Source organism: Salmo salar, chromosome ssa04, assembly GCF_905237065.1.
Source record: "Salmo salar chromosome ssa04, Ssal_v3.1, whole genome shotgun sequence".
Taxonomy (NCBI): Eukaryota; Metazoa; Chordata; class Actinopteri; order Salmoniformes; family Salmonidae; genus Salmo; species Salmo salar.
The window spans coordinates 59,246,006-59,382,622 of NC_059445.1; the positions used below are offsets into that span (position 1 = coordinate 59,246,006).

The 136,617-nt window shown below is 42.4% G+C and overlaps 4 protein-coding genes across 8 annotated transcripts; 3 read left to right on the forward strand and 1 right to left on the reverse strand.

Moving 5' to 3' along the window:
- The first annotated feature begins 41,471 nt into the window (after positions 1-41,471).
- On the forward strand, positions 41,472-92,562 carry LOC106603477 (histone-lysine N-methyltransferase, H3 lysine-36 specific). Of its 4 annotated transcripts, none has more exons than XM_014197224.2 (23): positions 41,472-41,556; positions 45,574-46,403; positions 47,816-47,957; positions 48,192-48,364; positions 48,481-50,536; positions 50,767-50,879; positions 50,967-51,222; positions 51,409-51,497; positions 51,626-51,671; positions 51,896-52,083; positions 52,280-52,417; positions 52,579-52,702; positions 53,631-53,831; positions 54,140-54,319; positions 55,985-56,141; positions 56,470-56,675; positions 81,102-81,214; positions 81,341-81,610; positions 83,119-83,235; positions 87,509-87,650; positions 87,955-88,061; positions 88,329-88,530; positions 88,806-92,562. In XM_014197224.2, the coding sequence occupies exons 2-23, from the start codon at positions 45,591-45,593 to the stop codon at positions 89,444-89,446; spliced, it is 6,474 nt and encodes a 2,157-aa protein (XP_014052699.2). In that variant the 5' UTR covers positions 41,472-41,556; positions 45,574-45,590; the 3' UTR covers positions 89,447-92,562. The 4 variants fall into 4 exon arrangements, with proteins under 4 accessions (XP_014052699.2, XP_014052698.2, XP_014052700.2 ...); XM_014197223.2 differs by lacking the exon at positions 41,472-41,556 and adding an exon at positions 44,098-44,202; XM_014197225.2 differs by lacking the exon at positions 41,472-41,556 and adding an exon at positions 44,485-44,670.
- A 376-nt stretch (positions 92,563-92,938) lies between these two features.
- On the reverse strand, positions 92,939-101,195 carry LOC106603479 (ras-related protein Rab-24). Its single transcript, XM_014197229.2, has 9 exons — positions 100,819-101,195; positions 100,122-100,302; positions 99,934-100,002; positions 99,679-99,757; positions 98,260-98,327; positions 95,127-95,226; positions 94,938-94,988; positions 94,753-94,812; positions 92,939-94,599 (listed from the first exon to the last, which is right to left on the reverse strand). The coding sequence occupies exons 2-9, from the start codon at positions 100,233-100,235 to the stop codon at positions 94,535-94,537; spliced, it is 606 nt and encodes a 201-aa protein (XP_014052704.1). The 5' UTR covers positions 100,236-100,302; positions 100,819-101,195; the 3' UTR covers positions 92,939-94,534.
- A 16,030-nt stretch (positions 101,196-117,225) lies between these two features.
- On the forward strand, positions 117,226-120,344 carry LOC106603476 (membrane-associated progesterone receptor component 1). 2 transcript variants are annotated; one of them, XM_045717145.1, is made up of 3 exons: positions 117,226-117,562; positions 118,328-118,483; positions 118,567-120,344. In XM_045717145.1, the coding sequence occupies exons 1-3, from the start codon at positions 117,268-117,270 to the stop codon at positions 118,674-118,676; spliced, it is 561 nt and encodes a 186-aa protein (XP_045573101.1). In that variant the 5' UTR covers positions 117,226-117,267; the 3' UTR covers positions 118,677-120,344. The 2 variants fall into 2 exon arrangements, with proteins under 2 accessions (XP_045573101.1, XP_014052693.1); XM_014197218.2 differs by having other exon boundaries at positions 117,230-117,562; positions 118,957-120,344.
- Positions 120,345-130,035: 9,691 nt separating this feature from the next.
- On the forward strand, positions 130,036-131,697 carry LOC106603475 (cytochrome c oxidase subunit 7B2, mitochondrial). Its single transcript, XM_014197217.2, has 3 exons — positions 130,036-130,159; positions 131,167-131,282; positions 131,454-131,697. The coding sequence occupies exons 1-3, from the start codon at positions 130,123-130,125 to the stop codon at positions 131,535-131,537; spliced, it is 237 nt and encodes a 78-aa protein (XP_014052692.1). The 5' UTR covers positions 130,036-130,122; the 3' UTR covers positions 131,538-131,697.
- Positions 131,698-136,617: the final 4,920 nt, after the last annotated feature.

Here is a 136,617-nt window from a genome sequence, read left to right on the forward strand (position 1 = left end):
GCCCAGAGCCCTCATCCCCTCATCACCCCAGCCACCTCACTATACTCTCCCTTCTCCCTCTCTATCTTTACCCCTCTATGTCAATTTTTTTAACCTTTCTATCCCCCGTTCCTCTCATCTCTCTCTCTACCCACTCTCCCTCCGTCTACCTCTCTTTCCCGCTCTCTTCACAGCTTCCCCTCCCTCCCGCCCTCTCTCCCTGCCTCTCTCTCTAACTGTGAGCATTCTATTGACTTACTAAGAGCGCCTTTCACAGAGCTGCATGTCTGTGGGCCTTTTTAAGCACTCTGCGTCTCCAGTGAGGGGTCTTTAAGTATGTAGGGTTGGTGAAAGGCCTACTGAATCGTATAGCTGTTTGTATAAATGTGTCAGGCATGCCATCGGTGTTGACTGCTTCTGTGTGGGAGATCGGTCAGATACTGAAGTCACAGTGGGGGACAGAAAAGCAGAATATAAAGGTAACTACTGTAGCTATGATATTGAGATATTTGATGAGTATCGTTGAGAGCAGTATGTTTACTTATGTTCACTCATACTGTTGAGCACAGTCTTGCAGATCCCCTTAATTTGTTTTCAGAAACTGAAGGATGTTTATAAATAGAATAAAAAATACACAGTGAGTCAATCATGGACTCCAGAAAACTGCCATCTTGTGTGTAAAGACAGTGTTAATTTGGACATTTCTCTCTCTTGCTCTCGCTCTCTCTCTCTATCTCCCTCTATCTCTCTCTCTCTCACTCTCTCCAAGGTATTACCCCCTGCTGTGAGAAGAAGAGCCTGTTCACCTGAGCAGCTGCGACTGTTGACCTAAAGGTAATGTGTGATAGGGCATGTCGACCCACCTCTGGGCTGAGAAGGAGAGTGTGGCCTTTCTCTCCTCCCAGAGCGAACAGAGCATTGAGCCTGAACAGGTGTCCCCAGGCCCTCTGATTTACACATAACCTAAAACACAGAGCACAGGGAACTACAGTCCTCCTAACAGTCTTCTTGGTAAACTTGCTCTGACTTTATATTTAGTGATGCTATAACTACTGCATGTATTGGCATTACATAGGCAGGTATTCCTATTACAGTGTAGGTATAGTGATTACAATTGCGGTTGACAACACCTGGCGTCACCCTCTGTTTGGCTGATGCAGAGTTACAGCAGTACAACACAAAAACAACAACGTCACTCCTTGTTCCAATCCAAAGAGGACAAGTGTAACTTGTGATACAGTTCAGCAGAGCTCGTCACAGCCGGCTTATAGCAGCGCTCTGATAGGGTGATCCTCAGCAGCACTAACACAGGCCTTTATCAAAGAGGGCATGTGTTCCTGTGATGTGGCCCTCCTGTTGCTCCTGGCCCCCAGCCAGGTCCCCTTTTGGTGGGCAGACCTATTAGGGGCTGCTGAGGTGGGGTGGATGGTGGAGGAGGGTGGGAGGGGGAGTAGCAGAGATGGGGAGGAGAAGAAGGGGGAGGCAGCCTTGGGCTGTCTGTCTCCTGCTGGTCTACACTACAGGCTCCTGGGTGAAAAGGAGTCTGTCTATGTTCCGCCGCTGGTCCCCTATCTCCGCTGATAAACATTTCTGAGGACAGAGAATGGTTCGAGGGGAATGAGGTTGGATGGTGGACAGGGTGTGTGTTTGGGAATGGAGGAGGTTCCTTGGAGCTTTGTAATGGTTTACATTCCTTATCCCTATGACTGGTTACAAGACAGCTAGCCAGTCCAATGATATATGGGATACAGGATAAAATATTTGTAAAACGTAATAAGTCAGGAGAAGTGTTAAAACCTAATAAGTCAGGAAAAGTGTTAAAACCTAATAAGTCAGGAAAAGTGTTAATTTGACTTTCAATCAAAAGAGACTGAACAACCATTTAGAATAGTTCAGGATCATACCCCATGAATTAGAGCCCCATCCCATGAATTAGAGCCACAATGTGGACCAGTTAGAGTAGATAAGGAGGAGAAAGGCTGTTTATCGCTGAGACCAGCCCTGGCAGGAAGAGCTGAGGTATGTCCTCTTACCTTCCTCTCCAGGCCAGGGCCCCAGGGCAGAGCAGACTCTCCAGGCCTGATACACCAGCCCCTTTGATCCAGGCCTCGGGTGAAGCAGGACCTGAGAGGAGAGAGTGAGAAAGAGTGGGAAAAGAGTGATTGAGGGAGAGAGAGTGAAGGAGGGAAATAGACATCTTCCTGGATAAAACGTTCCACTGTAATAGCGAAGGTGTTAACTTGGCAGTAGAAAATCTTAACAGTATATTTGACCTCTCAGCTTCCCTATGAAATCAAAAAATCTCAAATAGAAAACCCAAAGAAAATGAATAACAATGACAAATGGTTTGATGAAGAATGCAAAAATCTAAGAAAGAAATTGAGAAACGTGACCAACCAAAAACATAGAGACCTGGAAAACCTGAGTCTACGCCTTCACTATGGTGAATCACTAAAACAATACAGAAATACACTACGGAAAAAGAAGGAACAGCATGTCAGAAATCAGCTCAGTGTAACTGTCACGGTTGTCGTAGGGTAGAGTGGACCAAAACGCAGCAGGAATATGTGCACTCATCTTCTTTTTATTAAGGACAAAGAAGGTAAACCAAAACAAACACGTACACAAAAAACACAACGACGAATAACAGGCCGGTAAGGCACAAAGCTATACACAGCACAATCTCCCACAAAATACTAAAACAAACACATACCTATTTATAGGACCCTCAATCAGAGGCAATGAGAAAACACCTGCCTCCAATTGAGAGTCCAACCCCCAATTAACTAAGCATAGAAATACAAAATACTAGACTAAACATAGAAATGCATAAACATAGAACAGTGCCCAAAACCTGGAATAATAAATCAAACACCCAACTACTCACACAACCAGCCCGAAACACATAAAACAAATACCCCCTGCCACGTCCTGACCAAACTACAATAACAAATAACCCCTTTACTGGTCAGGACGTGACAGTAACTAAAGAATCCATAGACTCTAACCACTTCTGGGAAAATTGGAAAACACTAAACAAACAACAACACAAATAATAATCTATCCAAAATGGAGATGTATAGGTAAACCACTTCTCCAATCTTTTTGGCTCTATAACAAAGAACAAAGAACAAACAGCAAAAACATATACATGATCAAATACAAATCTTAGAATCAACTATTAAAGACTACCAGAACCCACTGGATTCTCCAATTACCTTGAATGAGCTACAGGACAAAATAAAAAACCCTCCAACAAAAGAAAGGCATGTGGTGTTGATTGGAATCCTTAATAAAATGATCAAATATACAGACAACAAATTCCAATTGGTTATACTTAAACTCTTTAACATCATCGTTAGCTCTGGCATCTTCCCCAATATTTGGAACCAAGGACTTATCACCCCAATCCACAAAAGTGGAGACAAATTTGACCCCAATAACTACAGTGGGATATGCGTCAACAGCAACCTTGGGAAAATCCTCTGCATTATCATTAACAGCAGACTCATGCATGTCCTCAGTGAAAACAATGTAATGAGCAAATGTCAAATTGGCTTTTTACCAAATTATCGTACGGCCACGTATTCACCCTGCACACCCTAATTGACAAACAAACAAACCAAAACAAAGGCAAAGTCTTCTCATGCTTTGTTGATTTCAAAAAAGCCTTCTACTCAATTTGGCATGAGGGTCTGCTATCGAAATTGATGGAAAGTGGTGTTGGGGGAAAAACATACGACTTTATAAAATCCATGTACACAAACAACTAGTGTGCTTGTTAAAATAGGCAAAAAAACACACACATTTCTTCCCACAGGGCCGTGGGGTGAGACAAGGATGCAGCTTAAGCCTCACCCTCTTCAACATATATATCAACTAATTGGCGAGGGCACTAGAAAAGTCTGCAGCACCTGGCCTCACCCTACTAGAATCTGAAGTCAAATGTCTACTGTTTGCTGATGATCTGGTGCTTCTATCCCCAACCAAGGAGGGCCTACAGCAGCACCTAGATATTCTGTACAGATTCTGCCAAACCTGGGCTCTGACAGTAAATCTCAGTGAGACCAAAATAATGGTGTTCCAAAAAAGGTCCAGTCGCCAGGACCACAAATACAAATTCCATCTAGACACCGTTGCCCTAGAGCACACAAAAAAAACTACACATACCTTGGCCTAAAGATCAGCGCCACAGGTAACGTCCACAAAGCTGTGAATGATCTGAGAGACAAGGCAAGAAGGGCATTCTATGCCATCAAAAGGAACATAAAATTCGACATACCAATTAGGATCTGGCTAAAAATACTTGAATCAGTTATAGAACCCATTGCCCTTTATGGTTGTGAGATCTGGGGTCCGCTCACCAACAAAGATTTCACAATATGGGACAAAATACAAATTGAGACTCTGCATGCAGAATAAGCAAATATATCCTCTGTGTACAACGTAGAACACCAAATAATGCATGCAGAGCAGAATTAGGCCGATACACGCTAATTATCAAAATCCAGAAAAGAGCCGTTAAACTCTACAACCACCAAAAAGGAAGCGATTCCCAAACCTTCCATAACAAAGCCATCACCTACAGAGAGATGAACCTGGAGAAGAGTCCCCTAAGCAAGCTGGTCTTGGGGCTCTGTTCACAAACACAAACACACCCCACAGAGCCCCAGGACAGAAACACAATTAGACCCAACCAAATCATGAGAAAACAAAAATATAATTACTTGACACATTGGAAATAATTAACAAAAAAAACTGAGCAAACTAGAATGCTATTTGGCCCTCAACAGAGAGTGCACAGTGGCAGAATACGTGACCACTGTGACTGACCCAAAATTAAGTAAAGCGTTGACTATTTACAGACTCAGTGAGCACAGCCTTGCTATTGAGAAAGGCCGCTGTAGGCAGACCTGGCTCTCAAGAGAAGACAGGCCATGTGCACACTGCCCACAAAATCAGGTGGAAACTGAGCTGCACTTCCTAACTTCTTGCCAAATGTATGACCATATTAGAGACACATATTTTCCTCAGATTACACAGATCCACAAAGAATTTGAAAACAAACCCAATTTTGATAAACTCCCATATTTACTGGGTGAAATACCACAGTGTGCCATCACAGCAGCAAGATTTGTGACCTGTTGCCACAAGAAAAGGTCAACCAGTGAAGAACAAACACCATTGTAAATACGACCCATATTTATGCCTATTTATTTTCCCTTTAGTACTTTAACCATTTGTACATCGTTACAACACTGTATATATACATAATGTGACATTTGTAATGTCTTTATTCTTTTGGAACTTCTGTGAGTGTAATGTTTACTGTTCATTTTTATTGTTGATTTCACTTTTGTATATTATCTACCTCACTTGCTTTGGCAATGTTAACATATGTTTCCCATGCCAATAAAGCCCCTTGAATTGAATTTAATCTAAATAAGAGAGAGATTACAGGAACGGCTTGAGGCGTTGTGTGGTGGACCCCCAAAATGGAGGGAAGAGTGAGAAACACTCACAGGGAGACACACACAAAAAACATGCCACATGTCTCTGAATTCCTCCGTCATGCTCTCCTCTTTAGCATAGCGTTGTCCTGATGGTTTAGCTGCTCCTCAGCCACTCCAAAAACACTTTCCACATCCCAGGGGAAGGGAGGGATGTTGAATGGGGGGATGAAAGATTGTGGAGGGCGGGGAGCTAGGAGGAAAGGAAGAGAGGGAAAAGGGGAGGTTGGATTTTTGCAACACCGCCGCCCTAGAATGTTGTAACCAGCAGCCTGTCTGTCTCCATCTCTCCCCCGTCTTTAATTGGAAACACAACTGGAGTTTAGATACGACAGAACAAAGACAGACGGCGTCACAGCTGCCTGAGCAGCCAGAGCATGTGCACACACACACACAAACTGTATCTCAACCGTATCTCAACCAGGCTGCCGATTAGGAGGCCAGGACAACCTTCACAGTGACCTGAACAGGCTATCTGTGACCTGGCACCTCCGTGGCACCATGCTCCGATACCATTCACTGGTTTATCTGGCCAATGCCATTTCCATAGTGAGGAGGGCCAGCATCAAGGCTCCAGGATAGAAAGACAGTGTGTTCCTCAGCCAATGGATAGGATTGGAAGGGAGGAGGACAATGGTGGAGAGAAATAAATAATAAAGTTGTTTAGTTAGAGGTAAAGCAACAGGCTAGCTAGTGGGAATGGAGGTAATTATTTCATACAGTACAGAGTCATCTCCTTTTGTCAGGGTTTCAGGAAGTAAAGTACCATAACAATATTTTTTTATTTCAGCTTCAGGGAAACTATCACTAGCCGGCTCAACCCTGCACCTTAGAGTCTGCTGCCCTATGTACATAGACATTGAATCACTGGTCACTTTAATAATGGAACACTAGTCACTTTAATAAGGTTTACATACTGTTTTACTAATTCCATATGTACTGTATATACTGTATTCCACTGTATCCTAGTCAATACCACTCCGACATTGCGTGTCCTAATATTTATATATTTCTTAATTCCATTCTTTTACTTTTAGATTTGTTGTAATGTTGTGAATTGTTAGATATTACTTCACTGTTGGAGCTAGGAAGACAAGCATTTCGCTACACCCACAATAACATCTGCTAAATATGTGTATGCGACCAATAAAATGTGATTTGATTTGCTAAAGAAATTGAGTACAATCACTGAATTGAATAATATTTTTTATAAGCAACTAGGATATTTGGTATGATTAATAATCTGAGTATGTTGTGTTGTGTAATTGATGTGGAAATCAACTAGCAGTCATCAATGAGTCATCTAAGATTGAACCCCTATCTCCTCTTACAGTACGTGTCATCGATACCAAACCATGACATTCAGTTTGTTCTAGAGCAGGTATTACTGTGAACTTGTATCCATCTCACCATATTTTCTAATTGTTTCATATGACGTAAGACTTTGTTGTCTTTCACAGTGTACACACATTTCAATGTTCCCTCGATGTGAGGCTGAGTTATTGATTGCGGTTGTGTTGTTTTTTCACACCCTGGTGTAGCAGAAGGTTTTGTTTCCCACGCTGACATGCACCAGGGGCTATTGTTTCCTGTCTGTGGGATCATGGGAGATGGTCATGGGCCGGGTTATTGAATAACTAGGGCAGATCGACCTGCAACACCACCGTAATACTATATACCCTTACACCACCACAGGCCTTCTGCTTGAGGCTGACCCAAGGCCACATCTATCGGAACTGTAAGGTCAGTCCTGGTGTCCATATTAGAACAGCCTTGAACACAAAGGGTGGTTCATGTGAGTGAGCAATTGAGGTCTAATGGAATGAAATTGTAACTTTCATGCAGTGAAAGAAACAAAAAAATAGAATTTGTTAGAGCAGTTGAGTTGTGGCAGTTCAAACGGATAAAAAAACAATGTTATTCTCCAGTTTAGCCGATGTTGTTCAGTCACAGCTGAGGCTGTTTATTATAAGTGGATTCTTATTGCTGTTGGGTTATGTAATTGTTGTAAACAATTTATAATGTCAAGTGTGCACTGAAATGTAACTTTAACAGTGTATACGGTGCAGGCAGCTGTGCATGTTACTGCAGTTCAGGGATGTATGAATTCACATGCCTTATGATGCAGTCCTGGGTTAAGAACACTCCAGATAGATTCAAATCAACCTCCTTCTCCTCCTCCTCAAATGACTGTATCTTTCTCTTTTTCTTAAGTAAATGTTCTTGTCAAGGAGGGGAAAATCTCCTCTAATATTTGACATACAAATACTGAGCTTATGTGTGAGTAGGGCCAGATCAAGCATACATGAACTCTGTCTCCTTCAACCTGACCCCGCCTGCTTGCCATACCTCAGACCAGACTAGCCCAGCTGTGTCATTACTATTGAGCTCTCTCTCAGACTCAGACAGAGAACTCCGTCTCATTCTTCTCATATCATCATTGTCTGTGGTATGGGGTGTCTCCACCTCTACCACTACCATAGACATGTGATGCTGTCCTAATATGTACCCCGTAGCGGTGTCTCCACTTCACTTGCATATGTGATCAGAAACCATGGTTTCACAACTAGGGAATCAGCTCGCTTACATTTTTTCTCATATCAACATGCCGTCTCCCGTAAATAGCAAATAACATGCTCACTCCAAAATTCATCCTCTTATTCTTATGTGTACCGTGCTGAATCCCTGTTCATTTATGAGTAGGGCAGCACTCTCCAAAATGTAGAATACATTTATTTATCATTAACACACACAGACATGTTTCAGTGTCAAGCCTTCATCAGTTTCAACTGTGATGATAAACAATGGTGTCCTAACAACACAGGAGTGGACCACAGATGAAGAGGAGGAATGGAAGGAAGGAAGTGTCCAATAGGATCTTCCTACAGGAAGTTTGTGGTGAACTCTGAAGATGAACTTGTGGAGCGAGTCGGTTAGATAAGTTGGACTGGTCAGTGACTCAGCCAGACGTTGTGTTAGAAGTGTAAGAAGTGCACTCTAGCAGTACTGAAGAGTATTACTGAGGCGGAGTCTTTCCAGAGTGCTGCTTGACCACAGAGACAGTCTGTTAGTAACTCACCTAGGATAAGGCTCCCCTGTGAGGCTCCAAGATGGCACCACTTTGAGGATGGCCAGAGTGCATCTGTCCACCAGTCCTTATCCCCCCTTCCTTTCCAGAGCAAACACACACACACACACACACACACACACACACACACACACACACACACACACACACACACACACACACACACACACACACACACACACACACACACACATTCACACAAACATACGCACACACACACACTTCCCTCTCTCTCAGTGCCCCCTGACCGGAAAATAAACTTGACCCGCGTATCCTGGTGAGCTGTGACCCCCCATCAGCTCAGCAACCCCCATCGCTCCTTCTCTCCACCCCTCCATCCTTATCCTAACAGTGTCCACCAGTCCCCTGTGCCACATTCCACAACCCCCCCCCTAAACTGGGGGGAGCTTCGTGGGGAGCAAATCTCCAATTAAATTCCCAATACCTTCCCTTGTCTGGCCCACACTGGCAGCGGATTGGATGACACACATGCTGTAGTGGATGGGGGGCATTTTTTCACACTGTCGATAAGTTTGTTAAACAAAAATTTATGATAGATACTGTATGAGTGATACCTTTTATAAGGCTTATACTGGCACAGAGGATAAGATATACAGTACATTCGTAAAGTATTCAGACCCCTTCACTTTTTTCAAATTTTGTTACATTACAGCCTTATTCTAAAATTGATTAAATAGTTTAAAAAAGGTTTTTTAGAAATTTTTGCAAATGTATAAAAAGAAATTGGGGAAATATCACATTTACATAAGTATTCAGCTCCTTTATACTCAGTACTTTGTTGAAGCACCTTTGGCAGCAATTACAGCCTTGAGTCTTCTTGGGTATGACGCTACAAGCTTGGCACACCTCTATTTGGGGAGTTTCTTTTTCACATTAATTCTTCTCTGCAGATCCTCTCAAGCTCTGTCAGGTTGGATGGGGAGCGTTGCTACACAGCTATTTTCAGATCTTTCCAGAGATGTTTAAGAGGGTTCAAGTCTGGGCCACTCAAGGACATTCAGAGACTTATCCCGAAGCCACTCCTGCATTGTATTGGCTGTGTGCTTAGGGTCATTGTCCTGTTGGAGGTGAACCTTGGCCCCAGTCTGATGTCCTGAGCACTCTGGAGCAGGTTTTCATCAAGGATCTCTCTGTACTTTGCTCTGTTCATCTTTACCTTGATCCTGAAAAACAAACCCCACAGCATGATGCTGCCACCACTATGCTTCACCGTAGGGATGGTATTGGCCAGGTGATGAGCGGTGCCTGGTTTCCTCCACATGTGATACATTCAAGCCAAAGAGTTCAATCTTGGTTTCATCAGACCAGAGAATCTTGTTTCTCATGGTCTGAGAGTCTTTAGGTGCCTTTTGGCAAACTCCAAGCTGGCTGTCATCTGCCTTTTACTGAGGATTGGCTTCCATCTGGCCACTCTACCATAAAGGCCTGATTGGTGGAGTGCTGCAAAGATGGTTGTCCTTCTGGAAGGTTCTTTCATCTCCACAGAGGAACTCTGGAGCTCTGTCAGAGTGACCATCGGTGGTTGCCTTTCCAAATCATGTCAAATCAATTAAATTTACCACAGGTGGACTCCAATCCGAGCTCAATTTCGAGTCTCATAGCAAACTATCGGAATACTTATGTACATTTAATATTTTTAATACATTTGCAAAAATTAGCAAAAACCTGTTTTTGTTTTGTCATTATGGGGTATTGTGTATAGATAAAAAAAATATATATATGTAGTCAATTTTAGAATAAGGCTGTAATTTAACCAAATGTGGAAAAGTGAAGGCCTCTGAATACTTCCCGAATGCACTGCACCTTAGTAATCAAGTGATTTTTGTTGTTGTTGAATAATTGTATAAATAAATTAGCTTGTGGATATAGGTTATGAGAAGACAACGAGGCCCTTAGCAGTGGCTCTGATGTAAAAAACAGACATACATCTAAATCAATCCATTCATCGACAGGGCCAGGTCTGTCTGTGTGTTAGCGACTGTGGCTACTGCTAACCTAATAAACTCAGGGCTCTTTTCTCCCGGAACACTGTTCCTGTCTGGAGGCCTCTGTTGAATAATATCCAGTCCAATAACAGTAGCAGGCCTGAGGGGCTTTAACCAAACACGATAGCTTTTATAACTTTCCAAATCCATGTCTTACTGTGCAAGGTTTGTGCATGCAGGGGAGCCAGTTGTTTTAAACTTGAGACAGCTCCCCAATGTTATCATTACAGCAGGTTAGAGAAGAAGCCAAAGTTCACAGAAGAAGATGGAGAGAGGAGTGGGAAGGGGGGGGGGCTTAGAGTGAAAGGAGAGAGAGAGACGGAAATGGGAGGGAGGGTGAGTAGAATGAATGGGTGACCTTCCGAGGAGGGGTGAAATGTCCAAGGTGGTGGAGAACTTAGAGGATCCATCAATCCAAACTGTATCTGCTTCAGTGTGAGAGCCGGGAGGGAGAGCGGGGGAAGGAGGGGAGAGACAGGGGTGGGAGTCACCCAAGTTCCCACACTCCAGAGATGAGTCTGCCCCAGGTCCTCAGGGCAGGAGGGTGTCAATGGGACAGCCTGAGCCTGAGCCCATTCAGCTGTGCTATAAACACTTAATAGCTTATATGGTTAGTCATACCACTATAATGCCCTGTGACTGATTAACACTTGCCCAAAACAACACTGTAAGGGGTTGCCATGAATTTGGTGTGTATTTCTTGTCACAGTACACCTACTATAATCTATCAAAGTAAGTACTGTGTAATGACACACAGTACAATACCGTACAATTGACTGTATTGCACTTTAAAAAAAACAAGTGCTACCGTAATCGTAATGAATGAATGAAAACATTCATTCATTGGGGAGAGATTTCACAGTATTTTACTGTAATTACATGGGATTGGTGGAAGCAGGTTGGCTGCTCGGTAATGTGTTTACATATAACAACATATCAATTAATATTTGGTGTTTTAGATCACTTGCAGGCCTTAACTTTTAAAGGTTTAAGACTTGCTGCCATTCCAATCTGTCCACTATACATTTTAAATTGATGGGGCATTATAACCGCATATGAGTTAAACTGGTACAGCGCTCACACTAACAGGTGCAACAAATATAGCGTCTTACAGGACACGACTCAAAATATGTTAATAAGCCAGAAACAACATGCACCAACTAGTGGTCAATAGGTTATTGACACTCCAAAATTACGGTACGGTACTCTGTAGGGTGGAATTATAGTACCATTAGAAATACAGCAATTATTTCCCCACCGGCAAAATGTTCCCACAATGCACCGTAGTTTACAGTATGCTGCAGTATAATGCTTTCACAGTATTTTACTCTTGATAATATCCTAAATAAATAGCGTTTTTCAGATACAACCCAATTTGCTAATACCAACAACAAAACAGGCCAGGAAAGACTAATAGTGTTCTAATCAAGTAGCATACCATGAACAAATAGGCAAATGTCAAATATTTGGTATACATTAATATAACAAAAATTGTTCATGTTAGAATAATCCACAAACTCCGGAGTGTATCACAGTCACAGTATTATAGGCTATGTGATGTGATGACTGGTTGTAAGTAGGGCGTCACACAGGGAGTCAGTGGGGACAGTAGGAGATTGGCCTATCTCTGTCCCAGTCCTGGATTCCTTGAGAAACAAAAGAAAGTGGGCATGAGAGAGGAGGGAAGGAGGAATGAAGGAGGGAAAAGGGAAGGAGGGCTTGTAACGAGAAAAAGAGAGAGAGACTGAGTGAGGCACCAACACAATTTCATGGATGTGGACGGTGGAGTGTGGGCGGATGTAGGGGCAGGAAAAGCATGCAATCTGCAGACATGAATACTTCTGTAATAGTCACATAAGCTTCAGACCAGGAAACTGCTGCAATTTTTTTACTCTTCTCTCTCTCTCTCTCTCTCTCTCTCTCTCTCTCTATTAGAAGTATTTACGGTTTCAACAGACCCGAAATTCCGAGATCCAACCCGAGACCCGAGCGGGTCGGGTCAAATAAAATAAAATACAATTTTATTGGTCACATACACACGGTGAGCAGATGTTAATGCGAGTGTAGCAAAATGCTTGTGCTTCTAGTTCTGACACTGCAATAATATCTAACAAGTAATCTAACAATTTCCCAACAACTACCTAATACACACAAATCTAAAGGGGCGAATGAGAATACGTACATATAAATATATGGATGAGTGATGGCCGAGCGACATAGGCAAGGTGCAATTGATGGTATAAAATACAGTACATACATATGATATGTAAACATTATTAAAGTGGCATTATTTAAAGTGGCATTGTTTAAGTGACTAGTGATCCATTTATTAAAGTGGCCAGTGATTGGGTCTCAATGTAGGCAGCAGCCTCTCTGAGTTAGTGATTGCTGTTTAGCAGTCTGATGGCCTTGAGATAGAAGCTGTTCTTCAGTCTCTCGGTCCCAGCTTTGATAAACCTGTACTGACCTTGCCTTCTGGATGGTAGCGGTGTGAACAGGCAGTGGCTCAGGTGGACGTTGTCCTTGATGATCTTTTTGGCCTTCCTGTGACATCGGGTGGTGTAGGTGTCATGGAGGGCAGGTAGTTTGCCCCCGGTGATGTGCTGTGCAGACCGCACCACCCCCTGGAGAGCCTTGCGGTTGAGGGCGGTGCTGTACCAGGCTGTGATATAGCCCAACAGGATGCTCTCGATTTTGCATCTGTAAAGGTTTGTCAGGGTTTGGGTAACAAGCCAAATGTTTTCAGCCTCCTGAGGTTGAAGAGGCTCTGTTACGCCTTCTTCACCACACTGTCTGTGTGGGTGGACCATTTCAGTTTGTCTGTGATGTGTACGCAGAGGAACTTAAAACTTTCCACCTTCTGCCCCTTCGATGTGGATAGGGGGCTGCTCCCTCTGCTGTTTCCTGATGTCCACGATCATCTCCTTTCTTTTGTTGACGTTGAGTGAGAGGTTGTTTTCCTGACACCACACTCCGAGTGCCCTCACCTCCTCCCTGTAGGCTGTCTCATCATTGTTGGTAATCAAGTCCTCTACTGTAGTGTCGTCTGCAAACTTGATGATTGAGTTGGAGGCGTGCATGGCCACGCAGTCATGGGTGAACAGGGCGTAGTGGAGGGGGCTGAGCACGCACCGTTGTGGGGCCCCAGTATTGAGGGTAAGCGAAGTGGAGATGTTGTTTCCTACCTTCAGCAACTGGGGGCGGCCCGTCAGAAAGTCCAAGACCCAGTTGCACAGTGCAGGGTTGAGACCCAGGGCCTCCAGCTTGATAATGAGCTTGGAGGGTACTATGGTGTAGTCAATGAACAGCATTCTTACATAGGTATTCCTCTTGTCCAGTTGGGATAGGGCAGTGTGCAGTGTGATGGCGATTGCATCGTCTGTGGACCTATTGGGGCGGTATGCAAACTGAAGTGGGTCTAGGGTGGCTGGTAAGGTGGAGGTGATATGATCCTTGACTAGTCTCTCAAAGCACTTCATGATGACAGAAGTGAGTGCTACAGGGCAGTAGTCATTTAGTTCAGTTATCTTTGCCTTTATCTTTGCCTCTTTCTTGGGTACAGAAACAATGGTGGCCATCTTGAAGCATGTGGGGACAGCAGACTGGGATAGGGAGCGATTGAATATGTCCGTAAACACAACAGCCAGCTGGTCTGCGCATGCTCTGAGGACGTGGCTAGGGATGCTGTCTGGGCCAGCAACCTTGTGAGGGTTAACACATTTATATGTTTTACTTAAATTGTCCACGGAGAAGAAGAGGGGGGGGGTGCAGTCCTTGTTAGTGTGCCGCGACGGTGGCACTTTATTATCCTTAAAGCGGGCAAAGAAGGCGTTTAGTTTGTCTGGAAGTGCGACGTCGGTGTCCGTGACGCAACTGTTTTTCTTTTTGTAGTCCTTGATTTCCTGTAGACCCTGCCACACACGTCTCGTGTCTGAGCCGTTGATTGCGACTCCACTTTGTCCCTGTACCGGCATTTCGCTTGTTTGATTGCCTTGCGGAGGGAATAACTACACTTTTTATATTCAGCCACATTCCCAGACCTCTTTCCATGGTTAAATGCGATGGTTCGCGCTTTCAGTTTTGCGCGAATGGTGCCATCCATCCACGGTTTCTTGTTAGGGTAGGTTTTAATAGTCACAATGGGTAAAACATCTCAAATGCACTTCTTTATAAACTCACTCACCGAGTCAGTGTATACATCGATGTTGTTATCTGAGGCTGACCGGAACATATCCCAGTCCACGTGATCAAAACAATCTTGAAGCGTGGATTCCGATAGGTCAGACCAGCGTTGAATGGTTCTAGTCACTGGTACATCCTGTTTGAGGTTTTGCCTATAAGACGGTAGGAGCAAGATGGCGTCTTGGTCGGATTTGCCGTAGGGAGGGCAGGGGAGGGCTTTATATGCATTTCGTTAGAGTAGCAGTGATTGAGTGCATTACACCCGTGCATAGTTCAATCAATATGCTGATTGAATTTAGGTAGCCTTTATCTTAAATTTGCTTTGTTAAAATCCCCAGCTACAATAAATGCAACCTCAGGATGCACCTGAACTCAATTTCAAGTTTGAATATTTATGTAAATAAGGTTTTTCAGTTTGTTATTTTTAATATATTTGCAAAAATAGGATAAATAGTTTCCAGTTTACATAGAGTCCAGTGAAGTTCCTTGAGGGCCGTGTTGGTGTCTGCTTGAGGGGGAATGTACACAGCTGTGACGATAACTGACAAGAATTCTCTTGGGAGATAATATGGCCGGCATTTGATTGTAAGGAATTCTAGGTCGGGTTAGCAGAAGGACTTGAGTTCCTGTATGTTGTTATGATTACATCATGAGTCGTTAATCATGAAGCATAACCCCCCATCCTTCCTCTTCCCAGAGAGGAGTTTCTCTCTGTCGGCGCGATGCACGGAGAAGCTCGGTGGCCGAACCGATTCCGACAACATATCCCGAGAGAACCATGTATCCGTGAAACAGAGAATGTTACCATCTCTGATGTCTCTCTGGAAGGCAACCCTTGCTCGAATTTTGTCTACCTTGTTGTCAAGAAACTGGACATTGGCGAGTAGTCTACTCGGGAGCGGTGAGCGATGTGCACATCTACAGAGCCTGACCAGGAGGCCGCTCCATCTTTCCCTTCTGCGGCGCTGTTGTTTTGGGTCGGCTTCTGGGATTAGATCCATTGTCCTCGGTGGTTGTCCAAACAGAGGATCCGCTTCGGGAAAGCCATATTCCTGGTTGTAATGTTGGTAAGTTGAAGTTGCCCTTATATCCAATAGTTCTTTCCGGCTGTTTGTAATAAGACTTAAGATTTCCTGGGGTAACAATGTAAGAAATAATACATTAAAAAAAATACTGCATGGTTTCCTAAGGACTCGAAGCGAGGCGACCATCTCTGTCGGCGCCATCTTGCACCGACAATTGCCTGATATAATTGCCACGGGTCTTGGGTATGTGCAGTTAAATGTATTTACCGACTGGACCGATTGGACCTGTTCTCTATTAATTTAGGGATGGTGTTAGTGTGATGAGAACTGCCTGAGCTTGTTATCTGCCTCAGCGAATTGCGACTCAATAAAACATATAGCTTATATCCAGCTCAAGTGCACCTGCTGCTGAGGAGACAGAGAGAGGGAGAGTAAAATGAGCCTTGGTCTAGGCTATTGATGATTGCGAAAATGGGAGTCCTTTTTATTGAAGTAAAAGAAAGTTAGAGGAGAAAGAGTATAGTGAGAAGAAGCCAACAAGTGGAATGTTTTTGGAGACAAGTTTTAATATCGTTGTCACACCCTGACCTGAGAGAGAGGCTTTGTTTCTCTATGTGGTTAGGTCAGGGTGTGGGGTGGGCATTCTATGTTTTGTATTTATTTGTGTTGGGCCGAGTATGGTTCCTAACCAGAGGCAGCTGTCTATCGTTGCCTCTGATTAGGAACCATACTTAGGCAGCCTTTTTTCCACCTGTGTTTGTGGGATCTTATTTTTGGATTGCTTTGTGTGCCTACAGAACGTGACGGTCGTGTTTTCTTTGTTCATTACTTTTATCGTGTTCTGAGTAAATAAATCTCAAGATGAACATATTCCACGCTGCACCTTGGTCGACTCCTCTTTACGAACGTTACAATCGTAGTGTTGAAAGATGACAAGTATGTTGACAAGTCCAAATTGACTTTTTGCAACTTGCTATTCAGGTTTGATGCAATTTTCTACCTTTTGTTTATTTATTTTAATATTTATTATAAATTGTTTAGTCAATATTATTATTGTAAACCATTATTATTGTTTTTGTCAGCCTATTTAATAATCTAAACCAGTTCTTTAAATTACCTATGCAAAAAGTGTTTTGTTTCATTTTGTTGAGAAACTTTTGTTGGCTAAATTAAGTTCTAACTGTCTTTAATTTAGTTTCAGGTTAAAAGTAGCTTGTAGTCATTAGCCTATTGCTGTCATTTGTTGAGTAGGCCTATATGATAGGCAATCGCCTTTGTTGGTAATTAATAACAAAATCATAACCTGTTCGTATTTTCCCTATAAACAATGACTTGACTTACTTTTGATATTACCCAAATCAAGTTAGGCAACTTTTTTGAAGGTTTGGTGTGTTATGGCTATTATTAGGCTGAGCGACAGCAGGCACATGAAGGCAGTGCGCACTGGCACTCAAACAGACTCCGACCAGAGTTACTCCTATAATCTAACAATATAATGTTTATCTTATAAAATGTAAGTATTCAGACCCTTTGACTTTTTCCACATTGTGTTACGTTACAGCCTTATTCTAAAATGTATTAAATCAATTTTTCCCCTCATCAATCTACACACAAAACCCCATAAAGACAAAGCAAAAAAATTATTTTGCAAATGTGTAAAAAATTTAAATGAAAATATCACATTTACATAAGTATTCAGACCCTTTACGGAGTACTTTGGGGCACACACCTGTCTTCGACACAATCTTGTCTTCGACACAATCTTGTCTCGGAGCTCAACGGACAATTCCTTCGACCTCATGACTTGGTTTTTGCGCTGATATGCACGGTCAACTGTGGGACCTTATATAGACAGGTGTGTGCCTTTCCAAACCATGCCCAATCAATTGAATTTACCACAGGTGGACTCTAATCAAGTTGTAGAAACATCTTAAGGTTGATCAATGGAAACAGGATGCACCTGAACTCAATTTTGAGTTTGAATATTTATGTAAATAAGGTATTTAAGTTTGTTATTTTGAATATATTTGCAAAAATGTCTAAAAACCTGTTTTTGCTTTGTCATTATGTGGTATTGTGTGTAGATTGATGAGGAAAATTATTTATTTAATCAATTTTAGAATAAGGCTGTAACGTAACAAAATGTGGAAAAATTCAGTGTTTGAATACTTTCCGAATGCACTGTATATATCCCTCTCACTTTCTCTATCCCTAACTCTCCCTATCCCTCCCTCTCCCTCCCTCTCTCCCCCAGTCTGAGAGCCACCAGACCAGAGCAAAGGAAGCTGTAGTAATAGTAGTGGTAGTAGTAAAAAGTAAAGAACGTGGTAGCAGCAGTAGCAGCAGGGAAAACAGAGCAGAGCAGGCCACTGAGTGCCGTACTTCCTCTGCCTCCTGGCTGTGCTTCCTGCGGCCTTAATGTGTTCTGTTATAGTAAACCACCAAAGTCCACATGTTCTTCTTCTCTCCCTCTCATCCTTTCTCCTTTCTTTCCCCAGCTCCCGTTCTCCCCCGCTTCTTTCCCCTCCATTACCCTCAGTTCCCCACTCCTCCCCTTCTCTCCTCCGTTCACATGTGTCTGGCACATCAGATACGCTAGGAAACAGCCGGGCAGCTTCTCTTTTCCAGGGCACAGCGCCCCGGACACACAGGATTAAGAGCCTGCCTGACTGACTGACAGACTCACTGGAGAACTGACCGCGCCGGTTTAGGTTTAGGGGAATGACTAGGCCCCAGTGTTTTTCCTGGTCAGGTCACGTGTATGGTCATGCCAAACTCCTGTCCCTAGGAATGCCCACCACTATGGTGTGAGGGAACAGGAACAGCTAGTAATTAGGGCTTGGCAGGAATGTGAGAGTTTCAGACTAATTCAAGTGGCTGTGGTGCCGTGGTGAACTGGGTCCTGCCGGGTAGAGCTGCTTTAGAGCCGATCAGATATAAGGGTATTATAGTTCTTAAGGCACTGAGGCCACTGAGGCTGAGGGTTGAGGCTGAGGTTGGTCATGTAGGCCCCACAACTGCTGTGCCAACCATATGGGTGAACTAACTGACTGACTGACAGACTGGCTGGCTGACTGACTCACAGCTCCAAGCTAATGTTGTGTTTTGCACCCGATGTATACCCTGTGTATAATGCACATAACTCCCTCATTCCTTCAGTCTTCACAATGTCAATAAATGCACAGCTACTAATGCATCTATGCATCTAGCATCTAGCTGTCCACTGGCTTCCAGTCGAAGCTCGCATACACTACAACACCATAGTGCTTACCTACGGAACATTAAGAGGAACTGCCCCTACATACCTTCAGGCTATGCTCAAACCCTACAACCCAACCCGAGCACTCCGTTCTGCCACTTCTGGTCTCTTGGCCCTCTCTCCCCTACGGGAGGGCAGCTCCCGCTCAGCCCGGTCCAAGCTATTCTCTGTCCTGGCACCCCAATGCTTGAACCGACTTCCCCCTGAAGCCCTGAAGCACTATCTTTTCAAAGAATATCTTAAATAATCCTCCTCCTAACTTCAAAATAAAAATGTTGTAAACTTGACCCCCCCTTCTAGATCTGACTTTGCTTATAACTACTTTATTGAGGAAAAGTGTGCCTGTGATATTTACAGTTGAAGTCGGAAGTGTGCATACACCTTAGCCAAATACATTTAAACTCAGTTTTTCACAATTCCTGACATTTAATCCTTGTAAAAATTCTCTGTCTTAGGTCAGTTAGGATCACCACTTTATTTTAAGAATGTGAAATGTCAGAATAATAGTAGAGATAATGATTTATTTCAGCTTTTATTTCTTTCATCACATTCCCAGTGGGTCAGAAGTTTACGTACACTCAATTAGTATTTGGTAGCATTGCCTTTAAATTGTTTAACTTGGGTCAAACGCTTCGAGTAGCCTTCCACAAGCTTCCACAATAAGTTGGGTGAATTTTGTCCCATTCCTCGTGACAGAGCTGGTGTAACTGAGTCAGGTTTGTAGGCCTCCTTGCTCACACACACTTTTTCAGTTCTGCCCACAAATGTTCTATAGGATTGAGGTCAGGGCTTTGTGATGGCCTCTCCAATACCTTGACTTTGTTGTCCTTAAGCCATTTTGACACAACTTTGGAAGTAGTTGTGGAAGACCTATTTGGAAGACCCATTTGCGACCAAGCTTTAACTTCCTGACTGATGTCTTGAGATGTTGCTTCAATATATCCACATAATTGTCCTCCCTCATGATGCAATCTATTTTGTGAAGTGCACCAGTCCCTCCTGCAGCAAAGCACCCCCACAACATGATGCTGCCACCCCTGTGCTTCATGGTTGGGATGGTGATCTTCGGCTTGCAAGCCTCCCCCTTTTCCTCCAAACATAACGATGGTCATTATGGCCAAACAGTTCTATTTTTGTTTCATCAGATCAGAGGACATTTCTCCAAAAAGTACGATCTTTTTCCCCATGTGCAGTTGCAAACCGTAGACTTGCTTTTTTATGGAGGTTTTGGAGCAGTGGCTTCCTCCTTGCTGAGCGGGCTTTCAGGTTATGTTGATATAGGACTCGTTTGACTGTGGATATAAATACTTTGTACCTGTTTCCTCCAGCATCTTCACAAGGTCCTTTTCTGTTGTTCTGGGATTGATTTGCACTTTTCATACCAAAGTACGTTCATCTCTAGGAGACAGAACGCGTCTCCTTCCTGAGTGGTATGACGGCTGCATGGTCCCATGGTGTTTATACTTGCGTACTATTGTTTGTACAGATGAACGTTGTACCTTCAGGCGTTTGGAAGTTGCTCCCAAGGATGAACCAGACTTGTGGAGGTCTACAAATTTTTTTCTGAGGTCTTAGCTGATTTCTTTTGATTTTCCCATGATGTCAAGCAAAGAGGCACTGAGTTTGAAGGTAGGTCTTGAAATACATCCACAGGTACACCTCCAATTGACTAAAATGATGTCAATTAGCTTATCAGAAGCTTCTAAAGCCATGACATCGTTTTTTCCCCCAAGCTGTTTAAAGGCAGAGTCAACTTAGTGTATGTAAACTTCTGACCCACTGGAATTGTGATACAGTGAATTACAAGTGAAATAATCTGTCTGTAAACAATTGTTGGAAAAATTACTTGTGTCATGCACAAAGTAGATGTCCTAACCAACTTGTCAAAACTATAGTTTGTTAACAAGACATTTGTGGAGTGGTTGAAAAAACAGTGTATGTACACTTCTGACTTAAACTGTACATGTGTAAATGTACTTAAAAAAGGTTTTAATGAGTTGAGCTGGTTTGAATAAAACCATCAAGAATCTAGATTGTTACCTTTTTAAACCCCAAATACCACATAGGAGTGTAATATGATCCTCCCACTTCCTACAATCTGGATTGGGGGAGATAAATCCCAGGGGGTGTCTCCCCATCCATCTCGTGGGAACTCACACCAACACCATGGGGTCCAGGAGCGACCCTCCAGGGGACAGCCTAGCTCCAGGAGAGACTCAGGCCTCTGTGCCCCACCTGTCTGCCCCATCTGGCTTCACAGCCACTGGGCTGCAGGAATCGCAGAGATGGGCAGGAGCCAGCTTTCACATACAGAACCAGAGAGACACCCAGCAGGAGGGTAATTAAAACAAACTGGCAGATCTCTCACTGTCTCTCTGTCTCCCTGTCTCTCTCTCTCTCTCTCTCTCTCTCTCTCTCTCTCTCTCTCTCTCTCTCTCTCTCTCTCCCCCTGCAAGTTCCCGGACATTTCTGGGGGGAATGGCCCTAGCCCTCACCCTCCAATCCAACAGGTCCCAGACATGCTCAATGGGATTGAGATCCGGGCTCTTTGATAGGCCATGGCAGAACACTGACATTCCTGTCTTGCAGGAAATCATGCACAGAACGAGCAGTATGGCTGGTGGCATTGTCATGCTGGAGGGTCATGTCAGGATGAGCCTTCAGGAAGGGTACCACACGAGGGAGGAGGATGTCTTCCCTGTAACGCACAGCGTTGAGATCTCCTGCAATGACAACAAGCTCAGTCCGATGATGCTGTGACACACCTCCCCATACCATGTCGGACCCTCCACCTCCAAATCGATCCCGCTCCAGAGTACAGGCCTCGGTGTAATGCTCATTCCTTTGACGATAAACGCGAATCCGACCATCACCCCTGGTGAGACAAAACCGTGACTCATCAGTGAAGAGCACTTTTTGCTAGTCCTGTCTGGTCCAGCAACGGTGGGTTTGTGCCCATAGGCAACGTTGTTGCCGGTGATGTCTGGTGAGGACCTGCCTTACAACAGGCCTACAAGGCCTGCAATTTATTGTCCTGGCCACATCTGCAGTCCTCATGCCTCCTTGCAGCATGCCTAAGGCACGTTCACGCAGATGAGCAGGGACCCTGGCCATCTTTCTTTTGGTGTTTTTCAGAGTCAGTAGAAAGGCCTCTTTAGTGTCCTAAGTTTTCATAACTGTGACCTTAATTGCCTACCGTTCAACAGGTGCATGTTCATTAATTGTTTTTGGTTCATTGAACAAGAATGGGAAACAGTGTTTAAAGCCTTTACAATGAAGATCTGTGAAGTTATTTGGATTTTTATCTTTGAAAGTCAGGGTCCTGAAAAAGGGACGTTTCTTTTTTTGCTGAGTATATGTTTACATTGCCAAAGCAAGTGACTCTCTCACTCACTCAATCAATCACTACCACACACACAGATCTGGGCAAAAAAACAGCCCAATCTCCATCTCTCCAGAAGGCCCAGCTCATCCTCTGCACAGGGAGTGGCAGCCGAGGTGGGTGTTGAGTGGGGGTCCGGTGATGGTCTGTTGGTGGTGCAGTCAAGGACGAGAGGTGACAGTTGGGTCTCTCCTTCTGCCTGGATGGACAGACAAGGACAGGTAGGCTGTGCGTGTATGTGTACGTGACAGTGTGAGCATGTCTGTGTGATCAGGTTGTTTTCTTTGTTTGTTTGAGATCTCTGGGATAGAGAAAGCCCTGTCTGTTTCTCTCCTCTCAGGGAGAGATGTTTGTTCTACCTCATTGTTTTACTTTAATCTGCTGCTTCTGAAGACCCAGCTGTCGTGACAATCCAGGTCTCACACACACACTCACACACACACACACACACACACACACACACACACACACACACACACACACACACACACACACACACACACACACACACACACACACACACACACACACACACACACACACACACACACACACACACACACACACACACGGCTCACCCATCCACCTCCCCCAGCCTGTCTCCCAGAGTTGAGACTGGTGCTGTTGGGAGAGACAGGCTGGCGAGAGCCCTCGTGACCGGGGGAGTCAAGCTGTCAGGGACAAGCTGAGCTCAGCGACCTTACCACACAGCACCATGGGCCAACTCCACCAGAGAGGGGGGATGGGATAGTGGGGTGAGGGTGAGGGTGAGGGTTGGGAGAACATTAGATTGAAGGGGGGGAGGGAAAGACGGGGAGAGATGACAGATAGAAAGAGAGAGGTGAGAGAAAGGAGAGAGAGAGAGAGAGAGAGAAATGTTCAAGCATTTACAACAATACGCCTAATTCATATTTTTCCCCTTTAACATTTTTATATGAACCCATAACGCACAATAGCAATAATAACTAGCTATGCAGACAGACAGGTAAGTAACTAGCAAGGCTCCATCATGGAAAGCCCAGCACGCCCAGGACAGGAGCCCCTCTGTCTGGAGGTTCAGAGGCCCCAGCCTAGCACAACCAACGCCACTGGGTGGAAAACAGAGGCGTCACACAGCACCAGGCAGTGTGACCAATTAAAAGGTGAGAGGGGAGGAAGTCCAGGATGTTGGTAGCCAGAGGCGAGCTCCCTGCATTCATCCCACACTGTCCCTCATTGTTCTAGCTTGGGCTGGGGAGGAGGAAAAAGGGAGGAGAAGGCCTAGAAAAGTCCCCCTTTCTTGTCTGTGGGTGGAGGGATGGAGGGAGTGAGAAAGCGGAGAGAGGGGGATGAGGAGAGAGGAGTCGTGGGACCCTCCTGAGAAGGACGGTAGTGTCCTGGGCCGGGAGGGAGAGGTGCAGGAAGGCTTTGATGGGGCCTGAGGAGTGCTATGAGCCACATTCCAGGCTAGTCTCCTAGGTTGTTCTCCACCACATTACTACTGCCTCCAGTCTAAACAAACAAGCCAGTCCCAGAAGACTAGCCACCAACAGGACCCAAATATACATAGTCCATTTTTGAACACGGGATTCGGGGAACAGTTTTGCATTCTCTGTCACAGTCTCCGATACCAAAGTTGTTCCACATGTCATGCTACAAGCTTTTGTCGCTTTTTAGCTTTCATTACATTGCTTGGGGATGTTTCACAAGCTACACTCTTTCTTTTTTTCTTTCTCCCTCTCTCTCGGTGTGTGTGTGTGTACGTCCGTGTGTGCATGCGTTCGTGAGTGAGGGAGAGAGAGAGCCAGAGAGACGTGTGTCACAAAGGGGGCTCACAGAGGCAGTATGCCCGTAAAAACATGGGCCACAGAATTGTTATATACTATAAACTTTATGAGACATTTTTTTTTTCTCAAATGAGACATGTTGACATTTTCTCCCACAAATTTGATTGTGCCAAGATTCCAAAACCAGTGTGTCAAATTCTATGAAAAACACTTTCACCATTTAAAAACATTTTGTTCTCCCCCATCCACCATCTGGAAAAAAGGGCCTGGTTAACAACACTTAAGAGAGACTATCTTATACTCCTGACTCCTCCAATGTCACTGTCTGGTTAATTTATTCAACAAACAAAATCATGCCATCACTTGGTCGTCTTTGAAGGACTCTAGACTCTTTGTTTTCTCTGCAGCTCTCCCTCCAAAACCCTCCTTGTGTCTCCTTACAACAACAAACAGAGGAAGACAATTCCATCAGCTGCAGCAACCAGGTCCCCAGTCCGAGTTTCGTACCTCAGGGGATGTTCCAGTTCCTCAATGATCGTGAAATGAATGGTCGTGAAATGGTGTAGCGGCTCGGCACAAAGAGCCGACTGAGAGGGTAGTTTAAAGCCCAGTGACTGTAGTGACTGTCCCGCCAGAACCCCAAAACAGAGTTCAAAGGCGTGGGAGAGCTGGGGCTCAGTCAACCGTCCCTTGGTCACTGTTGTAGATATTGAGCCTTGCCTGAACACGTGAGCGACGTGGTGGGTTCTAATTAATGGTGTCATCATTCTTAGGAGGAGGGGGCCGGGATGTCAGAGGTGTAGAGGAGAAGAAGTGGGGAAGAGGAGTTAGGGGTTGATTGCTATGGGGAGCGGATGGGGGGGATTTCAGTAGGTGTGGATTGGAACAGAGGCTGGGGAGTAGTGGTTAATAAGGAGTGTGAGGGATGGGATAGGTTATTGATTCAATTATGAATAGAATTTGATTCATTGATTTATGGGTTATGACTGGAGGATGGGATGAGATGGACTAGTGTTTGTGTGCATGTGTTTGGAGGAGGTAATAGTGAGTCCGTAGGGAGAAAAGGATGGTGTTCCGGTGGGTCAAGACTCCCGGTGGGAACCAGGGACAGGAAAGGAAAGGAGAATCTTCCCACCGGCTGTGGTCAAGGTCAGAGGTTAGGGTTCAGCTCAGCCCTGCTCATCTTAGCCTCATCTTAGGTGTCAATGGGTTTGTTGTATGTGTGTGTTTGAGTGTGTGTGCATGCGTGAATGCGTGCATCTGTCTAACCTTAAATACTGCCCAGGGCCGTGAGCTGTCCACTCTGCCATTTCACCTTGTCTATCCTCTATTTCTGCTATTTTCTACATTTTCGTTCTCTCCTCTCTCTGAGATGTCTTGATGTGAGTTAGTGCCATGCAAAAGCTATCAGCACACATTTGTTTTCCTATCACATTCCCCCGTCACTCTCCAACTCAGAGGCCCCATGCAAATACATGCTGCCATGTCAATCTCACACTCTGACTCTTTCCTTCCTGTACCAGCTCACTTCAATGCAATTCAGTCTCCCATTTGCATGCATAGGCTGCACTTTGCATTAATTAAACAAATACAGATATTTCCATGAAACCATTGCAATACATCCTCTTTCTCTTTGCTACCATATTGCTGCCTGTTCTTAGTAAACTGATGGAGATAATTGTGTATGACCAAATACAATGCTATTTTTCAGAGAACAAGTTCACTAATGACTTTCCGAATGTATACTGGCGTTTTACAGGTACTATTTAATTAATCTGCCAGTTGAGGACTTGTGAGGCGTCTGTTTCTCAAACTAGACTCTCTAATGTTCTTGTCATCTTGCTCAGTTGTGCACCGGGGCCTCCCATTCCTCTTTCTATTCTGGTTAGAGCCAGTTTGCGCTGTTCTGTGAAGGGAGTAGTACACAGCATTGTACGAGATCTTCAGTTTCTTGGCAATTTCTCGCATAGAATAGCCTTCATTTCTCAGAACAAGAATAGACTGACGAGTTTCAGGAGAAAGTTATTTGTTTCTGAAAATTTTGAGGCTGTAATCGAAACTATAAATGCTGATGCTCCAGATACTCAACTAGTCTAAAGAAGGTCAGTTTTATTGCTTCTTTAATCAGGACAACAGTTTTCAGCTGTGCTAACATAATTGCAAAAGGGTTTTCTAATGAGCAGTTAACCTTTTAAACTGATAAACTTCGATTAGCTAACACAACGTGCCATTGGAACACAGGAGTGATGGTTGCTGATAATGGGCCTCTGTCTGTACGCCTGTGTAGATATTCCATTAAAAATCATCCGTTTCCAGCTACAATAGTCATTTACAACATTAACAATGTCTACACTGTATTTCTGATCAATTTGATGTTATTTTAATGGACAAAACATGTGCTTTTCTTTCAAAAACAAAGACATTTCTAAGTGACCCCAAACTTTTGAACGGTAGTGTATGTACTGCATTGACTCAGATGACAGATGGTTGGTTAAAAGAAATGGATGATAAAATTATATTTGGAGCTGTATTGTTAGATTTCAGTGCAGCCTTTGATGTTGTTGGTCATAAATTGTTATTGAAGAAACGCACTTGCTATGGATTTACATCACCTGTCCACACATGGTTGGAGAGTTATTTATTTAATAGAACCAAGAGAGTGTTCTTCAATGGAAGATTCTCTAACATCAGATACTGTATGTGCAGTGCGGTGTCCCTCAGGGCAGTTGCCTTGGGCCTTTAATTTTCTCTATTTTTTACAAATGATTTGCCACTGTTCTTACAGAAAGCTAGAATGACTAAATGTGCGGATGATTCGAAACTCTACATGTCAGCACCCAAAGCCAGTGAGCTCACTGAAATTCTAAATAAGGAGTTAGAGTCAGTATCAGAATGGGTGATTCATAATAAACTGGTCTTAAATACATCTAAACTAAAAGCTTTTGTATTTGGTTCAAACATTAAAAAGACAAAGCCAGACAAAACCTCAACTGGAGTTGTGCATAAAGGGTGTGACCATTGAGCAAGTTGAGGAAGCTAAACTCTTACTGTAGGTATAACATTGAATGGTGTCATAACTCTCCTGTGACGATCTGAAGGATTAAGTTACAGTGGGTCCGCTCCACAGCGTGCTCTCTCTCGTAGAGAGAGAAGTCGGCTGTTTTATGGCCGGTCATAAAATACGCTGCCCCATGTTCTGTAGTGTTCGAGATTGGAATGTAAACTGTGAAACACAGAGAGACACTTGGACATCAAAAGTTTAAACAACCTTTCTAATTTTGAGAATGTGGGAGTGGTCCGTGGACACTTAAGGGACAGTCATGATGAGTGTGTTTCATTTGGTGATCTCATGAAGGACACGAAACACACATAACTGTATCTCTTAAAGTGTACATTTCCCAGATGTCAAGTTTACATCTAAATATTGTGAAACGTATGTGATTAAACATGAAACTATTTGTGAAAAGATGTAATGTGATGTTAACCTTCTAAAGGAGAAAATATGGGTTTTCATGTAAAGTTTTACCCAGTCAGTAAGCACACCCATGTGAGCATAGACATTACATCGACGTCGTGGACCGCCCTTTTCTCAGAAGTGTATAAAACCCACTCCTGACGAAATTTACATTAGACCAAAAAATATGGAGCTGTATCTCGAAGGACCCCTTCGAGATACAATCCCGCTAACGGGATTGGTTGGACAACAACCAGTGAGATTGCACGGCGCGATATTCAAAACCAAATAATCTCAAAATTAAAATTCAAGTATTATACGGCATTTTAAAGATACTCTACTCGTTAATCCAATCACATTGTCCGATTTCAAAAAGGCTTTACGGTGAAAGCAAAACATTAGATTATTTTAGCATGGCACCTCAGCAAAAAAAAAGAAAAGCCATTTTCCAAGCACGATAGCCATCACAAAACCAGATATACAGCTAAAATTAAGCACTAACCTTTGACAATCTTCATCAGATGACACTCCTATGACATCATGTTAGACAATACATGCATTTTTTGTTCGATCAAGTTTATATTTATATCCAAAAACCCAATTTTTACATTGGCGCGTGACGTTCAGAAAATGTTTTCTCCCCGTAACTATCGGTGAATAGGCACATTTAATTTACAGAAGAACTCATAAACATTGATAAAATGTATAACAATTATTTAAAGAATTAGAGATAATCTACTCCTTTATGCAACAACTGTCAGATTTCAAAATAACGTTACGGAAAAAGCACATTGTTCAATATTCTGAATACAGAACTTAGCCTTCAATGCTAAGCTATACAGTTAGCCTACAACCACGGTGTCGACAAATCTCTAACAATATGTTCGAAATATTTACTTACCTTTGCTGATCTTCGGCGGAATGCACTCGGATGGGCACCCACTTCCACAAGAAATGTTTATTTGTTCTGCAAAGTCCATCTTTTATGTCCAAATACGTCTGTTTTGTTGACCCATCTGAACACTTTACAATGCCATGTGGCGTGGACGCAAATCCATAGACGAAATATTCAAAGTTCCATTACCGTTTGTAGAAACACGTCAAACGATGTTTACAATCAATCCTTTAGGGTATTTTTGAACGTAAAATTGCGATAATTTTACAACCGGGCAATAGGTATTCATCCCAGAAGAAAAATAAAAAAACGACGAAGTCACGTGCACGTGCATCATAAGACACCTCTCCTCAGACTGGCCCATGATTGACTGAGCCATAATTATCTGCCCGGTAACAGCTGACGGTTGAAACCAGTTCCTAAAGATTGTTGACAGCCAATGGAAGAGTTAGGAGGTGCAAGGTAAATCCTATGTCACTGTAGTTTTTCAAGGGATTCAAAACAAAAACTAAATTTCTAATTTCTCCCACTTCCTGATTAAATGTTTCTCATGTTTTTTTGCCAGCCATATGAGTTCTGTTATACTCACAGACACCATTCAAACAGTTTTAGAAACTTCAGAGTGTTTTCTATCCAAATCTACTAATATGCATATTATATTTTCTGAGCCAGAGTAGAAACCTGTTTAAATTGTGTACGTTTTTCATCCGGCCGTGAAAATACTGCCCCCTAGCCCCAACAGGTTTTAAGAACTACAACTCTATAGGCCAAAGAGACCATACAGCTGTAGTTTTGGCTACACAGCTGGAAATGGTTAAACTCTGAGACTATCGATCACTACAGAATAAGAGCAAATCCTAGATGTATAATTACTAGTCTGCAGCTGGAAATTACGTAAGTCTAGTACAAGAATACCGACAACCGCGGAAGCATCTATTCTCTGACTTCTGGGGAAGTCAGAGACTCTCTGAGGAACTGACTCTCCAGCAGATGGATTGGCAATTCCAACAGAGAATACAACAACGACATACGGGCATAAATATATGCATTGCAATTATTCTCGAATGAGCGGCTGTTCATGTGCAAAGGATTAGCATTTCAATTAATATAATTATCAACTGTGTGTAGTGAATCCATTTTTTCTTTCCCGCTCTTTCTCAGTCCCCACCCCTTTCCTTTGTCTACCAAGCTGTCATATCGGCTTTGTCCGCTAGGGACTTTTTCTTTGTATCATGTAGTAACCCAAATATCTTCTGTTGTTTGTTATGTATTTCTGTGATTATTTAGTTAGTTAGTAAATATATAATTAAGCCCATTTGTATATCACTGATTCATCATTTAGGCTAGGGTTCGTGCAGATATCCAAGGGTTTGCAACGTTCAGTAATGAGAACTGATGAGGTAATAATAATTCATTAACAAGCAGCTGTTTTGATAAGATATGAAAATATCTGATGAGTCGATTTGGGGAAAAAAAATGCATGAAATGAAATGTATGTATTCACTACTGTAAGTCGCTCTGGATAAGAGCGTCTGCTAAATGACTAAAATGGAAATGGAAATGGAAATATAGACTCTATTAAAATGTTTGCCGTGGTGCACCGACTTCCTAGTTAATTAAAGTTTACATGATTAGTTTAATCACGTAATAATAATTACACATAGAGATTTGATTTGATAAAATAATAGACTATCATTAAGTTCACATTTAATGATAGTCACAGACATGACAATGGTCAATTATCATGGTCAAGACATATTCAATATCATGGTCAAATTGTGAAGATGGGGAGGGTATAAAAATATGATAGCATTTTTGACACAAAAATCAACTGTACTAGTTGTTCAGGCTCTGGTCTTGTCCCATCTTGATTGCTGTCCTGTAATATGGTATGGTCCAACACAGAAAGACATGCAGCTGGCTCAAAACAGAACAGCACACCTTGCCCTTAACTGCACCTACAGAACTAACATCAACAAGATGTATGCCAGTCTTTCCTGGTTGAGGGTTGATGAGAGAGTAGCGTTTTCTTGATGTCAATGACCAAAAGCGCCCTCTTAGGCCTCATGGGCGGAATGTTATTAATATTTTTCATAATTTCATAATTAATAAAGTTTATTTATTTTTACAGACGAAAATCCAGTGTTTCTATGTCAAACAGTTTTGTTATATTTCAGTCTTTGGTGATGTATATAAAGTGTAATATTCTGATGCAAACTCAAAATGAAATACATTTTAACTCTATATCTGACATTGTACAGGTATCTTCTTTTTTTAAAGGCCATAACCATGTGAGTGAAGTGTATACATTTGTTTCAAAGTAGATTTGTTTAAGACTACCAATAATCACTCTGTGTGACCCTGATTTATCCCACTGCAGAAAATATTTTTAACTGCTTCTCTTCCAGTTTTTATGAGAAATATTACTGTGATGAGAATTCCAGATTGTCTGCATAATCAAATAACATTCAGCTCAGACACCCATACATACCCCATAAGACATGCCACCAGGGGTCTCTTCACAGTCCCCAAGTCCAAAACGAATTCACGGACCCGCACAGTATTATACAGAGCCATGATCACACAGAACTCCTATCCATAACCAATTACTCAAGCAAACAGCAAAATTACCTTTAAAAAAACGGATTAAACAACATCTCCTGGAATGGCGGGAACTTGTGAGGGGACACACACAAACACAGACACACTAACACACGCATCATTTTTTTGTTGTATTATTTATATTGTTTTTTAGTTGTATTTGTTGTGTATCGTTGTATTTTACATTTGTGTGACTGTCCTTGTCTATCAGTGGATCAGTGTTTTGTTACTTCTCATGTTAAATTTTTTATGGACCCCAGGAAAAGTTGCTGATGCTTCTGCAAAAGCTAATGGGGATCAAATAAACAAATATATGTCTCTACCTCCCATACTTTCTCTGTCACTAGGATTTTCCTCTAATCTTGTGTCCCTGCTTTCGTTTAATTCTCCCTCTGTCTCTCTGTCTCCGTCACGTCTTTATTCTATGTGTCTCCATCTCCCACACTATCTCTTTGTCTCTCTCTGTCTCTGTCGCTCTCACATTCTATTCCCAGCCAGCCTTATTGTCCTGATAGATGTGGGATTTTGACATCTCTCTTTCTTTCTCATGCCCTCTCTTTCGGTCACTCTCTCTTTCTCTCTCGTGGTCACACACACACACACACACACACACACACACACACACACACACACACACACACACACACACACACACACACACACACACACACACACACACATGCACTGCTGCCCTCCTGTCACAACTCCAGCAAGTCCAATGGTCTGGCATCTGACAGACGTTCTTTCAAAGGTTACATGTCAATCAGTTTTGACAACCATGATGAAGATTTAACCCTGCAGCAGCCAGACTCTATGGTCATGAATTAACCCCTTAACCTTAATCTAGCCTAAAAGATGGTTAGATTTCTCTCAGACTAGTCCTTATCAGCCAAAAATATACATCCAGGTGGCTTAACCCTATTTTTGTCTTGGCATTTTTGTATGTTTAGGAGATAGACTAGACCTCCTAAAAAATGATATCAATAGATACGATCTTGGAATATTTCTTTGCTTATCTCCCAAGTATGTTCCCATGGTGCTGAGTCTGAATGCAGTATGTTATTGGATACAGACATGAATAAAGAGAAAGGCTCTGTATGGTTGCAATACAATCTGCCTCTTCTTCTTCTCCTCCATTCCCCACATTTGGACCTGATGGGTCTGTAACCATGGTGCTGCAGGGATCGTATTTAGGGGTGGTGGGAGTGTCAGTTAGGCCTCTTTAGCAGAGCCAGAGGGAAGAATAGAGAGGGACTTGGTTAGCATTAGGTCATCACTCCCCCTCCCCCTTTACACACCAGCCCCCATCACCCCCCAATCTAGACTCCCTACTATTAGTCTATCTCAAGCTATGACAGAGCTCATCTCACAGCGCTACGATGCAGATTGACATCTCAATGAGAGGACAGCGCCAGTCTTTTACAAGGACCATTTCACGGCTGCAGGCTTTGTCCCCCCGCGCCCCTCTGGGCAGAACCTCCGTTTTTGGGGGGTTCATAGGGGTGGGAGGTGACCACAACAGGCTGAAGGGGAGTGCGGGGTGGGGTTGGAGGGGACACTGTCATGACCCAATGCCCCTCAATCAGAGTCTGTGTAACTGGCCGCAAAACTGGCTCGCTCCATATACCTTGCCTTTGCATATGAATTGGCCAGCCATTGTCCAGGCCAAAATGCACATTAAACCTGACTGGAAACAAGCGAAAGGAAAGGAGGCCAAAACCTTTTTCTCTCCCTCCTTAATAAACAAATGAATTAGACTGTGGGTTTCTAGAAGAAGGACCTCTTAGTGCAAATCTCTTTATTTGTACCCAATAGTAAAACGTATCCTGTAAATAAATAGGATGTTTATTGTTTTACCAGAGAGAGATAGCATAGTGCTCAGTCTGTATCTGTGCCTTTGTCTGGCTCCAGATTGAGATTAGGGTTTTCTCGTCTTGGTGTGGGTGGTAATAGACTCGTTGAAGGCTGAGTGGTCTGTGGAGGACACCTTGGTCTCAGAGACGCCATACGCTTTTGTGCTGGTCACTGAGGAAACAGAGCAGTAAAAGAGTGTCTGCTAAAGAGACAGTTTATTTCAGAGTTTATGAAGCTAATCAGAGTTGGGGTCAATTCCAATTCCATAAATTGTACATTCCATGGCTAAAAGTAAAATGACTGAGTCTATGTGTGGGGTCTCAGTCATGTGGGGTCTCAGTCATTTTTGAATCTAGGCCTAGATTCAATCAGATCAAGCATTAACCGGCGATAGCAGTCACGCGTATAGCGGATGTTTTGGCAGTGTCGGAGGTGGAACTGCGTTGGAGCCGTCAAATCGGTGAGCAGCTGCTCTTGCGATCACTATGACGAAGCCACACCCGCCCCACTCGAGTTTGAAGTTCAGAACGAGAAAGTGCTATGTAGAAAAATTATGCTCAAATTGAAAAATCATTCAACAAAATAATTTGTATTTCCATCAGCCTAATCGAGGTGGAGATTACATTCCACATTACATTCTGTCTCACATTCCAATGGCAATGTCCGCTTTAGGTATAATGCCGGGAGCCACTTGTGGATTTGAAAGCTCTAACTCAGTTCCACCTCCGACACCGTCAAAACAATCTCTGTGTGGATGTTGGCTAAAGCGGGTCTGATTGAATAGAGCCATGAGTATACATGTAAACATAAATGCCTTTGGGAGAACTGTATAGGCCGAAAATGTTGTATTCTAACATTTTTAACATAAAGGTTTGATTTTCAACATCTTATCAACTCTCTTTTTGTGCCTGATCAATGTAAAAGCACCCCAAGCTAAAACTCTCTACTGTTAATTCAGAGGCATCCCTGTCCACGGTGCAAGAGTGGAGCAAATTCTTCTGGCATAGCCCCTCACTGTGCTTTGTGCTCTAGTCCTGACAGGTGGTTTGGACTGGACGGGCCCCATGTAGGCCAGCCCCGGCCTTCTCTCTGGGGTCCTGAGGAGCAGGGTCCTGGCGGGACACTGTCTCCAGCTCCAGGCCTAGCCATGCAGCCGTCAGCAGCCCAGTGGGGTTTGTTTGTGACGGGTACGAGTCGGTCCATAGCAAAGCTCCGGCACAATGTCCAGCCTGCTGGTTCGGGGGCCGAGCCAAGGGGCCAGCTGTAGGGGCCTCTCAGTCAGGGGCCCCCAGGGCCAGCGCTGGGCACTCACCATCACAACGCATGCAGCTGCAGTAGGCAACGCAGGCACAGACCCGTCTCCCCTCGCCTACACAGGTTCCTTCAGCGATGTGGCAGGCTGTGGCCCTATGAGACACAGCTCATATACATAATCCAGCAGGCCCCCAGCTCTCTGAATAGGGGCTCCCCTCCTTTAGGGCCCAGAGCTCCTCAAAAGGATCCTGCACCTCCCGGTATTGGGGGCCATGGGCGCAGTGAGAAAATGAAGACCTCTGCTCCCCTCTAAATCCCCAGGAATTTCTCATTAAACGCAGGTCTCGGGCTCCTGAAGACCCCGGCCCCCCCTTGAGGAGACTCAACCCGGGCAGAGAGAATGGCTACTCCAGTGCACTTTGTATCGGCTGCTGTTTCCCAATGCTTGTTATTCACATCTTCCCTTTCTCCCGGCACAAGAGGCTTCTCCCAATCGCTCTTTTCAAAGCCACTCAAGATTTCCTCTTCTTTTCACTCTATTTTAATGTGTGAGTGTGTGTGTGTGTGTGTGTGTGTGTGTGTGTGTGTGTGTGTGTGTGTGTGTGTGTGTGTGTGTGTGTGTGTGTGTGTGTGTGTGTGTGTGTGTGTGTGTGTGTGTGGGGAAGGGCCCAAACCTCGGGTTGGAGAGAAAAGAGTAATTGAAGTGACTTTTTTTTATGGTTTCCTAAGATATTTGGTGTGGAAGTAGCGAGGACGGATTCATCCGGACACTCATATCCAACAATAGGTTTTTTGGTGTCTTGTTCTCAAGTTAGAGATATGCTCACTGCATGTGTATGGAGAGAGTGAAGAGCTCTGAGAAAGGCAGAGAGGATGTTTAAGGCAGTCTTTAAAACATATCTGCTAGTGATTCAGCCGAGGGCGTTATTACTTCTAACTTCAAAATCCCAAAGATGATGGTTGATCTAGTTTATTTTACAATTATGAAAAACAACAGTGTAATATCAAATCCCTTCTTGTTTTATTGTCATTCTTCATTACATTAGTAGGTTGATGTGTCCTGTCCATCCCAGTCTGTTACCATTGTTTAAAACTACAAGCTTTGAATATTGTTTTAGACAGATTTTGAATATAAATCTGAAAAACTGGGTTTAGATTATATAGTACCAATGGAATTGATGGAGTGCTCAGATCCCCCTCTGTTATCCCCATAAATAGTGCATGTCATTTTGCAAACACAGCTACTGTATAAGAGATGCCCTTACCTCCCCTTAAGGGTGTTAACGTACCTACAGGAGAAAGTTAAAAGCAATCTTGTTAACAGCAAGCGATTGAGCAGCGTAACTCTTGAAGAATTTCAACATGGGCTATCCGCATGTGGGCTACAAACACAGACAGTGTATTATTTGTTTTCCTAACTGGCTAACAACGTTGGCCTATGTTAGAGAAGAGACTGCCACAACAAACTGCAGTTCCTCACATTACAGTTCACTTATCAGCTGTGCGTAATACTGTGCCCATTGGGATATGTAGGAATGAATGGGTCAGAGGCACGTTACTTGAGTCCTGTCAACAGATTTGATGGGAGAGGGTCCATATGTTCCTTTCACTCATCATGTTCTCTATTAATTCACCACGATGCACTCAAATCAGTCCCCAAATCCCAGTTTACATGAAACTACCTTTGTAAATTAAGGTTCTCTGTGTGGAGAGATGGGTAGAATAATAGGGCAATAGAGAGAGAGAGAGAGAGAGACAGAGAGAGAGAGAGAGAGAGAGAGAGAGAGAGAGCGTGATAGAAACAGAATGGGATAGAGAGATAGACGGAGAGAAAGAGGAGAGAGCTGTCACAGGCAAGGACAGCTGACAGCTGAGATCGGGGAGGTGAAAGGTCGGGGGTGGAAGCAGCGGGGGAGTGGAGTGGAATTTAAAACAACAGGAAGAGTATTCCACATACTGAGTTCCGGGAGGGAGAGGAGGATAGCGTGGGCCTCCGGAAACTCTCCTTTGTGAGATAGTGACAGAGACGCCTAAAACTTAATCAGCGAGCGACCTCACCCCCCCACACACACACACATACATACACACATATGAACGTACAAAAACACAAATAAGCATACACACACATACATAATTATGCATACACGCCTACACACACCCAATTATCTCCCCAGTCGGTACAAAGGTTAATGCTATAGCTGCTATTCAGTGCCTAATGATGGAAAGTTTAAACTCTCAGATATTGTCCTGTTGGAAATTATGTTTCTGTCATTTGTGAATTGAGGAATTCAGTTGGGCCTTATTCAAACAATTCCTGATGTGAGATCTATAATTTCCTTTTCTAATCAATCTACATGTAAAATACACATGTATTCTATATTTTCTTCATTTGTTACAATGTTAAATTGCATTATTACACATAAGACATAATACAGGTGTTACACATATCTGGATTCAATATGGTGACCAAATGAAAGTAATATATTTAAAATATTAATGTATTTACCTTTATGAAAGTAATTGAGAAAAAATTATCTTTTACAATAACGACCTGAAATATATATTTTCAAACTAACTTCTTGAGAGATGTCTGTGTTGTTACATAAACATATTTATTTATTGGTTTTAATAGCAAAAGTGCAGAACTTTAAAGTAAAGATTATCCATATTTGCCAATGAGATCAAGTCAATGTGTAGATAGATAGGTTGAAATAATTCATGTTCATTTAATTCATGTTTCATCATCATGTTGTGTCCCTTGTATCACTGGACCAGTATAAGCGACATGCAACAGATGGAACATTGTCCTCCACCTTTACCATGATTATTGCATTGCTGGGTTTTGAGTTTGTAAGAAAGGCCACTGTACTTGTCCATGTGACATTAAAAACATGAAAGATGTGCTGCCCCTTGGTGGTAGAATCATGTCCCCACAGGTTTATTTCAAAGTAAAAAAAAATCAAAACTTCCTCTCACTGTCAACTGCATTTTTTTTCAGCAAACTTAACATGTGCAAGTATTTGTATGTACATGATAACATTCAACAACTGAGACATAAACTGAACAAGTTCCAAAGACATGTGACTAACAGAAATGGAATAATGTGTCCCTGAACAAAGAGGGGCTCAAAATCAAAAGTAACAGTCAGTATCTGGTGTGGCCACCAGCTGCATTAAGTACTGCAGTGCATCTCCTCCTCATGGACTGCACCAGATTTGCCAGTTCTTGCTGTGAGATGTTACCCCACTCTTCCACCAAGGCAGCTGTAAGTTCCCGGACATTTCTGGGGGGAATGGCCCTAGCCCTAACCCTCTGATCCAACAGGTCCCAGACGTGCTCAATGGGATTGAGATCCGGGCTCTTCGATTAGTCATGGCAGAACACTGACATTCCTGTCTTGCAGGAAATCATGCACAGAACGAGCAGTATGGCTAGTGGCATTGTCATGCTGGAGGGTCATGTCAGGATGAGCCTGCAAGAAGTGTACCACATGAGGGAGGAGGATGTCTTCTCTGTAACGCACAGCGTTGAGATTACCTGCAATGACAACAAGCTCAGTCCGATGATGCTGTGACACCCCCCCCCCAGACCATGACGGACCCTCCACCTCCAAATCGATCCCGCTCCAGAGTACAGGCCTCGGTGTAACGCTCATTCCTTCGACGATAAACGCGAATCCGACCATCACCCCTGGTGAGACAAAACCATGATTCGTCAGTGAAGAGCACTTTTTGCCAGTCCTGTCTGGTCCAGCAACGGTGGGTTTGTGCCCATAGGCAACGTTGTTGCCGGTGATGTCTGGTGAGGACCTGCCTTACAACAGGCCTACAAGTCCTCAGTCCAGCCTCTCTCAGCCTATTGCGGGCAGTCTGAACACTGATGGAGGGATTGTGCGTTCCTGGTGTAACTCGGGCAGTTGTTGTTGCCATCCTGTACCTGTACCGCAGGTGTGATGTTCGGATGTATCGATCCTGTGCAGGTGTTGTTACACGTGGTCTGCCACTGCGAGGACGATCAACTGTCCGTCCTGTCTCCCTGTCTTAGGCGTCTCACAGTACGGACATCGCAATTTATTGCCCTGGCCACATCTGCAGTCCTCATGACTCCTTGCAGCATGCTTAAGGCACGTTCACGCAGATGAGCAGGGACCCTGGGCATCTTTCTTTTGGTGTTTTTCAGAGTCAGTAGAAAGGCCTCTTTAGTGTCCTGAGTTTTCATAACTGTGACCTTAATTGCCTACCATCTGTAAGCTGTTAGTGTCTTAACGACTGTTCCACAGGTGCATGTTCATTAATTGTTTATGGTTCATTGAACAAGCATGGGAAACAGTGTTTAAACCTTTTACAATGAAGATCTGTGAAGTTATTTGGATTTTTACGAATTATCTTTGAAAGACAGGGTCCTGAAAAAGGGATGTTTATTTTTTTGCTGAATTTAGTAGGCCTATGTATTGTATTGTTTTTTATTTAAATGTTTTCAGTGAAGGCCCAAGATTCAACATACTTCTGCTGTAGGTCAATGTTAATGGTTAATCAGGAAATTATATTTTAAATGTCTAAACATTTACCATTACTGTACCTCTAATTATCTTTACATTAATTATGCTAATGTAATAATATCATATTGAATGCTTTTGTTTTTACTGAACAAAGCCATATCTATTCATCCCTTGTAGAACCCTTGTAGACCAACTGAAACAATAAAAGTCGCTTTGGGTGGCAGAGGTCAAGCTTATATGTGACCACTAGGTGGAGTAAGGAGTGAGTTGTGCAGTGGCGCCTGTTGGCAGCAGGCCCGGTAGAGTCGTCAGTACAGCCAGAGAAGAAGAGGCAAAGCGAGATGTTTCACTGCCCAAAATCTCCACCGAGAAGAATCCCACGAAGTGAGGAATTTTTGTATGGCGGCCAATGAGAGAGTCTTTCTATGCCTGCTTCGTTAGGTTAACGAGAATGTCGATTTTTGTCAACAAAAAATGTAATTGCTAATTTGCTAAGAGGATTATTGGATCAAATAGGAGTTTCGTAATGGTTAGGTTGTTACAAATGCCCGATATAAGTGGATGCACGTGGCATTTCGGCAACTTTGAAAAAATAACTTTACATCAGAGGTGTGCTTTTTTTCATAGAGATAGATAGAGGACTCATCATGCATATGATCGATTTTAGCATGGATATTGCCAATAAGCATGGTTACATGCACACAAAAATATGATTATGGTGGATAGTCAGATGACTATAATAGTTGAAAATGTTTACATGCTTTGCAAGAAGAACGATTTCCCTAATAATCCTGTTTACATGGACACCAGAGGATGCTGGTGGAAAGAGCTATAGGAGGACGGGTTCATTGTAATGGCTGGAATGGAATCGATAGAACGGTATCAAACACATCAAACATATGGAAATCAAGTTTGACTCCATTCCATTAATACATTCCAGCCATTACAATGAGCCTGTCCACATATAGCTCCGCCAACCAACCTCTACTGATGGACACCTCTGAAATCAGGCTACCTGATGGGACTTTTGTTAATGCAGAAAATTGGCAATCAAAAATAAGCATTCTACCACAGTGACCATGTTATTTTTGTGAAACCTATTTGATTCTAAGTTTTAATATATTTTATTATTTAAAAAAAAACATTTAACTAGTCAAGTCAGTTAAGAACAAATTCTTATTTCAATGACAGCCTACCCCGGATGATGCTGGGCCAATTGTGCGCCGCCCTATGGGACTCCCAATCACGGCCGGATATAATACAGCCAGGATTCGAACCAGGGACTGTAGTGACGCCTCTTGCACTGAGATGCAGTGCCTTAGACCGCTGCGCAACTTGGGAGTTTGGACATATAAAGTTTGTATGTGAAAACTATTTGTAAGACGCATACTTACTCACGCATAAGAGCGAGGCTTGCGCTACTGGTGCTGGCACATGTGCAGATCAAATACACCGCTGGGATGAGATTAAACTGTTAATATTTCCTAATCATTCAAAAGATTGCTCAGAAAACCAGATGTTTTAATCGGTGTATGCTTACTTCAATTTTGACCTTACACCGATTAAGATAAGCAGAGTAAGGTGTTTACATTACTATTTCCATACTCGGCCTACTGCCATAATTAGTTTAATATTGAATAATTAGTGTGCATGTAAATATACTCATTGAGGGCTTCCACCATTTTAAAGTAGTCAACTGGCTGGGGATTCCTATGAGTTGTGCCATTGAATAAGAAGAAAAAAATTTACTACTTTAAAATGGCGTATGTGCCCATTCAATCACATACACTATAATGGCACAGATAGAAAGATGAGTCCTCTATCTATCTCTATGGCCTTTTCACGTATCTGCCCTCTCATTGGCTAGAATGTTCCCACCTGATCTCGCCTCCTCCCACCTGCTTTCCATCTTTGAGAACATGTATTTCCATTGTCAGAGTGGTCACTTGACTATCTTGTCAACATAATAGACCATCTTTACTACAGCTACAAAGTCATAGTTATGGCAAAATCCCGCCCATTTCTATAATTTATCTTCTTAAAATCTGATTTTAAACCTAACCCTTACCTTAACCCAAGCATTAACCACACTGCTAATGTTATGCATAATCCTAGCCTTAAATGAAGACCAAAAAGCACATTTTTGTTTTCATGAATTTTTCATGATATAGACAATTTTGATTTTGTGGCTGTGTTAACTACTTGACAACCGAATGAACGTCTGGGACATTTGGCCGCCACACTTGAATTCAATTATTTTTTTGTGACCTGAATTATATGCCATACAAACGCCATACAAGTACAGTATGCCAGTTCTTCTAGAGTCTGTTTCTTTTTCGGGGTGCACAGAGAGAGGTTGTATTTGTCAATGTAGTTGAAATCGTATTATAATAGTGTTATTTACTGTAAACACGTTCTAGAGAGAAAATATAGTGCTTTCTATGTAACCAACATATTGTTAAAGTGCAAACACGTTATTTAAATTATCTTATCTAAAGATTAATTATATTGCACTGGATGTTTAAATATTTAAGACTTGGAGTTGTAGGGCTTTCTTAGGCCCTCTTGATTCTAACATCTTTAATAAGTGGGTGTAGCCATGTCCAGCTGCATATCCTCTGAGCCAATTGGCTCCTGTCTCATACATAATGCTGCAGGTGGGTGGGGGGAGGAATGGCGTGCCACTAAGGGGCAGCCTAGTTCCTGTTCCCAGGGCTGCGGGAAACAGCCGCCCTCCCTCCACCCTTCTTCCCTCCTTCTCTCTCTCTCTCTGGCTTCCAACAACAGAGCCTGGCGTGAGCCTGTGAGTATACCAACCAGGGCTTTAACTCACTGCTGCATCCACCACACAAACAGACAACGATGATAATGCAATGCATGTATCGTGATCATTTTGATTTGATTTCAACACACAGAAACATGTTACTGTAGTTTTGGTGGTTCTGCCCTCTTCCTTCCCCACCTGAATAAGTGTCTGCTTGAGGAACACTGTATGGTATTATGCTCCAATGGCTTAGCTGAAGCACTCATTCTTATTCAGGAGAAAGAGGGGTTGTTTTGTTCGAAGACACTAGTAGCAATGTGATAGATGAGATGACAGAAATAGAAACTGTCACTCCTCTGAGACATCTCATTTATTACTAATAAGGACAGTTTCAGTTTTTTTGCCAGATGAGTCATAACTCATAAGCAGGTTGGTTTGATTTGAAGGTGATGGTGGGTAGGGAGGGGTGTGGCATCTTCATTGAGGTGACAGTGTTACAGTGGATTTGAAGGGTTGACTGTCACGATCGTCAGAGCACAAAACCCAAATTAACCAGTAAATACTGTAAAAAGTTATAATTTGCTGTTACATAATTACAGTCACACAATCATGAAGTTGTATTATGTATAATCAATGCATCATGACTTAGTTGTTTACTTAAGTTTCCAGGGTTTTTTGTATTCACCACCAATAACTGTAGGGTTAGAGGTCATGTAGGGTTAGATCTGATTGACCCACTGACCTCAAATTATCAATGGGCCAATTACAGTTTTCTATACTTTTAGTAGTGTATTGAACAGACAATTAAACTTCACATAAACTTTCAATCATAAGGAGATATGATTCACTAAAAGCCCCTATGATCAGTTTAACACACCCTATAACACTGTTGTAAAAATACATTATATATATAATTCAAGGTCATGACAACGTTAATTAGCTAAGCCAGTTGGGTCATTTTAAACCTAGCCAATTAGCTGATCATGACATATGCCATCATAAATCATAAGCTGACTACTGTTCATAACAAATGGCAGTGTTATAACAGTGTTATAGGCCTAACAGTGTAATGTAGCCCTTTTGACAGAGACTTCATTCAAGTAAAGTGTTACCAAATAAAGTATGAGTATGAAGACTGACAAATGGTCCCGTGTGGCTCAGTTGGTAGAGCATGGTGTTTGCAACGCCAGGGTTGTGGGTTCGATTCCCATGGGGGACCAGTACCGAGAAAAAAATGTATGAAATGTATGCATTCACTACTGTAAGTCGCTCTGGATAAGAGCGTCTGCTAAATGACAGAAATGAAATGAAATGAAAATGACTGAAATACATTATAGTCATGTCATGGACAAAGCCATTAACATAAGTGACAACATTGAGCTGTCAGTAAGTAGACTAATGGACAGTGACAGACTTTATAATTGCTTGTCAATCACTCTGACACAAGAAGACATGATGGAGACTTGTGTACAGGTAAGATACTCCTAAGGGTCCACATTGTAGGGTGAATAGTGAAAACACAGCTTGGGTAGAGATGGAGGAGCACAGGTCTATAAACCAGGCATTACAGGTAAGCATGTTGTGTAAAAGGAGATAAGAATAGACTGGTACATATAGTTTTGAGTATTGTGCAACTGAAGTGCTGATGTCTCTAACCACCATTGTTTTTCTGTTCTGACTGACTGCCGACATTACGAACTGCACAGACACAGCAGAGCATAGAGGAACACACTTCACATACAGTAGCAAGATGATGATTCAACAGTTTACTTCAACTCGATTTCTTGACGGATATGTAAATAGAGAGGCTTTAAATCATGTTATGGTATTTTTCTCGTTACAAATCTGTCTAAAAACGAAAGAAAGATGGGTTTATTAGGGCTTGGAGACGAATGAATGTGTTTGATCTGTCGGGGCGCTGTTTTGACTGTGTGTTTGCGGTGCACTGCAGGCCCTCTCCCACCAGGCTCATGCGAGCGAGGCTGAGCAGGCAGCGCAGTTCTTCCGTAGGCTTCAGTTTTTCCACTCGACGAAAAATATCGCATATTCATCTTATAGAGAGTGTGAAGCCATATCTCGTCTTTTCGAAATACAGAACTGTTATTTGATTAACAGCTTTCCATATTTGATAGTTGTGTATTTATCTAGGACGACCGCCCAATAGATGTGTCCTTTCAGAGGCTTATTATTGGACAGCACACTGCGTATCCACGGTCTCTACCATTGTATCATTTCCTTTGCAACAAGCAAATAAGCCAATACGTGATTAAAACCATATTTTGATGTTCAGGGCAAGATGGATTCATTATGGAAATTAGCATTTTGGCACACTGTCCCCCTACACACACCAGTTACAGTTGCCCGTCGTGAGTCTTCTGTAACCTGTCATATTATAGCATATACACTAAATAGCTTAGACTAAATATTATTGTGGAATGTAGTTTCTTCGAAGGTGTGTAATTAATGCAGCTTTGCATTGAGGCTTTGGAATGTTTTGGATTGATTGGAAACGTGTGCGTAATTGCGGTTACATTTTGTGCGCTTTGATGTGAACTTTATATCGAGCATATTTTAACACTTTGTGGCCTGTTTTTTGTGAACAGACTCCATTTTGAAGGACCCGGTGAGCAGAGGAAATAAGGCTTTGCAACTCGTCTAAAGGAAAGGAAGCCATCCGTTTTCCGGGTATAGCCATATTAGAATGCATCTACATGAAGACATAATCCTTTAATTTAAAAAGCGCATGAGGTTTCCATTTGGGGTATGATATTATGCCATTGTTGGCACAAGTTGAGCAAAAGGCACGCATGTCATTAGTGATAAATGTGAATGAGAGTAATTAGAAATGAATGTGATAATTAATCGAGGATTGGACCAGCAGAGAGGAATATGTGCGTCTTTATTCCATTCCACATATCTTTAGGATTTTTGGTGGCACTCAAAGCCTCAGAAATACTTCATGCTGGGGGTTGGGAGGTAGTGACGATTGGTCCGCTCTCTCAGACAGACACGGGCAGTCAGGGGCTGCAAGGGGCAGGTCGACAGCTAGGAAATAGTAATCATTTATTAGAATATGCATTGAATATGAGGTAACAAGGAATTAGAAACTTATAGCACACTATGATATGTCGCTGTAAAGGGGTGGTTCTCTCAGTAAGTGAAATGCATGCATATATTTATCTTTTGAAGGGGCCGCCGGTGGAGTAACAGCTATCGCAAGTAGAGACAGTGTATGTCCACAGGATCCTGGCCTAGTATTGCTGCTACTGGGATTCTCCTTATCCGCTTTCACAAAATTGGGAAACAGCACATTTAATTATAGAAATGAAAGGGTTGACAGTTGTTTTTGCGGTGACGGACATTTCAATGGTAAGATTATTGCGGCATATCATTGACATCCGCTTTTTTTGTTTACACATTCCGTGATTGTGTATCTACAGTAGACATCTGTCGATGTTAAGTCTGTACGAATGTGTGGCTGTGTGAACTTGTGTGTCCATACTGTATTGTAGCGTGCCAGCTATGCACTATCTCTGGTGCCTCGTGAGCCATGGCACACAGAGTTGATGCACAGGCGGCAGGCGCTGTCAAGAGCTGTCCATTTTATTCATGGACATTCGCGATTTCTACATCAGCCCTTTGAAATCAATTTAACCCTTCGTTGTCGCTGGGAAGGACAGCGTGTCATTACAGTTATGCTGGTCTAATTTTAACATGACCGTTGGCTTTCCAAACGTGCAGTAGGTTACCACGTTTCCACGTTCTTGGCAGGGTCGAGGGGTGGAATGATGATGATATTGTGGCTGCCTGATACCTATTTTCATTCTTCATTTTTTTTTGAGGTGGGGCAAGATAACTATGTCACACTTTAATAGATAATGAAGCTCAGTAATAATAACTTTTTATCATTTTTTTTTTGCCATGCTCTTTGATAGCTTACAATAAATAGACTATAATTATAGACAACTAAATATATGTGATCAATAATTGAAAATCCATCCAATTAAAGTTGCTATCACTTCTTTAAACCTATTTCTGTTTTACTTTTATGTTTAGGATGGAGACATGGCAGCATGAGTCAGCCCTATGAACTGCCCATCAAAGATGCTCAGGCCTGCTGCTCTGACCCAACATTGACCTCTGCCCCCAATGACCCTGTCTCCCCCTGCTCAAAGCACCATAACCGCAATTCAAGACTAGACCCTCCACGTGCCATGCAGCTGTCCACCGCCCCTGCCCCGAAATCTACATCCACCTATGGGTTCATCAAGGACCTATCTTCCTCCTACAGCCCTCTGAGAAGGCTACAGCACCTGACCACTATGGTCAGCCACCCGGACCTGGGCCTACCTGGAGTCGGGGAGAGGGCCTCCCAGGGCTCCAGGGAAGACTCGCATACCCGGAATGCTGTTGGGAAAACTGACATCGGAAATTCCTTGGCCCTCACAGCTACCCAGCCAGGCAGCAGAGACACAGACAATAGTAAGACTAATCTTAGTGTGGAGAAGAAGAGTGACTGTTGCTTCTCTGACCCACCCAGTCCAGCCTTCTCACTGGATAGCAACAGCCCCTTTGCAAATGGCTACCTGCACTTTGAGTCCACTTTGTTTGATGATGAGAATGATGATGATGATAATGCAGAGGATGATGAGGATATAGCGTTGCCTCTGACAGACAGAGAGAGAAAAGTTGGAAAGTCACCTGAACCTCTTCGTGGACTTTTAAACTTGAAGGTTAAAAATATACCAGAGCCAGGGCTGTCTGTGGGTAAAGGCTTGCAGTCCCCTGGTGTCCCCCCATTTACAGCACATGATGGGTCAGACGAGGACTGGGGGAGTGACTGTGAGCCTCTCTCTCTTGGGAATAGCCCCTCTGGGCCTGCAATGGCAAGTCCTACTACTGAGCTTTTACATAACATGGCTATTCACAGCAGCATCATACAGTACCAAACAGCCCTCGTATTTAAATCCTGTAACATGTCACAGTTCTGGCCTGGGTACTTCCTTGTCAGTCCAGATCCCCTGTTTTACTGTGCAACATAAATTGTCAAGCTTATGGGCTTTGATTATATGTGAAATGTAACTGAAGATAGTGAGAGGCCTAAATTCTGGTTAATTAGCCAGAAAGGTCAAGCAAGGTCACTTCCTCTATAATAGATAAGCTCCTCATACTGTAGCTGGAGAGGATCCATGTCATTCAGTTCCTGTTTGGCTCAGTATACGCCAGCATCTCATGGTAAATTATAGTCAATAGTTCTACCTTTTGCAATCAATAAAAGATGTGCACAGAGAAACGTCATTAGTCAGTCCATATCCAGAGCTTTGTTTCGTCTCTGGGATGTTTGCATGATCAGTTGATAGAAGGTTAGGGCGATTCCTCGCAGAACTAGAACAAAAAATGACCATGATTTTTGGGATTTCACCTAATTTTATCCATAGACGTGTTCTTTAGAGGAAGTATTCTTGACATATATTTGACATTTGTATCTAAAAGCATAGGCCCAGGCCTCCTTTTCAGACTCCTTAATGTTTAATCTGTAGGTGCTACAAAGCAAAAAATTGTGTCATATGAAGCTTTACGGCTTGCTCTGTAATATGAGTAGTATTTTGATTTCAAGAAAAAATGAATTTCATTAATTTATGAATATTGAAACATATAAACATCAATATTGAAAATAAACCATATTTGATTTGGCACATTTTTTTATATATTGTTGAACATAATATATTCTATGGGCATATCAAAGTTCTAGAGTGGAATCTCTGCTAGTTTTAAAGTTATGGCCCATTTTTTTGAGAGAAATTGGCATAGTAGGCAATGTAACCACAGCCCTCCTTGTATCGTTGCATATCCTGCAATTCATGAGCAGAGGGCGAATATTTTAAATCCATTTTCACATTCACTGTGTTGGTAATGCTTACAAATTGGATCATAACTCTAAAAGTAGAAGAGATCACACTCTTGAACTTTCAATGCCTGTAGAGTTTATTATGTTCAACAATATATTTTTATATTTATTTGCCAAATCAAAAGTTTCATATTTTCAAAATTTATAAATGAATGTAAGAAAATTGTTATTGAAATCAAAATACTACTCATATTACAGAGCAAGCGGTAAAGCTTCATATGACACCATAAACCTGGGTAAGGCCACAATGTCACAAATATTCCAACTTCTATTAATTATGTCTCAATTATGCTTTAAGATACAAATATAAAATATACTGTATGTCAACAAACCTTTTGAAACATGACTTGAAGTAATTTAAATATTGGCTTATTTGGTGTCTGTCAACAGATGGGCAGCCCAAAGAAGAAGTCCTTACCACCTGTAAAGTTTTTAGAAGGTGAAGTTATATGGGCAAAGTTCAACCGAAGACCCTGGTGGCCTTGTGAGGTGACCGTTGACCCACTACAGGGAACCTATCACAAAATGAAAGGTAGGCCCTGGTCCTGGATATTATTTTAACAAGCCGTTGTTTGGTTTGAGTTGATCTTGTTGAACAGATTTTCATTACCATGGAAGTCGTGTTTCGCAATCCACTTGTCATGTCTTGCTCTTGCAAAATATATGTTATATCTGTGATAAAGGTTAATAGAAAATCTAATAGAAAATCTACAAACACTAATACCTAGTGGCCTTGGTCCTTTGCTCCTGTGTGATGATGTTGCAGAGCCCAGTGACAGGCCTTGTCGGCTGTACCACATCAGGACCTTTGGGCAGCCTGTGGAACTGGCCTGGGTCACAGGGAAAGCTATACACACATTTCATGGAGGCTTTGAGTTCGAACAGCTCCCCTTGCTGCGCAGGAGAGGAAGGCAAAGGGACGAAGACTACAAATACATTGTAAATATGTGGCACAGCTTTGGTATATGTTGGACAATAATGAATCATGTTTTACCTGAATGTACCTAAAAATACAAACATTTGTGATTACAGAAAAGCTTTATTTGCCTTCATAGATACCCAAGAGGTTTAATGCATCTTGGAAAACCAGTGTGGCTGAAGCAGAATCTGTCCTCCCAGAGCGACCCAAAATGGATGTCTCTATACCTGACTCCATAGATACAACCCTCTATAATGGGTCCACATCAGAAAAAGAGGACAAGGCCCTTCCAACTCCCCCTTCCAATCCATCCAACTGTATACCCCTTGCACCAAGCAACTTAACAAACGGATCTCTGTCACCACACAGTAAACATTCCCCAACAAAAGTAAGCACTTCCAAGAGGCCTCAAAGCAAGAAGAAGCCAAGTAAAGCATTTAAAGCAAAAAATGAGTGCTTGAACACCAAAACAACATTTGACAGCACTGACAAGCCAGAGGGGGACATAAAAGAATGTCCGTATTCGGACCTTGACTCTATCCCCAATATTTTGTGTCCTAAAGCACTTGAGCGTCAATCCAAGCCTGCTCAGACTCAGCCCTCAGTTCCAGTAGTAAAAGAGGTGAAGAAGCAGCCTGAAGGACACAGTCGCCTGTGGTTCAGCAAACCAGGAAAAGACAGGCGACTCAACACTACCGCCTCCTTATCTAACCACAGTGCCTTCAGCAAGGGTCCCTGCAAGAAAAAGACTCAAACTGCAGCTGCTGTCAACAGAAAGATTCAAGCGTCCAGTGCGGCCATCAAGGACTGCTCTATTGATCAGTTGAAGACTCCAGTGTCCAGCGTAATAGTCAAAGAACACCCTGCTGATCAGTTGAAGACTCCAGTGTCCAATGCAACATTCAAAGATATTACTGGTGATCAGTCGAAGACTCCAGGGTATAGTGTAACAGTCAAAGAACGTCCTTTTGATCAGTTGAAACCTCCAGTCTCAAGTGTGCCCAGACCTCCTGATGAGTCGAAGGCCCTGGGCAAGCAGCCTGCACATCTGCCTGCTAGCAACCGCCTGATGACCAGAGCTCTGAAAGCTATGGAGTTAGCAGTGCGGAAACAGAATCTGTTCTCTAGCCCAAAGCCTGGCTGTTTCCTTCCTATCAACAAGACAGAGGAGGTGGTGTCATATTCCACAAACACTCCTTCTGATAAACCAGAGACCAAAACAGACTGTTATACAGAGGACAAACCTTTAAAGGTTGGCAACGATCATCAGATCACTGGTTTACCAAATTGGTCCTCCTCAAAGTTCACCAGGTCGAAGGACTTTGAAGCAGAGGTTAAGACTGAAGATGAGGGCTTCTTGATATCCCAGATGCCTGTGGACTTCATACCTCTGACATCTGGGAAGGCAAAGAAAAATAACTGTGTGTCTGACATGTCCTCCTGTTCCTCGCCATGCTTTTCTCCCATGGACGCCTTCAAAGACATTAAAGAGTTATCCTTCAAGTCCCTGGAATCAAGTGAGGGTGATGGGAAACCTGTGTCTTTTAAACCAGACACTAACTACAAGTTCAGTACTTTCCTCATGCTGCTGAAGGACATGCACGATACCAGGGAGAAAGATGGAACTCCCTTGGAGCTGGAAATCGGACCACCTAGTGCTCATGTAAAAGAGGAGCCTTCCGTGATTCCACCCTTACTGGGAGAGGAGTCACTCGGTCAAGGCCCGAGTCTCGGTAAAAGTCAACAAGGCAAGAGCAAAACCAAGGCCAAGCCCAAACCCAAGTCTTCTCTGAAGGTAGAAATCCCACAACTCCAAGGCAGCACAAACCAGGTTGTGAAAAGGTTAGCCAAAAACAGAGGCTCGCCCGGGACTAAAAAGAAACCGAATGGAAAAGTGCCTTTTGGTAAGAGGTCTCCTGGACCTGGCTACCTTGGGATGGAAGCCTTGCACCACCTTCCGAGCAATTCTTGGGAGAAGTTTGACCAGGATTTAGAGACATTAGGGAGGGTGGGGGAGGGCTGCAGTAGGCTAACGAATGAGAGACTACAGAACATGGTGCCTTTGGAGCAGGGTGGTGCAAAACCATCAGTGTCCTTTCAGCCAAAGACAGCGTTGGACCAGCAGACTATCCCTGCCACAATTTCTGCAAACACTACACAAAGTACTGGGGAAGGCCAGGAGGCTCCCACAGGTAAAGAGTTTTTGTTATTTCCTTGGTTTTACAGAAGGGTATCCTAAAGGAGATAATTACTGATCAATGCATTAACTTTGCTTCTGAAGTCATACCATAATGAAAATATCAACAGCTATGAAGTAAAAGTGTCCGATGCAGGGCCATGAACTTCTGTAGATCATGACATGTAATGATTTAACATGTGTGGCGTACAGTAGTCATACTTTTTGCACACTTATCCTCCACAGCACATAAACGAATTCGAAAACCAAGCAAAAGACTCATAGAATGGACAGAAGAGTACGGTCAGATAATCTGCACAAGGAAGAAACAGAAAAAGCCCCTTCAGTCTTTGGGAAAGGTAGCTCACTCAAACATATTACATCTCTTGGATTTTCAGGGTTTTGTATTATGATCCCAGGTCTATACCCTCTTCATGTTTTTCCAGGTGGCACATTCCAACAGCAACAAACCAGATCCCCTACCATCAGGGAAAACCACACATGACCATGCCCCTCTGAACCCACTTCCTGAAATACAAACGCTTCCCCCAGACGAACCATCCAAGACCCCCACTGGACAAGCCCCTCCCCCAATAGAGAATACTCCCCCTCAGGATGCACCTATCCTGTCCATAGATACTCTAACTCCACCTCCTGAAGCAGACCCTTCGTTGCTGAGTGATGGTCTGACAAAGAATGTTGGTGAGAAACTATTTATATATAAAATGTATACTTTGGTTGGATTGCAAAAAATTACAAGATCTTTTCACAATGCAATGTGCCGTGAAACCAAGTAATTGCTGTTTTTATTACATTACTCCTCTGTAGTAGTAGTCATTATCCCAGATGTGTGTAAAGGTCCATAGTAACACTGTTGTCTTGTGGCAGGTGACGTTCCTTACTTGGAAACCATCCGTAAGAGACAGAGGAAACCAACTCCGAAGATTATGGAGGCTGCCACAATTCCAAAGAAGAGGGTATGGAGGTGTTAGGGAATGGTTGAGCTTTGTTCAATAAGGATTTTTTTTGTATCTGATGGTTCCATTTATCTTCACAGTAATGAAGGCCTTAAAACAGGGGTTGACTGGTTAATTATCTATTTCAGGTCAAGTCCCTGAAGACCATCTTATCAAGTCATCCTCTTCATTCAGGTCAGTCTACACAGGAAGGATCTCCCTCAAACTGCCCATATTACACCCTTTTTAAGAGTCTCACTTTTGAGTAAGATGAGTATGGAAATAGCATCAATATATTTGAGACTATACACTGTTTATCACAATTCTTTGTCATACTGCTGTCGTTTACTTAATGATTGTCAATTCAAAGGGCTGATTGGTCTTGGGGTCAAAGTTGACTTGACTGTTTTTGTTCCCAGGCTCTGGACAACTCTTTTCTAAATCAAAGATCAAGCAACCTACCACAGCTACCCCTGCACCCTCCACATTTACACCCTGCCCCCCGACCCAGAGCAGCCTGGAGAAAGGGTCAGACTGTGACGTCACCAAGCCCCCCAGTGAGGAAACTGATCTTCATGACGATGGGAGGGATACCCTAGACCCAGAGGTCAGACAATAGGTCAAATCTCAAGCTCTATTTTATGGTCCATGTTTGACCCGATAATAACATAGAAAGTACATGGTAAAATAGACATTACTCAATAATTATCTAATTATGAAAAAAAATAAAACAATGTTTCTACATGGAATCATGTTACAGTGTTTGAACTCTCCTGCTGATTTTCCTCTTCTTTGCTCCTCAGGGTTTTACATCTAGTTTGGATGACAGCTTTTCATCCATGAGGGAGGAGTCTTCACTGCGCGATGGCCCACTCTCCCCCAATAAGAAGATCATAGGGGACAGAGGGGGCGCTGCCTCATTGAAAGAGAATGTGTGTCAGGTGAGTAGGCCTCGCATCACAAATGTACGAGTGGTTACCTTGTTGTTTTAATGTGCAATATGTGATTATGGACTGACTGCATTTGCTCTTTACTCATTGTTTCAGATAGTTGTGTAAATGTTGTTGTAATGTTGTCTAAATGTTTATGGACTGTATGGTAGGTGTGTGAGAAGACAGGGGAGCTGCTGCTGTGTGAGGGACAGTGTTGTGGGGCCTTCCACCTCCAGTGTATCGGCCTCACAGACCCTCCTATAGGGAAGTTCGTCTGCCAGGAGTGCAAGTCTGGTGGGTCAAGCACATATTCTGTAAAAACACAACCACTCTATACTCATTAACCATGTTTCCATCCAACCTTTTTATGTGAGTAAAGTACATTTCGGATAGAAAATGTCATTACAGGTCTGATGGAAACAGAACATTTTTCAGTTAAATGTTCAAATCTTGACAAAACAAAATACGCCAGAAAAGGTGGGAAGGTTTTGTGTCTGTAAAATGATTTATGTGAGAAATGTTAGTGGAAACGTTTTTAATGCACAAGTATTGATATAATATCCATCTTATCAAAGTAAACTTGGAGTCATGCAATGGCATGTTGTGTGGTCTTAAACTTCACAAGGAGATGAGGTGCAAGGTGATGATCTTGATGCTCCATTCCAATAAATATTGACGGTCTTATTCTGGTGACATGATCATCGATACTTGGCTGCCATTTGACAAAAAAAAAATCTTGCTCTTTTGTCCATAATAATCTCATCATGTAGGCTATACGTGCGTTGAGTTGAAAATGCGATGGAAATCCATTTGAACTTGTATTTGTTATTCGGTACATGGGAATTTAACCGCAGAAGGTATTTTTATGTGCACTACGTCATCACGCACAGCCTTTTATCTGCAACAAGTCAATTTGATGGAAACACATCTCTACTGGGAAAATGCGCATATTGTTTTTATGCGGATTTTAGAATATTCGTATGAAAATCTGTCGCCAATTCAATGGAAGCCTAGCTAGTGTCATGTTTTTAAGCCCCATTCCTTCTCAGACAAAATTATGGAAAGACTATTATTAGTTGCACATAGAGTTATAAGTGTTCTCTCTGTTTCACATGCTATTTTGCTGATTCTCTCCCCTGTCATCCTCTCATCCTGGCATCCATAATTCTCTCTGGCTAGTAAAAGCAAATCCATTGATTAAAGCTGATTTGTTTGTTGCTAGGTGTCCACACCTGTTTTGCGTGTAAGAAGCCCGGGGAGGACGTGATGCGCTGTATGATCCCAGTGTGTGGGAAGTTCTACCATGGAGAGTGTATAGCCAACCACGCTCCCGCTGCCCCCCTGCACCGGGGTTTCCGCTGCTCTCTCCACGTCTGTCTGTCCTGCTTCATAACCAACCCTGTCAACCCCTCCGTCTCCAAAGGTGGGTGCTGCTCTGCTTCACCCAGCACAGTTTAGTTTAACTTTGTTTTATGCAATTCTGCTCAATTGAAATCCCGGTATATTGGTAACTCCACAGGAGAAATTATGATGTTGGAGTTAATAAATAGAAACATTTTTGCACACGTTTGTGCTAAAATAATTTTAATTTTTGCACAAGCAATTCAGTTTATTTCAACAGCATGATAGAAAGACAAACTAATTGAAGTGAGCTGCGGGAAGTAAATATATACCAGATATTCTAACTAACAGCTCATTCTGCCCGTCTCCCCTGTGTTGTGTGTCCTGTAGGTCGTCTGACGCGCTGTGTGCGCTGCCCTGTGGCATACCATGCCAATGACTACTGCATGGCAGCGGGCAGTGTGGTCCTGGCCAACAACAGCTTCCTGTGTCCCAACCACTTCACCCCCCGCAGGGGCTTCCGCAACCATGAACACGTCAATGTCAGCTGGTGCTTTGTCTGCTCCGAAGGTACGCCGGCCTCCACATATGTTGTGTTGTTAGAGTCAGATATGCATAGGTACGCTATTATGTCATGTACATTACATGATCAGCGTCCAATTTTCGCAGAACATGTGATCAGCGTTCTTAACCTCTCTTGGGCAGGTGGGCCCCACCCACGGGACACACTATTCAACAGTCAGTGAAAAATCAGAGCGCCAAATTCCAAACAACAAAATGTCATAATTCAAAGTTCTCAAACATACGACTATTTTACACCATTTTAAAGGTACACTTCTCCTTAATGTAACCACATTGTTTGATTTCAAAAAGGCTTTACGGCGAAAGCATAAAGTTAGATTATGTTAGGACAGGTACAACACAAGAAAAACCACACAGCCATTTTCCAAGCAGGAGAGGGGTCACAAATACCAGAAATCAGCTAAAATTAAGCACTAACCTTTGACGATCTTCATCAGATGACACTCCTAGGACTCAATGTTAGACAATACATGTACGTTTTGTTAGATAAAGTTCATATTTATATCCAAAAACAGCATTTTACATTGGCGCGTGATGTTCAGAAAATATTTTGCCTCCAATACTGCCGGTGAATCAGCACAACAATTTACAAAAATACTCATCAAAAACGTTGATAAAATATTAAACTGTTATTCAAAGAATTTTAGATAACCATCTCCTTTATGCAACCGCTGTGACAGATTTCAAAAAAGCTTCACGGGGAAATCACACTTTGCAATAATCTGAGTACGGCGCTCAGAAACATACACTAGGCAATACAGATACCCACCATTTTGGAGTCATCTAAAATCATAAATAGCATTATAAATATTCACTTACCTTTGATGATCTTTATCAGAAGGCACTTCCAGGAATCCCAGGTCCACAATAAATGTTGTTCGATAAAGTCCATAATTTATGTCCAAATACCTCCTTGTTGTTTGCGCGTTCAGTAAGCTACTACAAATGTAGGAAGGGCGCCCAAAATCTCATGACGAAAGTCAAAAAAATGTTATATTTACGTTCGTTGAAACATGTCAAACGTTGTATAGCATCAATCTTTAGGGCCTTTTAACTTAAAACTTCAATTATATTCCAACCGGACGATTCCAATGTCTTGAAAAACGTTTTGGAACAGAGCTACCCCTCACGTGAATGCGCACCAATGAACTCATGTCCTTTCCTGAGTCACCAACTTCCCGGCCTTCTTGTTCGCTCTCTGTTCACTGCAAAAGCCTGAAACTAGGTTCTAAAGACTGTTGACATCTAGTGGAAGCCTTAGGAAGTGCAAAATGAACCCTAAGTCACTGTGTGTTGGATAGGCAATGACTTGAAAAGACTACAAGCTCCAGATTTCCCACTTCCTGGTTAGATTTTTCTCAGGTTTTTGCCTGCCATATGAGTTCTGTTATACTTACAGACATCATTCAAACAGTTTTAGAAACGTCAGAGTGTTTTCTATCCAAATCCACTAATAATATGCATATTCTAGTTCCTGGGCCCGAGTAGTAGGCCGTTTAATTTGGGTACGTTTTTCATCCGGCCGTGAAAATACTGTCCCCTACCCTAGAGAAGTTAAACACTAGAGCCCAGTTACGTCTCTGTTTACTCGTGTGTTTTCAATCCCGTAGACCAGTTCAGTAGCCAAACTGTTATTCTTCTTCCATGCTCCAGGGGGCAGTCTGCTGTGCTGTGAGTCGTGTCCTGCTGCCTTCCACCAGGAGTGTCTGAACATCGACATGCCCGAGGGCAGTTGGTTCTGCAACGACTGCCTGGCCGGGAAGAAGCCCCACTATAAGGACATCCTGTGGGTCAAAGTGGGCCGATACAGGTCAGTACAGCCGCCTGTGTACCAATCTTACTGGCTCAGCGTTGGTTTGGCAAAACAACAACAAGTTGGCTAAAGCAGAAACAGATTGGCATCCAGTATATTAGTAAAAGTCCTCCCCTGCCTTAACTACATTCCCAATGCTAAAGTATCCTAACTCTGAAGTGTTCTGACATTACTAAACAACCAAGGAACTGAGAACCGAAATGCACCTGCATTTCTATTCACAATATGGCAGTGGTTGCAAAATGGTAGGGTCTTTCTGCCATGGGCCGTGACCCATTTTCTTTTCTTATTCATATCGTCTTTTCCCTTCCTATCCACTGTCTAGGTGGTGGCCTGCGGAGGTCAGCCATCCCAAGAACATTCCGGAGAACATCCTACGTATGAGGCACAATGTAGGAGAGTTCCCTGTGCACTTCTTTGGCTCCAACGACTACCTGTGGACCTACCAGGCCCGAGTCTTCCCCTACATGGACGTAGACACCAACAACAAGGAGAAGATGGGGAAGGGTGTAGACGCCATCTACAAGAAAGGTATTCACACCAACAGACCTGGGCAGAAAATAGTTGTATTTTGTAGTTTATTTGAAAATACCAACTTTTAAAATAATTGAGGTAGTCGAATATAGTTTATATAGAGTTTCAACTAAAAGGAAACTTATTTAATATTTTATAAACAATATAAAACATACACATACAAACTACAACATCATACAAACATCAACTACATAATACCTGCACAGACCCACTAGCACACACCCCCATCTCCAGCGCCCCATCACTCTACGCCACATGGTCTCAAAATGCACAATTTTGTTTCTCTCCCTCGTCCCACGCAATTTAAATTTTTAGATAATAAAGCATTTGAACTTTCCATTGCGTTAACGATGGAAGATTGGTTGATTTCCAGTTTTTGATTGACGAGAAAAGTATCGTCCAACCCATCGGGTATCTCACTGCGCCCTCATATGCCATGTCTTGAAATATACAGACAGACGGATTGAAAGTTAATTTACATTGTAATAGTTCTGACAGCCAACTTTCTAACTCCACCCATAGCTTTTGGACTTTATAACATTCCCAGAAGGCATGGATTATTGAGTCATTGTTAGTGTTACACTTCAGACAACTCTGCCGTTGTGCTGTAGAATTCGTGAATTTTGTCTTGTATAATACATTCTATACATTCATTTATACTGAATTAAGAGTACATTTTTGTTAACTGTAATCTCAATAGTTATGTTCCAACATTCCCTCCATCTTGTGCCAATATCAGTTATTTTTAAGTCTTGATTCCAATAGTTTATATTTGTTTCTAAGAGATTGTCAGTTGGATATGCTCTCTGCAAGGTTTTGTATAGCTTACCTATCATATGAATATCCTTTTCTGACTCAAATAGGATTCCCTCAAGATTGCTCTGATGTCCAAAATATTTCTAATCAACATTTCGTGATATAAAACTTAAGTTGGATGTACTTGAAAATATCTACATTAGTCAATCCAAAATTTTAAGCTGTCATGGAAATACATATATTTCCTATTACCAAGTCATTTATGGTTTTTATGCCATTAGTTTTCCAAGTGGACCAATTTATTGGTGAATTCTGAAAAGCTATCCAAGGATTGTTCCATAGGGTTGTGTTATAAGGGAGTGAGATTGGTTCTTGTAGAATACGTTTCATTTTCTTCCATGTTGTTCTTAACTATGAAGTTGTTAATATGCTTAGCTTTATCCTTTGAAAATTGCCACATAAATATATTCTGAGGGATGAGCATGCACATCTTCAATATGTACCCATTGTTCCTCTTTAGTGCGTTTAACTATATGTCTCAAGTAAAAGCCTTGGGTGGTGAGTTGGTACAATTCCAATTCTGGAAGGTTAAAACCACCCTCAGACTTAGGAAGATGCAGGGGCGAAAATCTGATATCAACTTTGGAGGGGACAATTACATGAAATTTTCTCAAGAGCAATTCCTGAGGGGGACACCAAAAGTAGTGCTGTAACACATAGCCTACATTGTAATATGGTAAATGTATATTGAGGAACCAAAGAAATAAGGTGTTTGCCGTACTCCTAACTACCGGTACCCAAAACTACACAACTAATCACAACAGCAATACCATTGCCTTTAACAAATCTTAGTTCAGTCACCAGTTTAAATTGAGAGTGGGGTTATCCATGGCATTTTCCAATTATGTTCCTATTTTACAAGTCAAAAAAATTGAGAACCTTTCATAATGTTGCCAAACAAAGACTCAACAAACTTACCTGAGACTCCCTGTCTCTGCCAGTCTGTCCCTGCATATCTGTCCCCAACTCTGCTGTCTGTGTGCCATCTGTTGCCTGCTCTGCCTAATGACATCATTGTGAAACATTTCCATTAGAATTTCATTTCTTTCTTATGAACATTTTATCAACTAGTCTTTGAGATATTAGGCTACTAGGGTTCTTACTATGCGTTTTGGTGTATTGAAAAATACTCTGATGTCCGTGTTTTATTTTTCTGCCATTTTTCTACCTGGCTGGCTGGCTGGCTACACACACACACACACAGTGTGTAGGTTATTTACAGTAGGAGATGGGCTTCTATCATCTTCTATCATTTTATTTGGGCTTCGATCTAAAAGGTAGCTAGCAAATGTGAAACGGATTAAAATGACAAGAGTTGACAGCTGTATGAGTTCACCATTTACACAACATATGCTGCAACCTTTTGTAATTTTAATAGTTTGTTTCATATTGGCTGGCTTCCAACAATAGCTGAATTTGCAAAGCTAGCGAGCACCAATTCAGTTTCAGTGGTGTTTGCTATAATCTTTGCTACCCGGGTTAAATAAAGGTTAAATAAAATAAATAAATAAAAGTTCCCTTGCGACAATTTAGCTTTTGCAACGAGACCATTAAATATATTTAAGACAATGGTAGAAGAGAGTGTAGTTCTGTTCAGTTTGGACTTCAGTTTATCGCTAACCTTATTACAGGGACTTTGAAGCACTAACTTACATCATCTGCATGCTGATCTTGGAATAAATTGACGATAGCAAAGATTCCATCTTTGACGACGCCACATAAATGGAATAGGTACTAGCTAGCTTAATAGTTAATATTTGCGCGCTAGCTCTGCATATTCAGCTAGTGTGTGTGCGCGATTGACTGGATTAACCTCACGTCAGTTACGTGCATTGAGTGCCTTTCAGACAGTAGACACGACCCCTCTGTTACCTTGCCAACTAAGGAACTGGCAGTGGATCAAACCATTGAGGCAAAGGGTGGGGGGGGGGTCGCAATCTTTTGAAACTTAAAAACGCGCTATTAAGTGTCTATAATCAGCACAATTGCTTTCATTGCGTATTATTAATATTATTTAAATTACATAGTTATGTTTCAGTGATATATTGGGGGGGACGAATCATATTTTTCCCAGGATGGGGGGGTCGTGTCCCCCCCGTCCCACCCGGGATTTCCGCCCCTGGGAAGATGTAGTACTTTCCTTTTAATTCTATGAGTTTTATTTGCCCTTCTGAAGTCTGCTATGACCGAGTATACTTTTGTAGCCCTTTCCTGCAGTTAAATTACCTAGTGGCCTCATGTGTGGAATGTTATTAATATATTTCATTATCTCATAATTAATAAAAAAAATATATTAAAAAAATATGCCGAAAATATGGTGTTTCTATGTCAAACGGTTTTGTTATATTTCAGTCTTCTGTGATGTATATAAAGTGTACTATTGGGATGCAAACTTGAATACATTTTAACTTAATTTCTGACATGGTGTAGGTGTCTTCTTTTTTTTAAGACCATAACATTGTGTATGAAGTGTATACTTTTGTTTCAAAGTAGATTTGTTTAAGACTACTAACAAACACTGTGTGACCCTGAAGTAAAAGGTTATGAAAGAACCCTGCAGTAAAAGGTTATTAAAAAATGGGTATTACCGAGAATAAGTATGAAAACTTTGGGAGCCATGCAGGGCCGGCATTATGGGAGGGCCTTAGGGGGCCTGGCCCGCCCTACCTACCTCCTTGCCTGTCCAAATAAAATATTGAAATATTGATCATTTATTTGACCGAGACGCACGCCAACAGAAAGACGCATCAATCTCAGATAAAGTATCCGAGTGAGCGAATCAGCGCTCGTGTCTAAACTTGACACTTACATGCTTACACTTACTTCTGCTATCAGAATACGAAGCTCGCATTGTCTAGACGCACGAAAGTCGCTTTGTGGTCTGATTGTGTTCAGATCTGTCTGACCACTTCAGGAGGTGGTCAGGGATGCATTTTGTGCCGATTTTTCCTCAGTCTGGATGCAATCAGGCTACCGAAATCGCATACAGTGGGCGACGTCATCAGCACTCCTCCCACAAGTCTCCATAAAATGTGTGTTTTTGGGACAGAAGCACCTTTTCATTATAATGTTGGCGGAAATATGTTCCTAGGGTGTGTGGAAAGTGTTTCCTGGCCTATAAATGCTAGCCAGCGAGCTAATATTTAGAAAATGTTTAATGCTAACTCGTTTGCAATCCCTCTAGCATTGCTTGCTAGCTTGCTGGCTGGCTACAGAGCTTAGCTGGCTACTTAGCTACAGTAGTTAGATACTGCCATCGGCTGTTGTTTTGCCTATTCCACCATTTATAGAATGCATACTGGCATTTGAATATAGTGCAGGAATGGACAAAATGTGGGCAAGGTGGACACATTTAAATGTAAATGTAGACGCATGACGTGTTTGGAATTTTATGATCAGAACTCCATTATCAGAATACAAAAGCGTCATGAACTGTCAAGTCTAGCTAGACATGGCCTCTGTCTCAGTATGTGTTGACGCTATATAGCTGATGCTGTCTGGACCAAAAGAGTATGGCATGTCATACTATTTCTAGCCAGACTGAATAAGATACATGGGCTACATATAGTAAGACAGAGGGGTGCTGTTTCGCTCACTCGGATGCTTTCTCCGGTGAGAGTTTCAGCAGAGAGGAAGAGGCAAAGCGAGAGGGCTCACTCTCGCCAAAATCTGTCCAGAATAAGCCCAATGCGTTTCTATGAGCATAATATGCAGACCTATGCTTGTCGTCTGCCTTCCCGCCTTTGGGACAACGACTCTCATTGTTAGGGTGGAAACATGAGCATCTCGTCATTATATACACATCTCAGGTTTTTGCCTTTTGTGAATTGGAAAGGAAAACTGGCAGGTGCACAGTGCACTATTAGGACACTGGCTTTCCCTAAAGTAAATTTAGCAAAATAATATAATTACTCCTGTCTGAATAAAAACATTCAAAATGACTAAACCTCATAGAATCATTAGCTTTTTATTTTTTAAATAGTTGTGGATTGTTTCAAATCACAAGTTTGTAGGCCTATGCCTATTTGGGAATCCCGCAATTTGGGCAGCGCCCATGGCAATATGTCTAGCAGATTAAGTTGCGGCTGTCATTGAAAAGCATCTAAAATATGTGTGAAGATAATTTGTCTTGAGTATAATTAAAAATGTTCAACAAGAAGAAGGGGAAGGGTGTGTGGCGAAGACATGGCATTTTTCTCTCCAGAGTGTACGCTCTCAGCTCTCCAGAGTGTACGCTCTCAGCTCTCCAGAATGCATGCTCTCATCTTTCCAGAATGCATGCTCTCAGCTCTCCAGAATGCATGCTCTCAGCTCTCCAGAATGCATGCTCTCAGCTTTCCAGAATGCATGCTCTCAGCTCTCCAGAATGCATGCTCTCAGCTCTCCAGAATGCATGCTCTCAGCTCTCCAGAATGCATGCTCTCAGCTTTCCAGAATGCATGCTCGCAGCTCTCCAGAATGCATGCTCTCAGCTCTCCAGAATGCATGCTCTCATCTCTCCAGAATGTATGGTCGCATCTTTATAGAATGCGTTGTCTCACACCAATAATTGCCAATTTTTTGTTTCATTGTATGAATTGTTGGTTGATGGTTTATTTTCCTCATTTTATATGTCACCAGTAGGCCTAGTAAATATACCGTTAATCCCTCGTCATTTGGTTACATACATTTCTGTTAATGCATGTAATAATTACAGTAATTTACCATTGTTATTCTTGGAGTGGAAATGTTTGCGGAGGTCACAACCTGCTACACTTGTGAGAAACATGTTTTGGTTTATTTCATAACAATTACGAGTTTTGTCAATCTTTTCATTGTGTTTGTTTGGAGTCTTCCGTGAGCAATGAGCATGTGTCTGGTTTCTCTGTCCTGATAATGTTGAGGGAGCGTGTGTGCCTGAGCATGCATAGAAGTAGGCCTTCCTGGCCTGTTGCATGCAAATGTAGGAAAGAGCCCATTCAGTGATGTCTGATTTCTGATTCTCTTAACTCACCACGTTCACCACTAATAAGTTAGAGCTTCTCAGTAATTTTTTCTTCACCTCACACATTGTAAACAAAGTCTGTTGTTTTAACATCCATTGCAAATGATAGTTCCTCATTATTTGAAAAATCTTTCCAACACTCCTGGCCTTGATACTCACCAAGCCTCGGTGTGAAAGAGCAAAATATCATGATCTGATGATCCCATATATCAATTGGAAATACAGTGGGGCAAAAAAGTATTTAGTCAGCCACCAATTGTGCAAGTTCTCCCACTTAAAAAGATGAGAGAGGCCTGTAATTTTCATCATAGGTACACGTCAACTATGACAGACAAAATGAGAAGGAAAAAATCCAGAAAATCACATTGTAGGATTTTTTATGAATTTATTTGCAAATTATGGTGGAAAATAAGTATTTGGTCACCTACAAACAAGCAAGATTTCTGGCTCTCACAGACCTGTAACTTCTTCTTTAAGAGGCTCCTCTGTCCTCCACTCGTTACCTGTATTAATGGCACCTGTTTGAACTTGTTATCAGTATAAAAGACACCTGTCCACAACCTCAAACAGTCACACTCCAAACTCCACTATGGCCAAGACCAAAGAGCTGTCAAAGGACACCAGAAACAGAATTGTAGACCTGCACCAGGCTGGGAAGACTGAATCTGCAATAGGTAAGCAGCTTGGTTTGAAGAAATCAACTGTGGGAGCAATTATTAGGAAATGGAAGACATACAAGACCACTGATAATCTCCCTCGATCTGGGGCTCCACGCAAGATCTCACCCCGTGGGGTCAAAATGATCACAAGAACGGTGAGCAAAAATCCCAGAAGCACACGGGGGGAGCTAGTGAATGACCTGCAGAAAGCTGGGACCAAAGTAACAAAGCCTACCATCAGTAACACACTACGCCGTCAGGGGCTCAAATCCTGCAGTGCCAGACGTGTCCCCCTGCTTAAGCCAGTACATGTCCAGGCCCGTCTGAAGTTTGCTAGAGAGCATTTGGATGATCCAGAAGAGGATTGGGAGAATGTCATATGGTCAGATGAAACAAAATATAACTTTTTGGTAAAAACTCAACTCGTCGTGTTTGGAGGACAAAGAATGCTGAGTTGCATCCAAAGAACACCATACCTACTGTGAAGCATGGGGGTGGAAACATCATGCTTTGGGGCTGTAAAGGGACCAGGACGACTGATCCGTGTAAAGGAAAGAATGGGCCATGTATCGTGAGATTTTGAGTGAAAACCTCCTTCCATCAGCAAGGGCATTGAAGATGAAACGTGGCTGGGTCTTTCAGCATGACAATGATCCCAAACACACCGCCCGGGCAACGAAGGAGTGGCTCGTAAGAAGCATTTCAAGGTCCTGGAGTGGCCTAGCCAGTCTCCAGATCTCAACCCCATAGAAAATCTTTGGAGGGAGTTGAAAGTCCGTGTTGCCCAGCGACAGCCCCAAAACATCACTGCTCTAGAGGAGATCTGCATGGAGGAATGGGCCAAAATACCAGCAACAGTGTGTGAAAACCTTGTGAAGACTTACAGAAAACGTTTGACCTGTGTCATTGCCAACAAAGGGTATATAACAAAGTATTGAGATAAACTTTTGTTATTGACCAAATACTTATTTTCCACCATAATTTGCAAATAAATTCATAAAAAAATCCTACAATGTGATTTTCTGGAATTTTTTTTCTCATTTTGTCTGTCATAGTTGAAGTGTACCTATGATGAAAATTACAGGCCTCTCTCATCTTTTTAAGTGGGAGAACTTGCACAATTGGTGGCTGACTAAATACTTTTTTGCCCCACTGTATCATAACAAATCTGCTGTCTGTCCTGAGCTCACTGGCTCAGAGTGGCCTGAATAGACTAGTTGATACAATGTTGCAAGTTTGCTAGCAACAGCTTCTAGGCCTGTTCCAGTTGATGATTTGATACAATGTTGCACTTCACTAGCAATATATTTTTGTTGTTGTTATATATATATATATATATATATATATTTTTTAACTATGAATGAAAGAAAATGTAAAGACATTGTACATTTTTCCCCCTTTTGTCCCCCTTCAACCCTCCCCGCCCCAGAATGCCTCCAAACACATTTAAAAAGAATGGCAAACTTACATATCAGAAAACAAAACAAAGTATACAACAATGTTACTTCAATACAAGGAAAAATGTAATAGCCTTGGAGCTGTTCTAAATAGGATATCATCAGGTCCCAGGTGGAATAAAATGAGTTGGTTGACCCTCGAATGGTATACTTATTTTTTACATTTATTTTAGGAACAGCATCAGATATTTTAGCCAAAGAGAGGCTAAGGGAGAATTGATAGATTTCCAATCCAATAATATCCTTCTGCGGGCTATCAGGGAGAACGATTATTGTTTGGTACTAAAAAAAAATAGCTATTTCTGCACTAGGCTGCAACTTTATATCAAATGCTTCAGATAGTGTTTTAAATATGAAGTACCTTAAACTGTAGAAGGCTGACCCAGGCACAAGAGGAGCTTCCATTTACCCTAAGTACCATTCCAGACTTCATCAGAGATCTCCACCAAGTTCCCTTTCCCACTCAGATTGGATTTTACTGACTGACGGGTTATCAAGGGACATGATTATCTAAAAAATATGGGATATGAGTCCCTTTAGTTGGAAAGGTGTTTTCAAAAGGGCATCCAGACCCGTTCCGGTGATAGAATTGGAAAGGTTGGGCTTTGAGTGCAAATAAACTGGTGGATTTGGAAATACCTAAATAAACTTGAATGGGGTAGATTACATTTGATAGCGAGATCTTTGAAATTGGCAAAGGTGCCATCAATATAAAGGTCATTAAACATTCCTCTGCCACAGCCTGCAAGCTGAATCTAGTTTGCCTGGAAGGAAGAGGTGATTATTACATACAGTGTCTTGCGAAAGTATTCACCCCGCTTGACAGTTTTCGTATTTTGTTGCCTTGCAACCTGGATTTAAAATTGTTTTTTTTGGGGGGGTTGTATCATTTGATTTACACAACATGCCTACCACTTTGAAGTTGCAAAATATTTTTTTATAGTGAAACAAACAAGAAATAAGACAAAAAAACAAATAACTTGAGCATGCATAACTATTCACCCCCCAAAAGTCAATACTTTGTAGAGCCACCTTTTGCAGCAATTGCAGATGGAAGTCTCTTGGGGTATGTCTCTATAAGCTTGGCACATCTAGCCACTGGGATGTTTGAGATTCCTTCAAGTTGGATGGTTTCCACTGGTGAACAACAATCTTTAAATCATACCACAGATTCTCAATTGGATTGAGGTCTGGGCTTTGACTAGGCCATTCCAAGACATTTAATTGTTTCCCCTTAAACCACTTGAGTGTTGCTTTAGCAGTATACTTAGGGTCATTGTCCTGCTGGAAGTGATCCTCCATTCCAGTCTCAAATCTCTGGATGACTGAAACAGGTTTAACTCATGAATTTCCCTGTATTTAGCGCCATCCATCATTCCTTCAATTCTGACCAGTTTACAAGTCCCTGCCGATGAAAAACATCCCCACAGCATGATGCTGCCACCACCATGCTTCCCTGTGGGGATAGGGTTCTTGGGGTGATGAGAGGTGTTGGGTTTGCACCAGACAGCGTTTTCCTTGATGGCCAAAAAGCTCAATTTTAGACCAGAGTTCCTTCTTCCATATGTTTGGGGAGTCTCCCACATGCCTTTTGGCAAACACCAAACATGTTTGCTTATTTTTTTTCTGGACACTCTTCTGAGTAGCCCAGCTCTGGGGAGTGTACGGCTTAAAGTGGTCCTATGGACAGATACTCCAATCTCCGCTGTGGAGGTTTGCAGCTTCTTCAGGGTTATCTTTGGTCTCTTTGTTGCCTCTCTGATTAATGCCCTCTTTGCCTGGGCCGTGAGTTTTGGTGGGCGGCCCTCTCTTGGCAGGTTTGTTGTGGAGCCATATTCTTTCAATTTTTTAATAATGGATTTAATGGTGCTCCGTGGGATGTTAAAAGTTTCGGATATTTTTTTATAACCCAACCCTTACCTGTACTTCTCCACAACTTTGTCCCTGACCTGTTTGGCGAGCTCCTTGGTCTTCATAGTGGTGCCACATTGGTTAGTGGTGCTGCAGACTCTGGGGCCTTTCAGAACAGGTGTATATATACTGAGATCATGTAACAGATCATGTGACACTTAGATTGCACTCAGGTGGACTTTATTTAACTAATTATGTGACTTCTGAAGGTAATTGGTTGCACCAGATCTTAATTAGGGGCTTCATAGCAAAGGGGGTGAATACATATGCACGCACCACTTTTCCGTTTTTTTTATATTTTAGAATTTTTTAAAATAAGTTATTTTTTTAATTTCACTTCACCAATTTGGACTATTTTGTGTATGTCCATTACATGAAATCCAAATAAAAATCTATTTAAATTACAGGTTGTATTGCAACAAAATAGGAAATACTTTTGCAAGGCACTGTATAAGACCTTGAATAGAGGATTGGATGTGTAGTGCAAAGCTGAGAAAGGGTGATTGGAGGTGACTAAGGCTGACAAAGAGGAGGAGAAACAGGAGTTGGCTTTTGTTTGACACCAGTCAGTTTCAGGGGTGCAAAGCCAGTAAACAATATTTTGTATATTCGCTGCCCAGTAATAATACATGAAGTTAGGAAGGGCTAGTCCTCCGTGTTTTCTATCTCTCTGGAGGAATGCTTTACGTATTCTTGGATTTCCACCGCCCCATAGAAAAAGTAAATATAAGGTTATCCACTGAAGTGAAAAAATACTTTGGTAAAAAAAAGAGGGAGACATTGGAACAAGTACAGAAATCTGGGCAATACATTCATCTTGATACAATTCACTTTACCAGCTAAAGTAAAATGGAGAGTACTCCATCTCTGAAAGTCCAGTTTAAGTTTGCTAATCAGGGGATGGGTGATGTGATGGTATGGGTGAAGTTGATCCCTAAATATTTAAAGCCAGATTTGGACATACGAAATTAAATAGTATCCTGTGGAATTTGTAATGCTAATTCATTAAAAGGAAAACATTCACTTTTTGAGAAATTCCTTTTATAACCCGAAAACACACTAAACCTATGCAGTAGGTCCACTACCTCAGGGACACATGCTTCAGGGTCTGAGATATATGAAAGCAAGTCATCTGCATACAAGGAAACTTTGTGTTCCAGTCCCCATCTGTAGATACCATGTATTGAGGGTGTGTCCTTTAGCGTAATAGAAAGGGGTTCTATCACCAGGGCAAATAACAGAGGGGACATTGGACATCCCTGGGTGTGTGGCCCTTGATAATGGGAAATACTGTGAATGAAGTTTGTTTGTAAGTACTGATGCCTTGGGCGATGATTACAACAGTTGGACCCAGGAAATTGAAGTTTGCACCAAAGCCACATTTTCCCAGTAGAGAGAATACATATTTCCATTCTATCCTGTCAAATGCCTTCTCCGCATCTAAAGAGATAACCACTTCAGGAACGTCCGAAGGTGCAGAAGAGTGTATGACATTAAGCAGATGTTGAATGTTAGAAAAGCAGTGGCGACCCTTAATAAACCCTGTCTGATCCGTTGATCAGGCAAGCAATTTCTCAAAATATTTTTACACCTGCATTTAAAAGTGAGATCGGTCTGTATGAGCCCCACTCAGATGCATCTTTGCCGGGTTTTAACAAAAGTGTGATCGACGCCTCTGTCAGGGTTTGGGGTAAAACACCATGGGCCAGTGTGTTTTCAAACATTTCAAGCAGGAGGGGGGCCAGTTTGGCAGAAAAGTTATTGTAGAATTCGATTGGGTAGCCATCTTGGCCAGGGGATTTCCCACTTTGCATTGCTGTAATTTAATTAATAATCTCCTCTAACTGCGAAGGTTGATCAATTTCCTTTCTCTTTTCTGTACTCCCAAGTTTCGCAGCAGTCTAAGGCACTACATCTCAGTGCTTGAGGCGTCACTAGAGACACCCTGGTTCAAATCCGTGATTGAGAGTCCCATAGGGCGGCTCACAGTTGGCCCAGCGTCGTCCGGGTTTGGCCAGTGTAGGCCGTCATTGTAAATAAGAATTTGTTGTTAACTGACTTGCCTAGTTAAATAAAGGTTAAATGTAAAGAAAAAAATAATAATTAAAACTTAATAATGGTAGGAGATTCCAAATTGTCAAGAAAATCATTCATAATTGAATTGTCTTCAGGTTATTCTGACGTGTAAAGATCTGAATACATTTTTTTGAAGGTATTTTTGATTTCAATAGGACTAACTGTTAAGACACCTGAAGTGTTGTGAATTTGAGGGATCAGCTGTGAAGCAGATTTGCACTTGAGTTGATGAGCAAGAAGTCGACCAGCCTTTTCTCCATGTTCATAAAAAAAACACGTGAGCGGAGTAGCTGCTGCTCAGCCTTATCTGTGGATAGTATATTGTACTGAGTTTGAAGACTCAGCCTTTCTTTGTAAAGTTCTGGTGATGGAGAGGCGGAGTATTGTTGGTCTAATTCCAGAATTGCGTCGATCAGCTGTTGTTGTTCAATTTTCCATTGTTTATTGAGAAGATGGCGTAGCAGTCAGACATCTTTGTCCTTCGTCTAGTCCCATATGTATATATATATTTACATCTTGTCTTCAAAAATCTTTTTATATATATTTTTTCTAAAAACTCAACCTCAAAACACTCTCCTGCAACCCCCCTCACCAATTAAAAAAAAAAGTATTATTTACCTCAAATCTGAAATCCTCAACAGAAGTTAGCCAGTTCACTGGCTAACGTTGGAGTTCAGCTAGCCATGGTTAGCGGTCATCAGCTATCCCTTAGCTCGAAAAGCTATCGCCAGTTTTGTACAGCGCGACTCAGACCAGAGCATACTGGACCTATTTTCTCTCCATGTCCCCGGATTTCTTCTATCTGCTGTACAAAAATGTGTTTCTTGTAAGAATGCTATACCGGTTTTTAAATTCTTAAGATGAGCAAATACTCTAGCCTGTTTAAACGGGCCGTTCATTGCTTTGACATTCCAGCTTGTAAACCTAATAGCTAACCCCTCAACTCCCACCCCAATATCTGAATTACCAGTTATTAAAAGTTGAGATTACTAAACTAGAATAGACATGAAAACCCTGTATAAGACAACGCATCATATCTTGTGACAAAATAAAAAGCATGTAACGAAAAGTTAGGCAAAATACTGTTATGTAGCAATCAAATGGTTAATGAAGGCAAACAACTCCCCCCCACTCCCCTGACATAAAACCCTCAATATAGCACAACAAAATAAACACAGCACAAAAGAACACTGTCCTATGCTCGCCTCTAAGGCAGACCGCAGGCTTCCCCAAATAGGGTCAAACTCCCGCTTAACCATCTGTCACTTAACTTACCCTACACAAGAGAGCTTCCAATAATTAACAGACTTATTTACAACGCCAGTTTTAAATTGTTTAAACTCAAATATTAACAGTGTCACTCAATATTCGGTCAGTTACATCCTCCATTGACTTTAACAAATGCAAATAGGCCCGTGGGTTGTGTTAGGGGTGCGCTCCACGCCACGCTCCTGTAGCCACACCGCGCAACTGTATCCACAACCACAGGGAGTAAAATATGATACTCAGGCACAGTGCGACCACAAAGACTACAGCAGGGAACGCACCCCACAAACATGAATGCCAGAATATGAAAACGTCAATGAATCTCAGTAGAGGAGAAAGCGATATATATCCAAACACCCACTCAAACAAACAAAGGCATTACATTCGCATGAAAGCAATTTGCAAACAAGAAAGTAACCCGAATCAAACCCTAAGATTGTAGCATTAACAAATAGTCTTTAGAAAGGTAACGTTAAATGACTAGCTAATGCCAACTTAGTTGAAACAAAAACATAACAAATTCCCATTGGATATTTAACATGTGTTACTAGTACCAGCTAAGCTAGTCAGCCAGTCAATGTTACTTACATGGATACAGGTCTTCGTTCAGTCGATTCTAGCTGTAGCTAGCTAGGTAGTTGTCCATATGTCAAGCTATCTCAGCAAGCTAGCTGCTAGAAATGGTGGAGAAGTGCCTAGCTAAATCCACATCCACATTCAAATAGCCCAGTCAGTGCTTGAGCACTTTAGTTTTTGTTGTGCGTAGCTAGCCATGCTAGCAAGTCAGCCCAATGTTGCTGTTGTCTCAAATCTTCTCAGCCAAGTATAGATGTAATACAGATATCCCTGTGTGCACCTGGAGTTAAGTATTCATCTTGTTGCCATGTAAAATTGCATTTAAAAAAAATGTGGCATTAGCTAGCTAGCCAGATAATAAACAGTCAAGTGTGTCCAGCCAGCTCCCGCTAGCCAGCCAATTTGATTGTGATGTATTGGCTAACATTGCCACTAATCTCAGTCAAATTAAACTAAATCAAATAAAGATGTAATCGGGGGCTCTCACCCAAAAAAATTAAATAACATTGCTTTCATGTGAAAAGTAATATCCAAGTGGATGTCTTAAAATCAGTTCGTTGCCAGCTAGCAAAGTAGCCAGCTACATATTCCTCCCGCCATGGCTAACCAGCCGGGCCGCTTCCTCTATCAACTTTACTCTATGCGCCGGACATAGAATGCTTTAACCTCAGCCAGTGTGTCAAAAATTAGGGTCTCTCCCTCAAAAAAGACGGACAGGGTGTAGGAGCTGAAACTTTATCCCCTTCTTGTAGAGACCGGGTTTGATGTCCTTGAATTCAGCTCTTTTCTTCACGAGATTGGCACTCGGGTCTGGGTAGAAGCATATATCTTGGCCACAGAATTTTGGTTGATGCTGCCTCGCCCAGCACATTGGACGTTCCTTGTCTTGGTAATGATGAAAGTACGCTATGATCATCTTAGGCCGCTCCCCTGAATTGGGTATGGGGGGCGAGGGATCTGTGCGCTTGTCAAAGCCGCCAAGTCTGGCGGCTTGTCAAAGACACCGTTACCCATCACTTTCACCAGCATGTTGAAGACAAATTTCACAGGGTTGACTCCAATCTCAATTCCCTCCATGACGCCAACAATCCAGATGTTTTCCCTTCTGGTATAATTCTCCAACGAATCTACCTTGGAAAGTAAAGCTGTGTTGGCCATTTTCATATGAGAGATAGCTGCCTCTAGCTCGGCAATCCGCTCAGTGTTGTCAGTGGCGAAACCTTCTAGTGTAGTGAGGCTTTGCTCAAACGTGTTGACTGTTTTTTGAAAAGCGTCAATGGAAGTTTGGAGAGTTGCCAGTGAAGTGCTGATGAGAGAACCCATATCCTCTTTTAGGCTACCTCTTTGTTTAGCTAGCTCAGCTACAAGCGGGGTCATAGAAAAGGCCTCCGACTCTGCAGCAGGGTTGGCCGCGGCAGCCATTTTCGGTGTTTGAGGAGGTGGTTCGGCCTTCGAAGATGTGTTAGTCGAAGCAGTTCTCTTTGGGTTGGTCTTGGTACCATGAAAAGTGATTAAAATGTATATAACCAACTGATACATCCGCATAAAAACTAACAGCGGCGTGTAAAAAACATTAACATTTAATTGGGGACCTCTCTGAAACACGTTTTCTTACATTGCCTGACTGGAAGTCTCTAGCAGTGGCGATTTTAGCATGTAAATCTTGGTGGGGCAAACAAAACAAAAACATGTTTAGATGCATGCCAGCAAAGCCACTACACAACACAACACTAAACAAAACATTAATTGGAATATAATGGTTTCTACTGACAATTGAGATGTACAAACTATGGCATAAGGGGACGACTAGCAGATAAGAGGCAATCCGTAATTTCGATTAAGACATTCATGAGTGAGTTAGGATGGAAGAAGTCAATATAACTATTTGTTCAGCACTTTTGAAATGTACAGCAACATAATTCAGAACATGGGCCATTCTTACAGTGTTCTCCCTATACACCATGTCAGAACCGTAGGATAAATAAAGGTGGCATAAAATCAGAAAATGAAAGCTCTTACAATATTTCGATGATGACATTTCTCTAAAAGACTATAAGCTACATGTGCACCACCAAGTCAGAATAGTAGGCTAAATTATGAAGGGAAACGGGACCAAATTATTAGGGTGAGGCACATGGGCTACTAACAGCTTACTACACAACATACACTTAGTATTACTTTCTTAGCTGCAGTATACATATCTCCCTGGCATATTACATCATTTTTGGACTCAAATCAAATCAAATGTTAGTGGTCACATAAACATATTTAGCAGATGTTATTGCGGGTGTAGTGAAATGCTTGTGTTCCTAGCCCCAACAGTGCAGTAATATCTAACAATTCACAACAATACAAACAAATCTAAAAGTATAATAATGGAATTAAGAAATATATAAATATTAGGAAGAGCAATGTAGGAGTGGCATTGACTAAAATACAGTACAATATAATACAGTATATACATATGAAATGGGCAAAGCAATATGTAAACATTATTAAAGTGACTAGTGTTCCTTTATTAAAGTGAACAGTGATTCCGATGTCTATGTATACAGGGCAGCAGCCTCTAAGGTGCAGGGTTGAGTAACTTGGTGGTAGCCGGCTAGTGATAGCTATTTAACAGTCTGATGGCCTTGAGATAGAAGCTGTATTTCAGTCTCTCAGTCCCAGCTTTGATGCACCTGTACTGACCTCGCCTTCTGGATGATAGTTGGTTTAACAGGCTGTGGCATGGGTGGTTGATGTCCATGATGATCTTTTTGGCCTTCCTGTGACATCGGGTGTTGTAGGTGTTCTGGAGGGCAGGCAGTGTGCCCCCGGTGATGCGTTGGGCAGACCATACCACCCTCTGGAGAGCCCTGCGGTTGCGGGAAATCAAGTTGCCATACCAGGCGGTGATACAGCCCGACAGGATGCTCTCAATTGTGCATCTGTAAAAGTATGTGAGGGTCTTAGGGGCCAAGCCACATTTCTTCAGCCTCCTGAGGTTGAAGAGGCACTGTTGCGCCTCCTTCCCCACATTGTTTGCGTGGGTGGACCATTTCAGATGATCGTCAGTGATGTGTACGCCGAGGAACTTGAAGCTTTCCACCTTCTCCACTGCGGTCCCGTCAAAGTGGATAAGGGCGTGCTCCCTGTGCCTTTTCCTGAAGTTCACGATCTGCTCCTTCGTTTTGTTGTCGTTGAGGGAGAGGTTATTTTCTTGGCACCACTCCGCCAGGGCCCCCACCTTGTCCCTGTAGACTGTCTCGTCACTGTTGGTAATCAGGCCCACTAATGTTGTGTCGCCTGCAAACTTGACGATTGAGTTGGAGGCGTGTGTAGCCATGCAGTCATGGGTGAACAGGGCGTACAGGAGGTGGCTGAGCACGCACACTCGTGGGGCCCCTGTGTTGAGGATCAGTGAAGGGGAGGTGTTGTTTCCTAACTTCACCACTTGGGGACAACCCGTCAGGAAGTCCAGGACCCTGTTGCACAGGGCGGGGTTCAGACCCAGGGCCCTGAGCTTGATGATGAACTTGGAGGGCACTATGGTGTTCAAGGCTGAGCTATAGTCAATGAACAGCATTCTTACATATGTATTGCTCTTGTCCAGGTGGGATAGGGCAATGTGCAGTGCAATAGGGATTGCATCGTCTGCGGATCTATTGGGGCGGTAAGCAAATTGAAGTGGGTCTAGGGTGTCAGGTAAGGTAGATGTGATATGATCCTTAACTTCTCTAGGGCCAGTGGGACTATTTCGTCCCACCTACGTAACAGCCAGTGAAATCCCGTGGCACGTTATTCAAATACCTTAGAAATGCTATTACTTCAATTTCTCAAACAAATGACTATTTTACACCATTTTAAAGACAAGACTCTCGTTAATCTAACCACACTGTCCGATTTCAAAAAGGCTTTACAACGAAAGCAAAACATTAGATTATGTCAGCAGAGTACCCAGCCAGAAATAATCAGACACCCATTTTTCAAGCTAGCATATAATGTCACAAAAACCCAGAAGACAGCTAAATGCAGCACTAACCTTTGATGATCTTCATCAGATGACAACCCTAGGACATTATGTTATACAATACATGCATGTTTTGTTCAATCAAGTTCATATTTATATCAAAAATCTGCTTTTTACATTAGCATGTGACGTTCAGAACTAGCATACCCCCCGCAAACTTCCGGTGAATTTACAAAAAATTTACTAAATTACTCACGATAAACATTCACAAAAAGCGTAACAATTATTTTAAGAATTATAGATACAGAACTCCTCTATGCACTCGATATGTCCGATTTTAAAATAGAGACACTATCCGAAAGGGTAAAGAAGGGTGACGAGCACGGCGCATTTCGTGACAAAAAAATTCTAAATATTCCATCACCGTACTTCGAAGCATGTCAACCGCTGTTTAAAATCAATTTTTATGCCATTTTTCTCGTAAAAAATCGATAATATTCTGACCAGGAATCGGCGTTTAGGTAAAAAGACGAAAGAAAATAAAGCACGGGGTCGACTCGTGCACGCGCCTAAGCCCATTGTCCTCTGATCGGCCACTTGCCAAAAGTGATAATGTGTTTCAGCCTGGGGCTGCCTCGATATCATTCAGCTTTTTCCCGGGCTCTGAGAGCCTATGGGAGCCGTAGGAAGTGTCACGTTACAGCAAAGATCCTCAGTCTTCAATAAACAGAGACAAGAAGAACAAGATCTTGTCAGAGAGGGCACTTCCTGTAAGGAATCTTCTCAGGTTTTTGCCTGCCATATGAGTTCTGTTATACTCACAGACACCATTCAAACAGTTTTAGAAACTTTAGGGTGTTTTCTATCCAAAGCCAATAATTATATGCAAATTCTAGTTACTGGGCAGGAGTAGTAACCAGATTAAATCGGGTACGTTTTTTATCAGGCCGTGTCAATACTGCCCCCTACCCCCAACAGGTTAACTACCCTCTCAAAGCAATTCATGATGACAGAAGTGAGTGCTATGGGGCGATAGTCATTTAGTTCAGTTACCTTTGCTTTCTTGGGTACAGGAATAATGGTGCACATCTTGAAGCAAGTGGGAACAGCAGCCTGAGATAGGGAGAGATTGGATATGTCCATAAACATGCATGCTCTGAGGACGCGGCTAGGGATGCCGTCTGGACCGGCAGTCTTGCGAGGGTTAACACGCTTAAACGTCTTTCTCACATCGGCCATGGAGAACGAGAGCCTACAGTCCTTGGGAGCGGGCCGCACCGATAGAACTGTGTTATCCTCAAAGCGGGCGAATAAGGTGTTTAGCTTGTCCGGGAGCAAGACGTCGGTGTCCGTAACATGGCTGGTTTTCCCTTTGTAATCCGTGATTGTCTGTAGCCCCTGCCACATACGTCTCGTGTCTGAGCCGTTGAATTGTGACTCCCCTTTGTGTCTGTACTGACATTTTGCCTGTTTGATTGCCTTATGGCGGGAATAACTGCACTTTTTGTATTCGACCATATTAAAAGTCACCTTGCCATGGTTAAATGCGATGGTTCGCGCTTTCAGTTTAGCGCAAATGCTGACATCTATCCACGGTTTCTGGTTTGGGTAGGTTTTAATATTCACAGTAGGAACAACATCCCCTATACACTTCTGAATGAACTCTGTCACTGTGTCCGTGTACACATCAAAACAATCTTGAAGCATAGATTCCGATTGCTCAGACCTGCATTGAATCGATCTTAGCACGGTTTTTTCCTGTTTGAGTTCCTGCCTGTAGGAAGGGAGGAGCAAAATGGAGTCGGGATCTGAAGGGAGATTGGGGGAGGGCCTTTTAGGCATCCCGGAAGAGAGAATAGCAATGGTCGAGTGTTTTCCCAGCGCGAGTACTCAGTCAATTTGTTGATAGAACTTTAGTAGCATTTTCCTCAAATTTGCTTTGTTAAAATCCCCAGCTACACTAAAATCCCCAGCTACACTAAATGCGGCCTAAGAACCCAGCTGGCTGTATGGATGGGGACTGATGTCTCTCTGGAAGGAGATCCTCGCCTTGAGCTCGTCTACTTTATTATCTAGAGACTGAACATTAGCGAGTAATATACTCGGAAGCGGTGGATGGTGTGCCCGCCTCCTGAGTCGAACTAGAAGTCCACACCAAATACCTCTTCTCCGCCGGCGGCGTCTTGGAACATCCTCAGGGATAGGTTCAATTGCCCTGGGGGGTGCGAACAAAGGATCCAATTCGGGAAAGTCGTATTCCTGGTCGTAATGCTGGTGAGTTACCGCCGCTCTGATATCCAAAAGTTATTTCCGGCTGTATGTAATAACACACACAAAAAAGTTTTGGGCTAATAGTGTAAGAAATAACACACAAAAAAAACGAAATACTGCAATGTTGCTTAGGAGCGAGAACCAGAGCTGCCATGTCTGTCGGCGCCATCTTACTATAGTTCACCTTGTTGTGCGGTGCTCACTTGAACAGGAAGGTGGCGCGGTTGTTCTTCTTGTTGGCTCTAGAAAGAGCCCCCACATTCTTTCCGTATTTTCCCAGTCGGAGCTAGTTTTATCCGAGTTCCCAGTGGTCTTGAACTCACTGAAGTCTGAGATTTCCCAGTTCCGAGTTTCCAGTTGTTTTGAGCGCGGCATTAGTCATGCTGGATTGACAGCATGGCCAATGTTGAAAGTTTATCCTTTTAAGCTTGGAAAAGAGACCCTTAAACCCAGACTTGGGACCACACACGAACTCCACTGAATAGCAGGCTAGTGATTGCTTTGCAATGCTTGCAGTTAGCCACTGATTCCTTCCAAACAACTCAATGTTGAATTTGCAATTTCCAACTTGCTGTGTAATATTTATGTCCAATGGCCGATGTGCACCAATACGTCTTCATTATTTCTCTTCATATGACAAGGATTGAAAAGGTGTCACGGTTGTCGTAGGGTAAAGTGGACCAAGACGCAGCGGGGAAATGTGCACTCATCTTCTTTTATTTAAATGGACAGGAAGGTGAACCAAAACAACACGTTCACAAAAAAAACACAACGACAAAATAACATGCCGGTAAGGCACAGAGCTATACACAGCACAATCTCCCACAAAATACCAACACAAACACATACCTATTTATAGGACCCTCAATCAGAGGCAACAAGAAAACACCTGCCTCCAATTGAGAGTCCAACCCCCAATTACCTAAACATAGAAATACAAATGACTAGACTAAACATAGAAATACATAAACATAGAACATTGCCCAAAACCCAGAATAATAAATCAAACACCCCACTAAACACACAACCACCCCGAACCACATAAAACAAATACCCCCTGCCACGTCCTGACCAAACTACAATAACAAATAACCCCTATACTAGTCAGGACGTGACAAAAGGATTTATCGGTAGATTGTCGACTTGATTCATGAGGATGACTGCTAGCTTGGTAGCTAAGATTAGGAAAGTATGATGTTGACATGATCAGTCCTATCCAAGCAACTGTAGATATAACGTAATTTGACGTGATTTTATCTGTGTCCAATGAATTTGAGCCTTCTTGGATGGGTGCTTCTAATGTAACTCAATGGCAGCATCCAAGGGGCTTGAATTTTCTAGCTCCCCCCGCAGATTTTTCGGTGACGTAGTGTGTCCATGAGTGAATTTGTGAATTTTTATTAGGATCCCCATTAGCTAAAGCCGTAACGTTAGCTAATCTTCCAGGGTGACAGAACACTGAGCCAATCACGGCGCAACTAGAGAACATTACAAAACCCTACACTCCATATTTTCCGCTGGCTTCCCCACCACCACAGAAAGCATTGTGTTATTGGATTGTATGTTTGTTTATTCCATGTGTAACTCTGTGTTGTTGTTTGTGTCGCAGTGCTTTGCTTTATCTTGACCAGGTCGCAGTTGTAAATGAGAACTTGTTCTCAACGAGCCTACCTGGTTAAATAAAGGTGAAATAACATTTTCAAAAAATAAATTGAGCTAGGCCGAAACTCCTGCATTTTGGAGCTGCCATACTTTTTTTTATTGTTTGCAAACGGATATGTGACAGTTACAGTATTAATGCCAAAATAACATGCAAAACAGGCAGGAAAAAATTATTTGAGTTCTATGTGCTAGTTTCTTTATCGGCCAATGGACAGTGTATCAATGTGTCCATATGGCGGAGGCTGGGGCTCTCGCCTTAGTTGAATTCTAACTTTTGGATTTTTATCATTTTACTTCAAATGTGTATGATTAACCACATGATAATGATTTTGAGAAACAACTATTATTGAAATGAAACTGTTCTGCGAAAATGCGCATATAAAAAATGATCCTAACTTTCACAAAGTAGAAATGGTATCGTAAGCACAAGGGATCTTGGACATGAATCTCAATATAGGCTATAGCCTAGAATTAAATACACAAGGGACATGGAATCACCTCAACATTAGAGTATACCACTTTTGCAGCTTCAAAATGAATAACAAATATATTTTCATAATGAGTGAGACTTAAGGTAATACGGTAACACTTGGCATCAAGTTCTTATACATGTATAGTAACTTTGTGATTATTACAATAGCAACATTGGTGTTACATGGGACTTTCTTATACATGTATAGTAACTTTGTGATTATTACAATAGCAACATTGGTGTTACATGGGACTTTGGAAATTGCTTTATGCCAGCAGCATTCCACCCTGCATCCCACTGCTGGCTCGCCACTGAAGCAAAGTGGGGTCAGTCATGGACACCTAATCAGCCCCAGCTTCCAATTGGCTCATTCATCTCTTCTCGGCTATTGCTGTAAATGAGAACGTTTTCTCAGTCAACTTACTTGGTAAAATAAATACAGATTTATGACATAAGTTATGACATAAGTGGAATAAGAAACAGTTACTATTTATCTTGTGTACAGTAGTTACAAGAGGAATTAAAATGCAATTACCAAAGTATGTGTAATAACATGCTAATAAAATGTTGCTCCAAAATAAATTACAGTGTTATTACACAGGCACAAGAACAGTTTAATATTAAGCGTAACAATATATTGCTATTAAGTGTCGAAAGTACACAAAATATCCCAAAACTGCCTTCTTAAATCAATGGAATCAACTACAGCCATGGTGGGTTGAAAATCATGTTAGTTAGTATTCTGAGCAGGGGCACAACTTTCACTGGGGACGGGGGGGACATGTAGCGTCCCACCCACGGTACACACTATCAACAGCCAGTGAAATAGCAGGGCGGCAAATTCAAAACAACAAAAATCTCATAATTCAAATTTCTCAAACACACAAGTATTATACACCATTTTAAAGATAACCATTACTGTTCGTAGAAACATGTCAAATGATGTTTACAATCAATCCTTAGGGTCTTTTTAACATAAAACGTTGATAATATTCCAACCGGACAATAGCGTATTCATTACAGAGGAAAAAGAAGGAGCGGCGCGCCAGTGTGCCCGCGCAGTAAACAACTCACTGGTCCCAGGCAGTCCACTGATTGACTGAGCTCCTATTCTCTGCCCAGTAACAGTAGAAGGATGAAAGAAGTTTCTAAAGGCTGTTGACAGCCAATGGAAGCCTTAGGAAGTGCAAAATGACCCCACAGACACTGTAGTTTGAATAGGGATTAGATAGAAAAACTACAAGTCACATCCTGGTTGGATTTTTTTCTCAGGTTTTTGCCTGCCATATGAGTTCTGTTATACTCACAGGCATCATTCAGACAGTTTTAGAAACTTCAGTGTGTTTCCTATCCAAATCTACTAATAATATGCATATCCTACCTTCTGGGCCCGAGAAGCAGGCAGTTTAATTTGGGCACGTATTCATCTGAATTTCTGAATACTGCCCCCTGTCACCATGAAGTTAAGACCATGCGGATGCCTCCGAGCGGTCGGTAGGCAGTTTGGAGTGTTTATCCGAATTTTCAAAATGTATTATAATAATTAGAATAATTATGTCCCCCCCACTTCTAAAACCAAAGTTGCGCCCCTGATTCTGGGTAAACTATTCCTTTAAAGATGTTATAGTGTGTGTTTGAAACAAGAACACTTACCCTCAGATGCCAAGCCAGTATTTTCAGGTATCATAAAATGAATTGCAGCTTTCGACCTTTTCAGTGGCATGTTGAAAGAGTCATACAGTAGTTGAGCGTCCCAACTTGTTCATACTTATCTGTACAAAATAGCATTGGTTAACAGGTTTGAGTTGATTATTTACACCTGGGGCAATGGACATTCAGGAGAATGGATATTTGCAAAATGTTCAGATAGAAATGTATTGTGTAAATCAAATATGACTGTCAGACAGATTGGAATAGTATAGGAGATTGTGTGTGCTCTATTCATTCTATTTTCAACATACACTTCCCGATACTGCCCTGCCATTAGTTGAAGGCAGCCAATCCAATAGTTTAAGAAAAGTTGTCACTTCCTGAGATCTGTATTAAAATATATTTTTTTAAGTAGTTGCTTTCTCAGATCTGTATTCAAATAGTTTACAAAAGTAGTACATTTCTGAGATCTGTATTTAAATAGTTTTGTAAAGTAGTAATTTTCTGAGCTCTGTATTCAGATAGTTTTAAAAGTAGTAATTTTGGGGGATCTGTATTCAAATAGTTGTAGTCGCCTCCGAAATAACTATTTGTTCCCACGTAAAAATAGTTATTTTCCACAAAGCAAAGTTAAAAAGATTGTTGTTGACTTAATGTTAATCTTTCCCCAGCTTTGGAGGAAGCTGCTAGCAGGTTTCTGAAACTGCAGGCAGAGAAAGAACTGAGACAGCTTCAGGAGGACAGGAGGAATGACAAGAAACCCCCTCCATACAGACACATCAAGGTACCTGAACTGCCACACCTCTTGCCACACAAAATGTATATATGAAGTTTAAGTTTTGGGCTGTAGGAGTATTAGAACATCCCCTTGACATCTTAATTCCTCTGACATCACTCTCCTACCCCTCAGATGAATAGGCCAATCGGGAAGGTGCAGTTCATTACGGCCGACCTATCAGAGATCCCGCGCTGTAACTGCAAGGCATCGGACGAGAACCCTTGTGGCATTGACTCTGAGTGTATCAACCGCATGCTGATGTATGAGTGCCACCCCCAAGTGTGCCCAGCAGGGGAGTGCTGCCTTAACCAGGCCTTCACCAAGCGCCAGTACAGCCAGGTGGAGATCTTCAGGACGCTGGCACGAGGCTGGGGCCTCCGCTGTGCCCACGACATCAAGAAGGTAATACATGTCAACTATAGAGTAAATTAAGTAGAGATCAATGTGCCGCCATGAAACTGTATCCCCTGGGGCTAAAACTCTTTTCAAAAAGCTATGGAATTGAAAGGGTACTTTGATTCTTCTTTAATCCCGACAGATTTCAGTCCCAGCAGACTTTTTTTCTCGAAAATGTACACAATCTTTTGGCTGTTCAAGAAATCATAGATTTAATTTCTTACCGGTACGGGACCCCCCAAGAATACAACAAAAATTACAGGGTAGCCTACTCTGCTGACACTGACAAACAGATCAATAAAAACAATGTTGTCTGATTCATATAATCGGCCTACGACATCCATCTAATCTGGAGGAGGAAATTATTGTCCAAAAACAAACAAAAGTAACACTGACCCAATGATAATGACAGTGAATATGCACACTCACCAGGGTGGCTGATGTTCTCTGCTGGTGCCAGTAAGATAGGCTTCTGTTCGATCAATTAAGTTAAGAATTTTGATAATTAAAAGACAGATTGGTGTCTTTTCATTGTTATCTCTTTACAGCAATAGCAATTTGCTTTCCAAACAGCTTTTACGCAATTGTATTTTAAATATTGCCTGGCTGGGTCTCTCTGCTTTTTACTGACAGTCGCAACTCAACAATCTATTTGGTATTTGCAGTGCGCGCTGCCCAGATTGCGGGCCCTTCCGACTGTAGGCAATGCAATTTAAAACAATCCACAGCTTTTATTTTTAAGACGTTAATGATCCTCTGTGGCCAAATCATGCTTTCTGTTGTAGTAGCCTATGTTGAATAATTTAATTTATTTCTGTATAGACAAGAGTAAGCTAATTAGGTTATATAATGTTGTCAGTTTAATTACATTTACTTTAGGGAAAACTTAGTTTCCCTTAGCCTTATGGACACGCCCCCTATCCATTTTAATGTGGCATAAACACAAGCAATCATGATTTTTTTCATCTGATTGTCAAACAATCACTTAACAAAGGTGCTCCTGTAGGCTACCCGCGCACATTGAAACTTGAAACATTTGTAATTTCAGCATCCAAACCCCAACAGTGCACTGTGCACCTGAAATGTAATGAATGGAAAGAGACATCTGTTACAAAACACCTACAGTACATGTATTGTAATGTCATTCTGCGATTGTCATTAGGCCTACGCTTGTAGCCTGAATTGATGCATCCACTGTTGTCCACACGCGCCTTGGTCTCGGCCACTCATCTCTGCCTTGACAAAATGTAAGTTTTCTCCTCGAACCACAACGCAATTTGGAGCGTATACAGTCAATTCGCTAATTTTTCTTGCGGCTGACATGCATCGTTTTTTGGGCATGTTGTATTAATTGTGATAGGCTCACGTTTTACCAGCACAGTGTACCCCCGCAATTTATTTTGCCGGGACGCCGTACTGGTCTGTACCGCCTTACTTTCACACCTGATGATTAGTATTAGAATGAGTGTTCCACCGTATCTCTCCTGCTGACTGTCATGGTTGTGTGTTCTCAGGGAGAGTTTGTGAATGAGTACGTAGGAGAGGTGATCGATGAGGAGGAGTGTCGGGCCAGGATCAAACACGCCCAGGATAACGACATCTGTAACTTCTACATGCTGACTCTGGACAAGGTAGGGTTCAGGAGTCAGGACTTAAAGGTCTAATGCAGCTGTTTTTATCTCAATATCAAATCATTTCTGGGTAACAATTTAGTACCTTACTGTGATTGTTTTCAATTAAAATGGTCAAAAGCAAACAAAAATAGCTTCTTAGCAAAGGGCAATTTCTCAAGCAAGAATTTTTCTAGGACTGTCTGGGAGTGTTTTGAGTGGAAGCTGTTGGCAGAGAGGTTTGGCACTATCTTTCTTATTGGTCTATTACCTAATTTACCACCTGGTGATGTCAGCATACTATGGAACGCCGTTTGGGTTTTTGCGTGTCAAAAAAGATATACGTCAAATAACACAATTCTATTATAGAATGTTGTGTGTGCTGAATTTGCACGTGCAAGCCAAATGCCCCCACTACTAACAGTAGCACTGTCAAAGCTGTACAAAAAAGTCTGTAAACAAGCACACACCGGCCACGAACGATGTGTTTACAATACTGCGTTGGTAATAAGGCATTATTTGTTTGACCTCTACTTCAGGGGAAGCTAGTTAGCTTTAGCTTGGTACCTAGCTAGCACCAATACAACCAGCCTGAAAACAATGACCAGTAGAAACTGCAGTCATTTTCATTATTCTTAGCAATGATTTAGGTATCCTTGTGAGTAAGCTAGCTAACCACTTGTTCACCTATTGAAATTGAACTTCAGTTCATGAAAATAAATAGCTAGGCAATAACTTAACCTTGTTGCCCGAAGCTAACGTTATAGGCAGCCAGCTAGCTTCATCTGGCTAGTGAGGCTCAACCGGACCGGGGTTATGTGTTTTGAAGCCAGCCACAATAAGGATTAGGCACAATAGTGAAATTTGCGGTTTGCCTTCAAAATAAAAGTACCTCTTTGAAAGTGATGCAGAAGGTTACAATTGGTGGAATCATGCCATATTTAGACTAGATAATGTTAAACAAGGTTGGAATGTGAAGCAATGAAATGGGGTATCAGTCTACTCGGTGACACCCACAGAACACAACTGTGAAGAGTTTACGCAAATATTAGCGTTGTAGCTCTTATCGCGAGACTGTGACTGTGTGAAATCACCTCCCCAGTCAGTTTATTGTGTGTATTGACATTCATATTGCACTGTACAGCTTTACCTAAGGATTGGGGATCAATGAAAAAAGTTTTGGCTCCGACATTGACTGGAAATAAATATTGAAAACACATTTATTTGTGTCTGCCTGCAAATTGCCCAGTTATCTAATATATGCCAGATTATTTAAAAACGGTTGTCCGTGTTTTGTAGGCTATTTGCCATCTATTGTATTAAAGGCACCTCTGTTGCAATATTCACAAACTCTAATACCCTAATTCTTGCTGATTGACTAGTTTCAGTAGCCTACATATCTTCTCTTTTGTTGGGCGTGTGAAATCAAGTGTGCCTGTATGTGTGGTCTCAATTAAATAGCATATAGACTAGACTATATGGGTGGAGAAGCACAGCATAGCCCTGTCTAAGCCGGGGGAGGAGAGGGGGGGTTCTACTAAACTACATTATATGGAATTATTTGAAGAAGGTTATACCAAGGATCATTTAGCTATTTGATTTAGAATTTTAAGACGCCTTGAGGTATCACAAAATATATATTAAAAAAATATTTGATGAAAAAATGTTTTGGCCTTACTGCTATTAGCCCATACAAACGCATTGAATAACAGATTTACTACATGGAATAACAGAAATCTGAAGGAAGTTTGTTCTGAAGTGTCTTTCCCATATCTAAGAGATATAAGAAAGATCAAATCAAATTTTATTGGTCACATACACATGGTTAGCAGATGTTAATGCGAGTGTAGCGAAATGTTTGTGCTCCTAGTTCCGACAGTGCAGTAGTATCTAACAAGTAATCTAACAATTCCCCAAAAACTACCTAATACACACAAATCTAAAGGGGTTTAATGAGAATATGTACATATAAGTATATGGATGAGCGATGGCCGTGCGGCATAGGCAAGGTGCAATAGATGGTAAAAAATACAGTATATACATGTGATATGAGTAATGTAAGATATGCCATTATTTAAAGTGGCATTGTTTAAAGTGACTAGTGATCCATTTATTCTTTGCTGTTTAGCAGTATGATGGCCTTGAGATAGAAGCTGTTTTTCAGTCTCTCGGTTGCCGCTTTGATGCACCTGTACTGACCTCGTCTTCTGGATGATAGCGGTGTGAACAGGCAGTGGCTCGGGTGGTTGTTGTCCTTAATGATGTTTTTGGCCTTCTTGTGACATCGGGTGGTGTAGGTGTCATGGAGGGCAGGTAGTTTGCCCCCGATAATGCGTTGCCGGAACCGCACCACCCTCTGAAGAGCCTTACGGTTGAGGGCAGTGCAGTTGCCGTACCAGGATGTGATACAGCACAACAGGATGCTCTCAATTTTGCATCTGTAAAAGTTTGTCAGGGTTTTGGGTGACAAGCCAAATTTCTTCAGCCTCCTGAGGATGTCTCATGGTCTGATAAACACCGCTCTAGCTCTGTCACCTTTCACCGCAGATGCGGAAGTTTGACATTGGCGGATGCGGCAGTGACGGTTCTAGACCATTTCAACTGGGGGGACCAAGCTGGGGCCAGTTGTACTGTTAGAGGGGCCATTTACATTAGACGTTATTGTTGTCATATCGTTTTCTTCACTGCATTGCATGCATTAGCAGGCAAAAGACCATGTTCATAATCATCGTTGCCACTGTCTAATAACGGATGTAAAAAAAGAACGATAGCAAAAATGAGTTATGTAAAAATTATTTCATACTCCTCATTTAGGGGGGCCACAAGGGGGTCCAGAATTGTTGTCACAGGGGCACTGCCCCCCCCCCCTAGAACCGCTAGTGGGATGCGGTAGATTGAGATCCAATGCAAAAAACATATCTCTAGCTTAAACTGACAGATTTCTATTGACATTGACTGGAAATAAATATTGATAACACGTGTATTTTACTCTGACTGGGCCACTCCAGAAGGCGTATTTTCTTCTGTTAAAGCCATTCTGTTGTTGGTTTACTTCTGTGTTTTGGGTCGTTGACCTGTTGCATCACCCAACTTCTGTTGAGCTTCATTTGGCAGACAGATAGCCTAACATTCTCCTGCAAAATGTCTTAAACTTGGGAATTCATTTTTCCGTCGATGATAGCAAGCTGTCCAGGCCCTGAGGCAGCAAAGCAGCTCCAAACCATGATGCTCCCTCCACCATACTTTACAGTTGGGATGAGGTTTTGATGTTGGTGTGCTGTGCCTTTTTTTCAGCAATGTTTTTTGGGGGCAGCAGTGGCTTCTTCCGTGGTGTCCTCCCATGAACACCATTCTTGTTTAGTGTTTTATGTTTCATAGACTCGTCAACAGAGATATTAGCATGTTCCAGAGATTTCTTTAAGCCTTTAGCTGACACTCTAGGATTATTCTTAACCTCATTGAGAATTCTGCGCTGTGCTCTTGCAGTCATCTTTGCAGGACGACCACTCCTAGGGAGTAGCAACAGTGCTGAACTTTCTCCATTTATAGACAATTTATCTTACCTTGGACTGATGAACATCAAGGCTTTTAGAGATACTTTTGTAACCCGTTTCAGCTTTATGCAAGTCAACAATTCTTAATATTGCGTCTTCTGAGATCTCTTTTGTTCGAGGCATAGTTCACATCAGGCAATGCTTCTTGTGAATAGCAATCTCAAATTTTGTGAGTGTTTTTTATAGGGCAGGGCAGCTCTAACCAACATCTCCAATTTCGTCTCAATGATTGTACTCCAGGTTAGCTGACTCTTGACTCCAGTTTGCTTTTGGAGAGGTCATTAACCTAGGGGTTCACATACTTTTTCCAACCTACAATGTTTAAATGATGTGTTCAATATAGACAAGAAAAATACAATCATTTGTTTGTTATTCTTCAAATAGCTGAAAATACAATATTTTTGGTTATGGAAAATATATTTCACAGCGGTTTAGATGGTACAATGATTTTCTACACAATGACTGCTTGTTTTGCCACATAAACTGAAATTAGGCAAACTATTCGATTTTTGCAACCAGGAAATGGTGGAGCGATTTCTGCATATTGCATCTTTAATACTATTGGTTGTTATTAGTTATTATCACTACTATTGACCATTCTTGGTTTCTTGTTTTAAGAGGATTCTCTTGGTTTTCTATATTTCACCTCAGAAAATTGCATCTGCTTTGCATGGTAATAAAAAGACACCCAAACAGACTTGATGATTGAACAGTGTTGTTAATTTCGGTGTGTTTGTCAGGATCGGATCATCGACGCTGGTCCGAAGGGGAACCAGGCACGCTTCATGAACCACAGCTGCCAGCCCAACTGTGAGACCCAGAAGTGGACAGTGAATGGAGATACACGTGTGGGGCTCTTCGCTCTCATAGACGTCCCTGCAGGTGAGCAGAGATTTGGCATGAGGAGTTTGTGCTATGTTTAAGCTTTGACTTTTGGCAACATTTTTCATTACATAGGCATTAGCAGGAGAAATATAAGAGTAGCATTAAACCAGTTAAAGAAGAAAAGGAAGTTGCATAATATTTACCAGGACAGAGTAGTCCATAGGCAGTATATTTACAGTACTAGTCTATTATAAGGTAATTATATAGGTAAATCCATTAGCAGTTCATGTCCATCTCTGCATCACTTGTTGTGTATACTGGTTTATATCTGTCCTCTATGGGTCATTCTGCCTGTCTCCAGGCACAGAGCTGACGTTCAACTACAATCTGGAGTGTCTGGCCAACGGGAAGACTGTGTGTAAATGTGGAGCTCCAAACTGCAGCGGCTTCCTAGGGGTCCGGCCAAAGGTGAGAGGAGACACTGGAATGAGATGTTGTTATTGGGTTTGATGACATGATCCACAGAATGAATAAGGTACATGAGATAGTAGAATGAGATAGTAGAAACAATATTGATTGCTATTTTAAAATGTCTTTCCACAAATCCAAGGGCACTTGATGCAGTAGTCAAAATATTAGTAATGTCAAGGGGAATGAGATATTTGATTGACAGGGGCATCATCAGTTTGGGTGTCTGTGTCTCTATTAACAGCTTGACTCTTCATCCTTCCCCAGAACAACCCTCCAGCAGACGACAAGGGCCGCAAGCTGAAGAAAAAGGTCCAGACTAAACGGAAGAACAAGATGGAGGTGACCAAGGAGAGGGAGGACGAGTGTTTCAGTTGTGGGGACGGGGGACAGATTGTGTCCTGTAAGAGACCAGGGTGTCCCAAGGTCTACCACGCAGACTGTCTCAACCTCACCAAGAGGCCTGCAGGTCAGTGACCCAGTTAGGTTCCTGTCAGAGGAAATTATTGAGTTGTTATCATAGCTTGTAGTGGTTTGTTCTATTTCCTGGCTGTTACTGTAGGTTTGTGTGATTGGAGAATTATATACATGACGTATTGCGTGCATTTTCACTGTTTGATGTCTGTCAGATCACTGGTTAGCAGTCTCAGTGTGCTGATTACTTCTCTGTTGCTGTTGATGCAGGGCTGTGTCTGACTGCTTCTGTCTGATATACTGTGTCTGACTGCCTTTTCTGTGCTGCAGGTCGGTGGGAGTGCCCGTGGCACCAGTGTGACCTGTGTGGTAAGGAGGCGGCCTCCTTCTGTGAGATGTGTCCCAGCTCTTACTGCACACTGCACCGCGACGGCATGCTCTTCATCTCCAAGCTGGACGGACGGCTGTCCTGCAGCGAACACGACCCCTGTGGACCAGACCCCCTGGAGCCAGGGGAGATCAGGGAGTACCTACCCGACACTGGGGCTCTCTCAACAGGCCCGGGGGCTAGTATTGTACCCCCTCCTGCTGCTGCTGTGGCTGGTGCTGCTGCTACTACAAGGGGGACAGGGGACCCCCAACCTAGCGCTGGCCCTGAGTCTTTCCCCCCTCTCCCCATCTCTTGCCCCATCTCTGGCCCCTTCTCTGGCCCCATCAGCACCCCTCTACCCAGCTCGGAGGCCCTCGATAGCTCTCACCTATTCCTTCCCCAATACTCACCCATCTCTTCCTACGGAGATGAGAAGGAAGAAATTGAGGACCCTTTTGGTGATGAAGAGGGGGATGGAGAGGGGATTGAGGGAGAGTTGGAGGATGGAGAGATGGAAGGCTTAAAGTTGAAAGATCAAGAGGAGGAGGAAGAAGAAGAGGGAGAGGGAGAAGAAGAGGAGGGTGAGGAAGAAGAGGAGTAAAGACCAATGTCCTTTTTCAACAACTCTGCATCCTGGCTAATCATTCATGGGGGGGGGGGCTAACTGCTTGTTCTTGAGGGTGGGACTGTGCTCAGCATCATGTAGATTCACTCATCTTTGTATATAAGGATCCATGTACAGATGATTTATAGATCTTTGAATTTGAATACCGCCTTGTTCAGACAGACCCCTGAGAAATAGCAGGATGAAACAATGTGGCCTGGAGCTGGAGTGTCGAAATGGAGTAGGAGGGAGTTTCCCCTGGACACTGATTTATGGTCAATTTTCCCCCTAATAGTCCCAGTTAGGGTTTGTGATAGGTATACTGATCCTAGATCTGTGCCTAAGGGCACAATGAGTATGATGGTAACTCTAGTCATATAGTCCATTTGAATCTCTTCTTTGTTCGTTGTCATAGTTGTTGGTTTGTGGTTTTAATAACATGTTTACATTTCTGCACCTCCTCTTGGAGAACACGGCAACTAATGTATCTGAAGCTTCACCTTTATCAAAGGGGAGACTAAAGAGAGGAGGAGCAGTGCTGTCAAAGGCACAGAAATCCCCTCATGAGAAAGTAGCCTATGTTAGATGGGCCTGCAGCTCTCCTACATGGCACAAATGAGTAATGCTGTGAAATTAGTGCATCAGCAATGGAAATTATTAGTCACACAATCAGTCATTGGTGAACAGTCTATATCCATACCTATTTGATGATGATGAATCTATCGTCTCTGCCTTACCACACCAAATGATACAGACACCTAGACAATACACATGAAATCAAATGACTTAGTTAGTAAATCAAGGTGATACTGAACATCCCTATTTTTTATTTAACTAGGCAAGTCAGTTAAGAACACATTTTTATTTTCAATTACAGCCTTGTTCAGTGGCAGAACAACAGATTTGTACCTTGTCAGCTCGGGGATTTGAACTTGCAACCTTTCGGTTACTAGCCCAACACTCTAACCACTAGGCTACCCTGCCACCCCTATATTCTCATCCATGACAGCACTTTGTGTTCTCCCCTAACCCTGGCATTGCATTGCCGATAGCTCCTCTGTACTGATATCTGTTTGGGGTGCGGTTGGTTGTACTGTAGGTCTTTGAACACAACTGAAATCTGATTGAGTGGTCAACTAACGTAAATTCAATGTGAAATCAACCAAAAATGTCATCATGTCATTGGGTTTAGGTTAAAAGTTGAGTGAAAAGAAATATGAAATTCCCTTACGTTGATGACTTTTTGAAAATCCAATCAGTTTTCCACATTGATTCAACGTCATCACATTTAATTTTTTGGGTTGAAATGACGTGGAAACAACATTGATTCAAGGAGTTTTTGCCCAGTGGGAAGCTTCCTTACATGGTCTAGCTTTCCCTTCAAACTGAACCTTCAATGTGAAAGTGCCAGAGTGTACTCAGCAGTTGAGTAAGCTACTTGACGTAACCTTGACGACAGCTAGCTCACTTGTGTGTATTATATTCTCTATGACATATTTATATTGACTTTTATAACGCACAAATGAAGATGGGACTGACTTCTAGTAGTGACATTGCTGTATGTCACTTTATATAACCCATACTTTCTGTTTGCTAGGCTATACTCCTTGCCATTAGTTTAGCACTAAAAAGTACACTGGTCCACTCCCCTGCTAAAATGCTTTCACTACAGTATGTATTTATCTCAGCTATGTGTTTTCTCCCTCTTGAAGCTTGTCTCTACATCACTGTCTTTGTTGTGTCAGTTTTTCTTCTCTGCTTATGCCTTTCCAATTGAGTCAATCAGTGTTGGGGTTGTTGTGAAGTTGATTCTAGAGGGCCAGAGAACAGAATGAAGTGGATTTGCCACTTTCCAATTATGGGAATGTTGTGTTTACATTTCTGAAGCTTATAACACACCTTTACTCCAAATCTGCACAATACGCACTATTTTTACTGCTTAATGTCTCCCAATTTTGTCACTTTAGTCATGTCGAAGTATCTCTAGCAGCCTTTATGTATTAAAACTTAACTGGCTTAGTTTTAGATGAGGCCCATGAAAAGATATGTGCAATTTCTTATATTTTAATAGAAAACCAACCTGTTTTTAAAGACTTGAAAAATTGGAAAAACAGTTCCAAGGGTCCCTTCTTGTCCATATACTGTACTGTAAAGGTTGCCATGGTGCCCCCTGCTGTTGTTCCGATATACAGATACAGGCACCCATCGTCATGGCCATAGTAAATATTTATCTGACTTGAACATATTTAGAGCACTAAACCGCCTACGAATTTTAACAACACAGATAGATTTTAACTGATCTGTTGAAAGAGTATTTGTACATTTTAGATTGGCCTAGCCTGTCCTTCCAAAATCTTATATAATATGTATATACATTTTGTATATGAAAGCTATATATGATGAATGATTAAAAAAAAAAACAAGAGCTAATAATGAGTCTAGAGCCAGTGGATATCATGTGTTCTCTGGTCTCAGCTTTGTCATCAACCATTCCCACAAACAGGATCACTTCAACTTTGATACATATTTGTTGTTTACGGTTGAGTTGCTGTCAACAGACCTGGTTAATAACACTTTATATTGATGTAACAGTATCAGTCATCAAACAGATAATAGTAGGCTATGAAAGCATACAGTATGAGGAGGTCGAGGATCATTTCTGGTCACGACATGAGCTGGGAATCAGAAGAGTCGGGAGATTGAAGGCTCAGCTATCACTACAGTACCTTTGGGACTTGATATGATAATGAGCTGTATATCTTTTTGCTTTAATATATTCTGTTTCTACATTGTCAGTTACCCCTCCCTCCTCTTTGGAGGGTTCATGGATGTGGCACAAAGGAAGAGTTGGGAGGCTGTATAAATGTTTTTATTCATACCTACGTATGTAACAAAGCTGGACATTGTTTTTCTACTGCTGTTTTTGTTGTTGTTGCCGTCATGCTTCTTAGCTTCTGACTCTCTTCCCTCTCTGCCTTATTAAGCCTTGTGTAATTCATCTGTTGAAATTGTACCTGTTGAAGAGTTCAATAATATCCTGCTGCCTTGTGAGGATATTGAAATGTGCTGGAGTCCTTTGTACATAATAAAGAAAAAAATGTAAGTTGCAATTACATCTGTTTTTCTTCAACTCTGTTTTTGGCATTTTGATTTGGGCCAGAGGTTTGATTGTTACCTTTCCCGACTGAATAATCAAGTTCGTAGGCATATTACTGTAATAACAGTTCACGATTGCATTGAGCAGGGGTAGATTTGTTACCATAATCCACTATAGAGGTGCTTGTGATATAGCAACTGGCTTTAACACATCCATAGCTCAGTATACTTACTATAAGCCTTGTTAATAACTAAACTGACCACATTGCTAACCACGGTTTCACTTCACATACTGTACGATAAAGTGAAGGAAAACAATGGTGAGTGCAGTAGTCAGTCTGGTTGACCAGGCTAATGTAGTGTAGGTGTCACAGACACACACTAACACAGACAGACTTGCAGAAATCTAGTCTTTATTTTTTCAATTTACAACATGCTACAAAACAGCCCACACAATGAATGATCATATCAGCCGACTCTCTGTGGACCTGTAATAGTGTTGGGACTATATGCATGTTATATCTACAAGGCCTCAGATAGACGTGGGACTGCAAACAACCTCTTGCTTTGTGCCTGTGCCCCTTGCACCTTGTAATAACAGTCCTGTAAACCATTCATAAAAATGAGCTATGTGAACTAGTCCTCTTTCTCAGGCACCAGGTCCGTGTCCGTGGGGAGTGGCACCATAGAAGGTGCTGTGTGTGTGTCTGTGTGTAAGCAATAACACGTTTGATGAAGTGTATGTACACTTGATGGATATGTGATTCATGCCTGTGGGCCCATTGCTGCTGCTTACTACTAGTACCCTACAGGCACAACTTCAGTGGGACTGAGATAAACCCTCAGAGAGGTTTCAGAATTCTCTTTCAATTATCTTTGTACTCAAATGCAATAATAGATCTAACTAAGCTACATTTTCACACACATTGGTAAAATCAAGTAAAAATCTGCAATTGGCTAGACTGTCTCAAAAGGTCAAAGGTTTCTTCAAAAGTGTAAACAGTAACAATACATTCATAGAAAATTGCAACTTCCCATTGTGTGTGGAGTAACGACAATGGTCGGCCACGGTGAGGCGTCCGTAACATTGAAATAGTGACTTGATGGAGATTACATTGAACATTAGTTAAACATAGTAGGGTTTCTTTGAGTGTATATATATAAATAAGCCATTTAGCAGACAGTTTTATCCAAAGTGACTTACAGTAAGGCATTAATATATTTTACATATGGGTGGCCCAGGGAATCAAACCCTCAACCCTGGCAGTGTAAGCGCCATGCTCTACCAACTGACTTACAGAGGACCACATATAGCTTATATCTTGTACTTTTAGCCATGGCGACATAACTATCATATTACATTTACCCACAAGCTTTTTCCTGTGTTGATGCAATCTTTCTAGTTGCATTCCATACTTTCAACTGTATCAGAACTTATGACGCAAAGAAAGACACATTAGATGACAATAAATGTGTAGGTACATAGTTTGGCAAGTACATTTCACCATGAAGAATAGACAATGAAAACAGTGTTCACAGAATGCTTATTCAAATCAAGTCATTAAGAAGCACTCACTCAAGGCATTTGACTGAGTGATGAAGGCCATTTGTGTCATGAGAATAATTCATTTAAATAAGGTAGGTTGATAGACACTGAGGAAATCAATGTTTTTTTGGTTTTTTTTTTAGTGGGGTTGAGGTGCTATTTCCTCATATGCTTCATTCAGATATCGCTCTTGGCAGGTCCTTTGTCATGGGAGAGGGGTCGCGTCCAACTATTGTGAGGACTCCTTTAAATGCAGTGTACATGTAATCTTCTATGGGACAACTGAAAAAAAGCTACCAAAAAACCCCAGCAACACTACTGTTTGGACTCCTCTCTTTCTTTCTCTGTTTTAAATGGACATGCTCCAGGTGGGATATGTAGCATCCATCCTGCATTTCCAGGTTGGTTTTACAGCAAGTGATTGCTGTCCATCCAGTAAAGGCTTAACTGTGGCAGCAGGAATAGAAATAAGAGTCCTTCTTCTGACCCAAGTCAATACCGGTCTCTTCTGTAAAGAGAAAGCAGAGAATTGTCAACCAGACCCATTCAAGAATGCATTAATTCACTACAGTGGAGATTAAATTGACAACTCATGCTAGTAACACTACCATTGCAGACAAAATATGCACAGACAGCTAAGCTATTGGAGCCAAAGTCTCACCGGTCAAGAATTGAAAGGAGATGCTGTTGTAGTCCTCTGCAACCTTTTGGAACAGTTCATCTGGAATGTGGTTAAAAAACAGTATGAGTCTACATCTGCATTTTGGTAAATGTTGTCTTATGAGAATGGGTTATAAATAAGGTTACACTATATTTGAAATTAACTGACCATGAGATGTCACTTACCCACGTTGTTTCCTGTTTTACTGGATGTTTCAAAATGTTTAGCCCCAATCTCTGTAGATGAGAATGGAAAAGAATCTAAACATGAGCCCCTTTAAAACAGCCAGTCCTTATACTAATCAAGAGGATGTCAGGTCAAACACTCAGACTACATTAAGTGGGAGTTAGTGATGATTATCATTAGCAATTTACCGTCAGCAAAGTCCTGAACGTCATGGTAGTCTACTTGCCGCAGGCCCCGGTCACTCTCAATCAGGTCAATCTTTGTGCCACACAGGTATATCTTGCAGTGCTTCAATTGAGATCATAGGGAAAAAACTAATCTGTGTCATTGTGGGCAGTTACATACATAGGATAACATACTCTCACTGGACAGTTTATTAGGTACACCATCTCATTCATGGAAACAGATCGCTCCTAAAGACAGTGAGTTACGTGGCCTTGACTTCCTATAGAAAGCAGGCAGACAGGCATTGAGGAATTCGGTTAGTGTTGGATTGAACGTTAGAATGGGCAAAACGAGTGACCTAGGCGACTTCGAGCGTGGTATGATCGTCGGTGCCAGGCACGCCAGATCAGGTATCTAAGACATGGCAGCCCTCCTGGGATTTTCACGCACAACAGTGTCTAAGGTTTACCGAGAATGGTGCAACAAACAGCCAGTGAGTGTCAATCCTGTGGGCGAAAACAGCTCGTTGATGAGAGAGGTCAAAGGAGAACGGCAAGAATTGTGTACGCCAGGGATCATCAACTAGATTCAGCTGCGTGCTGATTTTTTCTTGAGGGGATGGTTGGGTGGCCGGAACATAATTACAAATCATTTGTAGACTGCAAATTGACCGCAAGAATCCCAAATAGATATAATATTTAACTAAAACAATAATTTCAAACCTTGCTTACATTTGAATATGATTTGTATATGGTCTCCAGTATGCATAGAAGTACTTGGGAACAGATTTCCCAAACTAAAATAGCTTGGAGCTGATTTCCTGGTGTTTTTACAGTTTATCTCGAACAGAAAACTTGGGGAGGACCACCTGCGAGCCAACAGGAGGGCCACAAACAGGCAAATAACGGCGCAGTACAACAGTGGTGTGCAGAACGGCATCTCGGAATGCAAAACTCTTCAATCCTTTTCACCGATGGGCTATTGCAGCAGACGACCACACCGGGTTCCACTCCTATCACTATGAACAAGAAGAAGCGGCTCCAGTGGGCACTCGATCACCAACAATGGACAATTGAGGAGTGGAAAAACATTGCCTGGAACATGACAGCAAGTTCTGTTTACTTGAGTGGCCTGGTCAGTCCCCAGACCTCAACCCAGCGTGTTTGGGATGAGATGGAACGGGCTGTTCACAACATGAATGTACTGCCCTCCAATCTGCAGCAACTGCTAGATGCCATCGCGTCTGCGTGGACCAACATCCCCGTGGAATGCTTCCGACACCTTGTAGAATGCACTAAAGAATTTAATTTACATTTTAATCATTTAGCAGACGCACTTATACAGAGCGACTTAGGGTAGAGCGCATACATACTTTTTCCCTGTACTGGTCCCCCGTGGGAATCGAACCCACAACCCTGGCATTGCAAGCCACATGGGACCTGGCAAAGGGGGGGGGGTCCAACCTGGTACTAGACGGTGTACCTAATAAACTAGTACAGTGCATTAGTAAAGTATTCAGACCCCTTTACTTTTTCCACATTTTGTTACGTTACAGCCTTACTCTAAAATTGATTAAATTCCCCCCCCCTTACATCTACACACAATACCCCACAAGGACAAAGAAAAAACAGGTTTTTATAAATTGGGAAATGTATAAAAAAAAGAAAAAGAAATATCACATTTACATAAGTATTGAGACCCTTTAACTCAGTAGTTTGTTGAAGCACCTTTGACAGCGATTACAGCCTCGAGTCTTCTTGGGTATGACGCTACAAGCTTGGCACACCTGTATTTGGGGAGTTTCTCCCATTCTTCTCTGCAGATCCTCTCAAGCTCTGTCAGGTTGGATGGGGAGCGTGGTTGCATAGCTATTTTCAAGTCTCTCCAGAGATGTTCGATTGGGTTCATGTCTGGGCTCTGGCTGGGCCCCTCAAGGACATTCAGAGACTTGTCCTGAAGCCACTACTGCGTTGTCTTGGCTGTGTGCTTAGGGTCGTTGTCCTGTTGGAAGGTGAGCCTTCGCTCCAGTCTGAGGTACTGAGCAGGTTTTCATCAAGGATCTCTCTGTACTTCGTTCCGTTCATCTTTCTCTCGATCCTGACTAATCTCCCAGTACCTGCCGCTGAAAAACATCCCCACACCATGATGCTACCACCGCCATGCTTCAATGTAGGGATGCTGCCAGGTTTCTTCTAGACGTGACGCTTGGCATTCAGGCCAAAGGGTTCAATCTTGGTTTCATGAAACCAGAGAATTTTGTTTCTCATGATCTGAGAATCCTTTAGGTGCCTTTTGGCAAACTCCAAGTGGGCTGTCGTGCCTTTTACTGAGGAGTGGCTTCCGTCTGGCCACTCTACCATAAAGGCCTGATTTGTGGAGTGCTGCAGAGATGGTTGTCCTTCTGGAAGGTTCTCCCATCTCCACAGAGGAACTCTGGAGCTCTGTCAGAGTAACCATCAGGCTCTCGGACATCTCCCTGACCAAGGCCCTTCTCCCCTGATTGCTCAGTTTGGACAGGCAGCCAGCACAAGGAAGAGTCTTGGTGGTTCCAAACTTCTTCCATTTAAGAATGATGGAGGCCACTGTATTCTTGGGGACCTTCAACGCTGCAGACATTTTTTGGTACCCTTCCTCAGATCTGTGCCTCGACACAATCCTGTCTCGGAGCTCTACGGACAATTCCTTTGACCTCATGGCTTGGTTATTGCTCTGACATGCACTGTCAACTGTGGGACCTTATAGACAGGTGTGTGCCTTTCCAAATCATGTCCAATAAATTAAATTTACCACAGGTGGACTCCAATCAAGTTGTAGAAACATTTCAAGGATGATCAATGGAAACATGATGCACCTGTGCTCAATTTCAAGTCTCATAGCAAAGGATTGGAATACTCATTTAAATAAGGCATCTTTTATATTTTTTATAAATTTGAACATTTCTAAAAACCTGTTTTTGCTGTGTCATTATGGGGTATTGTATGTAGATTAATGAGGGGTAAAAAATTATGTAATCCAGAATAAGTCTGTAACGTAAAAAAAAAAAAGAAATGTAAAAGTCAAGGGGTCTGAATACTTTCCAAATGCACTGTATATGACAATACCCATCATGCAATTCCCATTGGCAAGTGAGTTGAGTTTTTAATGAAAGAGTCTAACCTCGTCACAGTTTTGCAGCTCCTTCACCCAGAATCTAGCTCGCTGGAAACTGCTGGTGTCCGTCAAATCTACAGGAGAAAGTCACAAATTAAGGTGAATGACAACATACAATGTTTTGGTTAAGTTTTATGTTTCCACAGTTATGAAAGTGTATTTGACCTAGAATATTTCGTAGTACTAATAGTACTATTGCAATGTAAATCAGCCCATAAAAACAACACTAAAAACAGAACCAGATAAAACAAAAAAAAGACACTTAAATGAGTCATCAACTGGGGAAATGCCTCATTGGCTATTTTCCAAACTGTTAAAAAATCCCCCAATGAGGGAAATAAGAGTGGAGGACACTCATATATGCAGAAACATCCATTGCACTCAACAACAATTCCTACAATAAAAAATTTAGGATATAACGAAGCCATTAGTGCTTGCTAGGGACATCATGATACTTTGGTGCCAATATGATATGTATAGTGACTAACGATTCTATATGTATTGCGATTCGATAATGCAATTTTACTGTGATTTGATGTTCCAAACATATTGCTCGACACTCAGTATACAAAACATAAAGAACACCTGCTCTTTCCATGACAGACTGACCAGGTGAATCCAGGTGAAAGCGATGATCCCTTATCGATGTCACTTGTTAAATCCACTTGAAAATCAATGTAAATGAAGGGGAGGAGACAGGTTAAAGAAGGATTTTTAAACCTGGAGACAACAGACATTGATTGTGTACGTGTGCCATTCAGAGGGTGAATGGGCAAGACAAAATATTGAAGTGCCTTTGAATGGGGTGTGGTAGTAGGTGCCAGGCGCACCGGATTGTGTCAGGAACTGCAACGCTGCTGGGTTTTTCACACTCAACAGTTTCCCATGTGTATCAAGAATGGTCCACCACCCAAAGGACATCCAGCCAACTTGACACAGCTGTGGGAAGCTTGGAGTAAACATGGGCCTGCATCCCTGTGGAACACTTGACACCTTGAGTTCATGCCCTGACAAATTGAGGCTGTTCTGAGGGCAAAACAGGGGCCTCAACTCAATATTAGAAAGGTGTTCCTAATGTTTGGTATACTCAGTGTATGTCTGTTGCAGCGAGACAAGAGAGCATGCAAAAATTTGTTTTGATCAGTCAGGTAAATAAGTGCTGAAAACAGGTTCTCACTATTTAAAAAGAAGATGTAGAACAAGCTATCGGATGAAAGGAGGAGTTTTGGAGCAGGTACAGACGACTACCGCTAGCTAATGCTACCTATAGTATCGATACTTGGAGTCAAATACCGATAATAATATAGTCCAAAAATAACATTTCAATATGTAACTATAAATTCCCCCCCATCACTAAACACCATAGTAGCAAAACAAAACATAGAGTTATATTGATAGTGTCATTCCAAGGGGATAAGAACTTACCATAGCAGACAATGGCAGCCCTGGCTCCTCTGTAGTAGATTCTACTCATAGCCTCGTAGCGCTCTGATCCAGCCGTGTCCTGGGTTGCAGAGAAGGAATCACTTATAGTCTATCCACACATAGCCTGTAGCTACCTCATATTGGGCTACAATGGATTTATTAATTTAATTATTACCCAACTCCCTACAGAGTATAAAGACTCATGCAAATCTTTTTTCCATTTTATAAAGGATGCCAGCAGTCATCCTCACTCACCCATATCCCTAGTGTAACCACCTTGTCTCCCACCTGGATTGGTTTGGCAACGAATGCAGCCCCAATAGTCTATCGAAGAAAGAAAGATTGCAAGAAAAATATGTAGCAAGTACAATTTTGAGAACGAGTCTTCACACAAAAGCAGAGAGCGTCCCACACACCACCCTAGGCAATCAACTGATACTCACGTTCTGGTAGGGGCCGACAAGAAAGCGGTGGTGAACATATCTCTCCACAAGGCTGGTCTTGCCCACACTCTCTTTTCCAAGCATAACAACTTTGGCATCCACACGCATGGTCATAGCACACAGGACCAGGACAAGAAAGGAGAGGAGGAGCAGGAGAGGGGTAGACCAGGATGCTGAATTGCTGTGTAACAGATGAAAGAGACAAGTCGATAGTATGATTAAGAAGTTTGGCAAGATAAAACAGTTACTGTATTCATTCTAGTTTGTCCATGGCATGACATCATGACTTAGATGCAGCATGACTTGGCAGCCACCAACAGTACCAACACTACAAAATGAGTTTGAGAGACTGCAATCGAAGTTGCCACAGCAGAATTTGTCTAAAGAGAGCAGTTGGCAGGATTCATTTCAAGACATGTCATGACATTTGTGGCAGATGTCAACAATTCTAATTAGTGAACTTGAGCTAAGTTAAAATGGGCATGGGTGTGTAGCTAGCAAAATAGTTAATGCTGCCATTAGCTTAACCATCAACAAATGGTACACACAATTTGCAGACCTGAAAGATTACACAAAATAAAAAATAACGTTTCGTTAGCTAGCTTGACAGTAGCATTTATTAGCTAGCTAACATCTAACGTTAGATAATGATGACTTGATAGCTAGCTAGCTAGCGAGCTAAAACCAAAACACTTACCTGCTTGATAAACTCAGCTAACGTTAAATGTGTTCAAATTGAAGAATCAGAGCCGAGTCAGATTAACAATATAGGTAAATGGTCGAATAGCTCTTAAAATATGAACATTTCGTTAGTTAGCTAGCCAGCCAATGTTTGAGCCACTTGATGTTGTCAGCAACGTACATTATATCTAAATAAAACTGAAATGACAAACTACAGAAACATCCCTAACATGTATATAGTCTATGCCATTGCTATGTCATATGGCAACGCTTACTCGACTTGAACTTCTAGTACTCATTCGTTAGCAAGCAAGCTAAATACAAAATTCCAAGAGGCTTTGTTATGAGGGAACTACTTCTTCTTTAAAGTTTGAGGGTAGACTACACCCATTAGTGTATGGCCGCCACCTACTGTACGGGGTCTTCTTTGATATTATTGCGGTCCGCCAACAAATGCTATAAGTGCATGCCGCCACCTACTGTTTTGGCTGTATATCAGCCCAAAGAATTAACAAAATAAAAATAAACAAAACAAAACTCAATGTACTCCTTTATTCAGACTCAACTGCCAACGCCCATCCCTACAGGCTCTGGGGCCTTACAATGAAGAGCTGAACAATTAATCAAATGGCCACCGGATTATTTACATTGGACCCCCCCCCATATGTTTTTTGCACTGCTGCTGCTCGCTGTTTATTGTCTATGCATTGTCACTGTAACCGATGTGAAATGGCTAGTTAGTTAGCGGTGGTGCGCGCTAATAGCGTTTCAATAGCTGTATCAAACTCTGTCATGGAACATCCTCAAGATTTAACATTTACAAAGGAATACGACAAGGTTGTCCAATTTCACCTTTTTTATTTTTGTTAGTTTCTCAAATGTTATGCTCATTAGTTCATAAAAGTCAATTTGAAGGCATTACATTCCAGTCCAGAGAGATCAAGATATCCCAACTGGCGGATGACACCTCACTTTTTTTGAAAAATGTATCTCAAGCTAGATTAGCATTGGATATCGTGAAGCAGTTCTCCAAAATCTCAGGCTTGACTTTAAATCTTTCCAAATGTGAGTTGTTTGTTGTGAAAGGAGCTGTCAACCCAGCAGATTGTAACATCTCTGAAAAAGATACTGTAACCTACCTCGGTGTAAAGATCACCAAAAATATTAAGGCTATGAATGATCTTAATTTGAACCCTGTAACTGAATCTGTCCCAAAAAAATTATCCTCATGGTTAGGGAGGGATTTAAGTCTTCAAGGAAGGGTGCTTTTATCCAAAGCTGAGGGGCTATCTCGTGCATCCTATCTTTTTTCATCTATTGACATTCCCAAATCCACTTGCTGTACCTTAGATAGGCTTTTGTACAACTTCAAATGGAAAAACAAGCCACATAAGATAAAAAGAGATGTTATCACCAACAGGGTTTGTGATGACGGTCTAAATGTCTTAGATTTCACTCTCTTTAATCAGATATCAAAGGTCAACTGGATTAAAAGGTACATAAAAAATCCTCATAGCTTCTGGAATATTATACCTCATTTTGTTTTTCAGAAGTTCGGCGGGCTTAATTTTTTACTACAATGTCCATATATTGTGGGTAAAATTCCTGTGAAACTGGCGGTTTTTCACAAGCAGGCTTTAATGTGCTGGGCTTTGTTGTATAAACACAACTTTTCACCTCATAAATGTTTTATTTGGAACAATGGGTCAATATTACATAGAAATAAGATGTTATTTAACCATAAATGGTTCTCGAAAAACATTGTTCTTGTCAGCCAATTGGTTAATAACAGTGGGAATCTATTTACACAGAGAGAATTTATGGAAATATACAACTTTGAGGTTTCAAGCAAAGAATATGACACTGTTATTAAAGCTATACCTAGTGGGATAAAAACTTTACTTCAGAATAATGCATATTTTGGAATATCTCCGATTGTAAGCGATATTCAGGTGAATGGCATTGGTCTACTAGATATGAAATTCAACAATCGTTTAATAAGGGATATTTTCTACAGGAAGTCTATTCCCTCCGCGATATTTTGTTGGGCTTCATCGTTTGATGTAAACTGGCGCCGTGCTTGGCTCACTCCACACAGATTTATGGTGACCAATAAAGTAAAGGAGATCTCCTTTAAGATAATCCATAGATGCTATCCGTGTAATAGCTTGATTTCTAAATATATATTTGACGTTACCAGTGAATGCAGTTTTTGTGAACTAGAAACTGAATCTATTGAACACTTATTCTGTAATTGTTTATATAGTGAAGTGTTTTGGACTGATGTAAAACTATATCTTAGACGCAAATTGCATACAACCATTGATATTACTAAGTTTGACATATTATTTTACTACACTGATTCCATAATTGAACGTGAGTATGTCATAAATCTCTTTATTTTATTAGGAAAATCTTTTATCCATAAATCAAAATTTATGAAGAAAAAGCCCCTTTTCTTAATTTTTTTATCTGATTTGGAACAGTACGTAGAATCTTTAAAACGTATACAAAACAATATGTCAAAAAAATGTATTCGATATATGTCTGTATTTGATTTGATATAATATTTTTTTTTTTTCTCTAATTTCTTTGGATTCCCTCTGGCTGTTATGTTATGTTTATGTTTTGCATGTTACTGTTATTTACAGCAAGTTAAATAAAGATTTGTGCAAAAAAAAAAAATTAAAAAAAATTAAAAAATAAAATAAATCTAAAATAAAACCGTTTCTATCGGTGACGTCACCCGCTCTGAGACTTGAAGTAGGGTTGCCCCTTGCGTTGCAAGGGCCGCGGCTTTTGTGGCGCGATGGGTAACGATGCTTCGTGGGGTGTCAGTTGTTGATGCGTGCAAGGGTCCCTGGTTCGAGCCCAGGTTGGGGCGAAGAGAGGGACGGAACCTTCACTGTTACATTGATGCTGTTGACCCGGATCATTGGTTGCTGCGGAAAAGGAGGAGGTCAAAGAGGGGGTGAGTGTAACCGATGTGAAATGGCTAGTTAGTTAGCGGTGGTGCGAGCTAATAGCTTTTCAATCGGTGACGTCACTCGCTCTGAGACTTGAAGTAGGGTTGCCCCTTGCGTTGCGCAAGGGCCGCGGCTTTTGTGGCGCGATGGGTAACGATGCTTCGTGGGGTGTCAGTTGTTGATGTGTGCAAGGGTCCCTGGTTCGAGCCCAGGTTGGGGCGAAGAGAGGGACGGAACCTACACCGTTACATCACTTCACCCCTACCTACATGTACAAATGACCTCGACTAACCTGTACCCCCGCATATTGACTCGGTACCCCTTGTATACAGCCTCTGTTATTTTATTGTGTTACTTTTTATAATTTTTAATTTAAATTTATTTGGTAAATCTTTTCTTAACTCTTTCTTGAACTGCACTGTTGGTTAAGGGCTTGTAAGTAAGCATTTCACGGTAAGGCCTACACATGTTGTATTCGGTGCAGGTGACAAATAAAGTTTGATTTGATCTTTGGACAGTATTCTTTGTAATGTTTCGGCAGTGAAGTCCTGGAAACCCCAAAAACTTTTCAGCCGCAGATACTATTATGTCCAGTTTCTTGGACTTTTAATTTGTTTGTGCAGTACAATTAATCACGTGCAATAAACACCATGAAATCCACCTTCTTCACAATCAGCATATCAGTTTCCCTCAACTGTTAAACAACACACTGAATCTCCACAGCCTATGGATTGTCTATCACCATATCTTCAGCTCCCCTCGCTCCTTCAATTATTTCACGTGCCTCTGTGTAGGAGACCTGCTGAATAGTCCTGACCATTGCCACTTCATACTCCTTTACCCTAACCGGGCACTCCGGGGAATTGGGAATGGGGAACTAGTTGCCAGAAGATACCGACCCTACCGTTATGCTTGTTTACACTAAGCTGCACTGGAATCGGAACGCAATAGACTACCACAGTATGAGTCATAATACCCTTACAACCTAGCACTAATCAAGGAAATGGTTCCAGTCGTTTTTCCACCATACATTTTTCCCATAGGGGAAGAGGGGGATGACCGTGGACGCTTTCCAAACTTTACGAATCTCAGACAATACGAAAGAGAGGTTGAACAGACTAGTAATAGGGGTTGCAACAATGGCGGCGGATACTTTTAGGAAGAGAGGGTCCAGATTGTCTAGCCCAGCTGATTTTTAGGGATCCAGGTTTTGCAGCTCTTTCAGAACATCAGCTGTCTGGATTTGGGTGAAGGAGAAGCGGGGGGGAGGGAGGGGTGGGGGGGGCATTTGCTGCGGGGGGTGCAGAGCTGTTGGCCGGGGTTGGGGTAGCCAGGTGGAAAGCATGGCCAGCCGTGGTGTAAGTGTTTCCTAGTCTCAGTGCAGTGGGCAGATGGGAGGTACACTTATTCCCCATGGACTTTACAGTGTCCCAAAACTTCTTGGAATTAGTGCTGCAGGATGCAAATTTCTGTTTGAAAAAGCTAGCCTTTGCTTTCCTAACTGACTGTGTGTATTGGTTCCTGACTTTCCTGAAAAGTTGCATATCGTGGGGACTATTCGATGCAAGTGCAGAACACCACCGGATGTTTTTGTGCTGGTCAAGGGCAGTCAAGTCTGGAGTGAACCAAGGGCTATATCTGTTCTTAGTTCTACATTTTTTGAAAGGGGCATGCTTATTTAAGATGGTGAGGAAAGCACTTTTAAAGAACAACCAGGCATCCTCTACTGACGGGATGAGGTCAATATCCTTCCAAGATACCCGGGCCAGGTCGATTAGAAAGGCCTGCTCGCAGAAGTGTTTTAGGGAGCGTTTGACAGTGATGAGGGGTGGTCATTTGACCGCGGACCCATAACGGATGCAGGCAATGAGGCAGTGATCGCTGAGATCCTGGTTGAAAACAGCAGAGATGTATTTAGAGGGCAAGTTGGTCAGGATGATATCTACAGTTGAAGTCGGAAGTTTACATACACCTCAGCCAAATACATTTAAAGTCAGTTTTTCAGAATTCCTGACATTTCATCCAAGTAAAATTTCCCTGTCTTAGGTCAGTTAGGATCACCACTTCATTTTAAGAATGTGAAATGTCAGAATAATAATAGAGAGAATGATTTATTTCAGCTTTTATTTATTTCATCACATTCCCAGTGGGTCAGAAGTTTACATACACTCAATTAGTATTTGGTAGCATTGACTTTAAATTGTTTCACTTGGGTTAAACGTTTCGGGTAGCCTTCCACAAGCTTCCCACAATAAGTTGGGTGAAACGGCGTCAACACCATAACACCACAGCTAGCTAGCCAACTTTACCAATTAGCAGTACTGTAGAAACGATATACATTACAACGGAACGATTTGACTACTGTAATGTTAGCTAGCTACATAGTTGTCTTTGTATCAAGATAAAGGCGTAGTACAGAGTAACTATCGAGGTTAGCTAGCCAGCTACATTTTCTAACATAGTCAACAACACTGCTAGCTAGCTAACCCTACCAGCTAGCTGTATCTTTTTTAGTCAATAAGATTTTTGCAACGTAAGCTTAACTTTCTGAACATTCGAGATGTGTAGTCCACTTGTGTAGCTAGCAGGACTGACTTTGTGTTAGCTAGCCAACGTTTAATTACTTCTGCGTTATGAACTAGACACGGACACGAATGATCCATTGGTAGCTTGTTGTTACCAAGTATTGGTGCTAACCGTGTGTTATAGGATGCTAGCATGCTAGTTAGCTACGGCGTCATAGGACATGGTGCACTAGGTGGGTTTTCACGGAAGAATACTGTACCAAGTTATCTAGCGGAATAAACTAAGTTTGCGCCTATTCCTGGAAAAATTTCACCACTGTAGTTTACATCAATTTTAATTTCTAGTGGGAGCTAGAAAAGTTATATTTTAGCGTTTTAGTGTTTCAGTGAATTGTTAGTGAGGGAGGCCCTGCTCTCTCGCATCCCCAGTTGATTAGTTAATTTTTCATGCCAATATCCTTTGCATTAGCGTAGCCTCTCCTGTAGCCAATCAACTATGTGTCGGTCTATCCCTGTTCTCTACTCTCTGCACAGGCCATACAAACGCTTCACACCGCGTGGCCGCTGCCACTCTAACCTGGTGGTCCCAGCGCGCTCAACCCACGTGGAGTTCCAGGTCTCCGGCAGCCTCTGGAACTGCAGGTCTGCAGCCAACAAGGCAGAGTTCATCTCAGCCTATGCATCCCTCCAGTCCCTCGACTTCTTGGCGCTGACGGAAACATGGATTACCACTGAAAACACTGCTACTCCTACTGCTCTCTCCTCGTCTGCCCACGTGTTCTCTTGACGCCTTGATAAGTTCCTTTCCTGAGGATGGCTCACCCCTCACAGTTCTGGGTGACTTTAACCTCCCTATGTCTACCTTTGACTCATTTCTCTCTGCCTCCTTCTTTCCACTCCTCTCCTCTTTTGACCTCACCCTCTCACCGTCCACCCCTACTCACAAGGCAGGCAATACGCTTGACCTCATCTTCACTAGATGCTGTTCTTCTACTAATCTCACTGCAACTCCCTCCAAGTCGCCGATCACTACCTTGTATCCTTTTCCCTCTCGCTCTCCTCCAACACTACTCAATCTGCCCCTACTCAGATGGTATTGCGCCGTCGCATCCTTCGCTCTCTCTCTCCTGCTACTCTCTCCTCTTCCATCCTATCATCTCTTCCCTCTGCTCAATCCTTCTCCAACCAATCTCCTGATTCTGCCTCCTCAACCCTCCTCTCCTCCCTTTATGCATCCTTTGACTCTCTATGTCCCCTATCCTCCCGGCTGGCTCGGTCCTCCCCTCCTGCTCCGTGGGTTGACGACTCATTGCGAGCTCACAGAACAGGGCTCCGGGCAGCCGAGCGGAAATGGAGGAAAACTAGCCTCACTGCGGACCTGGCATCTTTTCACTCCCTCCTCTCTACATTTTCCTCCTCTGTTTCTGCTGCTAAAGCCACTTTCTACCACTCTAACTTCCAAGCATCTGCCTCTAACCCTAGGAAGCTCTTTGCCACCTTCTCCTCCCTCCTGAATCCTCCTCCCCCTCGCCCCTCCTCCCTCTCTGCGGATGACTTCGTCAACCATTTTGAAAAGAAGGTCGACGACATCCGATCCTCGTTTGTTAAGTCAAACGACACCGCTGGTCCTGCTCACATTGCCCTACCCTATGCTTTGACCTCTTTCTCCCCTCTCTCTCCAGATGAAATCTTGCGTCTTGTGACGGCCGGCCGCCCAACAACCTGCCCGCTTGACCCTATCCCCTCCTCTCTTCTCCAGACCATTTCCGGAGACCTTCTCCCTTACCTCACCTCGCTCATCAACTCATCCTTGACCGCTGGCTACATCCCTTCCGTCTTCAAGAGAGCGAGAGTTGCACCCCTTCTTAAAACACCTACACTCGATCCCTCCGATGTCAACAACTACAGACCAGTATCCCTTCTTTCTCTTCTCTCCAAAACTCTTGAACGTGCCGTCCTTAGCCAGCTCTCTTGCTATCTCTCTCAGAATGACCTTCTTGATCCAAATCAGTCAGGTTTCAAGGCTGGTCATTCAACTGAGACTGCTCTTCTCTGTGTCACGGAGGCTCTCCGCACTGCTAAAGCTAACTCTCTCTCCTCGACCTATCTGCTGCCTTTGATACTGTGAACCATCAGATCCTCCTGTCCACCCTCTCCGAGTTGGGCATCTCCGGCGCGGCTCACTCTTGGATTGCGTCCTACCTGACAGGTCGCTCCTACCAGGTGGCGTGGCAAGAATCCGTCTCCGCACCATGTGCTCTCACCACTGGTGTCCCCCAGGGCTCAGTTCTAGGCCCTCTCCTATTCTCACTATACACCAAGTCACTTGGCTCTGTCCTATCCTCACATGGTCTCTCCTATCATTGCTACGCAGATGACACACAATTAATCTTCTCCTTTCCCCCTTCTGATAACCAGGTGGCGAATCGCATCTCTGCATGTCTGGCAGACTTATCAGTGTGGATGACGGATCACCACCTTGTCGTTCTCCGCTAACATCAAGGCGGTGACCCGATCCTGTAGGTTCATGCTATACAACATTCGCAGAGTACGACCATGCCTTACACAGGAAGCGGCGCAGGTCCTAATCCAGGCACTTGTCATTTCCCGTCTGGATTACTGCAACTCCCTGTTGGCGGGGCTCCCTGCCTGTGCCATTAAACCCCTACAACTCATCCAGAACGCCGCAGCCCATCTGGTGTTCAACCTTCCCAAGTTCTCTCACGTCACCCCGCTCCTCCGCACACTCCACTGGCTTCCAGTTGAAGCTCGCATCTGCTACAAGACCATGGTGCTTGCCTACGGAGCTGTGAGGGGAACGGCACCTCCGTACCTTCAGGCTCTGATCAGGCCCTACACCCAAACAAGTGCACTGCGTTCATCCACTTCTGGCCTGCTGGCCTCCCTACCTCTGCGGAAGCACAGTTCCCGCTCAGCCCAGTCAAAACTGTTCGCTGCTCTGGCACCCCAATGGTGGAACAAGCTCCCTCACGACGCCAGGACAGCGGAGTCAGTCACCACCTACCGTAGACACCTGAAACCCCACCTCTTTAAGGAATACCTGGGATAGGATATAGTAATCCTTCTAACCCCCCCCAAAAAAAGATATAGATGTACTATTGTAAAGTGGTTGTTTCACTGGATATCAGAAGGTGAATGCACCAATTTGTAAGTCGCTCTGAATAAGAGCGTCTGCTAAATGACGTAAATGTAAAGGTAAATGAATTTTGGACCATTCCTCCTGACAGAGCTGGTGTAACTGAGTCAGGTTTACAGGCCTCCTTGCTCGCACACGCTTTTCAGTTCTGCCCACAAATTTTCTATTGCATTGAGGTCAGGGCTTTGTGATGGCCACTCCAATACCTGACTTCGTTGTCCTTAAGCCATTTTGCCACAACTTTGGAAGTATGCTTGGGGTCATTGTCCATTTGGAAGACCCATTTGCGACCAAGCTTTAAACTTCCTGACTGATGTCTTGAGATGTTGCTTCAATATATCCACATCATTTTCCATTCCTCATGATGCCATCTATTTTGTGAAGTGCACCAGTCCCTCCTGCAGCAAAGCGCCAACACAACATGATGCTGCCACCCCTGTGCTTGACGTTTGGGATGGTGTTCTTCGGCTTGCAAGCCTCCCCCTTTTCCTCCAAACATAACGATGGTCATTATGGCCAAACAGTTCTATTTTTGTTTCATCAGACCAGAGGACATTTCTCCAAAAAGTACAATCTTTGTCCCCATGTGCAGTTGCAAACCGTAGTCTGGCTTTTTTATGGCGGTTTTGGAGCAGTGGCTTCTTCCTGGCTGAGCGGCCTTCCAGGTTATGTCGATATAGGACTTGTTTTACTGTGGATATAGATACTTTTGTACCTGTTTCCTCCAGCATCTTCACAAGGTCCTTTGCTGTTGTTCTGGGATTGATTTGCACTTTTAATAAATTCGCTAAATGTCTTTAAATTGACAATTCTGTGAACTGTCTTGTGCAAGTTTTAAATTGACACAATACCTGTTAGCAAAGTTGTCAGCTAGAGATGATGTGTAGGAGCTGGCAGGGATTTGTAGTCTTGCATGGTGTCTACTTGGATGCTAATTAACATTTTTGAACCCGAGAATAAATAGAGCCGAATATATTGATAGAAGTCACCTTGTCCAAGAGATTTACATGGTTATCGTCACATCAGGTTAAGTCTACACGAAGCACAGCCATTATCTTAAGTGTTTCTAAGATGTCCTATGGGAATAGTGGAAAAACAAAATTTTCCTGTTAACACACTATGGAGCCAGCATGATATGGATCAGAAAACGTTCATCTTCTTCTTCTTTGGTATCATGGTGTTCGCACATTTCCTTTGTGCATGCTGCCACCTACTGTGCAATAGCGTGTGTTTAATCACATTACATTTTGTGATACAAAAAAAGGGGGGGAAGGAAAACAAAAACAAATTGCACCACTAACTAACCCTACACCTATATACCACTATTTCATAAAAATGTATAGAAAATAAAAACCACCACCCCATTCCACTACTTTGACCCTATCTGCTCCTGCACCATGCCACCAGCCTGGGAGGAAAGGACGCCATCACTCAACACACCCTGTAACTCTTCTGAAGTCAAATCTCATATACCCAAACACTTCTCTTCAGCTGCCACCACAACATCTATTTTCTGTGATTTACATTCTATTTCTGCAGTACAGTTGATTACCATTGCTATGAATGTTAAGAAGCCAACCTGTACTGAAGCATATATCACTTATTGACCAATCACTCTGTGCTGGCACAGATCTACTACTCACAGGAATCTTCTCAGGATCCCTCACCCTTGACCCATTCTCCTCTACTTTCTTCACTGCCTAAGCATATGACACCTTCTTCACTACTCTGGCCACCTCAACCTGCCTCTCTCGCACTGGACACTTCCAATCCCCAGCAACATTGGCACCACTACAGTTCACACACAATTTTATCCACTACACAATCCTCTGTCCCATGCCCTCCTGCACACTTCCCACATATTGGCATCTCCCTCATACACACTTCTGCAACATGACTATAAACGTTGCACCTACAAAAGCTCGAACAGGATAACTGATAAATACAGTACATCCAAACATTACTTTGTTGGGTAAAAACTCTGACTCAAAACTCAAAAGGACTGATAGTGACTCCTCTGTTTCACATAGCTCACCACCGGGTTGACCCAGGAAGAAACACAAACAAATATAAACAAGTCCATTACAGGTTACCTTCACTGATTCAACTGCACCCAACTCCTTACCCACCCAGCCAGAAACCAAAAATGAATCTGCCAAAAGACCAATGTCCAATGTCAAAAGATCCAATGTCACTCCTACTGGACCAGATTCTTCTTTATCATGTCCATCGATGCCAGGCTTGGGCTCCGAGCTCTTCATCACACCTTCCACCTCACTTAACTTGCGCTCATTCACTTCCATTTCACCTCCAGAATTCCGTTTGGCACACGGCTCACTCTGCATTTGACACCAATGTTGTTCGACACACCATCTGCATTTTTAGCGCTATCTTCCTCAAATTCAACTCCACCCTTTACTTTCCTCATTCTTTTTGACGTCTTCTTCCTCTTTTTCCACCTCCATTCCTCCTCAGGAATCCACTTTTCTGTGTCCCTGTCCCAATATTCCTCTTTCATTGCTATCTTCAAACCCTGCCTCGGTTCTCTCCCTCTCGCTCGGCAGCCATTCATTGTCAGTGAGCACAGCACATGCCTAAAACATAACTCAATAGAGCTCACCAGCTTTTAGTCCTAAAACCCGTAAATAAGTTACCTCTGGTTCATTCAGCCATCCCTATTGGAAAAATGTACGGGGAAAGAATTGGGTTTTGGAATAAACACCGAAAATAACGTCTGAGGTTAACACAGGCTTAGGAGATCTTATACGTTTTGTTCTATGAGATAATAGCAGTCAGTTAATACGACCTTTATGAATTATGAAGCCTTTGTGATTTGTTTTTTTATTATTACATACATTCTTTAAAATTCACAAAAAGTGACATTAGCTGATGAAGATTATCTCATTGATCAAAATGTATAAGATCTCCTAAGCCTGTGTTTACCACAAACCTTATTTTCGGCATTTATCCAAAAACGCCATTTATTTTCCTCAAAGGCATTGTCCAACAAACCATGGCGGAATTAGTGCCTACAAAAAGACGCCATTACTATTTCTCTCTATGCCGGGATGGGATATGCCACTGTACTCCAAATTTTACCTTTATCCACACTGGTCCAACGAGAAGATAAAAATACTGCTTGTTTCTTCGGGAAAACTGCCCTTTTCGTCCTCATGCTAGCTAGGTCAGGGGCATCGAATCTACTGTTACCCAAAATTAGTAAGCTAGCTAAATGCATGATGTCCAAAATAACAAAGCAGGTAGCTAGCATAGAAGAAGCCTGTATAGTCCAGTCAAAAACACACTTGCACATGTTATTGTGTTCATCTAGTTGTGTTGACTAGCTAACAGCGAACAAGGTTGGTAAGCTAACTGCATGGTAATGCCCAAAATAATAAAGTAACTTTCGCAAGCAGCTCCCGAGTGGCGCAGCGGTCTAAGACACTGCATCTTAGTGCTAGAGGTGTCACTACAGACCCTGGTTTGATTCCAGGCTATCACAACCGGCCATGATTGGGAGTCCCATAGGGCAGTGCACAATTTGCCCAGCGTCGTCCGGGTTAGGGTTTGGCTGGGGTAGGCTGTCATTGTAACTAACAATTTGTTCTTAACTGACTTGCCTAGTTAAATAAAGGTTAAATAAAATGCAAAATAAATGTACAATATGCATAAAACGGTATTCAATATAATTTTCTAAGGCTTCCATTGGCTCTAGGAAGGCGCCAGAAAGTGGAACGATAGCTCTGCAGTCTCTGGGGGAAAAACAGCAGGGGTTTTTGTGAGTGGTCTTTCTGAGGACAATGACACTGGAGCGCACGTGCACGAGACGACTCCATTTTTTCTTTCACTGTTTGAACGAATACAGTTGGAATATTATCGCTATTTTACGAGAAAAATCGCATAAACATTTATTTTAAACAGCGTTTGACATGCTTCGAAGTACGGTAATGGAATATTTTGAAAATTTTTGTCACGAAACGCGCCGGCGCGTCACCCTTCGGATAGTTGCCTGAACGCATGAACAAAACGGAGCTATTTGAATATAACTGTGGATTATTTCGAACCAAAACAACATTTGTTGTTGAAGTAGAAGTCCTGGGAGTGCATTCTGACGAAGAACAGCAAAGGTAATCCAATTTTTCTTATAGTAAATCTGAGTTTGGTGAGTGCCAAACTTGGTGGGTGTCAAAATAGCTAGCAGTGATGGCCGGGCTATGTACTCAGAATATTGCAAAATGTGCTTTCACCGAAAAGCTATTTTAAAATCGGACACCTCAATTGCATAAAGGAGTTCTGTATCTATAATTCTTAAAATAATTGTTATGTATTTTGTGAACGTTAATCGTGAGTAATTAAGTAAATTCACCGGAAGTTTGCGGTGGGTATGCTAGTTCTGAGCATCACATGCTAATGTAAAAAGCTGTTTTTTGATATAAATATGAACTTGATTGAAAAAAACATGCATGTATTGTATAACATAATGTCCTATGAGTGTCATCTGATGAAGATCATCAAAGGTTAGTGCTGCATTTAGCTGTGGTTTTGGTTTTTGTGACATATATGCTTGCTTTTAAAATGGCTGTGTGATTATTTTTGGGAGGGTACTCTCCTGACATAATCTAATGTTTTGCTTTCGCTGTGAAGCCTTTTTGAAATCGGACAGTGTGGTTAGATTAACGAGAGTCTTATCTTTAAAATGGTGTAAAATAGTCATATGTTTGAGAAATTGAAGTTATAGCATTTTTTAGGTATTTGTATTTCTCGCCATGCTATACTATTGGATATTGGTGAGGCGTTCCGCTAGCGGAACGTCTGTCCCTAACAGGTTTAAGTCAAACGACACCGCTGGCCCTGCTCACATTGCCCTACCCTGTGCTTTGACCTCGTTATCCCCTATCTCTCCAGATTAAATCTTGCGACTTGTGACGGCCGGCCGCCCAACAACCTGCCCGCTTGACCCTATCGCCTCCTCACTTCGCCGGACCATTTCCGGAGACCTTCTCCCTTACCTCACCTCGCTCATCAACTCATGTTTGACCGCTGGCTACGTCCCTTCCGTCTTCAAGAGAGCGAGAGTTGCACCCCTTCTCAAAAAACCTACACTCGATCACTCCGATGTCAACAACTACAGACCAGTATCCCTTCTTTCTTTTCTCTCCAAAACTCTTGAGCGTGCCGTCCTTGGCCAGCTCTCTTGCTATCTCTCTCAGAATGACCTTCTTGATCCAAATCAGTCAGGTTTCAAGACTGGTCATTCAACTGAGACTGCTCTTCTCTGTGTCACGGAGGCTCTCCGCACTGCTAAAGCTAACTCTCTCTCCTCGGCTCTCATCCTTCTAGACCTATCTGCTGCCTTTGATACTGTGAACCATCAGATCCTCCTCTCCACCCTCTCCGAGTTGGGCATCTCCGGCGCGGCTCACTCTGGGATTGCGTCCTACCTGACAGGTCGCTCCTACCAGGTTGCGTGGCGAGAATCCGTCTCCGCACCACGTGCTCTCACCACTGGTGTCCCCCAGGGCTCAGTTCTAGGCCCTCTCTTATTCTCGCTATACACCAAGTCACTTGGCTCTGTCATATCCTCACATGGTCTCTCCTATCATTGTTACGCAGACGACACACAATTAATCTTCTCCTTAAACCCCTACAACTCATCCAGAACGCCGCAGCCCGTCTGGTGTTCAACCTTCCCAAGTTCTCTCACGTCACCCCGCTCCTCCGCACACTCCACTGGCTTCCAGTTGAAGCTCGCATCTGCTACAAGACCATGGTGCTTGCCTACGGAGCTGTGAGGGGAACGGCACCTCCGTACCTTCAGGCTCTGATCAGTCCCTACACCCAAAGAAGGGCACTGCGTTTATCCACCTCTGGCCTGCTCGCCTCCCTACCTCTGCGGAAGCACAGTTCCCGCTCAGCCCAGTCAAAACTGTTCGCTGCTCTGGTACCCCAATGGTGGAACAAGCTCCCTCACGACGCCAGGACAGCGGAGTCAATCACCACCTTCCGGAGACACCTGAAACCCCACCTCTTTATGGACTACCTGGGATAGGATAAAGTAATCCTTCTAACCCTCCCCCCTACCCTCCCCCCCCAAAAAAATATGTAGATGTACTATTGTAAAGTGGTTGTTCCACTGGATATCATAAGGTGAATGCACCAATTTGTAAGTCACTCTGGATAACAGCGTCTGCCAAACTACGTAAATGTAAATGTAAAATAAACAGAGAGTAGCAACAGCGTATAATTGGGTCGTTGGGTGGGGACAATGCAAATAGTCCGGGTAGCCATTTGATTAACTGTTCAGGAGTCTTATGGCTTGTGGGTAGAAGCTGTGAAGAAGCCTTTTTGACCTAGACTTGGCGCTCCGGTACCGCTTGCCGTGCGGTACCAGAGAAAACAGTCTATGACTAGGGTGGCTGGAGTCCTTGGCAATTTTTTGGGCCTTCCTCTGACACCGCCTGGAATAGAGGTCCTGGATGGCAGGAAGCTTGGCCCCAGTAATGTACTGGGCTGTACGCACTACCCTCTGTAGTGCCTTGCGGTCAGAGGCCGTGCAGTTGCCATACCAGGCGGTGATGCAAACAGTCAGGATGCTCTCGATGGTGCAGCTGTAGAACATTTTGAGGATCTGAGGACCCATGCCAAATCTTTTTAGTCTCCTGAGAGGGGAATAGGTGTTGTCATGCCCTCTTCATGACTGCCTTGGTGTGTTTGGAGCATGATAATTTGTTGGTGATGTGGACACCAAGGAACTTGAAGTTCTCAAGTTCTGCATCCACTACAGCCCCGTCGATGAGAATAGGGGCGTGCTCAGTCCTCCTTTTTCTTTAGTCCACAATCATCTCCTTTGTCTTGATCACGTTGAGGGAGAGGTTGTTATCCTGGCACCACGCTGCCAGGTCCCTGACCTCCTCTCTATAGGCTGTCTCATCATTGTCAGTGATCAGGCCTACCACTGTTGTCGTCGGCGAACTTAATGATGGTGTTGGAGTCGTGCTTAGCCATGCAGTCATGAGTGAACAGGGAGTACAGGAGGGGACTGAGCATGCACCCCTGAGGGGCCCCTGTGTTGAGGATCAGCGTGGCAGATGTGTTGTTACGTATCCTTACCACCTGGGGAGGGGCGGCCCGTCAAGAAGTCCAGAATCCAGTTGCAGAGGGAGGTGTTTAGCCAGATGAAGGGAAATGCTGCAACTGTGGAGGTGAACATCTCTTGAAGTGCCCTGTTAAGGTGAAGGAGAATGAGGTGGCAAGGGTAAGGAGCAAGGGTAAGGAGTGTCCAGCATGACCCCTATCTGGAGGCGGTGAGAAAATCGGAAGGAACGAGTAGCGGGGAAGAAGCAATGGTAGTAGAGTTACCAAGACCAGTGAAGGTTTCTCATCAACCGAGGGATGGTGAAATGCTACATGTTAAAAAGGTGGACTCTGTATTATTTATTGCAATGGTCATAAAGGTCATAAACTGTACAGCACAAGCGGAGAAGAAGTCTAAGAAAATTGGAATCGTGAATGCCGCTGAATATTTTTTGGGTCTGTGATTTCACAGCCGAGGCTGTGAATGTAGCCCCATCACAGGCCCCTGAGCATGTGTAGGGATATATTTTAGAGTGGACTGTGATTGAAGAAGTATGATTATTTTTTATTTTTTTAAACATACAAAAATAGTTGACGTGTATTGTTTTTTATGATGACGTTTTCCCCCTTTCCCGATGTTTTTTTAAAGTTTCTTATTCAATACCCCGTCCAGATGGTGGCGGCAATCGCCGTTAACCCCATCGAAGAAGATACCAAAGAAGAAGAAGCTTACAGTGATAAACATGGCTGATACAAAGGGAGCAGATGAAACTACTCCAGGAGTTTTACAGGAAATGTTAACGTCTCCGTTGAATTTGAGTCTGCTTGCCCTCTGCATATTTCTTTTGTACAAAATCTTCCGCCGAGACACGCCTGCAGATATGGACGAGGTTGAGGAAACTCTGCCTAAACTCAAGAAAAGAGATTTCACGTTAGCGGAGCTACAACCGTACGATGGCCTGCAAAATCCAAGAATTCTTATGGCTGTCAATTCAAAGGTGTTCGATGTTACCAGAGGAAAGACATTCTACGGGCCAGGTAAAATAAGTTGTAGGCGCAACACCAGCTATTTCTGCTCAAATGAATGGTTGGCGCAACCGTAGCCAACTGGCTTGCTGGTCAGTCAGTTTTGTTCTTCGACTTGTTACTTTGTCTATTGAATTATGTGTATATATTTGTTTTATTTCGAAGTTGTGGCATTGGAACTACGACCATCTAAAACGCCACACCCCCTTCTTTATGAATCACCCGCAATCGAATTTCACAACACGCGAAACGGCGTGTTCTGCGGAGTTGGCGCAATGGCATGTAACCTCTCACCAAGCTGATTGATCCTGCACTGTCACACAACCCCCGAAGAACACGAACACCCTTCCTTAAAATGTATAGAAATTGCATATCTTCTCAGTCTGTATTGAGGTGTGTGCTTGTTGCCTTCATGCTATTTCAAAAATAAAGGTTGACAACAGGTGAATGCCTTGCGCTAAGGTTGAATGTTCAATTCAGCAAGACCATATGGTTGCACAAAAAAAGTATTGTTGAGGAATGTTGTAGAGCAGTATTAGCTCTTATTTCAAGGATTCAGTCTGTACCTTCTGTCAGTCTCTCAACATTTAGAATAGAGGACTTGTTGTTAGGGGTGCTTATCTTTGAAGCCACCAGACTACAGTAAGTTACTGTATCTCTGTTGGAGAGCATGTGGAATTTAATTAGCAGATAAATATTTTCTGTCTTCACAATCACATTTTAGTTTCTAAAATATTTAGCTGAATTTCAAATCAATCTCTGTGTGATGTTTTCCAGAGGGTCCCTATGGAGTGTTTGCTGGTAAAGATGCCTCCAGGGGCCTGGCCACCTTCTGTCTGGAGAAGGAGGCTCTGAAAGAGACCCACGACGACCTCTTGGACCTCAACGCCATGCAACAGGAAAGCCTCAATGAATGGGAGACCCAGTTCACTCGTGAGTTGATGCAGGAGTTGGTAGTAGTTGCTACAAAACACTGATCTACGTTCAGATACTGTATTTTTAACTTCTACCTTTAGGGAAATGGACCCCTTCCAGTGAACATCACACGCACCCACTATCCACTCAACAGTGCAAGTTGTTGATGCATCAAACAGCTTTGATGACTCTTAGAACTATTGGTGTTTAAAATGTATGTTTATGTGCCTCAGGGAATAACTTGTCTTGTAGTGGTCCAGTCTTTTTGTGCGTAAGTCAACTTTTGTGTTCCTCTTGTATGACTTGGCAACGATAGAAGAGTTGGCTACATAACAAACAAAAATATGGTACCATGTCAGGGGATAACGTAATACTACTTTGCATCAAATTAATCTGTTAGATACACTTTCATCTACATTACATTGAATAACTGCTTTAAATTTAAACCCACACATGGGAGTATTTTTTTTATTTAAACTTTCCTTTCACAGAAAAGTATGACTACGTTGGGAAGCTTCTGAAACCTGGAGAAGAACCCACAGAGTACACGGATGATGAGGAGGTCAAGGACAAAAAGATGGACTAGAACTCACAAGGGAAATTCAGATGCCTTAATTTCTTTCAGGATAATGTTATGCATATTGCCTTGTGTTGCAGCCATTGAGCGAAATGCTGTCTCCTGTATGGTTTTTGTATTATGTCATTGTCACGGACCACCTATTATGCTAATTTCATATGCCATTGACCTTCATTAACCTAAAATACACTTGATTTTGGTAAAGGTTAGAATAATTATTGAATACTGTACTGTCTTTAAGTTATACAGGTAGTATTAGTTGTAATGTGGAGGCTGTGTTTATTTTGGCCGTCTTCTAGATTTAGTCATTTTGACTAGAATATTGTCTTAGTCACGTTTTTGTCATTTGTATAATCATTAAGTCTAGTTGTCAAAATTATAGTAACAGTTGGCTGTTTTAGTCATCACATTTGTATTGCCTCAACCTATAGTAAACATAACTGACTTCCATGTGTACAAACCTATATAGCCTTGTCCTACCAACATATTTTTCTGCATAACATATTCCCAACAGCAGAAATATGACTAACATATGTAACAGTTATCTGGGTGTGTAAATTCCTAATTGAGCCTACATAGATATTGAACATTGCATGCAAAACAAACACACACACACAGCGCAGAGAGAAAGTGTAACACGATCACCAGATGGTGCCTCAAAGTAGTATGGGTTGGTTACTCCTCTGTCACTTGGTCGTGTTATTTCCATTGTTATCTGCCACATTGATGTCCAAAAGTAGAACGGGCTAATGACTATTTCACCCAGTGATATAGTCAAGTCACTAAACCTCAAGTCTGGATCGAGTCCGAAGTCCCCTGTGCTCGAGTCCGAGTCACCAGCGTTCGAGTCCTGGTCCAAGTGCTCAAGTTTGAGTCACTGGGTCCACATTAACTCAAAGTTATTAACCCAGTCAGCTATATAGTGTAGTGGCAAGATGGATTTAGTCAACTTGTTTGCCATTATTTTTGTGCCATCAAATGTTTAACGTTACCAGGGCCACTTTCATTTGCAAAACATTCTTGAATGTTGCAAATAGAAAATCCATTAATAGAGTCAACGTTATTTCTTATTCAACATGTCAGAGAGGCATTTTCTTCTACATAGCCTATTTTTATCTGAATGTTACTGAATGTTGACCTGCTGAACACACCCCTGTTTGTTGACTATAACTAGATGAAGTAACATGACTGAAGGTGTAGCCTAAACAAATGGTTAAAGGTCTGGTCTGCAAGTAGCCTAGTTTAAGAACGGCCGCTTTGGTTTAATGAATGTAAAATGCCAATAAACAATAGAAAACCGTTGCGCCGGTATTAAGGGTCATATCTTTTGAACAGTAATGGCTAGAATCAAGTCGTTTTCTCTGAGGAAAAGAGATTTGGCTAGTACGTTGGCTACAGAACCTGGCTATAAAATGCAGTGGAAAAAGTGGGAGGGTTGAGCGAGACCACAAATTCAAAATGTTTCTATTCTCAAGGGAGAGAAACATAGCTAGACAGTTTTACTATTAAACTTAATGTTGCTATTCTTTTATTTTGTAAAGCATCTTGTGTTTGTTAACCAGGCAAAGGGTATCTTACTAGAAGGCTGACGGAGACTGGTTAGCTATGGGGAAGTAAGAGAGTCGTCTGCACAATATGTATAATCAGACGCGGAGCCAAAGGAGCGCCTGTCTACCCACACTCATTGCTTGTTCCCACGCAGCTCACCAGTTGATGTAGGCTGGGCTGTGTTTGGCGGACGTGGAGCGTCCTTCCCAGTGCAGTATAGAACTGCCCTGAGCATCTGTGCTGCAAATATTAATTGTGCTTATCACTGAAAAGCTCTCAATCTTTCCAAAAACTCTTGTCCAATCCATGTAGTAGTCAGATTATAGTCTCACTTTAGTCAACTAAAATGAAAAATCATATTTGTTTAGTTATAGTTTTTTTCAGGGTCTCTTTAGTCAGTTATAGTATTGTCAATTGCCACTGAAAAATAGGTGTTGGAATATTTGAATCACTATTTTTGTTGATGAAATTAACAGCTGTAGCTTGATAGGAATTTATTTCCTTTTTTGTAATCTTGAGATGACCACAGATTTTCAATTACACAGAGGTTGATAATGTTCTGTCACATATATATTTTGTTTTGTTGAGTATCCATTAAAGTATCCATAAAAAATGGCTGACTTGGCCATTCTGAGTGATCCATCACTTAGTGTACCTAAACATCACATACTCTGACTGCACTGCAGCTAGTGTTTCTCATATGCGTTAGAGAAGATAATGCTTGATATACTTAGTCTAGCATTCACTTTCAGCATGACTTTAATAACACAATTGGTTGGATATTTTCACATACTACTAGTGTATGGCTTGCACTGGATGAAGTAGGTTTTTGGATGTTCATACTGTAGCACACATTTCTTCAAAATGTCAAGTGAACTAAGGCTGCTGCCTGTATCCATTATGTATGGCATGGCAAATACTCCCAGGAATGGGCCAGAACCTGGACTCGAATACCAGTAGACACAGGAAGGGAACACTACAAAATCCATTACTAAGGAATGTCATTGTCTGTGTGATCATGAGACTGATTTTGATGTGATAAATAAATCTCTCCAAATGGATAATCAAACTAACATTTTTTCCATTTTTTATTGTGTGTGTGAATGCTGGTCATGGGCAAGATATATTTCAGTAAACTGGTGACAAATATTTGAATACAATGCTAGTGAGGTATTGCTTGATAATGTGCATGATAGCCTCGAGACCCATAGAGGCGTAGTTCTTCCTGACGTATATGGTTCTGTGCATGACACGGCTGAAATAATATAAGGGGTTTAGGGTACAATTCCGTTACATTATTTACTCATCACAATGTCCTACTTTTCTCTGAAGCGTCGATTTTTTATGATGTAATTATAAATCCTGTATGAAGGGATTGCAGATGCATCACAAATCGCCTAGCAACCAGACCAGGCACCATGTTGGAAGACAAGAGCGCACAAATAGAATTAATAGAACAGACGGCCCCATTTAAGTCAATGATGGCATAATGGGTGGAATAATTATGTGTATAAACCAATGATGTACACTGAACAAAAATATAACCACAACATGCAAAAGTTTCAAAGATTTTACTGAGTTACAGTTCATATAAGCAAATCAGTCAATTGAAATAAATACATTTGGCCCTAATCTATGGATTTTACATGACTAGGAATCAATGGCGGTTCTATTTTTACATGACTAGGAATCAGTGGCGGTTCTAGCTTGCATGGCTCCCTGGGCGAACCCCCCCCCCTTCAGCGCACCCGCCAACAAACAAAAAAAAGCACCATTCTGCACTAACTGTAATTTTTATTCAGACATTTGGAACAACACAAATAAATAATCATAACATTTAAAACTGTATAAATGACAAAATGTACACAAAAATAAGACTCATAAATATCAAAAAGAAGTAACATAGACAAATAGAAACAAATTGTAGTACATAAATACAAATAAACAAGAGAATCAAATGATTACACTATTACCCTATTGCTAACAAAAACAAATAAAACTAAATTGCACGAATCCTATATCACACAAATACACAAATAGAATAACACACTTAAAAAAGAAGACAACCTGATTATTACACTATTGCACTTCAAACAAGAAACAAACAAACTAAATCTAAATTGCACAACTGCCATCTAAACTCTGACCTTTCTTGCCTTTCTTGATGCAAAGTCATCAATTACATCATCATAAGAAATCTGCCCAGCAATTGCATGTTTAATACTGATGACAGCAATTCCACTAAGGTGTTTCTGTGACATGATGGACCTCGGGTAGGATTTGATGACCTTCAGCTTTGAAAAGCTCCTCTCTGCTTCAGCTATGGTCACTGAAAGAGTAAGACAAATTCTGAGAGCAGTCCACAAATGTGGATACATTTCTGAGAGCTCCCTTTCGTGTATAAATATCAGCAGCTCAAGCAGGGTCATGGTCTTCGAAGGCAAGTCAAGCAAGTTCTTCAGTTCCTGTGCAAGCTCTCTGCCGTCCAAGTCCGAGTGCTTTTTATAGTGCAGTGTCATACTAGGGGCCTCACATTGTTCTGTCAGCTCCTCATTTGAGAGACTTTGGAAGGTTGACAGCATTCCAATTTAATTTGTTGAAATTAATAAAAAAAGAAAAGTTGAAATGTCTTGAGTCAATAAGTATTCAACCCCTTTGTTATGGAAAGCCTAAACAAGTTCAGGAGTAAAATTCACATAATAAGTTGCATGGACAATAATAATGTTTTACATTATTTTTGAATCATGTACCCCACACATAAAGAGACATTCCTATTTTATTTGTCACATACACGTGTTTTGCAGATATTATTGCGGGTGTAGCAAAATGCTTGTGTGTCTAGCTCCAACAGTGCAGTAATATCTAACAAGTAATATCTATCAATACACATAATCTAAAGTAAAGGAATACATATTTGGATGAGCAATGTCAGTAGAATAGGACAGAATACAGTATATACATATGAGATGAGTACTGCAAAATATGTAAACATTATTAGAGTGACTAAAGTTCCAATTATTAAAGTGGCCAGTGATTTCAAGTCTGTATATAGGGCTGCAGCCTCTAATGTGCTTGTGATGGCTATTTAACAGTCTGGCCTTGAGTTAGAAGCTGTTTTTTAGTCTCTTCGTCCCAGCTTTGATACAGCTGTACTCACCTCACCTTCTGGATGACAGCGGGGTGAACAGGAAGTGGCTCGGGTGGTTGTTGTCCTTGATGATCTTTTTGGCCTTCCTGTGACATCGGGTGCTGTAGGTGTCCTGGAGGGCAGGTAGTTTGCCCCTGATGATGCATTGGGCAGACCACACCACCCTCTGGAGAGCCCTGCGGTTGCAGGCAGTGCAGTTGCCATACCAGGCAGTGATACAGCCCAACAGGATGCTTTCAATTGTGCATCTGTAAAAGTTTGAGGGTTTTAGGTGCCAAGCCAAATTTCTTCAGTCTCCTCAGGTTGTAGAGGCGATGTTGCATCTTCTTCACCACACTGTCTGTGTGAGTGGACCATTTTAGTTTGTCAGTGATGTGTATGCCAAGGAACTTGAAGCTTTCCATCTTCTCCACTGCGGTCCCGTCGATGTGGATAGGGGGGGTGCTCTCTCTGTCCACGATCAGCTCCGTGGTTTTGTTGATGTTGGGTGAGAGGTTATTTTCCTGGCACCACACTCCCAGGGCCCTCACCTCCTCCCTGTAGGCTGTCTCGTAATTGTTGGTAATCAGGCCTGCTACTGTTGTGTCGTCTGCAAACTTGATGATTGATTTGGAGGCGTGCGTGGCCATGCAGTCATGGGTGAACAGGGAGTACAGGAGGGGGCTTAGCACGCATCCTTGTGGGGCCCCAGTGTTCACGATCAGCAAAGTGGAGGTGTTGTTTCCTACATTCACCACCTGGGGGCGGCCCATCAAGAAGTCCAGGACCTAGTTGCACAGGGTGGGGATCAGACCCAGGGCCTCGAGCTTAATGATGAGTTTGGAGGGTACTATGGTGTTGAATGCTGAGCTATAGTCAATGAACAGCATTATTACATAGGTATTCCTCTTGTCAGGATGGGATAGGGCAGTGTGCAGTGTGATAGTGATTGCATCGTCTGTAGATCTGTTGGGGCGGTAAGCAATTTGAAGTGGGTCTAGGGTGTCAGGTAAGTTAGAGGTGATATGATCCTTGACTAGTCTCTCAAAGCACTTCATGATGACAGAAGTGAGTGCTACAGGGCGATAGTCATTTAGTTCATTTACCTTTGCTTTCTTGGTTACAGGAACAATGGTGGACATCTTGAAGCATGTGGGGACAACAGACTGGGATAGGGAGAGATTGAATATGTCCATAAACACTCATGCCAGCTAGTCTGCACATGCTCTGAGGACGTGACTAGGGATGCCGTCTGGGCCGGCAGTCTTGCGAGGATTAACACGCTTAAATGTCTTACTCACGTCGGCCACAGAGAAGGAGAGCCCACAGTCCTTTGTAGCAGGCCGTGTTGGTGGCACTGTGTTATCCTCAAAGCGATTGAAGGTGTTTAGCTCGTCTAGAATCAAGACGTCGGTGTCCGCGACGTGGCTGGTTTTCTCTTTGTAGTCCGTGATTGTCTGTAGACCCTGCCACATTAGTCTTGTGTCTGAGCCGTTAAATTGCGACTCCACTTTGTCTCTATACTGATGTTTGATTGCCTTACCGAGTGACTAACTACACAGTTCATATTTGGCCATATTCCCAGTCACCATGCCATGGTTAAATGCGGTGGTTCACGGTTTCAGTTTTGTGCGAATGCTGCCATCTTTCCATGGTTTCTGGTTAGGGTAGGTTCTAAAAGTCACATTGGCTACAACATCTCCTATACACTTCCTGATAAACTCAATCACCGTATCAGTATATTCATCTATGTTGTTCTCGGAAGCTACCCGGAACATATCCCAGTCCACGTGATCAAAACAATCTTGAAGCGTGGATTTCGATTGGTCAGACCAGCGTTGAATAGTCCTTAGCATGGGAACTTCCTGTTTGAGATTCTGCCTATAGGAAGGTAGGAGCATAATCGAGTTGAGATCAGATTTGCCGAAGAGAGGGCGGGGGAGGTCCTTGTAGGCATCCCAGAAGTTGGATTAGCAGTGGTCGAGTGTTTTGGCAGTGAGAGTACTACAGTCAATGTGTTGATAAAGCTTCAGTAACATTTTCCTCAAATTTGCTTTGTTAAAATCCCCAGCTACAATAAATGCGGCCTCAGGATATGTGATTTCCAGTTTGCATAAAGTCCATTTAAGTTATTTTAGGACCTTTGTGGTATCGGCTTGAGGGGGAATGTACACGGCTGTGACTATAACCGAAGAGAACTCTTGGGAGGTAATATGGTCGGCATTTGATTGTGGGGTATTCTAGGTCGGGTGAACAAAAGGACTTGAGTTCCTGTATATTATCACAATCACACCATGAGTGTTTAATCATGAAACATACACCCCCGCCCTTCTTCTTCCCGGAGAGATATTTATTCTTGTCTGCGCAATCAACTGAGAATCCAACTGGCTGTATGGACTCAGACAGCATATCCCGAGAGAGCCATGTTTCCGTAAAACAGAGTATGTTACAATCCCTGATGTCTCTCTGGAAGGAAATCCTTGCCCTGAGCTCGTCAACTTTATTATCCAGAGACTGAACATTAGCGTGTAATATACTCTGAAGCGGTGGGTGGCGTGCTCGCCTCCTGAGTTTGACTAAAAGTTTGCTCTGAGTGCCTCTTTTCTGCCTGCAGGACTTTGGAACAGCCTCTGGGATCAGTTCAATTGCCATGGGGGATACGAACAAGGGATCCGGTTCGGGAAAGTCATATTCATGGTCGCAATGCTGGTAATGCTAGGGAGTTACTGCCGCTCTGATATCCAAATGTTCTTCCTGGCTGTATGTAATGACACAAAGTTTCCTAAGAGCTTGAAGCACGGCAGCCCTATCCGCCGGCACCATTTTACAATTCTCTGTAAGGTCCCTTAGTCGAGCAGTGTATTCCAAAAACAGATTCAACCACAAAGACCAGGGAGGTTTTCCAATGCCTCGCATAGAAGGGCGCCTTTTGGTAGATGGGTAAAAATAAGAAAAACAGACATTGAATATCCCTTTGAGCATGGTGAAGTTACACTTTGGATGGTGTATCAATACACTCAGTCACTACAAAAATAAAGGCATCCTTGCTAACTCAGTTGCCGGAGAGGAAGGAAACCGCTCAAGGATTTCACTATGAGGCCAAAGTTTAATGGCTATAATAGGAGAAAACTGAGTACTACAACATTGTAGTTACTCCACAATATTAATCTAACTGACAGAATGAAAAGAAGGAAGCCTGTACAGAATAAAAATATTACAAAACATGCATCCTGTTTGCAGTAAGGCACTAAAGTAATACTGAAAAAAAATGTGGCAAAGCAGTTCGTTTTATGTCCTGCATACAAAGTGTTATTTTTGGGGCAAATCCAATACAACACATTACTGAGTAACACTCTCATATTTTCGAGCATAGTGGTGGTTGTATCATGTTGTGGGTATGCTTGTAATCATTACGTTTTTCAGAAGTTTTTCAGGTTAAAAAATAAACAAAATGGAGCTAAGCACAGGCAAAATCCTAGAGGAAAACCTGGTTCAGTCAGCTTTCCACCAGACACTGGGAGATGAATTCACCTTTCAGCAGGACAATAACCCAAAACACAAGACCAAATCTACACCGAAGTTGCTTACCAAGTTTACAGGGAATGTTCCTGAGTGGCTGTCAAGGTTGTGTGTACTGGTGGTGAAGTCAGGTGCAGGAGAGCAGAGTGTTGTGAACAGGCGCACACTTTATTCAGGCTGGAGTGAACAAACAGACGGACGCAAACTGCGTCAAAACCTCCAGCAAAAAGGCAAAAGTGCAAAGTGCGAAAAAACACTCACCAAAGCTAATGTACCAAATGAACATACAACGTGCACAAACACGGAACATGGAAACATAGCCTGGCGCGTCACAATAACCACATAACAACAAACAATTTCACACAAAGACATGGAGGGGAACAGAGAAATAAATACATGCAGTGTGATTAGGGAATGAAAACCAGGTGTGCAGGGAACAAGACAAAAAAATGGAACAATGAAAAATGGAGGGGCGATGGCTAGAAAGGCGGTGACGTCGACCGCTGAACGCCGCCCGAACAAAGAGAGGAGCCGACTTCGGCGGAAGTCGTGACAGTGGCCTAGTTACAGTTTTGACTTAAATCTGCTTGAAACTATATGGTAAGACTTGGTTGTCTAGCAATAATCAATATAACTAGGCAAGTCAGTTAAGAATAAAGTCTTATTTACAATGACGGCCTACAACTGCCAAACCCAGACCACGCTGGGCCAATTGTGTGCCGTCCTATGTGACTCCCAATCACAGCCGGTTGTGATACAGCCTGGATTCAAACCGGGGTATCTGTAGTGACACCTCTAGCACTGAGATGCAGTGCCTTAGACTGCTGCGCCACTCGGGAGACACTCAGGAGCTTGAATAATTTTGAATAGAATAATGGTTAAATATTGTACAATCCAGGTGTGCAAAGCTCTTAAAGACTTACCCCAAAAGACTCACAGCTGTAATCTCTGCCAAAGGTGATTCTAACATGTATTGACTCAGAATACTTATGTAAATTAGATATTTCTGTATTTCATTTTCATTACACTTTCAAAAATGTCTAAAAACATATTTTCACTTTGTCATGATGGGGTATTGTGTGTAGATGGGTGAGAAAAAAATATATTTAATCAATTTTGAAATCAGGCTGTAACACAACAAATGTGGAATAAGGGGTATGCATACTTTCTGAAGGCACTGTATACCTTCAGGGCTCTTGATTGTTTGGTTGTGTTTATTTCATTCAGGTGTTTTAGTGTCATATAAATATTTAATCTATTGTTGGGCTGAAAAAAACAATAGTCAACACAGCAGGTTGTCCTCTCCCATGAGGCCTTTGTCCTATGCTATCCTCTTATGAATAAAGTTCTCAACAAATTGCCACTGGAGAGTTTTTGGGGAGATTAATGCCCTCCTTCAGGCTAGTTGGACGTCATATTGTAAAATTTGTGTGTCAGCTTTTCTTAAGCCTACTGTAGATGGTTGCATTCAAGACAAGGTCGTTTTTATTGATCTGTTTGTTAGTGTCAACAGAGTAGGCCTTGGATACCCTGTGATTTGTCGTATTAAAACAGTGTCTGCTCATGTCTTCAGCCATATAAAGTGTGGTAGAATTGCATGAAATGGGTTTATCAAAGAGCACATTTTTATTTTTTATACTGTGACAAAAGGTATATGTCAGAAGTAGGATTTGAACCCACACCTCCATTCAGAGACCAGAATTCTCATTCACTTGAAGGAAATTATCCTTGAGTCCTGTCACTGATGCCGAGAGTAGGAAACCTTTGGTATTTGTACAATAGAAACATAAATACTTTCAGATAAGTAATTATATTTGTGCATTCATAACTCGATAGGTTGTTTTAATTTTCAACCTCTTCCCGACCCAGTCTGTAATACAGTACCTACATGTTTCAAGCAGACCACCATAGTTCCTGTGCCCCAGAAAGCCAGTGTAACCTGTCTAAATAATTATCACCCGTGCACTCACATCTGTAGCCATGAAATGCTTTGATAGGCTGGTCATGGCTCACATCAGCACCATCATCCCAGACACCCTGGACCCACTGTTCACCCAACGACTGCGTGGCCGTGCACGACTAACGCCATCATTAAGTTTGCAGACGACACAATGTTGGTAGGCCTGATCGCGACGATGAGACATCCGATATGGAGGAGGTTAGAGACCTGGCAGTGTGGTGCCAGGACAACAACATTTGCCTCAATGTCAGCAAGACAAAGGAGCTGATTGTGGACTACAGGAAACGGAGGGCCGAGCACGTCCCCATTCACATCAACGGGGCTGTAGTGGAGCGAGTCAAGAGCTTCAAGTTCCTCGGTGTACACATCACTAAGGATCTATCATGGTCCAAACACACCAACACAGTCGTGAAAAGGGCACGACAATGCATCTTCCCCCTCAGGAGGCTGAAAAGACTTGGCATGGGCCCTCAGATCCTCAAACAGTTCTACAGCTGCACCATTGAGAGCCTCTTGACTGGCTGCATCACCGCTTGGTATGGCAAATGCTTGGCATCCGACCGCAAAGTGCTACGGAGGATAGTGCGGACGACCCAGTACATCATACCATCCAGGACCTCTATACCAGACGGTGTCAGAGGAAGGCCCTAAAAAAGACTCCAGCCACCCAGGTCATAGACTGTTCTCTCTGCTATCATACTGCATTCGGTACCAATACACCAAGTCTGTAACCAACAGGATCTTGAACCGTTTCCACCCTCAAGCCAAAAGACTGCTAAATAGTTAAGGTAGGGACGTCCGAAGGATCTCAGACAGCACTAACCGAGGTTCACAAAATTATGCGCATGCGCGTATGAGTTACTTTTAACCAGTTTCCGGTAATTGTCGTAAACGTTCTTCAAGGGTATCTACGAACTAGAGTCAACATGCTTCGGTTTGCTAAAGCAGCTCTGAACGTCTCCGGTAAGAGATCGTTTAAAAGGCATAGATTGCTGCTCCTTCATCTTGTGTCTGTTTGAACATTTCTGTAAACTGGAAATAATTTTTCAGTGTTATAAGTGACTGTCCTTACTTAGCCTAGCTAAACTATCTGACAGATAGCAGTCTGTAGTGAGCTAGCCTACCTACCTTAACCATATTACGTTAGCGCTTGTAAATTGACTGAGTGATTGTAGTAGTATCTAGTAGTTGGCTTGCGTTCGCTAGCTAAGTTAGTTGTTGAAGGTTCTTTACTTAGCTAACTCCACTTTGAACATTGGCCAGGTCTGTGTTATTGTTTCGTGCAATTCTTGTCAGTGTTAGGTTAGTTTGCCATAACACTCACTTACAGGCAGTGAGGGGCACAATTAGATGGTCACTTACAATGTCAACTTGCCTCCTAACTAGCTAGCTGTCCTCACTTCACCCCATCCCCAGAGTCACGTATTGGTTAGCGATTGCACCATTTTTTAACATACTCAAAGGCATTTTGGTGTTAAAGTCAGATACTCAAGATACCGAGGGACTTTTTAATAGAATCATCCAACATGACAATATAGTTAATCTAGAAGTAATTTTGACATTCCATCCCACTACTCTTTGGATAAGATGAGAGAGAAGTCCTGGGGTGCTAAAACGGAGAAGTTCGAATTCCGAAGCCTGTTAATTATTTTACGGCTGTGTTATCAGTATAACCCGAGTTGTGCAGTGGTATAAGACACTGCATCTCAGTGCAAGAGACGTCACTGCAGTACCTGGTTCAAATCCAGGCTGCATCACATCCGGTTGTGATTGGGAGTCCTATTGGGCTATTGGCCAGGTTAGGCCGTCATTGTAAATAAAAATGTGTTCTTAACTGACTTGCCTAGTTAAATAAAGTCTAAATAAATACAAAATAACCAAGGGTTCATGACCTCTGAATCACTGACATTTACTCACTGTGTGGATGTTGTGCCTTGCCCCTACATTTTTGTTTTATCTATTCAATGCAGGACAAGGTGCCCGTCATGTGAGGCTCAGTTCGACGCATGCCCCCGAATTCCATGCCAAGTATAGCACTGGCCTGATGGTCGGAGGTTTCGCGTTCTGTGTGTCTGTCTGGGGATTTGTATGTTTAAATCTTTGTTGTGCCAATTTATAGTAGGCCCAAAACAGTGTATATTTGTATAGCCTAGTCTTTCTTGTGTGTATTATTCTTTCCCCACACCAACATATCCTAACTTGCTGTGTACACTCATTTCAGTTATTTGTGATGCTCAACATCTGTCCTCGTTTTCAGGTACTAACACAAACTGGCATCACATGGAATCTGTCTCCAGTTGGGAAGGTCCAACCCAAACCATGGAGGAAGGCGGAAGAATAATGGACTGAGACTGCTCTCTTTTGAGAAATCGACCACAGCAGACCACAAAACACTTATCCCAGATATCCCTATAAACATTCTGGCAGATGGATACCCATGTTTTTAATTGTTGCCGTCCTGGCATTACCAATGTAATCAATAAATTAAAATGTAAACCAAACGTTGACTATCTTTTACTTAAGCACTCTGTTGCGGTGTCCCCTTTCATGTACCTTTCAAATGGTAGGGGGTGCCCTTGTCAAATGGAATCAGGAAAGTAAGAGTCAAGAATATATCTGTACTAACATGTTTTTCTAAAATCCTAGAAAAATTGGTGTATAAGAGAATGTTGCCACATTTAAATCAACACTGTATTAGGCCATCATTGTAAATATAAATTTGTTCTTAACTGACTTGCGTAGTTAAATATGAGCACCAATATGTTTTTTGTAAGAACTACTCTACAGATATTGCTCTTTTGCAACTTGTGGATAAAATATTTACAGCCCTTAACAGTGAATACGCTCTTGGCATCTTTTTATTTTATTTTTATTTCACCTTTATTTAACCAGGTAGGCAAGTTGAGAACAAGTTCTCATTTACAATTGCGACCTGGCCAAGATAAAGCAAAGCAGTTCGACAACATACAACAACACAGAGTTACACATGGAGTAAAACAAACATAGTCAATAATACAGTAGAAAAATAAGTCTATATACAATGTGAGCAAATGAGGTGAGATAAGGAAGGTAAAGGCAAAAAAATGCCATGGTGGCAAAGTAAATAAAGTATAGCAAGAAAAACACTGGAATGGTAGATTTGTAGTTTGAAGAAAGTTCAGAGATAAAATATAAATAATATGGTGCAAAGGAGCAAAATAAATACAGTAGGGGAAGAGGTAGTAGTTTGGGCTAAATTATAGATGGGCTATGTACAGATGCAGTGATCTGTGAGCTGCTCTGACAGCTGGTGCTTAAAGCTAGTGAGGGAGATAAGTGTTTCCAGTTTCAGAGATTTTTGTAGTTCGTTCCAGTCATTGGCAGCAGAGAACTGGAAGGAGAGACGACCAAAGGAGGAGTTGGCTTTAGGGGTGACCAGAGAGATATACCTGCTGGAGCGCGTGCTACAGGTGGGTGCTGCTATGGTGACCAGTGAGCGGAGATAAGGGGGGACTTTACCTAGCAGGGTCTTGTAGATGACCTGTAGCCAATGTGTTTGGCGACGATTATGAAGCGAAGGCCAGCCAACGAGAGCGTACAGGTCGCAGTGGTGGGTAGTATATGGGGCTTTGGTGACAAAACGGATGGCACTGTGATAGACTGCATCCAGCTTGTTGAGTAGGGTATTGGAAGCTATTTTGTAAATGACATCGCCGAAGTCGAGGATTGGTAGGATGGTCAGTTTTACGAGGGTATGTTTGGCAGCATGAGTGAAGGATGCTTTGTTGCGAAATAGGAAGCCGATTCGAGATTTCACTTTGGATTGGAGATGATTGATGTGAGTCTGGAAGGAGAGTTTACAGTCTAACCAGACACCTAGGTATTTGTAGTTGTCCACAAATTCTAAGTTAGAACCGTCCAGAGAAGTGATGCTGGACAGGCGGGCAGGTGCAGGCAGCGATCGGTTGAAGAGCATGCATTTAGTTTTACTTGTATTTAGGAGCAGTTGGAGACCACGGAAGGAGAGTTGAATGGCATTGAAGCTCGTCTGGAGGGTTGTTAACACAGTGTCCAAAGAAGGGCCAGAAGTGTACAGAATGGTGTCGTCTGCGTAGAGGTGGATCAGAGATTCACCAGCAGCAAGAGCGACATCATTTATGTATACAGAGAAAAGAGTTGGCCCAAGAATTGAACCCTGTGGTACCCCCATAGAGACTGCCAGAGGTCCAGACAGTAGGCCCTCCGATTTGACACACTGAACTCTGTCAGAGAAGTAGTTGGTGAACCAGGCGACGCAATCGTTTGAGAAACCAAGGCTACTGAGTCTGCCGATGAGGATGTGGTGATTAACAGAGTCAAAAGCTTTGGCCAGGTCAATGAATACGGCAGCACAGTATTGTTTCTTATCGATAGCGGTTACGATGTCGTTTAGGACCTTGAGCGTGGCTGAGGTGCACCCATGACCAGCTCTGAAACCAGATTGCATAGCGGAGAGGGTGCGGTGGGATTCGAAATGGTCGGTAATCTGTTTGTTAACTTGGCTTTCGAAGACCTTAGAAAGGCAGGGTAGGATGGATATAGGTCTGTAGCAATTTGGGTCAAGAGTGTCACCTCCTTTGAAGAGGGGGATGACAGCAGCTGCTTTCCAATCTATGGGAATCTCAGACGACACGAAAGAGAGGTTGAACAGGCTAGTAATAGGGGTTGCAATAATTTCGGCAGATAATTTTAGAAAGAAAGGGTCCAGATTGTCAAGCCCAGCTGATTTGTAGGGGTCCAGATTTTGCAGCTCTTTCAGAACATCAGCTAAATGGAATTGGGAGAAGGAGAAATGGGGGAGGCTTGGGCGAGTAGCTGTGGGGGGTGCAGTGCTGTTGAATGCAGTAGGGGTAGTTAGGTGGAAAGCATGGCCAGCCGTAGAAAAATGCTTGTTGAAATTCTCAATTATAGTGGGCTTATCGGTGGTGACAGAGTTTCCTATCCTCAGTGCAGTGGGCAGTTGGGAGGAGGTGTTCTTATTCTCCATGGACTTTACAATGTCCCAGAACTTTTTAGAGTTGGAGTTGCACGAAGCGAATATCTGTTTGAAAAAGCTAGCCTTGGCGTTTCTAACTGCCTGTGTGTATTGGTTTCTAACTTCCCTAAAAAGTTGCATATCGCGGGGGCAGTTCGATGCTAATGCAGAACGCCACAGGATATTTTTGTGTTGGTTAAGGGCAGTCAGGTCTGGGGAGAACCAAGGGCTATATCTGTTCCTGGTTCTAAATTTCTTGAAAGGGGCATGCTTATTTAAGATGGAGAGGAAGGCATTTAAAAAAATAACCAGGCATCCTCTACTGACGGGATGAGGTCAATATCCTTCCAGGATACCAGGGCCAGGTCGATTAGAAAGGCTTGCTCGTTGAAATGTTTCAGGGAGCGTTTGACAGTGATGAGTGGAGGTCGTTTGACCGCTGACCCATTACGGGTGCAGGCAATGAGGCAGTGATCGCTGAGATCTTGGTTGAAAACAGCAGAGGTGTATTTAGAGGGCACGTTGGTTAGGATGATATCTATGAGGGTGCCAGTGTTTGCGGCTTTGGGGTTGTACCTGGTGGGTTCATTAATAATTTGTGTGAGATTGAGGGCATCAAGCTTGGATTGTAGGATGGCTGGGGTGTTAAGCATGTCCCAGTTTAGGTCACCTAGTAGCACGAGCTCTGAAGATAGATGGGGGGCAATCAGTTCACATATGGTGTCCAGAGCACAACTAGGGGCCGAGGGGGGTCTATAGCAGGCGGCAACGGTGAGAGACTTGTTTTTGGAGAGGTGGATTTTTAAAAGTAGAAGTTCAAATTGTTTGGGTACAGACCTGGATAGCAGGACAGAACTCTGCAGGCTATCACTGCAGTAGATTGCAACACCGCCCCCTTTGGTCGTTCTATCTTGTCTGAAAACGTTGTAGTTAGGGATGAAGATATAGATATAGATATAGATATAACACTTTAGATATATCCAAAGTGTTTGGCACAGTTGATCATGAAATATTACTTTCTAAATTGCATTTACGGTTTTCATGATTATACATATTTGTTATGTAGTTATGTTTATAGAGAATTTGTTTGAACTGCTGTGATCTAGCAGGGCCAAGAGATCCTGTGGTGTGCCACACGGTTGGATAATTGGACCTTGTTATTCCTAATCTGTATCAATGACCTAATCAAATGTTATTTCACATGTGCCGAATACAACCATGAAATGCTTATTTACAAGCCCTGAAGAAAGACTTAAGAAAATATTTACTAAATAAATGAAAGTAAAAAGTAACACAAAATAACGAGGGACTTCCTCTGACACCGCCTAGCATATATAGTTGAAGTCGGAAGTTTACATACACTTAGGCTGGAGTCATTAAAACTCGTTTTTCAACCACTCCACAAATTTGTTGTTAACAAACTATAGTTTTGGTAAGTCGGTAAGAACATCTACTTTGTGCTTGACACAAGTAATAAAAAAAAAAAAATTGTTTACAGACATTTCACGTCTAATTCACTATCACAATTCCAGTGGGTCAGATGTTTACATACACTAAGTTGACTGCCTTTAAACAGCTTAGAAAATTATGTCATGGCTTTAGAAGCTTCTGATAGGGTAATTGACATAATTTGAGTCAATTGGAGGTGTACCTGTGGATGTATTTCAAGGCCTACCTTCAAACTCAGTGCCTCTGCTTGACATCATGGGAAAATCAAAAGAAATCAGCCAAGACCTCAGAAAACAAATAGTAGACCTCCACAAGTCTGATTCACCCTTGGGAGCAATTTCCAAACGCCTGAAGGGACCACGTTCATCTGTACAAACAATAGTACACAAGTATAAACACCATGGGACCACGCAGCCGTCATACCGCTCAGGAAGAAGACGCATTCTGTCTCCTAGAGATGATTGTACTTTGGTGTGAAAAGTGCAAATCAGTCCCAGAACAACAGCAAAGGACCTTGTGAAGATGCTGGAGGAAACCGGTACAAAAGTATCTATATAGGACTCGTTTTACTGTGGATATCGACATAACCTGAAAGGCCGATAGCAAGGAAGAAGCCACTGCTCCAAAACTGCTATAAAAAATCCAGACTACGGTTTGCAACTGCACATGGGGAGAAAGATTGTACTTTATGGAGAAATGTCCTCTGGTCTGATGTAACAAAAATAGAACTGTTTGGCCATAATGACCATCGTTATGTTTGGAGGAAAAAGGAGGAGGCTTGCAAGCCGAAGAACATCTCAACCGTGAAGCCCCGGGGTGACTGGTGCACTTCACAAAATAGATGTCATCATGAGGTATGAAAATTATGTGGCTATATTGAAGCAACATCTCAAGACATCAGTCAGGAAGTTAAAGCTTGGTCGCAAATGGGTCTTCCAAATGGACAATGACCCCAAGCATACTTCCAAAGTTGTGGCAA

Coding starts and splice junctions, on each gene's coding strand:
- LOC106603477 (XM_014197224.2), top strand. CDS start 45,591: ATGAGTCAGCCCTATGAACTGCCCATCAAAGATGCTCAGGCCTGCTGC. Junction 51,223..51,408: donor TGGTCTGACAAAGAATGTTG/GTGAGAAACTAT, acceptor GTCTTGTGGCAG/GTGACGTTCCTTACTTGGAA. Junction 88,531..88,805: donor CCTCACCAAGAGGCCTGCAG/GTCAGTGACCCA, acceptor TCTGTGCTGCAG/GTCGGTGGGAGTGCCCGTGG.
- LOC106603479 (XM_014197229.2), bottom strand. CDS start 100,235: ATGACCATGCGTGTGGATGCCAAAGTTGTTATGCTTGGAAAAGAGAGT. Junction 99,758..99,933: donor TGGTTACACTAGGGATATGG/GTGAGTGAGGAT, acceptor TCTGCAACCCAG/GACACGGCTGGATCAGAGCG. Junction 94,813..94,937: donor TAAAACAGGAAACAACGTGG/GTAAGTGACATC, acceptor ACCACATTCCAG/ATGAACTGTTCCAAAAGGTT.
- LOC106603476 (XM_045717145.1), top strand. CDS start 117,268: ATGGCTGATACAAAGGGAGCAGATGAAACTACTCCAGGAGTTTTACAG. Junction 117,563..118,327: donor AAAGACATTCTACGGGCCAG/GTAAAATAAGTT, acceptor GATGTTTTCCAG/AGGGTCCCTATGGAGTGTTT. Junction 118,484..118,566: donor ATGGGAGACCCAGTTCACTC/GTGAGTTGATGC, acceptor TTCTACCTTTAG/GGAAATGGACCCCTTCCAGT.
- LOC106603475 (XM_014197217.2), top strand. CDS start 130,123: ATGCTTCGGTTTGCTAAAGCAGCTCTGAACGTCTCCG. Junction 130,160..131,166: donor AGCAGCTCTGAACGTCTCCG/GTAAGAGATCGT, acceptor TATTCAATGCAG/GACAAGGTGCCCGTCATGTG. Junction 131,283..131,453: donor GTGTGTCTGTCTGGGGATTT/GTATGTTTAAAT, acceptor CCTCGTTTTCAG/GTACTAACACAAACTGGCAT.